Below are 132461 nucleotides of genomic sequence, written 5' to 3' on the forward strand. Positions count from 1 at the left end.
AGTACCCCTATTGGTCTCGTTCATGTTCTGGTGAATCCCTCAGAGAATACAAATTCATGAAGACTGCATCGAAGTGAAGGACAATATAGGCTACTTTGCTGTCCAAACAAGATGGCGGCTCAGCAGGAAGCTTGTAAACTCGACTAGAAGGTCGTGTGGCGCACAAAAAAAAGCTTAGTCAAGCATTTCTATCCACCTAATATAAGCTACAATGTGTTTTTCGTATGTTGGCACACGTTAAATTCTAAAATACAGCTATAAGTTTCTCCCTCCTTTTTTTTGTCGACGTCGTCTGGCGTCACCTCGTCGTGACGTCTTCTAGACACATACCATTATTGTGGCTCGAAGCTGACCTATTAACTGTCTACGTAGGCAGTCTCATATGCTGACAAGGAATTGAACAGACCCTGAGTTGACTACTAACAAACTGCTGTCACAACTCTCATGCGTCATCTCGCATGTTGTACCCCCCCCCCTTTTTTTTGTTTTTTGCTTTTCCTCACTACTGTAAACCAGAATCGTCAAGCTAAATGCAGGCCGTACAGTGGCTTTGCCTCAACAAGTCTATATTGACAGCGGTGCACCCTCTACAGGAGTTTAGGGCAATGTGGTTATTGCACCCTTACTGTTAGTTATTACCTACTGTGCCCATAATTCTCACTTCTTGTGACCGCCGGCGAAGCCTCCCTCCATACACAATGCCCTCGCACGAGACCAACCTTGCACAAGTGAACTTGCTCAATTTCCCTGAATGTAGACCGTACAGTGGCTTTGCCTCAACAAGTCTATATCGACGGCGGTGCACCCTCTACAGGAGTGTAGGGCAATGTGGTTATTGCACCCTTACTGTTAGTTTTTACCTACTGTGCCCATAATTCTCACTTCTTGTGACCGCCGGCGAAGCCTCCCTCCATACACAATGCCCTCGCACGAGACCAAATTTGCACAAGCGAACTTGCTCGATTTCCCTGAATGTAGACCGTACAGTGGCTTTGCCTCAACAAGTCCATATCATTGGCGGTGCAGCCTCTATAGAAGTATAGGGCAATGTGGTTAATCTATTGACTACACTGGCGCGACTCGCATCTGTATTTCAATCTTTATGGTTTCATTTCGTTGCGCAATAACCACCCGTTACGCTGTTCCAGTTTCAATTAACTTTGTCTATTTCTTGCTTCATAGCGCAATCTACACCAAAATATCCACGATATTGCCACATTAGCAAGGTTTTGGGGCCACCTACGCTTATATTTGCAAATATATTTGTAGGATTCAGTGGCAAGAGATCCTTCCTGCCACAGTGCTAAATGCAGGTGGTAAAGGTGCTGCATATAATAACACAGCTGTGCGTGCGTGCTTCGCCTAGATTATTCAGTATCATCAGCAGCAGCAGCACCAGCCTACTCATGTCCACTGCAGGACGAAGGCCTCTATCATCGACTTCCAGTTGCACTGTTTTACGCCAGCTGGCCCGATTGTATGCCCGGTCGTTGCTGCCCTCGACTGCTCTTCTCTTGCACCCGTTAGGGTAACTCTTAGACTCCACCAGTTAACTGCCGTACACATAGAATGGCCATCGCAGTTCCAGTTCATACTGTCAGCTAGAAGATCGCTAGCCCTCTAATACACACCACAGTTTTTCCCTCTAAGTTAATAGGCAGTTGTATTGGGCCGCAGTACAGTGCTGACACCCGATTTCAGATCACCGGAGCGCGGCACTGCGAGCTTTATGTGTGCACCGAACCCACCGCATACGGGATCCCGTATGGTCGTTAATAAATACCTGCCTCGATGCTTACGCAGCCAGATTGGCAGGTCGCCACATGGTCGCTGCTGTCGCTGTGCTGCCAAGACGCCAAGTAGGGGGCATCAGATCACGAGAGTGTTGTGAATATTGCACGCGTAAAGTCAATATGTGCCTTATACGACCAATATTTTCTTTATAGCCAACGCCGGAGACGAAGTGTCAGCGACTAGTAGCGAGACTGAGTGGCTTGCCGCGAAAGGTCTTCGACTTATTCGAAGGTGAGCTAAGCTTCCCTCGTGTTTTCCTAGATGTAACGTCTCGGAACCCGGGAGGTTCCATGGATGCTCTTCGTATGCCCAATGGTGCACTATAGCCAAATGCTAAGTCAAGCTAAAGTTATAAGTTTTTACTTTAATATAACCACAGTCAACTTTGCTCGAAATGTATTCATAGGCAACAAAAGAAGGCAAACGCGGTACCACCACTGTGAAAGTGTGGCAATGGCTACCTTCACGTAACATGTCTTGTCTCTATTTTAGTAACTGCACTCGGTGACCAATAATAGAACAGTTATTTGTTATGCATTTGGACGTGATACAAGCGCACATTTGCCAATAATTTTTTCTTGCAGAATAATGATCGCTTGTGGTCACTGTACCTCATACTATATCAATAATTACCACTGTATTACTTCTACTATCATCTCCGCAGTCTGCCGTGATGAACGAAAACCGAGCAATACACCGTCGTTTACAAACTTTCTACAAAACTGCTGCAATAAGTGCCACAATCTCAGGAACCCTGTAATCTCGTACGACATATTTGTCCGCTTCGTATTCTCTAATTTTGAAATTTACAAGACTGCAGTATTTGGTATTGGTGCAGCGTTATGGATATGTAAGATGTGTGCTCCATTTTTTCTTTTAACTTAATAATAAGCAATTTTTGTAAACGTTACAAACTCCTAACTCATAATTGTGCTTAATTTAAGTCGGTAAAATGTTGCTTTCTCTCTCAAATTTAACGTTAAGTATTATTAAAATCAGCTCAGTGGTTGCCTGATGGAAGCATTTCTATGCTTCACGTGTATAAAGGTGCAGAAATCTGGGTTGGTTTCAACGTAAAGCGTCCTCTTTATTCACAAAGCTTCTTCTCCATAATAGCTACTCGTGATTGACTGCGATAATAGTAAATTTGCTAATCGATTGTAGGGCTTTTTCTTACGAACGGTTATAGCGTTCGTAAAATCAGCAAAATGAGCGAGAACAAAAAGAGAAACGGAGGAGCTAGATTTTTCAGTTTCAATTTTGTGTTATTTACAATCCTCCCATCGTCCGCTTTCCTGTGTATTTGTGTGTCTGTGCTATATATCTCCACCTAGGAGTGGTTCCCAGTGCCACTCATTGTCGTACTGATAGCAGAGGAACATCCTTTCAGTCATACGTGTCACTTAGTACGTGAGCATAGGAACATAGTACAAGGCAATTGGCCATGGATGCTTGTACCCTCGCATGCTTGGCTTCATCTGGGGACAGCGTACGAAGTGCTTTCTAAATGCGAGTCCAGCTTCGAGCGTTCTTAAAGGTGTTCAACTGACGTAATTCGCACACAAATACCCTCTCCTTTGCGAAGATTGAAACTGGAACAGCAACGATTGCAACTCTTCGTGGACGCGTTCGCGAAGGGCAAAGCACTGCTTATATGCCAGCTGCAGCTCGACACTAGCCAAATCGGTAATAAATGAGCAGTATGTACCACTGAAGAAATCTCGGCAAAGCTACGTGGTTGCTAAACGAATGCAGTCGAATGCTTTTATAACGAACTGCTTGGGGCCTCCGAAGCCGTTCAATATACACATCCTTCCGTTGTAAAAGTTCCGCGCCGCACAGCTCACAATAGAACCGGGACAGGATTATTCCTTCATTATGCAGGTTATTTCATCGTAAAGGCGTTGTTTGTAGAGGCGCTCGTCTGTAATTACCTCATTAGCCGCCTTTAAATAGCACCTGGCAGGTATGACGTAACCCAGCACGTCACCTCCGAGTCCTTTTCCAGCGGGCCGCGTGCAGGCCACAAGTGGGTGCAAATCTCTGAGGTAACGCCGTAGAGCTGTGCGTTCTTAGTCACGCGCTACTTCCGGCCAGCGGTAATAGCACTGCTATTCTTTTTTATGTCACTATGTCAAAAACATTTGCGAGCCTTTCCGGACACACCCACTCATATTTCAAGCATAAGATTTCGCTCGGACGCTGCTGTGTATCTATGCCATCTCCAACAAGGCCCCTTTAAGCAGCCCAAAAGTTCATGTCAATTGATCATTAACGCCCGGTCTTAACTAAACTTCTGCTTCGTGCGCAGGCGAGGAGGCAGTGTCCGCAGCGACCATTTCGGACGTGACCAGCCTCATGGCAGAGCTCCAGGACGCCGTTGCGTCCATCTTCAAATACGGTGCGACGAACGGCAGCTCCGTCGCGGCCAAAGGGGACTCGGCGCCTTCCCCAACAGCCAGTTCTACGACGTCACAAGCGGTGGTGCTCCCGGGTTCCAGACGACTGGACGCTCACGCCAGACATCCCTTCGAGGCGCTGGGAGGCGCTGCAAAGGTTGTTCTCTCTGTAGGGTGGGCCTGTAGCGTCGGCCTGTAGGGTGGGCATCACAGCGACAAAAGAACGTCAAGCGGAAATTCAGAGATGCTGAAATAATCTCAAGGGTAACGGCAATGGAAAAGAGACCTGCCATGAGTAACAACGTAAGAGGAAAAAACTAAATCAGGAAAGAAACAATTTACAATAACTCAAAGGGAAGCAGATTAATTTTCGAAGCGTCGGGATGCCTTAGAACACGCACCCATAAAGCGAGATATAAGAAGGAAGCAGAAGCATGTGCTTTCTGCGGTAAAGCTAGGGAAACGACGGATCATGTTTTATTAGCATGTGAAGACGTCTGCCCAGCGGTTTATTTAGGCACCATTGGCTTCCTTGATGCCCTTGGGTTTAGTGAGAGCAGGTGAGAGGTAAACATGTCCGCAACAGAGATTAGTAAGAGGTGATTAGAAGATTAGTGGAAGAAAAGTAGAGAAACGAGAAAAAAACGGGAGACGTACAACAGCAAAGATCGCAATATGGGGTCAGAAAATTTGGTTGTGGGAGTTCATAGCATTTTTTTTCTTTTTTTAAGCATAGGTAAGACATTAGGCAGTATAATAGCAAGAGCTTGGTGGCGCAATCCACCACCCCGTTCCAAAGGGGACGCTCATAACATCCATCCATCCATCCATCCATCCATCTATCCATCTCTTCTGAGGAGAGTTGTCAGCGCAGGGAGGGAGCCGACCTTGCTGCCTGTCAATCCATCGCTGCGTCCCTTGGTAACCGGCAGTTGGTCAGGATGTGCCACAACCTAAACACCATAAGCTTAGCGAGTGTGACGCCACCTATTCGCGGCACAGTGAATCGTAAAAGGAAGTTTCGCCACGCCAGGTGAATATTTCTGACCATCCAATTTCAATGGGAAGGCCGATCATAATCATGAGGCACTGAAAAGATCCTGTGTAATCAGATACTAAATATTTTTTGTCAAGCGCACGAGCAGAAACTCACAGCCCATTCTAGCCACGCATGGCGCTATGTACTCTACTGGACGTCAATATATATTCCACCACTCTACAGTGGTGGAATATATATTCAGTGGCGACTCTACAGGTGGCACGCAGTGTATTTAATCAAGTAGGGCAGAATTTGGTTATAATCCACGATGCGATTGGCGTGAAAGAGCCGTGAAAGAAGCCCGCGAATGCACGGAAAATTGCCACGCGACTGGCGGCTCGAGACACTTCGCGTATATTCGCGGGCTTGTTTCACGCCCGGAAGAGCACTTTTATGTAGCACGTACTGAGCAACAGAAAGCTGTATCGGGAGTTTTTTATGTTGCTTTACAATTTTCTCATTGACCCTTTTCATACAATGATAATATTTGAGAAGCTCATTAATTAATTAGGATCGACTATGTAATTAGGCGGAATGCAAAATATAATCGGAGCATCTCCAAGCGACGGCAAACAACATTACCTTGCTTCTGTCCAGCTACCTGGCATTTGCATATTTTTAAATCTTGGTCCGTGATAGTTGGGACACCCTGTGTATACCTCTACCATATAACTGGCCTCCCACACTTCACACGCCTACACGTTCTTCCGCTTTGACACTGATAATATTATCTGTTCTGCCTGATTTGTCAAAAGTATATGAAAGTGCAATAAATGTCCGACTACAGAAAACGCCTTATTCGAGGTGTCTTGAGCGATGCCGCTTGTCGATACATGACTCTAGTGCTAATTGCATTAACATCGACAGTCATCGTGAGATGGGTTCCGCCGTAAGTTCCTTCTCTACCCTAGTTACCAGTACCTAGTTACTAGGCCCTTGTGCCCACGTGACCTACAAGTACGTTGATTCAGCTAGCTCGGTAGTGAAGGGTAAGATTCGTCGTTCTGGCTTCAAACCGCTTTGTAATTATGCTAATCCAAGAAAATGCCGCCCTAACAATGCAACAATTTGCATTGGCTAGGTGCCTTTGTCAAAGCTCTTTGCCTGTATGCGTGTAGAAAAATGTACGGCTCGAAAGGTTATGAAAATAAAACGTTATAAATAACGCCAAACAAACATCTGGAGGTGCAAATGCAAAGAAAAACCAGTGCATTACCCGCACACTAGGAAAACTTTGCACCGTTTGAGGCGAGGCGAATCTTGTCCACGAACAGTAATAGCCATCTGCCTCACTTGCCTTTCCTTTCTTGGAGGCTCTGAGTTCGCTACTTTCCTGTAAAGACTGATATGACACGCAGATAACGCCCGTGCCGTTTAACATGGAAGTACCGACAAGCGCAGCATTAGAAAAGGAAAAGACACGCACGATAGATGGCAAATATTGGTTGAGAATAAGACAAGCTGTAAAGGGTGTTTTCTAGTGCATTATTGCTATGGTAGCTGAACTATCGCTGTAGTAGAACACGTTGTAGGGCTAGTTGGGTGATAGCTTTCAAACGATGAAGCGCCAACAGGTACAGCACACTAAGAAAGAACAAAGACAGGATAAGGCGCTTTGTCCTGCCTTTGTTCTTTCTTAGTGTGCTGTCTCTGTTGGCGCTTCATCTTTCGAAATGTTGAGAACTATCGCTCCACTGTATTTCGCTCTAGTAATTTCTTTCGCAGGAACTCTGATAAGTGTAACTGTGTCCTCCAGAGCACGGCCGGAACTGTGCTTGAGGGGCCCGGAGGCAGCTTCCCCAAGCGCTGGCTGCGCCGCCTCCGCGCATGGCACGCCCTCCCTCCGCTGGCGCAGGCGCTGCTTCCGGCGATGACGTCGGCGGTCAGCGTCGACTCGCCCGCCACCTTCTTCCGGCCACCTTTCTACGTTCCGCGAGCACCGCCGTCATACAACCTCGCTGCGCTGGGTCAGGTGCGAGTGCTCCTAATATATATATAGCTCTGGCAGCAGCTGCATATGGCGCGACAGAGCGCTGCGGTGCACGCTTTGTCTTGAAAGCGATCTGCGATGAGTACAGAGTCTGGGTGCTCCGAGGGCTCATATAGCTTCGTGTACCCGCCGTGGTTGCTCAGTGGCTATGGTGTTGGGCTGCTGAGCACGAGGTCGCGGGATCGAATCCCGGCCACGGCGGCCGCATTTCGATGGGGGCGAAATGCGAAAACACCCGTGTACTTAGATTTAGGTGCACGTTAAAGAACCCCAGGTGGTCGAAATTTCCGGAGTCCTCCACTACGGTGTGCCTCATAATCAGAAAGTGGTTTTGGCACGCAAAATCCCATAAAAAAAAAATATAGCTTCGTGTGCGCTGTTTTCTCGCAGCTTAGTTCGCGCTGAAGCGAGAGGCAGCACGAAGGTCGATTCGCTCGCTGCAGCTACTGCTGCTCTTCCCGACGCCTGTGTTTTGACACCGAGTGTCTGCGCTCGTCGCGTGAAATGTGCTATGGCTTACTTGTGCGCATGGGACACCATGCATGTTAAATTATTTAGTAAGCGAACCTTTACGAGTTCATATGGCTACTACTATTAACGTACTAAGACTACTACTAAAACTACTATTCTTACTTCGTCAATATGTCTTTAATGTGATATCTCAATCGATGCTTCGCATTTCGGGCGAAAATGCGACTTTTTTTTTCAACAGCTGGCATTCCCGGGCCCAACGATTTTATTGCCGATAGCATTCTTCGCATCATGAAACCAGTTTTCATTGCAGCTGTCTAGCTACCCCACGTGCTATCCCACCCACATGTGTGTGTGCGAATCTGCGTGTGGTGTGCGTGCGTGCCTGCGTGATATTTTTTTTTTTGTCTATCGTTACGAAACTCTTCATGTGGCACAACCAGGTCATCGCCCGGGCCCTGGCGCACGAGGTGGTCGAGCGTCGCCGTGCCAATCCAGCCGTCAGAGAGCGCTGGCGTACTTTCTGGGAGAGCAGCGACGCCGCCGACGGCGACAGCACGTACTGCGTGCAAGCCGGCCTCAACACGGTAGGTCGTGAACGCACCCCGGCTCAGGCTGATGCATTCCAATTCCGAGTTATCAATTTAGGACACAGTATGCGATGGCTCGTAGACCACGTTGCGTAATCCACATGTTTAATTCCTGTCGTTCAATTTGCGAAGTTTGGCATTACCTGCATGTGCGTTTACAGGATGCATAGCGTCTCACTGCAAAGCATCGCCCTAACTCTGCATGTCGGTCAAGACACGTGACGGGAGGGGGAGGAGAGGGCGCATTCCCCTTGGACCGCTAGTGTGAGTCGCGCCTGTGGGAGCTAAAGGAGCCTTGACAGACTTAGCGAATAATGAGAAAGTGGATAAAAACATTGCGTTGAGAAAGAAGCGAATCCAAGATGAAAACATTTTACAGATCTGACACACTGGGGAAATAGATGGAACCCAAAGCAACTTGCAAGTAGCTGTCTATCTGGCATCGTTATAGGTTCTGTATGACGTTTCCAGGTGATGTTTGTGTAAGGTCAGCAACAGTTTGCGTTACGCGAGCGTGTGTGTGAAGCCAGCGGCAAGAAGATGGCGGCGACGAGGACGATAGCCCCTCGGTTATTTCGGGCGAATAAACGTTACAGCATGTTCCAATACGACTTGGGCCGGTCGTGAAAGTGTCACAATATGTCGCAGAGCCTCTTAGGTCGCAAACTGACACGATGGAAGGAGTGGAGACATTGGCACGGCTGTCGCTTCTATAACCAACTTATTGCTCTACGATGTGACGCACATTAACAATGGTAACCTTGGCGGCTATTCGGACAATGTATTCTCACGTATACGGTCTATTGGAAATTGCAGCTCTTGCTGTTCTAAAACGGCCCTAAAGATATTGAGTCAAGCTATGTCAATAAATTATTTGTCTAGACGTCTATAGTCATTCTTTGTGCGGCAATATATCGCTTTGTTGCTTAGAAAATTACTGTCGAAAGTCCCGCTGCTGCTCCTCAACTTGTAACGCGTCGCCAGAACGGACGCGTTGGCGTAACCTCCACATGACCACTCTGAGCAGCTCTGTGCGTATCAAGAGGTGTTGACGTCACATGAGAGGCACCACAGTCCGCAGCAGGTCGCGAAACTCCGATGTTCTATTTTCTTAATTTCCTTACTTGCAAAAGCTTTGCGCTCGCAACACAAACGACGAATTCTTTCTTGCAGAAGCCTAATCTTTCGATCTAGCTCGACCTAATATTTTCCTTTAGCGACCCTTCAGGTAAATTGTTGTTATTCGATGTGACGTAGGCGTCAATCGTTTCACGGCTTTAGTTATCGCTGGCATGAGATAGGTATGCGTGCGTTTCTGATGCGCTTCCCCCTTATTATGAAAGCATTATAATAATAGAAGCTCATTTGGAAGTGAAAGTTTGGCGAACTGAGCAACGTGCCGGGGTTTCTGCCCCGTAGACTTACCTACGACACCAGAAACTTTCGCCAACATATGTTCTGTCACAATTCCAAACACTTAAGAGCACTCCTGTAGTTTTATGCAGGCAGAAGACAGAGAAGTGGCAAAACATTGCAGTGAACAATATCTTCCAGAGCTACACAATTTCTTAGATGGGTACTGTCATGATATATTCAACTATCCATCTTCTTACGTTGAATGAAGCCCTAGACATCTAAACCCTAGAAAACGCCGAGACAAAACTAAGCCTCATAGCACCGTAAATTATTTTGTATAAAATCTTTCCTGCAGCCAGTTTTAGTTTAGTTCCCGAGGAAGATACTATGTCGTGATGGCAGGCCACTGCATGTGATCATGTGGGAGCAGGACATTGGGACATTTTGACACGCATTCGATCGACTCGTTGTCAGGGCTGATGTAGCAGGGTGACGAACAACCAAGGAAGTCGGAGCGAGTGTCAAAACTTCACTAAATCCTGCTTTCACGTGACCACATACTGCGTCGGGACACGGTAAAAACTAAACAAAAACATGTCTGTAGAAAAGATATTACATAAAATTATATAGGGTGTTCTGAGGCGGGTGACTATTTAGACTAGACTTAAGAGCTTCAGGGCCTTTATTTAAACAAAGAAAGGTTCACAAATTGCGTGTCAAAACTCCTTTAATGCTAGATTTCAAAATTTTATTTTTTAGCATCACACACTTTACATGCCCAACCGTGGCTGGCAGACAAAGGATTTTACTTGCCAAGGATGTAAAAGATGAAACGATGCAGATCATATTCCTCGAATTCTCGTATTTAAGCATTGTTGAAATGCGCTCCAGCGTACAAATAAAAAAAAATTCCCACTTCGTCGTCAGGGAATCTGCAGTTTTCTTCTGATAAAACAGGCAGTTGAGTTCCTTTCGATCTCATGCTGCTTGCTGTGTGAAAACCATATAAAGATGCTGAACAGTGATTATAGAATCATACAATGAAGTACGCCCAGTACAGGAGAACTTCAAAAAATGCGTCCGGAGCTATGTGCAAGACCGAAATACATAGATGTTCATAACGGAATGGTTGCCACATGCCACAAAATTAGCCATCTTGAAAGAGTTTAAAGTTGTGAAGTCAGCCGTATGAGGAATGAAGCTCTTAAAGGAGCAACCTTACCTATCTTATTTCTTGGGTCTTTTGTTCGTTCTTGAAAGATTAATTGTGCTCCATAAAACGGGGGACAAAAAAGAAGATAGCTTTTGAGTTGATGAAAGTGCTTTGGACTCGTGGGAGGATCGTTACAAATTCGCCGTCCGTCGCAACGTTCTTTTATTTCCCGCCAGCTTCTTCTCGAGGCGAGAAACTTGCGCAAACATTTCGCATCGAACGCACAACGCTTAAAACCCCTTTAACAACGGCCGAGTGAGCGCGTGTCTCCACCTCTACTGCGACCGTCGCTGCCCACGGCTATCCGCGTGGCTGAGCGCATACCCCAGTCCCGTGCCGTAGGTCGGAGGTAATCTGCGGCGGGTGCACTGTCCTAGCGAGCCGAGATGGCTGCGCGGTTTACGTGCGCCTACTGTCGGAGCTCCCGTAATCTCAAGAGTCGCACACGTGTCGAAGAGAGAGGAAGTCCGTAGCGATCGCTTCCCGAAAACGGCGTTCTTCATCCCACCAGCATTGTGACAGCAACTGTTCGCGCTGATCGAGTGAGATACACTCATGTTCGCTTGTGCCCGTGTGATTATCATATTAGCTAATAAGCGAATACTTACTACAATTTGCACAGCTGATAAAACTACGAACACAGTGCAGTTTTCTTAAGCATTGCTATCGCTATCAATGTTCCGCCTTTCTGGTTAAACTGCGGCTTTTTTTAGTGACTGTGGTGGCTTAAAGTGCAACTCCGGTTATTTTTCGACTATGTCAAGGTAATGGAATATTGATTCCCGAGACCCCCCTGTCATGCGTCATATAGTAGAATTGTTACGCAAATTCGCAAATGATTTTAAATAAGCAAAGAAGCGCAAAAACGAAACCAAAACCTGACCAAGCAGCCGAACGCACCTCTCCGTGGGACGCTACGACTGTGTCCACCGGGAAAGGCGCGCAAGGCATGCTGGTCTCGCCCGCTGGCAGCGAAGAACAGACGCTCGGCGGAATCGTGACCGCGCCGGACCTTCGGGTGACAATATGTCAGCTACGCCAGCTCTTCGGATCTGTCAAATATTGACAGTTATCATTCTGACGGATTCGATAGTCACGAATCGCCGTTCGTGTTCGACCTGACACCACGAAAGCCAGCGCCCACGCGCTACATATCGTGCTGCAACATCAAGACCAAGGGTATACCCCTAACCACTGATTTTACACGTGCTGCTTGCTGTTTCAGGTGTTTTACCCCTTCTCAGGAAAGAGTTTCGCATGCTCACTGTAAGATGCGGAGCACGACTTTCCGCATTTGTATCCCGCAAGAACGCCTTTGACAGTCGAAACCGCCGAACGGCGCACTTGTTTACATCGGCAGGCTCAACGATCACTACTCGTTCGCTTGAGACATAATGCTATAGCCGCTCATCGCTGACATCAAATAATGTCCGAATATATCAAAAAAGGCCGATTTTGTGCATGTAAGCACCGTTGCATCACTCCGAATCGCACTGATATAAGCGACCACACATCTTCGAAGACAGCGAGCGGGAGACCGTGGTACGGGAGCGTTGTTATGCTGCCTACTTATCATTCTTCGTATTCTCTTCATACACAGTGCGTTCCGTAAAGTAGACATAGATGAGGACATTGCAAGAACGCGCAGTTTTCTCGCGGAAACGATGATGCCAGTATAGACACCAGTGGCAGCTGAACTATGCGATTGTTTACGCGGCTGTACCGAGGGGCCTATGCTTGCTACCCATCTGGGATACTAGGCAAGCAGTGCGCCTCAGAAGCTAAATAATGAGTCTGCATAACAATACGTAAAACTACACCCACGTTCGTAGTCGCGTTTAATTTAGGGAAGTGCCGGTGAGTGCGGCGGGCAGCTTTCCCTCGAGAACGACAAATCGATAAACGTTGGTACCGATGTCTATACTGCTCCGTGTAGTCGCTTCTCACTTTTTGTTTGTGCTCTGTGCGAAATGAGGAATGGTTTTCAAATCCGTATAGTCAAAACTGAACTGCAGGAGGAGTTTTTCTTCATTCTTATGGCTTAATTAGCGTCATGTCAGTCGCTCAGGCCCGCCAGCAGTAGAGGCATGAACTGCGCGACTGTGACACATAGGCTCAACGTTGTCTGAAGGCGATTGGCAACGGCTCACACTGTATGTGTGGATGGCGAGGGTTGAAGTTCGTGCAGCCCTACGTCTACGGGGAACACAACTTCTCGCGACAGAAACTTCCCACGCCATGCACCAGCTCACGATCGTCGATTCCTCAACGCTCTCGTCACTGTCGTCTGCATAATCCCGGAATGCTCTGCATGCAGCACTCCTGACGTCATACACAATGTGGCTTGTAACTGAGCAGGAGGCAAAGTAGGGTGTTCGAGACAGTTAATTAAATTTATTTGTAAGAAGTCTGTGCAGCGCTCAAACTTGCTTTTTTGAGGACATGACGGCAGTGTTCAGAGGAACGTACGCAGCGAATTTTATCGACATCCGTTGACATAAAAAAAACCTCGGAGTGGCCCTTAATACAAATAGTTTGAATAATAATGATGATGATGATGATAATGAACCATTCAAACTTGGCGGTGGCCGTGCCAACAAACTCTTTCTTCGAAGCCTTGTGCCTTTTATCTTCAAAATAATTTGCTTAACCTCGTCTTATACTAGGAATTCTTTAGGAAGTTCATCTCTGGATGGATGGATGTTATGAGCGTCCCCTTTGGAACGGGGTGGTGGGTTGCACCACCAAGCTCTTGCTACTATACTGCCTAATATTCTACCTAGGTTAAACAATGAAAAAAGAAAAAAAAACACCATGAACTACCACGCCCAAATTTTCTGATCCCCTATTGCGAACTGTGCTTTTGTACGTCTCCGTCTTTTGTCGTTTCCCTACTTTTCTTGCACCAATCCTCCAGTTGCCTCTTACTAATGTCTATTGCGGACATGTTTGCTTTACCACTGCTCCCTCTGAACCCAAGGGCTTCAAGGAGGCCAGTGGTGCCTAAATCGACCGCTGGGTAGACGTCTTCACATTCTAATAAAACATGCTCCACTCTAATAAACAGCTCTCTATTCGGCACTGCAGAACGGCACCTGGCGGCAACACAGGCTTAACGAAAGCGAGCTCGCTGACAGGGCGCGCCTAGACGAAGTCCTGGGTTCCAGGATAGCCTACGTAGCTTTCCAGAGGACCCGCCTCGCCATTGCCGGGGCTGGTCGTCCGACGACGGAGCTGCCGGGAGTGAATCTGTCTAGCAAGCAGTTGTTCTTCGTTATGCATTGCGCACTGGGATGCGCCATGGGAGGGGACCGAGATCCCGCCCGAAGCCCGGCTGACCACCACCAGCGTTGCATGGTCGTTTACCAGACGCGAAAGCGTCTCGTGGATCGACCCTGCGGACAGTTCGCCAGTGGGAATATTCCGAACGATTGCCGCTACATATAAGCTGCTATTAAAGACAATCGATGGCTCTCCCTGTGCTTTCTTGGGGTGGTCAACTCAAAATAAAAGGCTGTTTCCAACAAAAATCAACCGAGACTACCCCAATTCAAGTTTACCTTCCCAAATTCGAAGACAGTACCAACTAGTGTAAATCTTACAAAAAATTAAAAAGAAAAGAAAGCAAAGCTGTTTGTGGCGCAAACAGCTTTGCTTTGCGATTCTAGCTAAATATAAATTCTAGCCGTGGAGTCCGCCTTGCGAACTCCGCGGCTTCACATTCACATTCACATTCGAATGCGTTGTTACTCCTTATTACTTGTCTTCTCCAACCAAATGTTGTGGGTTCGAGTGCCTTAATTTTCCTAATTAACACCAAAGACCACAGGTTCAGCTTCAATATAAGATCGAGGGTTGGAGTGCCTGAATTACCTGTATCTTAATTAACTTTGCCTTTTTTTGTATGATGAGCGGCATTGGAGGCAGCTGTTGAAGAAGATGACACCCGCCGTGGTTCCTCAGTGGCTATGGTGTTCGGCTGCTGAGCACGAGGTCGTGGGATTGAATCCCGGCCACGGCGGCCGCATTTCGATGGGGGCGAAAGGCGAAAACACCCGTGTACTTAGATTTACGTGCACGTTAAAGAACCCCAGGTGGTCGAAATTTCTGGAGTCCTCCAATACGGCGTGCCTCATAATCAGAAAGTGGTTTTGGCATGTAAAAGCCCATAATTTAAAAGAAAGAAGATGACGACAAACACGCAAGCTGTGGCACGAGCGCGTGTCTGCGCGATGCGAGCTCACATGGCTTTTTGTGCCCCCTTTCTAGACAAGAGAGAGAGAGAATAAACATTTTTATTAGGTGAAGCAGCTAGGGAGAGGCGTCCTCAGTCCAGAATGCCTTGAGCTCGGGCCGCGTCCTGGGCCCTCGCAATCAGCCGTTGCTGATCCTCGAGGTCGGAGCTGGCCAAGGCTCTCTCCCAAAGCTCGTTAGTGGGGTAAGGGTTCGGATGATTTAATGGTGCCGCTCTGCAACCTCCTACTATGTGCCTGAGGGACCCGGGCTCTGCGCAGAAGCGACATTGCGGAGAGAATTTTGTAGGGTCTATGAGGTGATTCCTGGTTGGGTGGGGGAATGTATTGACCTGTAGAGCCCGGAGGAATCGCTCCTGCTCTCTAGGTAGTGACTTGTGCGGGGGTGCATATGTTCTGCGGGTTAGCTTGTAGTGTTGTGTGATGTCTTGGTAAGAGACTAGAGGGTGCATGCGCTCGGGTTCAGATTCCTCGGCGTCGGCTCGGTGGGTCAGATCTCGAGCCACGTGGTTGGCGACCTCGTTGCCAGGAATGCCTTGATGAGCTGGCGCCCAGATGATCATGACTGATCTCGTTGGCGGCTTTTGATTGATGATCCGGAGTGTAGTGGCATGAATTCTGCCGCTAGCAAAGTTGCGGCACGCCTGTTGGGAGTCGGTCACTATGACTTCAACCTCTGTTTGGGAGAGAGCGAGGGCTATGGCCGCTTCCTCGGCCTGGAGGGGATTGTTTCGTGTGAGCGAAATGCTGCTCCGATGTTCTGTGTTGACGACTACGGTGGCTGTTGTGGCTGCGCGTCTGGAGTAAGAAGCCGCGTCAGTGTAGGCTGTAGAGGGTAAAGTTCCGTATCGCTTGTGTATGGCCAGGGCGCGGGCCTCCCTTCGCTCTGCGTGGTGCACTGGGTGCATGTTGCGAGGCAGAGGACGTACGGTGATTTTTCTCCGGATGGCATGGGGTAAGCTCACAGTCTGAGGCGTCGGATGGCTCATAGGGGCAGAGAGCCCCAGGCGTAAGAGAATGGACCTCCCTGCTTCCGTAATCGCCAGCCTTGTTCGCTGACTGGATAAATGTGCCTCGATCAGCTCCTCGGCCGTGTTGTGCACACCTAGTCGTAGTAGGCGTTCTGTGGACGTACTGATTGGCAGACCCATCGCCTGCTTATATGCCTTTCTGATCATTGTGTTGATTTTCTTGAGTTCCGTCTCGTTGAGTAGTGCGTACGGAATAGCGTAAGTTATTCGAGACACGACGAAGGCTTGGACAAGCCGAAGCGTGTCCGCCTCCCCCATGCCTCTTGTCTTGGTTGTTATTCGCCGGATCATGTGCGTAACTTGGGCTGTTGTAGTCTTAAGCTTTTGAATTAATATTGTATTGGTGCGATCCGACTGGAAAACCATTCCCAATATCTTTACGCTCCGAGACGGAACGATGGTGTGTCCCTCCAGCTGTATGTTGATAGTGGGCGAGTCGCATCTGTGCTTCTTTCGCGGTGAGACCAGGAGTAGCTCCGACTTTTGGGGGGCGCAGCTGAGCCCGCATGACTTAGCATAGTCGCTCACCACGTCTGCAGCTTCCTGCAAGCGGTTCTCCATTTCCCCGATGGACCCTGTGGACGACCAGATGGTAATGTCGTCAGCATATAGGCCATGCCGGATCCCTGGGATGTTATCGAGGAGCGGCGGTAGGCCTATTAGGGCGATATTGAAAAGGAGAGGGGATAACACTGCGCCCTGTGGTGTGCCGCGCCCGCCCAGTAGGAAGGGGTTTGTGGCTTTGTCCCCGACCTTTAGGATGGCTTTTCTATCTGAGAGGAAATCTCTGATATAGGAGTACGTCCTGGCCCCACAGCCCAGCGCGTTTAGCCTCTGTAAGATTGCTGTGTGCTTGACGTTATCGAACGCCCCTTTAAGATCTAAGGCGAGGATAGCCGTGGGGGAGTTGCGTGTCGCTGGTACAATCACCTCCTCTTTCAGCTGAAGTAGGGTGTCTTGAGTTGAGAGGTGTGGACGGAATCCTATCATCGTTGTTGGAAGTTTCCCCGAGTCCTCCAGGAATGGTTGTAACCGATTGAGAACGATGTGCTCTAGGAGCTTTCCTACACACGAAGTGAGGGAGATCGGTCGTAGGTTCTCAATGGCTGGTGGCTTGCCGGGCTTCGGTATCAGACGAACCTCGGCTATTTTCCAGTCCTCGGGAAGGTTTCCTTTCCTCCATACTTCATTAAGATGAGCGGTAAGCTCTAGTAGCGAGGGGCTGTCAAGATTTACGAGTGCCTTATTGGTAATTTGGTCCATTCCCGGGGCTGTGTGGCGTCTCAAGCCCATTATCGCCGCTGTTACCTCATGTAGATGAATGTCCTCATCTAGGAGCTCGTTAGGGGTGCCGGTGTAGGGTGGCAGAGGCTCCGATGGCTGTGTGGGGAAGTACTGGGCTTTGAGAGCCAAAAGGAGGTCCGCCTCATTTCCAGGAAATTGGTGAATTACTCGGGCCATATTGTGGTGGGATTCCGTTTTGCTGCTGGCCGGGTTGATTAAATACCTCAATAACTTCCACGTCTTGGAAGTACTCAGTCTTTCTCTCAAGCTGTCGCAGAGGGATAGCCAATTCTCTCGGCATAGTGTGGTAGCGTATTCCGCAGCCTCTTGTGTGAGTAGTGCTATTCGCCTCTTGAGCTTGCGATTTAATCTTTGCCTTTTCCAACGCTTCAGCAGGCTACGCCGGGCTTCCCACATGTGGAGCAAGCGAGCGTCGATGCTTGGAGTGGTGGTGGATGTTTCAAGCATTTTGGTGTGCGCCTTCACATCCTTCTGAAGCTGAGTGATCCAGTCCTTAATTGACTGAAGCTGTTGGCTCTGTTCGTTCGCAGCTCTTTCTTCTCTTATCTCCCGCAGCTTGGTCCAATCCGTGAGGCGAGCCGTGCCTATCCTGGCTTTGTATTCGAGCCCATGGAGAGTGGTGGCTAGCAGCGCGTGGTCGCTGCCTAGGTACTCCTCCAGATTGGTCCAGCAAGCTTGGGGGATATTTCTGGTGAGGGTTAAGTCGGGGTTCGTGTCTCTTTGAACACTTGTGCCGAGCCTCGTGCTATTCTTTGGATCGGTGACGAGTGTGAGATCCATGTCCTCAATAACTTTGTGAAGCATGTTTCCCCTGGGGTTGGTGTACGTATAACCCCAGAGGGGGTGGGCTGCATTGAAGTCGCCCACAATTAGAAGCGGATGGTTGCGTGCTGCGTGCGTGGCTTGCTCCAAAACCAGTTTGAGGACCGATGGTGCGATTTTCGGCCGACAGTAGACGTTTAGAACAAACATGGGACTCTTCTTCTTTGTTGCCTGTGGGATAATTTCGAGCAGAATGGCAAGCGGGTCGGATTGCTGGAGATGGTGTTGAACGGCCACTAGCTTCTTACTGACCAGGGTGTGAAGGCTGCTGCCTGTATCGGTGCCATAAGTGACGTATCCGGGTAGGCGGACGTGTGTGTTCGTTTCTTGCAGTGCGATGATTTCGGGTGGTCTTGTTGATGTAGCGATGTATTGTATCAGTGACCCATACTTGTTCTTGTAGCCCCGGCAATTCCACTGCCACACCGTGGTTTCGCCTGAGGAGCCCAACGCGCTTACTGCATATATGTTGAGGCGGAGCCATCTTGGTTATCAAGGGGTGGTGATGCGTGTACAAGATGGGGTTCTGGGGAGCCCAGAGAATCTGGCAATTCTGCTAGGGTCTGATGAGCTGTTTTCTTGGGGCGCCGGCTCTGACGAGCTTCCAGTGCTAGTATGCGTTCCTCTAGCCTCATGATGCGTTCCGCCAACTGAGTGTTAGAGTGTTGTTGTTGAGTTGCGTATTGTTGTTGTTGTGCCGCTGACTGTTGTATAGCTGTGAGTTGTTGCTGCATGGTAGCTTGTAGGGATGTCTGAAGGCTAGACAACACCACCTTAAAGAAGACGGTAAAGAACTTTATTGGGTCATGAAGGTCAACCCTAGGTTGACGCGGGCCGCTCCAATGTTTGGGACTGTCAGGCCAAGCCCTTCAGCCATATTGCAGGCCTTCTGGACTGTCCGTGTTGTTCAGAGAGTGATTCACTGTGTAGCATTTGCCGCCCCCATTCTTGTTCTTTGTCAGAGTCTGTGAAGACCACGGGGCGCTGCCAAAGCATGTGGTCAAGAGTAATGATGCCATTGCACTTATTACAATTGGTTTGAGTTTCCCTCTCCGGATAGATCCTGTTAATCAAATCTGGACTTCAGTATGTCCTTGTGTGTACAAACGTAATGTGACCGCTTGGGCTCTGCAAAGCTTACCGTGTGGCATTGGGTATTCCCTTCTGCTTAAATAATAGGCCTTCGTAATTTCGTTATATATTAATAATCGATCCCTGTGTTCCCCGGGTGAAGTGTAAGTTGCTTGGTCTTGAAGAGCACGGCTAGAAAGTCCTCGTGCTGCTTTATTTGCCACCTGGTTGAGGTTTCTCCGAGTTCCGACCACCACCCCCAGATGTGCAGGAAACCAGCGGATTTCGATCCTCTCACTGTTGACCTTCTCTGGTAACCTTGTTGCTATCCGTGTCACGTATCTGTCAGTAAAATTCTAGGCTGTTCTAGAATCGCTGTAAATATGTGTCCACCAATTAGCCCGGAACGCTAAGGCGATTGCTCCTTGTTATGCTACTGTTGAGTCCTTGGTATAGACGGTGATGTCATCCCGTATGTTACCTTGAGCCGGTGTCGTCTAGAAATTTAAGCACGTCAGGTAATGACAGTTGTGGATCATCTGCTAAAACTAAAGCAGGTGTAAAGGTATGTGCAATTTATATAAGTTGCGCCAAAGTTTTCGTCTGTTTGTTTCAATGCATTTACACGTCAGTAAAATGTGCATCACTGTTAACGGTCCTGGTCGCTTCTCGCCTGTTGGTGGGTCTTCTTTTCTGAGTATAAAACTGTGTGTTAGGTGTGTGAACCCAATTTGTAGTCTGCATAACACTAACTCAATAAATCGTTCCTGGTGACTAAGTAACTTCCGCTCGCCAAGCGTGGGTTTAGTAAAATATAGCTTGTCGTTTGCGCAAGAGTCCGATTCGAGTTGCCATTTTGACGTCAAGACCTTCCGAAGCTCTCGGATACTATCTTTGCATGGAGGCGTTGTGTTCGTTATGCCTGTGTACGCGGTCATAGATGCACATCTATCTGCTTTTTCATTACCGGTATAATGGCTTGGGACCCAGCAGAAGTGAATTGATCTCCCGTAATTGTTAAAAGCCGCCATGTTTAAGATATACGCTAGCAGGGTTTCACACTCGGATTTCAGATGTACAGCCTTTAGTCTACTTGACAGGTCAGTGTACATGACTATATTTTTGTACTTGTCAGGGATAATTTTTTTTACTACACTCCATACAGCACAAACATCAGCAGCGAAAACAGACAAATATTGTGGTAATCGAACATTTGTTTCCCGATTTTTCGTTACGGCCCCTATACCCATGTGTTGTTGCGCTTTAGAACCATATTTGTATGTGCAACGTTTACGTTAATGCGTAAGCATTCTCTGGTGAGCTTCCCAGCTCTGTCATGCTAAAAGTCTAATGTCTTGTTCCTGCACGAAAATACGTAATTTGCATAGTTAATAGATTTGATCGTTATGATATTGTCACGGGGATCTCGTATGCTACTTCACAAAACTGGCGGAGAAGCTTATAAGGGCTAGAGTAGCGAGACGGAAGCTTCAAATACAGGCCCATGTGGCTGCACGGCATCCAAACAAGGACCAAATAGCCTGGAGAGAAGTGAACGGCTCGGTGGGGGTGGTCATAGCGGGTCTTTTGGGATATCTGCGAGGCACACAGACAATCCCGTGCAATCCGGTGAGATGTTTGAGCCCGAGCATCAGCATCGTGGGTGTAAATGTAGCTGATTAGTAGCTTTTAGGTGATAAGGAACGATCTAAAGAAGAAAAAATAAAGCAAAACGAGAATACCTATAGAGATACATAGGGTTCCTTCGAATATGCATGGGGAAGCTGCATAGTAGGGTTGGGACAACTTAAAATTTGGGGATGGGCCAAATGGAATCTGAGGGTGGACCAACTCAATTTTGATGGCGGGCCTACTTGAAGTTTGGACTTGGCATGACTGAAATGTGGGGTTGGGTCAAGTTAAAATTTGGTGGTCGACCTACTTAAATTTGGGCATGGGCCCACTTGAAATTTTGGGGTGACCCAACGTCCAATTGAACACTGCTGAGCGTCCTTCGAGTTACAAACAACTCGCGGGCAAGGGAGCGCGTTCAGACGCTTGGACGTTTTGATTGGGCTTTACCGAGACCACGAAAGAGATGCAGTCAGAACGCTGGCGAGAGATTGCTTGCGTGGAAGGGGAGCATGCGCACAACACAGGTTTGCGAAACCGACAGTGAGGGTGACATGGAATCGCGGTGATGCACTGTCCCTTGATGCAACGCCTCACGCGCTACTGCGGCAGCTGCTGTTTCCTTTCCACCGCTCTGCTTCGTCGAGGCGCGCTGGTGGCCTGCGTTCCAGCTCAATTGGTACGATGCATTGAAGGGGCCTGATGCCGCGAGAAAATCTCACAACTGTCTGCTAAAGCCTACGCATTCTGTTCCACTGGAGAGGCACTGGGTATACACGCGCATGATCTAGGAAAAGCAAGTAAGCAAAACTAAGCAAAAGAGAAGTCACAGCAGAGCCAAACAATGCTTACGCATCAGTAGACAATTATCAGAATTTCTGTACATTGGTCCTGAAAAGCACGAAGATCTTGTATTATGTGTTCCTGTTGTGTGTGTCTTTCCTTTTCTGTGGAAACATCGCTATGATAGATATAAAAAACAGCTGAAATAGGTTGATTGATTGATTGATTGATTGATTGATTGATTGATTGATTGATTGATTGATTGATTGATTGATTGATTGATTGATTGATTGATTGATTGATTGATTGATTGATTGATTGATTGATTGATTGATTGATTGATTGATTGATTGATTGATTGATTGATTGATTGATTGATCGATCGATCGTAGTATCACATGGATGATTCTGGTTATTTCCAGATTGTGATAAGCTCCATGACTGAGGGCTCCAAATTTCGCCGGACATTTTGTCGTGATCCAACAGTATCGTACCACGAGCGCTTAACAAAACAGTGGTTCTTATCACCTGTTTTTAGCCCGACAAGTGGTTCACAAACATCTGGATGGTTGTTTCCAGCTTCCTTTAATGTACATTGAGTTCTCAGTATACTCCGGTTTATTCCCTGAACATGGTCGCCGCGGCTAACAGTCGTATCAACGGCCAGAACCATCCAGGATTGTCGGTGGGCACTTACTACTAAAACAACATAAGAATAGTCCGAAGCGTATGAATTCCCGTCAAGGTATTGCAAGTTTTGTGATTCTTCTTCTACAAGTTAACCAGAAGAATAACTCAACCTACTTAGCCTGGCTTTCGTCATCAGGTGTAAGTTTCATGGAAGAGATCGTGCAAGTTCAATTAATGGCTCCGATAAGCCCTTCTAGGACGAGGTCGTCATTGAAAATACGTGGTTTCCCAAGTTTCCTTTATAATAGCCGTCTCAGAGCGCGTTTTCTTGCATCCAGCCTGCTTTTGCTTCAACTACGTAGTCGACTATATACATAAATCTGAAACGCCTGTTTCAACCTGTATTTGGGCGCAACCATACTATCAATCTGTAAAAGAGCACGTAGTATGGGCTGGGCGTCTCTTACCCACAACAAAACTGTCTTAGCGTATACAGTGTCAAATACTGTTAGAAACTGATCACACCATGCGATCTCGCTTTATAAACACATATCCGAAGACCACGAGAACGAGTGGCACGCATTTTCACTTTCAGTAAAGCCACCATAGCGGCAGCCCAGGACATTCCGGGCGGACAAGTGCACGTCCTTAATTAAGTTACGCAGAAACCAGGAGCACCAAAAAAAAATGTAAGGTTTCGAGAAAGCCATTGCCTACAGTCGAAAGCTTCAGACTTAATCAAAGATAAAAGTGGCCATAAAGGATCACTGCTGCTTTCTCCAAGGCCGCGGTTTATTTCGACTTGTTTTATTTTCGGAAAATGTCCACGACGTGCCTGCCTTTACGCGTCCTTCACTGACCCGAGAGCGATGGTTCGGGCGCGTCTCGTAGCACTGAGAAAGCTTGCGAGCGAAGGAGTTTCCGGCGTACAAGTTGGTATCTCCCGAGAGAGGCAAGCCAAGTGGGAGCCCTTCAATGAAAAATTCGTCGCTCGACAACAAATCTCAGCCAGCGTCCCATCCCAAGATACAACATAACAGCATAAAACAATATCTTTAATAGCTATTCCCATAGCTTGCGCTAAATCTCAGAGAACAATCAAGTTTACGTCACCGATATCTGATTCAATTGCCGATAAATGCTTGGTGGTCTGCTTCGAGTTCTCGTTTGTATAGCAATAATTTGGGGGTCTGTCACTTCAACACAGCCGTTACGCTAGATTGCTAACGCGCGTAAGCGGAAACATAACCACTTGAACAAAATCAACAGCCAGTACAAATGTATTTTGTTAATGGGCGTGTTATCACTCTAAACTAGCGCTTCTAAGCCTCAAGGAGATTCAACTCGTTCAACGGAAGAGAAAAAAAACATCAGCAAGTGTGTCAAGCGTGTTCAGATCAGACAGTTTCTCTGCCGTCTGTTTTTGGCAGCATTTCGGTTTCTTTTTCTTTCTTCAGTGTGTTCTGTAACATTTCTAAAAGTGGTTAAGGTTTTTCCGCGCGCTTTTTGTTTTGCTCTTTACACTATACAGAAACAGATACCAGGGTCTTGAGTGCATGAAATGCTGTAAGTAAGCATTCTGTATGTGTACCCACCGTGGTAGCACAGGACCTATGACGTTGTGCTACTGAGCTAGAGGTTGCGGGTTCGATCCTGGCCACGACGGTAGCAATCCGATGGGAGCGCAATGCTAGAGCCTTCGTGTGCCGTACGCAATTGGGTGCACATAAACGAACTCCAGATGGTCAAAATTATTCCGTAGTCTCCCCACCATTGGGTGCCTCATAGTCAGATCATGGTTTGTCATGTAAAACCCAAGTATTTATTGTAATTCTGTAAATGACTTTTATTGGCACTTTGTTCGACGTGCTTGAAAAACTTTCGATCGTAAATGAGAGATGCAACACCGGCCACGGCGCTCGAATCAGTTTGATTATTATGGAAGCACCTAATATTCACTACGAACCAATGTGTGCGACCAAAATTACTGTGCTTCATGCTATATTAATATGCCAAATTTAAGGCCTCAAATGTTGAGTCTAAGTACAAACCTCAAATCAGCTAAACTCGGTAAAGTACAATTTCAAATCTCTATTTCTTTTCCTTTTTTTTTGTCAAACTTCTTGCTTCCAATTCCTCGCCAGAACCACGGTTCTGATAACGTCACTGTGATATCACATATTTTCGTGCCTTTTCTGGCATTGTGCGATTTTGTCCAAAAAGGCAGCTTAAAACCTAAAGTGTTTAATGAGAACAGCACAGGCGCCACAGGAGCACAGAAACAGACGATGTATCTGCTGCCTACAAGCTTTCCTGGCTGAGTCCTTGCTTTCTTACAATCTCACTATAACTAAGAGTTATAAACTTGGTGAATCACTTTCCATTTCTTATTTCTGCTCATTTTAGGATAATTTTCTCAACTTTGAGGACCTATATCGGACCTCTACTTTCGACAACCGCAAGAACTAAGCGTTTTCTCCTTAGCTTTGCTATATTTTACTTAAATCGGTTCAGATGCTGCTATAATGAATTTATGATCGTACACCGCGATTTCAGGAAATAAATGCGCCAGCAGGTGCAGTACCGCCAATCCTTTTGTTATCAAAACACGGTGCACTGAATCCGCATCATGCTATTTATGCAATACACATATATTCTTTCACAGACCAATCGGGGTGCCAGCGGGAGCATACAGAGTAAACAACTTGATATTCTCGATTCGTCCACGCCGGGCGCAGGTGTTGCTACTTCCGGCTTTCACAGAGATGGTCCCAGAACACCAACGGTGCCATCGATCCGGCACCTCGTTAAGCAACGCGCCTTTTTATTGCGTGCTCGCTGCGCCTGCATCGCCACGTATCTAGAGCAGCCATTGTACCTGCTTTCTCTATTCTTTTTTTTTTGTAGCTGTGAGCAGGTCCTTCGCCGCTGCACACCAGCATTGATAATTATGTGTGAATCAGACCTCCCGCCTAGCCTCTCTCGCCACGAGGTTTTTCTTTTCCGCCTTCCGTGCCCCAAGATTATTCCGAATACTGGGCCAAAAGGGCCAAGTGACATTGAGAGACTCCAGTTGCCAACATGTTCTTTTTTTCTTTTTGTTCCTCCACCTGAATGAACTCGTTCCTGTTTGCGCTGCCTCGTGGATACATCAGAAGTTTGATGTAAAAGTGCTGTAGAAATCCGCACGGTAGAGAGAAGTAATTAATAAAGGGGGAAATGAGACATCCACCCAATCGTAGCAATTGCTACAAAGGAAATACATACGGGTTCCTCGAAAGAAAAGCCTCATAGTTGAAGAGAAATCCGAGGCTTTTCTTTCGAGGAACCCATACGGGTCACTTTTGTAGCAATTCCTACGAGTGGGTGGATGTCTCATTTTCCCTTCATTAATTACTTCACGAACTCTTGCCTTTACTTTGAGTTGTTGATAAGTTCGACTTCACCCTGCCATCTGCTAGTCGCGTGGCTAGCTGTGGTGGTAGAGTGGCTGCCCAGAAAAGGTGGTGGTCCCGGGTTTGTATCCCGGACCAGGACGAATTTTTCTTCAGCTGCGAGGCTTTTCTTTCGAGGAAACCATATGGGTCTGCTTTGTAGCAATTGCTACGATTGGGTGGATGTCTCATTTTCCCGTTATTATTACATCAGAATCACGACAGACCACGAAGACGAAGCCAGCTCATCCATGGCATCGCAGGAAAATAAAAAGTACCGTGGAGGAGTGACGCTCATCCTTGGTTGTTTTTGCCACAAGGACTTGGACAGACCCTCCTAGTCCTTGGCACGGATGGTCAGAAGGATACATGTGGGCACTGCGTAGACGCCAGCTGCAGCCTGTCTATATGGTCCCTGGACCATTGGCCCAGCCTTTGTGTCACTTCTCTTGTGTCCTCGCTCAGCTGTCCTCGCATATCTACCGCCTCTCGTGGAATTTACCCACACAGCACTCAGCAACACGACATTTCCTGTCAAAAGTGGGGCGAAGCCCAAGCCACCCATTTGACCATCTTCTCTGAATCTATGATCCGCAGCATAGTTTCTTGTCGGATTTCATCCAACCCAACCAATTATACATGTGCATATAACTCTCCTGCATTACGCGTCTTATGCCGCAGGGTAAACTATGCAGAATAACAACAAAGCTGTGTCCAAGAAAACAAAACCCGTAACTATTAAAAAATAGTATTACGGGAGAAATGTTTGTACAAGCAAATACTCGCAGCAAAATACGGGCTTTTAGGGACGCTGTGTGTAGTTTAGAGCTCCGGATAAATTTAGACCTCACTGGTTGTTTTTTTTTTTAATATACATGAAAGACATGGTACACGACCACTCTCGCATTCAGACCCCGTTGTAATGCGAACGCCGTGACTGGGTATCGAACTTGCGACTTCGTGCTCGGCAGCGGGACGTGACCGCAAGTCAAATATCGCGGCAGGTGATTTGGAGCCAACTCGGATTTCCTCATTTCAAAGCGTGTGAAATGCAGGTATCACTGAGTGCTTGGTATCAAGCTTGGTATCAAGTAAAATGCTTGGTATCACTGATTTATTCGCACTGGGCCCTGTCCAGCTTCAGGTGAAGCTTCTTTTATAAGAAATATGGTGATGATGATTATCATGCCGATGATGGTGATCTCCTGCTCCGCTTTGTATTATGGGTGGCATGCAGGAAGGAAAGAACTAGCTGGGAGCACATCATGATTAAAGCCACCCAACGCGTGATCGTCATGTCAGAGCGCGCGGTAGGTTTTAATGCACTCACTCAGCAGACAGAGACACGGCAACGTCAGTGCAACCAATGCAATCCAGCCCCACAAGGTCGCATTCATTACAAACTACTAGAAGCCAAACAATACGCTCTGTCTCAGAGGTCACGTGTTGAGCCGACACTGAGAAAGGGAAAAAGGGGGGAATGACGTCACTAAGAGTTCACTCTCCAAGGCACGCTGCGTGAGGAGATGCTTCCACGTGATTTAGTTGCTTCTTTCATGACGGGCGGTGATGCGAACAACGCCCCTGAAGTTCAACACGCTGCGCACTCAAATGTGGATCACCAGTGAGCTCACAAGTAACTAGCGCCGCCTATCGCGTGGTCCCCAACATGTCCTTTTGAATGTATTGCCTCCGAAATATTGCGGAAGGAGTGGTGCTCAATCATGGAGGTATCCGAAAAGCCCGTTTTGCACTGTAGAAGGCGCCATGGGCAATCATTTGATCATTGTAGGCACGGGCTCGGCAGTGTGCTGTCTCTCAGGCGTCAATATAACTGTTCTCTGCCACGTCTGAAAACGTTTTGTATTTGACTCGGTACAGAAAATGCAACGTCAACGAGCTGCTTAGGCAGTTTTTCACATGAAAGCTTGCTGAAGTAGTCCTAGGAAGAAGAAAGAGTAATAATAAAAATAACGCCTGTACAAGCATTAGAACGACTTGCAAATGCAGCCACCAGCTAATTGCACACTGAAACGTGTCGTCATGCTGGGAAAACCATAAATTCTTGCAATCCTCTTGTCGAGTTAAATTGTCTGGCTACATCAGAAAACAGCCCTTCCACGTCGCGAGTAAAAATACGGGAGTTAACGGCTTGTGTAACATTTAACAAATGTTCCCAGACGCTGGCAACATCGAGTACTTTAATGGAAAGGCTTATGGCTCGTGACAAAAAAACATTTGCCCTGCAAATACTTACACAAACTCAAATTCCATGGTGACGAAACGCCATGAGGTTGCACAAACTACCCAACTGACAGCTTGTGCGGTAATTCAACGAACACGAAAGCTCGTATTAAACTAAGCTAAGCTGATAAATTGTTATTCAAGAACTCCGTAATGTGGATAGCATTCCTGGCATTGTCAGACCAGTTTTTGTTTCCGAATATCTGTCTAAGCAACAATATGGGCCGATCCCGAAGAGAATGCATGTCTCAAAACACCTTGGATAACTGAGCACTTGTGCCGCTGGGTATATACGGATCTTGATAATTATATCCATAGCATATAAAATATATCCTCAACAATTACTCACCCATGAAAGAATAGATTGCTAATGATCTATAGAAAGTGTGTAAAATGCACATAGAATAATAAACGTCCATTCCGCGCATACAATTAATCGTTTTCAAAGTAAAAGAATGCGAATATATGTTCAGATAGTCTTCTTAGACTAAGATATGGCCGAAACTATTTGATAAAATTGCGTTAAGAGGTTGGTTACTAGAAGAAAAAGTGAAAACCAAACTTTAATACATTTCGATCCGCCCCCAACCTTCAGCACCACTACGTAACAGTGACGTCATGGGCTTCAAAATAATGCTTTTGGCCAGCTGTCAGCGAAGGCCGGCTGTCGAGGTCAGTGAAGTCCTCGCACGCTTTACAGATTGGGGAGGACGCATCGGGGTAAATGCAATTGTATAGCACTGGGCTTAGGAAAGTTCGCGTGTGAAGTAGTCGCCAAGTGGTGGATTCAGATTTATTCAGTGTTTTATATGCTGGGGGTAGCGAGCTTATACCTTCATTGCGAATAGTAAATGTCATGCTCTCGTGCTGTTGGTGATGACTGCATATAGGTAGGTAACCTTTCACCGCGAATAAGCACTATGGTTGCTAGGCAACGCTCTTGCACGCGTTATCCTCTTGTCTGGAAAACAGTGTCGTTTCGTTGCATACGTACGTACCAACAAGCCCAGTCATTTTACTTTGCTTTGTGGAAAGTAACTGCAGTAGTGCCAATTTATTCTACTACAGTTGCTTGGAGCAGTTTCGCCCCTGCTTATAAAGGGGTACTTAACTGAAAGCCTGTTTCAGAAATCAAAAATGCATGGATGCCAAACTTTGAATTGCAGGTACTCCTACGCACGCAACAGTGTTCACTCCAGTCTGCCCGATGCATCCGACAAAGAGAGAGGTATGTAATAAAAACCGTTTCAGGGCATTGCGACCGAACAAGCAGTCGAAACATGTTACCAGAGATGCTACTGCGCTTCATGGATCCGGCAACGCGTTAATTCGTATATGAGAATACCTTTTGGAGACGCTTAAACGTTCTGTATAAATCATACCTTGCGAAAAAGGCAAGTAAAGAACGATGCAGGCACACAGACAGCGCAGCAAGTATTTGCCAATTTTTTTCTGATCGCTCCACAGAGAATTGACGAAGTTGGAGGGCGTCGGAAGTGCGCATCTCTCGGGCCTCCCACGCACCGGTCACGTGGCCAGGTTCACGCAGTCTGCCGTGTCCGCCGTGGTCCTGTACCTCGTCCTGAAGAAGTTCAGGATGTTGCGGACCAGGTGCAGTCTTGAGAACGGCCCGTCCTTCGATCCGCACGTGTTGGAGAAGTCGGCGTAGTCGAGGTCGTAAACCGCGATCCCGAATTTCATGGAGGTATCTTGCGCCTTCATTGTGCACAGCTGTCGAAGAGCGCGTAGAACAAGGGCAGTGTTAGTTTGACACTACGATAACACGGCCCAAAAATCGAGAAAAGAATTTGCGGTATATCTGACGTGTTGTCGCGTCGATAGCGAAACCCGTTATCGGGATGACAGCATTGGTTGACTGCATAAATATAGTCGCTCCTACAAAGAAGCTTCATAGTTGCATTAGTCAATTATCTTTCAGTGACTCGCTGCAGAAATTTACTACAGAAATGTTTAATGTACAGCAATTTTTGTAATTTATGACAGACACATGGCATGTAAACAACCATTTTGCACGTGACAGCAGTAATACTTAGTAAATAAATGAAAGCGACTCTCATTACTACGACTTAAAATATTGTGCTATCCTTGGGGTCAAAAGAGAATTTCTATTTCGCCAGTTTCAGTTTATTTGAGATTTTATTTACGCCGAACCTGCGTTCTAACTGCAACGGTAGTGAGATCGCGTGTATCGGAAAAATAATACGGCGTGTCTTTTTATCGTAAACAATTTTTTTATTCACCCATGGCACATTGCACAATTATATTTCTTGAAATAGATTACTGTCAGAGACGGACATTACTCCCATGATAAATAAAACTTAATATGTCACTAATTAAAAAGTTTTCCTGACTATCTTTAAACTAATTAGAGTGCATATTGTTGTCAATTAATTGTAGTGGTGACACCAAAAGACATATGCACTTAAAAAAAATTATGAGGATGATGCCGGTTTCCAGACATGTGGTCCCGAAATTTGCGATGAAATGCACCACTGGTGTTCCAATAACTTTGAGTATCAAGTTATTATACGGCGCTATGAAAAAACAGTTAGTGGAAGGGAACTTCATTTTTACTGCAGGATTGACAGCACTTATCTCAATACTCATTCAGTGTTTAGGAAAATATTGCTGGAGCGTAATTCGGGCGTTAGTCCAGACTACCCTGTAAGTACGGCCTCCGAGATAAGGTGCCAGATCCCACCAAGACCCACGCGCTTGTCGTTGGGAGCTGCATGTGCCAACCTCAAAGCTAGAGCGCAAGTTTGGAGCTTGTTAGTAAGTGGTGTTTATCAGGACGTGTTTCCTGGCTTTGCAATCGTTTTGGTGCGTGCAGCCTCCAAAACCATAGCCTGCGAGATTGGTTCTTCACTAAAAGAAAGCGGTCGTGGATGCCAGATTTGGACACCCAGATGGGTGTCCAAATCCAAATTTGGGCCATGTTTTGCGCCACACACAGACTATGCAGATAGTCTTAAGTGCATGTATTTCGGCAGGCCACAACAGGGAAATATACTGTACAACGAATGAGAAGGACGCTTCGAGAACTTGCGGTTACAGCAGCATACGAGTTCAGAGCTCCGTCTTCAAGTCTGTTTACTTCTTCCGTCCTCTGCCAGGAAATGGCAAAGACGACCCGTCCCAGTTGGGACAGCGGTATGATTTACTACTTTTGTGAAAGAAAAAAAATACCGCATAAATTGGTGATAATTATACATTGACGATGAATACTAATATTTGAGAAGGGGGCATGCTAGTTCATCTTGACACGATATGATATAAGCGCAAAGAAACACGTCGACAAACGAAGCTAGCTTCTACCGTGTGTCCGCCTGTTTCTTTGCGTTCCATTTGACTAGCATCTGGTCATAACAGAGTCAGTGCACCGGTTAAGGGCGACTTCTACTCAATCCACACGGCCTCCCGCACGCGTGCGGACGTGCGGGAATTGCACATGCAGCGCACAGATGTACAGCTTTCTTTGCACTGGCTCGGCATGAGCAGTGCAAACCTAAATTTATGCGCCTCGGGGCGAAATGTGCAGTTTTCCCCACGTTTGCACACGCGCAGAGGGAGTGCGGGAAGCCGTGCGGATGGAGCGTGAGCAGTTCCCAATCAGAACGGGTGCTATGGTAGTCGATAAAAACGATTCTGTCTAGTTTATACTATTTAGATAGGAGCTCCCGAGCCTTAGCTTTCAAGAAGAAGCCTTCTATGTCGGCTTTAACTAAGAGTTCCCTTATTGAGATGCGTGTGAAACGTGTAAATGCTCTTACTAAAATACCCTAGAAGCGATTTCAACAAAATTCATTGCATTTATTGGAACACTTTCACTTTATCAGCTCTAAGACGCAGGATTTTGATTTAACAGAACTAGCTTAGCGCAACCAGGATGAGGACCAGGGAAAAATGCATGAACGCATAGACACCGTTGTGTCGTGTTTTGTGTTCATCTGCGTTTCTTGCGCGGCGCTTGTATTCCAAGTTGGCCCAACAAGAGTGCATTGCAACACAAGCCGATGTGGCTTAGGAGGAAGCTTGAGACTGAAGACACAACAAACCTAACCAAGTTCACTACAGCGGCTGCCGAGAAAACCAATTTATCCGTTACCATATATATATATATATATATATATATATATATATATATATATATATATATATATATATATATATATATATATATATATATATATATATATATAGGTTTTCTTGGCAGCCGCTGTACTGAACTTGGTTAGGTTTGTTGTGGCTCAAAAAAAGATTTTGACTCTGGGAAGGTTTTTTATTTAGACTACAGACTTTACAACAAATATTCTTCGAAGTTGTAATTTTAAGAAACCCTAACACTCAAGTTCACAACCATAACTAAGCGATGAAGAAGGATATCACAATTATTAAGCCAGCACTTAACCATATATCTAAAGCGAGCAAACTGATGCAGTGGACACTGCTCTGAAATACATCAATCAATTGTGAGTGGGACTTCGGTAAAGCCTATAGTAACAATTTAATATAATATTTATATGCCCAATTTGTCTGTTTGGCATACTTCAACGATGCGGTTTCCTGAACCGAGCAGTTATTGCAGATATCGATATCGCACAAACAAATTGCACGATGCATGTTTTTCGTCTAGGGGCACTGATTCTTGAACCTCGCGCTTCAACTTTTCCTAAGTTTATCAACGTTCTGGAACTTTTTGTTAAATACTACAGACTATACCGTATTTCTGCTTCTTGCAATTACCATAATTTAGGTTTACCTGTGGAATGCAACAAATTTTTCATATCCCTCAAGGAGTTGTCTCATAACAGCCTTGTTGCGTTTACAGCATTTCAGACTTATGGTATTTCCCTCTAGGTCCGCCTTCTGTGTACTTGTTACCATACACAGTGCTATGTTTGAAATGAATAAACAAACGTGCATTTGAATAGGTAAATCAAAATTGGCGTTGACGTAAGCCTTCCTTCTAAGCCTACGAGGTTTCTAAAAACAACATAAAAATTGGCGTTGACGTAAACCTTCCTTCTAAGCCTACGAGGTTTCTAAAAACAACATCAAAAAAGAAAGAAAACTCGAAGCACATTGTTTACAAATGCATAACCCAGCACCAAAAACTTAAGTTCAATCTCAATGAAAACTTCACTGATAAATCGTCTACACTAGCATGGCGCTATTTGGCCATGTCTATCACTTGCGCCACTAAAATGCATGCCATTATCAAAAACTGATAAAACGTTAAGTTGCATCTGTTAGAGCATCTCAAGTGGACAAATTTTCTATATAATTTTATAAGGTTACTTGAGATAATTGATCTGTTTAGAGAGGTATTACAAAAGCGTAACATGCAAATTGGTGGCATATTTCAGAGGTTCGCACAATAAATCAATTTCTGTCGCTTCATGTATCTCAACAAGGGCAGTTTATAGAATTAAATATTGTTATTAACCGCCGAGTTATTTGAATGCTCAAGTATAGCTTTAATCATGCAATATTGAAACTCCTTTCCTTAAAAGTTGATGGTGAACATCAGAAAGCTACTTACAGTCCGTATATTTAGATTTTTTTTAAGTGCAGCAAGCAATCAAATTTGGTACAGTGGGAAATTATGAATTATTTCTCCATTGCCACGCATTAAAATAGGTACTGGCAGGGTAAAGCTATCGCTTAAGAGGAAGCTTTAGCTCGGGTGCTCCTATTTAAATACATGTAAAAGGACAATTCATTTTTCTCAGCAACCACTGCACCAAATTTGATGAGATTTATTGCAATTAAAAAAAACTTAAAATCTAGTGACTGTTGGTTTCGAATTTTTGATTAATGTCTAATTTTTCATAAAAAATGGCAAAAATTCAAAATTTTCAAAAAGCGACACAATAATGTTTATAACTCTGTAAATCAACAACAATAATGATAATACAATTCCGTGAGTTGCATCTGGTAGTACATCTAAAGCAGACAAAATTTATGTGTTACACATGAACCTCAAAAATTGGAGTAATATGGAAATACAGCTTCTGCATAACCCTTGTAAACAACGTAACAATTCACATAAGATATAAAATGACGTATCGAATTTGTCCGCTTCGAATGATCTAATGGATTCTGTTTACAGAACCGCAATATCTGCACCTGATGCAGAGCTATGAATTTGTAAACATCATGCTTCTATATTTTTAAACTTTCGAATATTTGAAAATCTTTTTAACAATATTCAGGACCAAAATGAAAATTCCCCTTCCAACAGTCACTAGAATTTAACTTTCTCTCTCAAATGCAACAAATTTCATTGAAATCAGTCCAGGGGTTATCTCAGAAACACGTTTTTTCGTTTTACATGCATTTGAATAGGCCGCGTCGGAGTTGGGCCCGAGCTAAAGCTTCCTCTTAATGCCACACGCTCACAGAGCGTTCAGCTCCTGTTGATATCTCTATATCTGTATGTTGCCAGTGAATTTAGCCGTTGTGTGGTGGATCGCACCTTCTTGCAGAGTCCCACTCGGTCGTCGTAAGAGAAGACTTCAGGCTTGACGGCGTGGAGAATTCGAGTCGCGTCCACCTGAGAATCGTAGATTGGCGCCGTTTTGAATCCTGGATTCTTGCACACCTGTCACGTGAGGAGCGCAAAAAAAAAATAACGCCGCTAAAACGCAATGGCTTAAGCCACGAACATTTGCATAGGAGCAACTTAGAGACCACAATATATGAAAATGATCTCACTAAGGTCTCCAATACCTAAGGATCTGTTCGGACAGCTATATAGCCAGCGGTTTAGTCAAAAGCCCAGTGTGAATCGTCAAAAGAGATCTCCGACGATGTTCTGAAATACGGCAGCCACATTTCTGTGGCAAGGCCTTTTTTTTTTTTTTTTTTTGCGACGACGGGTGGAGTTTTCGGCGCCCATGGCTGAAGCATGCAGGTTGTAGTGGCTGAGTCACCCGCAGCGGGCAGCCCAGTAGCTTTCGCGTTGCGCTGCAAAAGCTCCTGGTTGCCGGTTCGATCCAGACCAAGGCGGCGGCATTCACACGGGGCAATAGTGCAAAGAAAGTTAGCACACTTGTATTTAGATTCATGCTAGAGAATCTCGCGTGCTCGGAGTTGTTTCGGACTCCCCCGCTACGGATTCCCTCGTAATGAAATCGCGTTTTCGGCACCAAAAAATAAACGTAATTTTTTTTTTGTCGCCTGAGCTTGGGCAGTTTTGGTTATGCGTCACATGCTCGCCACACCTTTCCTTAATTTCTCTTATCTGTTTCGCTCACAAAGTATAATCGACTGTCACAAAATGCATTGCTTAGACGGTATTATTCCAAGGCAATGTGTACTAAAATGTAAAAACTTCAATCTGCTCATTTGATCCTCTGTGCATTTTCTACAGTGAGACCTCGTAATTACATTAATGAACTTTACACTTAGTTGCGTTTCTTCATAGGATCGAATCACCGTCCAAACTACGCGTGGTATCTTAAGGAGCGCTAAAGGGTAATACTGCATCAGTTTATATCAACAAATAATTATTGGAAACGCTGATTTCGTTGATTTTCAGGTAATAAGTTATTGTTAGAAGAGAAAATGACGGTCAGAATTTTATTGTTTTTTTTTATTATTTTAATTTCGCACCGAAACACCGCGGCTGGTAGTTTGGTGCGATGTCACGGATTGCTACGTGTTTTTTGCATTTCCTCTGTTACGGTTCAGTTAAATGCAGTTGAAGTTGGCTACGTTCAGTTTATGGCTGTTTTAGAATGCGCTATATTATATTTTTACCAATAAAAGTTTAACTAGGCCTGAGCATACGGCGTCCTAATATGACGTCACGGCGGTCTAGTGCTAAAACTTCCAAGACTGCATCGCCAACCGTCTTTGGTTTTTAATCGTTTTCGGGCTTACCGAGCGTCTTCTCGCAGCAAGAGGGGCTTTGTTGGTATTGGGGAAGGATCACTTACAAACACAGCTGAAACTGCTTCTCTCTTTAATGTCACTTTAATTATAGGCTGCAGGCCTGTTCGAGGAACGATGAACTATTTATTCGTCATTGCTGATAGAACGCAGCACATCGGACAGATCGTCAGAAAGGGTATGTAGTGCGCACGGTGAAGTGGTCTCGTGTGGTCGTGCTACACGCGACCGTGGGCATGGTGTGTTCGGCATTGGGTATTGTGTGTTCGCAGTACACATTGCTCTCTTCATTCCTTGCCACTACTGCACAGGATTAGCGTACTCCCAAAGTGTACACTAGAACAGGGTAGTGTATACACTAGTCAAATTGCACACATATAGGCCCTCTTTGAAGGGAAGGCGTACTTGAGGATGGCGTGGTATTGAGCTTGTTGGTAAAAGAAGCTTTAAAGTTTCAATAACAGCACGAGGACAGCAGAAGGGACAGAAGAGAGAACAGGGCACTCTGTTCTCTCCTCTGTCTCCTCTGCTGTCCTTGCGCTTTTATTGAAACATTCATGCAGGCGTACTTGTTCCTCATTTCGACAAACTTTAGTTGGGGATATACTTTGGCGATTTCACGTGCGCCATTTTGTCGTCTTATGCACAGCTTGCACCTTCCTGCTAGAGATAAGCGGATCGAGATAAAGCGCAGCGTTTCACCGTGCCGGCTGGGCAACGATGTGTGGCGTTCTCTGCGACGCCAGTGCATATCCCTTTCTCTTACGTGTCTGTGCTTGGTCTCGGTGCAGAGTACACACTTCCTTTAGCCTGCATGTGCCGTAATTGCTCGAACATAATAAGCGCATTTTTTTTCAGGATGCATTTGCTAAGGAGGGCATGCACGTTCGATTAGTGACCATTTGCGACGTTAAGTGTTAGTGAGAAGTTCTCGTCATCAGCATTAAAAAAAAATCTGTATTGAAGCGCAACCAACACGTTGCAGCACTCCTACAAGCCATGATCGCTTCGTGCCCATGCCGCGAATTCGCCATGCTAGGTGCATATAATGCCTATATCCTATAGGGGCCATATTTAGGCTATATCAGTCTGCAACACATTTAACAAGTGTGGTAGCTCAAATGTCGCAGGTGACACAAAATATGAGATTATATGTACGGTTGATACTGACAGGAATAAGAAGTGTTCCGGCAGGGACACGAGCGGTGCCCAATTTTCTGCAGCTCGCCTACAATTATTCTTTGTGTAAACCTAAAAGGCATTACTCTCGCTTACAGTTAAACGCAGCCGAGTGAATGATCGAGGACGTAGCATTCATAATTTTTTCACGTATGAACACCGTGTCATGTTTTGCGATCGAGGACAACGCACTTTTATTTTTCATTTCTGGACGTGAAAATAGGGCTCACGGTGTAATCCCGTAATTGCGGCAATTCTGTGGTGCAGCGAGTCTTAACGAGGCTAGTGGCGGTGACGATTATGCTCGATCTGGCTCACCTCGGCGTAGGTGGCGAACGAATCGGCGGTTTCGTTGGTCAGGCACGGCGTGAAGAAATCGTACATATTTGGCACCGTGGACACCGTCAAACGACCCTTCAAGGTCACTGATAATGCGAACTTCAGCGCCAAACCTGGCACCGACAGCTTCTTGAAGGTCTCAAACCCCGCTGTCTGCGCCAAACAACGCAAAGGCAGGCCGTGAACCCGAGGAACGGACAATCGTTAGAAATGCTCAGAAAGCTCTTTCACCAAAGTTTTAATAGAACTGTTGCAGCACAGCTGCGTTCTTCTCAAGCACCCCTACCGGCACTGGTCGCTCATGATATTTGCGTTCATAAGACCTCAAGGGTTCCCCCCCCCCTCTTTTTTTGTTAGAATGTTCTCGCAGTATTATTAGCATTTTTCTCTATATAAGCTTTTGCAATTGACACGCATCGCTCGTCCAGTGAACTCTCTGAGCGATTCTTGCGTGCTTGCCCGCAGCTTCAAATGAATAATTTCCAACTTGTAGATGCTTATCCACTTCAACGTCAGTGCCCGAACACACTTTTTGTTTAGCTCATCATAACACGTGATTCTACTGCGACTGCCTAAGTCATTAAAGGAGTAATGACGTCGTATTTTCATGACGTCAGGCTTCTGCTCACAAACCAGGGGACTCTTCATTACCGGGAGTGCGATTGTGAGCCTGTTTTATAGGACTGCAAGGTGGTCGCCAGGCTCCCCCAACGAGGTGACAAGATAAATTATTGAGGCGGTAGAAATTAAACACCTGGGAATGGAATGCGTGAGTTCTCATTCAATAGAGCTAACAAAACAAAAGGAGCTAGATTATGTATCGAAAGGCCCGCGGCAATAAATTACCATTTCTTCGCCTGTGCGTGTCACGTACCGTTCGTACAATCGACTTTTTTTTTTCAAAGTTCTTTCTTGTGTTCTGTCATTTTGGGACCAACCGAAGTACTTGTACGTCGTCTGTGAATAAATTTCACTGTGATCGCTAATGAAATTTCAGCAGAAAGCTTGCGCTTGTGTCGGTGGTGTCTCTTTTCGACATCCCCTAGTTTGTGCCCAAGAACCTGCCTTCGTGGAATGCTACAAACTCGTCCACGTACACCAGAACCTTTCTCACGTGGTATTTGGAACTCTTCTTACTTTCAGCCTTAAACGAAGTTTCGGCAACTTGAAACCTCAGAAAAAAAATACTTGCAAGCCTCAGGCTGACCTTCCTAGTTTAATACAATTGCTTTTCTACTCCAAGCTTTGGTTTTGTTTCCTAGGAGGTGACTGTCATAACGTCATGACACAGAGCGTGGTCAGGTGGCTGCAGGGCATCGCGATGTTTTGGGCTCTGGCTCACTCTGTCGTCTATTATGTCGCTACTTGTTGTGAAGCCGTATGTACCAACAAAAGAAAGTGATCATTTCCGCTGACCGAGGTTCCTAACAGCGGTGCACAAATCAGAGGCTTCGTCGTAATCGCCGTTGTTAACTAGCGAGACGTCGCTGATTATCTTTTGAATACCTTAAGAGGGCACGTTGCAATTGCAGAATTCATGTCAATCAGTAGTCAAAGCATGACGTTTCGCTGGAGGCCCTCTGCCATGCATAATTTGCGATGAAACAGTACTCAAAATCTGTACTGAATTTCATTGCTGTTTCAGTTTAGATGTTTCCTCACTGCGCAACAAAACCAGCAACGAAGAGTTGACTGAAACGGTCATCATTTTCACGGCACATTTGGAGTCCGTATTTCTCCACACTGCTGCTAAAAATAAACGTTAGAGCACAAGGGTATGCATTAACTACTGGTTTAGTGCGCGCCGCTAAACAAAAGATTAGGAGAAACGCCCCGTTTCAGACCCCACGCATGGAAGCCTTGTTGACAATGTAATCTCAGGTTTTTTTTTTCTCTCTCTCTCTTTATTTCCTTAGCTTTCGTACCCGTCTTCATCTTCTTATATTTCTTTCCGACCAGACAATATTCATGAGACTCAGTTTCAAGAATATTCTTTTACTTTGGGATTTTTGCGTAACGCATTTCGTTAAACTCCATTTTATGGCTTCAAGTTTCCAATTATTCACTGTTGTCCTGCAATCTACCAGTCTGCCAGCTTTCTGAAGTGACGCATTCTTTCTCCCATCCCCCTCTCTGCCGTACACGGCTGCTGTCTGGCCGAGTAAAATGAGCCTATATAGGAGACAGTGCAATCAAAGGAGGCAACTTGGTGGGCTGGTTATGATACCTGCACTGAAACCCTTTGCAAGTGTTTCAATGCTGTTAGTAACACCACCAGATCCGTGTTGCACTTTTTAAATATGATTGTGCTCGGCAACCGCCTTTAGTTACGTGGGGACCGCTGTTATGAGCGCGCGCGCATCACTTGCTATTCCTTTCTCTCTTGTTTCTATTCCCCCTAACCCCTCTGTACGATAGAAGAGCGGTTGCAACCTGGCTATTCACCCTTCCTTTACCTTTTCGCTCTCGTAACGCGGATCGATACTGGAGGCAGTTTGGGGTCACAGCACCCTGCACGCGCCATGTCATCTAGCCTTAGAGTTTAGGAACTTCGTGTTAATCTGATATACCCCACAAGTGGAACTTAGTGTTACACGTCGTCCAGCTTACGTTGGCCGATCAGTGCTGCGACTCCAACCGATTCAAAAGCTATTGTATCCATAGGAAAGTAGTTGAACTCTTGAAGGTTAGATGTACATGATAAGGTCTTGCAAATGTAAATGACTGAACAAAAGCTATGTGTTCACAGCAGCATGTCATATCGGGACTCTCTGGGAGCAATCACTTGACAGAATCGTCCTCCGGGGGCTTCTGACCATTTCTTTTGTCTATGTACAATGCTATCTTTGTTAGATGATCTTCAACGATTTCCTCTGGTGTAAGATGCTTGACACTCACCATGTCGTGCTGGTAGCTGTATTCGGCGCCCGGAGGTCTCTGGAATAGCGTCGGTGGAACGATGCGACAGCTTTTTAACGAGTTGTCTCCTCGCGTGTAGTGTCCAAAACCGATGAACAGGTCAGGCTTAAACAAGGTCCTGCGCACGGGGGGCAGAGACCAACTTTACTTAAGCATTTCCAGCCTATAGTGGCGATTTCATTACATCTTTACAACTTTACATCTTGAGTATTTGGTGAGTGCTTCGCATTTCTCGACGACATCGATAACGCGCGCGTCGAATAAAAGAAAATAGTTTGTTAGGTTCCGTTAGGTTGAGTTACAAAACTATGGGGGTGTTCAATGTAGCCCAACCAGTATATGGGCGACGGAGACGAAGAGTAACAACACGAACAAACAAATCAGGTGCAAATGAAAATGTATTCAAGTGCAAAAAAATGCGATCGTCACCTTTATGTGTACATGTAAACTGCAGACTGGGAAACATAGCACAAAAAATTACAAAGGGACAAGCAGGAACACAGGACGAGCGCTTTTCCTGATTGTCCCTGTGTCATTTTTTGCGCTATGTTTCCGAGCCTGTATCTATCTCACCAACACGCCCAAACTTCTTCCCTGCTAACATGTAAACTGCATCGTCGGTTCCACGAAATATTGAAGGGTGGAGTTAATATATTGCTTGGAAGGTGCCACAGATCTCAACGTATTCACCATCCAAGAAGCGGAGTTTCTGGGACCAACGACCACGGAACACCGCTTGCGCTAGCGACTAAGTGCTATCGCATTCGTGCGGCACAAGGATGCAAAAATGCGATTTAGCGAACCCCAACGGCCACAAGCTGTAGTTGGGACACATGAAGTAGTTTCAGTACAAAGCATCGCAAATCAAACACGAACTGCACCTTACAAACTCACACTACTTGAATAGCATTCGCAGACTTGCCTGCTAAGGAATGGAACGCCAAATAATATAGTAGCCTTCGTGCATTGAAATGGCTTATGAAACCTACCGTATACCTTGAAAACCGTAGACGAAAATGGAGGCGCGTGTATTCCCCTTGGGTAACATGTGGACGACGCATAGTGGCTATTTTAGCAGGCCATTTACGTCACTACAAAAAAAAGCTTGCTAAATAGTCGCTACGAGTCCAAAAAAGCAACGTTGATGGGACCCAAATACCTCCTAAATTTCCCCTACTTCTTTCGTTAAGTTACCAACACCCACCGTGCTTGTCAAGCAGCGGTGCCGCCAAATGATAGCGTGAGGCGACAGACAGGGAGAACGGTTGTGACGGCATGTAATACTAGGCGCACGTGTGCAATGCTAGGGTCTCGACGTACTGCGCAACCGAATTAAGAGGAAGCTTTAGCTCGGGCCCAACTCCGACGCGGCCTATTCAAATACATGTAAAACGCAAAAACACTTTCTTGAGGTAACCCCTGGACTGATTTTGATGAAATTTGTTGTATTTGAGAAAGAAAGGCAAATTCTAGTTATTCTTGGAAGCGGTATTTCGATGTAAAGCCTGAATATTGTGAAAAATATTTTCAAAATCCAATATTTCGAAAAATATAGAAGCGTGAAGTTTATAAATTAATGGCTCTTCATCAAGAAGAGATATCGCGGTTCTGTAAAAGGAATCCATTAGATATTTCAAAGCGAACAAATTTGACATGTCAATTTTTATATCACGTGAATTCGTTACGTTGTGTACAAGGGTGCTGCAAAAGAAGTATTTACATATTACTGCCTCTTTTTGGATTCATGTGCAACATATCAATTTTGTCCGCTTTAGATGTACTATTAGATGCCACATAATTGTGATATCATATATCACTGCTAAGTTACGAAGTTGTAAACTTGATAGTTTTGTTTTCTCAAGATGTCCGATGTTTGCCAATTTTTAACAAATATATACCACCTAAATCAGAAAATATAAATTAACAGTCACTAGATTTTAGGTGTTTCTTTTAAACGCAACAGACCCCATCCAATTTGGTGCAGTGGTTGCCGAGAAAACCGAACTAACCTTTTACATCTATTTATATAGGAGAAGCCTAGCTATAGCCTCCTCTTAGATGCTTGTGGATTGCACAACGTGAAAAGACGGAGAAGTTAAACGCCAAAACGCATGAACAATTTGCAATTTCTTTTGTTTTTTCTCGTTAGGCTGCTGTTAACACCGTGTCTTTTTTTTTTTTTTTTGCAGGCAAAGATTGAATTTTCAGTGAACTTACTAAGTCAAGATAGGGGCCGAGAGGTGAAAAGCGACTGTTATATTAGAGCTCCATAAACAGGGGTAACGTACCTCAGACAGGCTGGACGATGTATCGATAGTCAAGACGATAGGCCCACCTACCTAAACGTCAGCCAGCCTGTCCGAGGTGCATTGTCCCTGTTTATAGGATTTTTTATCCTACAGTTAACTTACGTGAAATTTCGGATGTAGAGGTTAGCCCAGGCGTCGTCCGGAATACTTGCTGCGAAAACTGTGAAGATCTTGCGGCCTTGATTCATCTGTTCCGTAGAAAAACGGTCACGCAGGAGCTGCAATGAAATCGAATTGTTCTCACGCCATTGCACTTAGCATCATAAGGTCAACAACCTCAAGGGCTCTTCACAGTGAGCAGCCCGTGTACCCACGCGCACACAGGCTACGTGTATTTACATACACGTGGTCCGCGGGTTCCACGTGCTATATTGCACTTCATGCTCTTCCTATATCGTATATGCATCAACTTGGCTTCGGTAATAATACTCTTTTTTCCTCTGAATGATTCGAATTTGAACGAACCCTTAACACTGAACAATGACTTAATGTGACGTCATTGGTGCTATTTAAATATTTCAAGCACAGAACCAAGTTTCTTCAGAGAAATATGCAAACTGGAGAGCTAGGTGCTCACGATGGTTTCCACAGGATTTAGTAAAGCAATTTAAGGCGCAGGCTCCTCTCCCAAGCGTATGACTCCTGAAGGAAGCCGAACGCCAGACCAGCGAACACTTGTGCCCATTTGAACCAATGCGTGCCCGTTGGCGGTGGGAGTCGAACCCACAACCTCCCGCAGCCTAAGCGGGCCCTCTACAACTACGCCATGTCTGAATCGCCCAGTTATTCAGCTGGTTGATCTTCGCTCAAATTTCGCATACGTGGGGTCTGCCTTTGGTCAACAACACTTCTGCGGGCATTTCATATCTGTTTTATTCAGAACAAAGCCGATGTGTGCGTGGTATACCGTGACGCCGGTGAAAACAGAGCCTTCACCAAAGGTATGGTGGTTCCATCTGTCATATCCATCTTTAGACTCACCTTTCACAGTATAGACTCCGAAATCAGATGGAGCGTGTTGTCTACCCCAATGTTGGAAGCCATATTCTCAATTATAACGGCGCAAAATCGCATTTTTAAAGCGAAGCTTCTTTTGCCTTTTCCTTCGACTTTTCCATTGGCACTGCTTCTGCTGCTGCTCCTGTTGCTGTCAGGCACACCGCATGTAGGGGTGGTTGTCAGCGTTTATTTGCACTGCAGGAGCACGTCAGAGACTCGTCTGAGATCTGTTATAGACCGTTTTATGGCGTCGCCCCAATGCCCTCTGGAGCTCCCGGTAATCGCCAAAATACCTTCCAGGCTGGTGTAATCATGCAATAGTACTCCGCAAAAGCACTGCAGAATCAGCAGCGCTTACCTTTGTACTCATTCGCAACAGTCCAGAAGCGATATAGACTGAATGATAAAGAGGTGTGGGGTGGACGTAGAGAATGGACAGAACTGACATAGCCACGAAGCGGGGTAAAGCTGCCATGCCATTCTTCGCTCGTGTCAGCTCGCATACATGAGGGGAGCCCGAAACAGGGGAAAGGTGGAGTCAGAGAACGTGCCTCATTTGAGGTACGTTCACAAAGGAAAACGCTACCTCTAGTTAAAACACGCTGGCGGGCTAGTTGGTTAGAATCCATGGTAGAGTGTACAAGCGCGACTTGGACGAGGACGAAGAAAGAAACAGATACACAGACACAGCGCTTCACTTTCAACTATATATTTTATTTTCGCACGCATCGATAAATATATACCGTGCGAGCGGAAACAAACGTGACAGCAAAAAAGAACATTGAGTGGTACATTTCGTTGAACCGGACACGTGTGCAAGGCAAGGGAAAAAAAAGGGGAAACAAACATCTACTACAATTGTCCCGAAGACAAGCCAAGGAATCGTATCTCCTTTTGCGAAAGTGATACCGAAGGTTTGCTTACGCACTTTTGCTGTAATTTTGCTATCTCGTGTGCCTCTACAATCTCCTTCGTCATCCTGCTATGAGCCTTATACAGAACGGAAGTGCTTTCAAACATGGGCTTGCAGGAACAATCTCGGCAGTGAACGCCCAAGTGACCCGAGATTACCTTATTGACATTGTATTGATGCTCCCTTAATCTATCGTTGATGCATCTGCCGGTTTGACCAATATACGTGTTTCCGCATGAAAGTGGGATGGCATAGACAACGTTATGAGTACAGGTTACAAATTGTTGGCGATGTTGGGTAGAACATGAGGGCCTTCTGTTATTTTCTGTGTTAACCTGTTTGCATAGCTTCTGTAGACGCTCAGGGGCAGAGAAAACTACGTCTACTCCCGATTTCGCCGCTATTCTTCTGAGATTATGAGAAATGCAATGAATGTATGGCACCACAGCAACTTTCTTTGCTCTAGTATTGGTACTACTTGCATTCGACGCGTTTTTGCATTTTTTGCTTAAGCCCTCCGCGACAGAAGTTAGCATGCGCATCGGGTAACCAGAATCTGCCAGGCGCTTGGCCTGCTCTTTGAGACTGGCTTCCATTTTGTGGTCACATGACTTCGTCAAAGAATTGTTGAAACACGATGTCACTACTGCGCGTTTTACAAGTTTTGAATGAGCAGAATGAAATGGTAGGACAGGCTTATTGCCTCTCGGCTGATAACTCCAGCATGTCATTTGTGGATAAAAGTATAAACCCAAGTCTAAAAACCTTATGAAATTGCCAATGGGGACTTCATGTGTCAAAGACAAAGGGGACAACACTTTAGTGAATGAGGTTACGGTTTTTGAAACCAGCGAGTCAAAATTGTGTGATTTGTTATTTAGAATGATTAGAAAATCGTCAACGAATCTGAACACTTTCGCGACATCGGTGTCATTTTTTAGACGTTCATCAAGAACCTGGTCACGGTTAGCTAGAAACAAGTCACTTAAGCAGGGAGCAATACATGACCCAATGCATATACCATCTTTTTGTTTGACAACATTTCCTTCCCAAGTCGCGTAAGTCGAGTTAACATAAAAACGAAGAAGTTCCAAAAATCTGTCGCTAGTTAAACCACATGAGTTCTGAAAACGAACCGCCCCAAACTTGTCAATGCTATCAGATACACATTGCATCACGTCATTCTGTGGGAGGGAATAGTACAGATCTTTTAAGTCAATAGAAAAAGCGACCTTATCTCTGTCAAAACAGATAGGTCAGAGATAAGGTCGCTTTTTCTATTGACTTAAAAGATCTGTACTATTCCCTCCCACAGAATGACGTGATGCAATGTGTATCTGATAGCATTGACAAGTTTGGGGCGGTTCGTTTTCAGAACTCATGTGGTTTAACTAGCGACAGATTTTTGGAACTTCTTCGTTTTTATGTTAACTCGACTTACGCGACTTGGGAAGGAAATGTTGTCAAACAAAAAGATGGTATATGCATTGGGTCATGTATTGCTCCCTGCTTAAGTGACTTGTTTCTAGCTAACCGTGACCAGGTTCTTGATGAACGTCTAAAAAATGACACCGATGTCGCGAAAGTGTTCAGATTCGTTGACGATTTTCTAATCATTCTAAATAACAAATCACACAATTTTGACTCGCTGGTTTCAAAAACCGTAACCTCATTCACTAAAGTGTTGTCCCCTTTGTCTTTGACACATGAAGTCCCCATTGGCAATTTCATAAGGTTTTTAGACTTGGGTTTATACTTTTATCCACAAATGACATGCTGGAGTTATCAGCCGAGAGGCAATAAGCCTGTCCTACCATTTCATTCTGCTCATTCAAAACTTGCAAAACGCGCAGTAGTGACATCGTGTTTCAACAATTCTTTGACGATATCATGTGACCACAAAATGGAAGCCAGTCTCAAAGAGCAGGCCAAGCGCCTGGCAGATTGTGGTTACCCGATGCGCATGCTAACTTCTGTCGCGGAGGGCTTAAGCAAAAAATGCAAAAACGCGTCGAATGCAAGTAGTACCAATACTAGAGCAAAGAAAGTTGCTGTGGTGCCATACATTCATTGCATTTCTCATAATCTCAGAAGAATAGCGGCGAAATCGGGAGTAGACGTAGTTTTCTCTGCCCCTGAGCGTCTACAGAAGCTATGCAAACAGGTTAACACAGAAAATAACAGAAGGCCCTCATGTTCTACCCAACATCGCCAACAATTTGTAACCTGTACTCATAACGTTGTCTATGCCATCCCACTTTCATGCGGAAACACGTATATTGGTCAAACCGGCAGATGCATCAACGATAGATTAAGGGAGCATCAATACAATGTCAATAAGGTAATCTCGGGTCACTTGGGCGTTCACTGCCGAGATTGTTCCTGCAAGCCCATGTTTGAAAGCACTTCCGTTCTGTATAAGGCTCATAGCAGGATGACGAGGGAGATTGTAGGCACACGAGATAGCAAAATTACAGCAAAAGTGCGTAAGCAAACCTTCGGTATCACTTTCGCAAAAGGAGATACGATTCCTTGGCTTGTCTTCGGGACAATTGTAGTAGATGTTTGTTTCCCCTTTTTTTTCCCTTGCCTTGCACACGTGTCCGGTTCAACGAAATGTACCACTCAATGTTCTTTTTTGCTGTCACGTTTGTTTCCGCTCGCACGGTATATATTTATCGATGCGTGCGAAAATAAAATATATAGTTGAAAGTGAAGCGCTGTGTCTGTGTATCTGTTTCTTTCTTCGTCCTCGTCCAAGTCGCGCTTGTACACTCTACCATGGCTACCTCTAGACACGGCAAAGTTGCGGATAAACTGGATAAATGTAAAACCAGGTTACGGTGCGATGAAATACTGCACCTTCCTGCTATTTCTGAAAAATAAATACAGCGCAGCTTTGTTTGGCGGGCAACTAAGGCTGGGCGTGGGGAGACAAAGGCGCATTAAACCACCGTCGCATCAAGACAACACTACGCGAGCGGCCGCTCCCCAAATGAACACTTCTGGGCATGCTGCAGTAGCTTGGTGGACATGGCATTGCTCGAGATGCCGCTCCTTACGGCTTGCTTCGTGATCCGATTGTAGTTTTGGCACGTGGCGTCCCACAACTCAAATAACATTTAACGTTTCTGCTGCAATGCGATATGCCGTGAGACGCAATGACAATACTAACTTTCTCGGAAGCTGTGAACTATGGCGCACAACAACGCCTCGAGCAAACACTTCCTGCTGCACGTTCTGTGTTCTACGCACACAAACAGCAGCAGTGCGCGAAACGTAACGTTCGACGTCAACTTGACCACCACTCTCGAATTGCAGTAAACGCTGAAGGACCTAAACATTGGCCGTCAACATCACCGCCAATTATCATCAGTCAATGCAAACTGTAAAGGAAACTTCCCTTACATCGATACCCGCAAGGCGTTGAATCCGCATCATTTTTTTTTTATTAAGTGGCCTCGCCGCATACGACGTTCGCACGGTCTCTGTTTTGAACAAAACATGCAAGTAATGCTAATAAAAGTGATAAACTGAACCCACCGCCAAATACGACCTCTGTATGAAACATAAGCCGAGACCAACCAGCGGTATACCTGGAGCTCCCATTTCTGCGTCACTCAGTATAATGAAGCCAAAAATATTGAAAAGTATAAGGAATCGCGAAGAAAAAGAAAGACGTCGAATACAAAGACTAATACTTTTTCCGTAGGAAATACGGAAATCCTGTGGGTGAACTCGTGTTAATGCCTACTCGTGTTAATGGGGTACCCATACGCACGAAAAAAAAAACTTCACAAACAGCTCTCCTGTTCTCTTACACAAACAACAGCAATAAGTTCTGCGCACTCCAGCTGCATTTGTTGGGCACTCGAGTCTTCACAACATTTCACGCCATCTTCACTTTCATATGCAAGAGAAATTCCGTAGTTTTCGTCTAGCTAGCAAAAGAAAAAGAAAGAAAAAGAAAACTACACAGGCGTTAGGGAAGAGGCGCATAGCCACTGCTATCCGCAAATAGGAGCAACAAGCTTTGACAATAGTGAATGCTTCTGAAAAGTCATAAATACAAGCTCAGAGGCAGGAAAAAACTGTCAAAGTGGTGCTTTATCAGTGCTAATTACCACGCATTAAAAATTTAAATGGTACGGGCATTATATTTCCGACTTTTTTTGTCTGTGTTTGTTGGTTTTTGCTAATTCTAGTTTAGACCCTTGTGTTACGAATATTAATTCGAAAGTGCCCGCGTGCGCCCCATAATTCATTGTGCGTTTACGCGAACGCGTTCCCGTTTTGGTGCCTAGGAGGGGGCCGGCTCATGACGTCACGATTTACCAACTCGCTTCGTTAACTGAGATTGTTGTAGGAAAGTCTACTTAGCGCAGCCTCCCCACTCCCCACCCCAAAGAAAAAAAAAACATGTGCGGCATTACTCTTTATTTCCTTTTTTATGAGCAACACTACCATACTTGGTTTATTGCCACATGGAGCCACCAAATTCTGCTGCGTGCCATGACGTCACTGGAGTGTTCGTGATACCAGGTTCGATATTTTGAGAGTACCAAAAGTAAATAAGTACGGTCCTTCCGAGTCGCGAGAAGCGTGGTATGTGGTTCCGACAACAGGAAAAATGCGTGAATGTCGACCTCGAAACTGCATACAAATGCCCGCGAGCCTCGGAACAACCTTAACAATTTACTATAACGGCCGTTCTAACGGTTCCGTTTTCCACGAGGTGCATCTGCCGCGATGTCGCGACGCAGGTAGTGGTCACGTGGGAGCCAGACATGGCGTCGTCTCGCTCCGGCTCGCTCAGACGTGCAATGGCGCCCCTCATTGCGCAGCCCAACGTAGCACCAAGCAAGCAGAAGCGAGTGCCAAGATCGTACACCGCTACATCCTGCTCCCATGCCGCGGCCTTCGGTATCATGACGTCACGACAAACACAGCTGCCGGGAAACGAATCCGGGTCTGGATTCCCGAAAGCTATTACCGTAAATTACTCGAGACTCTCCGAGACTTGCCGCTGTCCTCTTTTCTTGGATTTCGTGTTGTGAATCCTTCTATTGAAGCAAAAATAAAAATACCAACATATCAAGAGTTCACCTAACTTAAGTATTTCTCTCTCTTTCTTTACTTATTTCACAATTTCTGACTTTCTTTCTCTCTGTCCTATTTTTTCGTTGACTCTTGTTTCTGAAACAGTGAACGCACTGCAATGCGCACTTTGCTGCACACTGATGATCGACACAGGAAAAGGCCTGGTCCACATTCCTATGAGCACATACTAATAATAATAATATTTGGGGTTTTACATGCCAAATCCACTTTCTGATTATGAGGCACGCCGTAGTGGAGGACTCCGGAAATTTTGACCACCTGGGGTTCTTTAACGTGCACCGAAATCTAAGCACGCGGGTGTTTTCGCATTTCGTCCCCATCGAAATGCGGCCGCCGTGGCCGGGATTCGATCCCGCGACCTCGTGCTCAGCAGCCCAACACCATAGCCACTGAGCAACCACGGCGGGTTGAGCACATACTGTAGGCATACCTTGAGGCACCCCAGGGCAGATATTACTTCGTGTTCCACCGGGCTCACGGTGGCTGTGTCCAGGATAGCGAGGTGGTAGATTGCGTTATCCCAGAAGATCTCCATCGGCTTGAAACTCGGGGCGCTGCTGTTCAGCAACAACTCCAGGTGATGAACAGAACTACGTCATGAGAAACGGCACTCGTCACCCTGCGCTTCACAACCTGTTGCGTGCGCTATAGCGCAGGTCGCATTGTTAAAACAATATTTTGCGCATGTTCCTTTCCAGCGAGCTAATGGTGACGGCATACGTAGAACAATGGTTGTAAATTAGAAAGAACAGTCTAAAAGAAAATTAAGGCGGAATGCTAGAGGGAAAAACAACTCGAAAAACATAGAAAGTCTTTAAAAAATAGGAAACTCTGCCAAAAGCACTAGGGACCCTTGAGATTCTTGAAACTTTAATGAAGGTGATGAAGTTAAAGCGATGGGACTTACGATAGCGAAGACTATTAGCGCAAGTCTCACCGTTAGCGTAAGTCTCAAACTATTCAAGCAATATGATTATAAAAGCTGATATTGCGGTTAACGTGACGAAAAACATGCATTTCTGTGGGCAGTCGCTGTCCGCAATATCAGTGTTCGCGTTTGTTGCAACCGTTTGCGTTTTCTCGGTGCTTGTTTGCCTTTATAAGTGGCCTTACAATGCGCATAAGGGCACGTCCCTCTAAGGCAATTTATTTTTGTGTTCGCTTTCATAGACCGGCCCAATGAGGTTTATACAATCAAGTAAAAAAAAGAAAGAATTGTATATTCATCAGGAATACAAAGGAATCATCCGACGAGAGCGTCCCTTAGTGGAACGAGCTGGAGGAAGGCAGCAATAATCGGGAAACACCAAAACAGACCCTATACAGAAAAACAATATGAGCCATCTTTTGAAGTCACCCACCCAAAATACAAGAAATACACGTTTACCACGTGAAACACGGTAATCCAGAAAATACCCCAGAATAAGAGACAGGGGGCGATGACACTTGGAAGTTCCCGCACCAGCCGGTTTTGAGGTCATGGATCTTGACAGCGTGAGCTCCGGCCTAGGTAATTTTTTTTATTAATAAAAAGGGACTACAAGGTATTCTGTAAAGGAGTTAAAGAACGAGTTTATCACGTTTCAAAACGATGCGTTAAGCTAAAACGGCTCAATACAACAAAATATTTTTAAATTAGTGACGTCACACTAACGTTAGGATACAAATGTTCTGGCGCGAAATTTAAAAAAAAATTGCCTTCATTTCCGCTGCTAATAATCAACCTGTCAGTGCCACATTACGGAAAATGCCGCTTGGGAAGAGTGATTTATCAGTCTAAGTGCTTACAGTTCATTACATTACATTGCATTACAGTCCTTCCAGTTCATTTAATGGTACATTCGCCCACCGTGGTTGCTTAGTGGATATGTGGCGTCCGGCTGCTAAGCACGAGGTCGCGGCATCGAAGGCTGGCCACGGCGGCCGCATTTCGCTGGGGGCGACATGCGAAAAATACGCGTGTAGACTTAGGTGCACGTTAAAGAACCCCCAGTGGTCCGAATTTCCGAAGACCACCACTACGGCGTGCCTCATGATTTGATCGTGGTTTTGGCCCCTAAAACCTCATAATTACTATCAAAGGTATATTCAGCTGGCACGTCGTATTATAGCGTTCAGGGCGCTCAGTTGCCGCACCGGGAACACATTCGGCTGATTATTTAAATTCCGCTGATTAACTCAGAGCGTTCGCAGGTGCTCTCACCTTCGACCTAGGAGTGCGATCGAGATCTGGTGTGATTCCAGTCACGTGGTTTTGGCAGCTTCCATTGTTGGCGTAGCGTTTCCGGGGCCAGGGGGGGGTTCTGTTAGAGTACACCTAGTGGACCATCCATTACTGCCGCTGCTGATTGGATCCAGCTGTGCGAGTGAGGAGGAGACGAGAGGTCCTAGCCAATCCGTAATAGGCGAAATGGACAGTTCACTAGGTGGACTCTTACAGAATACCCCCCCCCCCCCTTCCCAGGTCTAGGCGTATGCGCGCCTCGCTTGTTTCCAACAGAAGAAATGCTGACGTGTTTCTGGTCTGCTCTATGATTGCTCTTGCGAGCATATAGTTCTTCACAATATACCAGAGAGAAGTCTGGTGCTACAATCGTTGAACCACCATGGTAATGATGGGAAGTACATGGGTTTGTCCTATCTTCGTGCTTTTAGATTCGTTCATTACGCTTTATATGCCTTCGTTGTCGTAAATTTCAGAGCATTCTATACTCTTGCTGCACCCCCATTGTTTTAATAAACGTTTATATATATATATATATATATATATATATATATATATATATATATATTGTCGCAACCTATTAGGAGACGGGGAAGCCGGCGTAGAGGACGTGTAAAAGCACTTTTATGAGAGCAGTCAACGCGACGTCGTCGTCGTCTCTGTTTTTCCACTCGCGCGCCACTTCAGCGTCGTTCTCATCGCCTGGCACATACCCGCGGCGACCATATAGGATGTGGCATTTGCCCCCCCTTTGAAAAAAAAGGCATCGTCCCGATGCACTAACCGCCGAAGGCTGTGCACAGACGGTGCAAAGTGGAGGTCACGAAGAAATGTAGGGCTTCATACGAAGCACGTGCACAACCTCGGGCAGATGCCGCCGGCGTTTGGAGCAGTTATGGCTGTCGGGGACAACTTCATAATTCACATCGCTGATGCGGCGCAGAACTGTGTACGGGCCGAAGTATCTTCGCAGGAGCTTCTCAGACAGCCCCCGCCGACGAATCGGAGTCCAGATCCACACCTGGTCACCGACGTTGTATGTGACGGGTCTGTGCCGAAGATTGTAGTGTCGGGCATCGTAGTCCTGTCGTTCTTGGATTCGCAAACGCGCAAGCTGCCTGGCTTCCTCTGCGCGTTGCGTAAACTCGTCGGCACCAGTCTCGTCGTCACCGCACTCGTGTGGCAGCATTGCGTCCAACATTGTTGTCACTTCGCGTCCGTAAACGAGGTTGAAAGGCGTCACGCGTGTGGTCTCTTGGCGAGCCGTGTTATACGCAAATGTAACGTATGGTAAAATCTCGTCCCAGTTCTTGTGGTCGACGTCGATGTACATACTCATCATGTCTGCCAGTGTCTTATTCAGACGTTCTGTCAGCCCATTGGTTTGGGGATGATAAGCCGTGGTCTTTCGGTGAGTGGTACCACTCAGTCGCAACACGGTATCCAGAAGCGCAGCCGTGAACGCAGATCCTCTATCTGTTATGACCACTGCGGGAGCGCCATGCCTTAGGACGACGGCCTCGACGAAAAATCGCGCTGCTTCGGCTGCTGTTCCACGTTGGATAGCACCTGTTTCGGCGTATCGAGTAAGATAATCAGTGACGACGATTATCCATCTATTGCCGGCAGTAGACAGTGGAAATGGACCTAAAAGGTCCATGCCAATTTGTTCGAATGGCGCTTGCGGTATCTGAACAGGATGCAGCAGTCCAGCTGGCTTGCCGGGTAGGGCTTTGCGGCGCTGGCAATCTAGGCATGTCTGTGTGTAACGTTTCACGATCGACGCAAGTCTTGGCCAATAGTACTTTAGCCTTATTCTTGCCAATGTGCGGGTGTATCCCAAGTGACCAGCGGTCGGCTCGTTGTGACAGGCATGTAGGACTTCGTCGCGAAGAGATGCGGGAATGACGAGTAGGTAGCTGCTGCCATTAGGTGAAAAGTTCTTTTTATAGAGAACGTCGTGGCGTAAGCAAAACGAAGGCAGCCCTCTCGCGAATAACCTCGGCACGCTGCTTGTTTTTCCCTCTAAGTAATTGAAAAGAGGAACCAGTTCTGCGTCCTCGCGTTGGTGGCGGGAAACGTCGACAGTATCTAGCACGCCTAGAAAACCCGCGTCATCATCGTCGTGGACTGCAGTCTCAACAGGGGACCGAGAGAGGCAGTCGGCGTCGGTGTGTCGTTTCCCCGATTTGTACACAACCGTGAAGTCGAACTCTTGGAGCCGAAGACTCCAGCGCGCAAGCCGACCAGTTGGATCTTTTAAATTAGTCAGCCAGCAAAGTGCATGATGATCACTGACAACGGTGAAACTCCGACCATACAAATATGGCCGAAATTTCAGGACGGCCCACACCAGAGCGAGACATTCTTTTTCTGTAGTGGAGTAGTTAGCCTCCGTCCTGGATAGCGTCCTGCTGGCGTAAGCAATCACTCTTTCGGTGCCGTCCTGCCGCTGTACAAGCACTGCGCCAAGGCCGACATTACTAGCGTCGGTATGAAGAATCGTAGGAACGTCTTCATCAAAGTGTGCGAGGACGGGAGGCGCCTGCAGCCGTTGCCGTAGGTCATCAAAAGCCCGTTGCTGGTCTTCACCCCAGACAAAGGGGACATCTTCTCTGGTAAGATGGGTCAATGGCCATGCGATGCGCGAAAATTCCGCAATAAACCGTCGGTAGTAGGCGCAAAGGCCGAGAAAACGTCGCACGGCCTTTTTATCTGATGGCGTTGGGAAATTAGCAACGGCAGATATTTTATCAGGGTCAGGTCGGACACCTTCACGACTAACAACGTGACCGAGAAATTGAAGTTCTTCAAAGCCAAAATGGCACTTTTCAGGTTTTAAAGTTAGACCAGCTGAGCGTATCGCTTCGAAGACCATCTTTAGTCTTCGTAAGTGTTCCTCGAACGTTACGGAGAAAACAATCACGTCGTCGAGGTAGACCAGACAGGTTTGCCATTTGAGGCCTGAGAGTACAGTGTCCATGAGTCGTTGAAACGTTGCCGGCGCAGAACACAAACCGAAGGGGAGCACCTGAAATTCATAAAGTCCGTCGGGCGTAACAAAAGCGGTCTTCTCACGGTCTCTCTCATCAACTTCTATTTGCCAGTAGCCGCTTTTCAAATCCATCGACGAAAAGTAACGTGCGTTTCGTAGCCTGTCCAGTGAATCGTCGATACGCGGTAGCGGATAAACGTCTTTCTTTGTGATCAGGTTGAGTTTTCGGTAGTCGACGCAGAAGCGCAGGCTACCATCCTTCTTTTTCACCAATACGACAGGCGATGCCCAAGGACTCTTAGATGGCCGAATAACGCCGTCGTCAAGCATCGTCTTCACTTGTGTCTGGATTGCCTCGCGCTCTTTTGGTGCTACACGATAAGGGTTCTGCCGAATTGGTCTGGCGTCGGCTTCGGTGATAATACGGTGCTTAGTGAGCGGCGTCTGGCTAACTCGTGACGTGGATGAGAAGCAACTCTTAAACTCATCGATGAGCTCAAGAAGGCTGCTGCGTTCGACGGGCGATAAGGTGGGACTGATATCGACCACAGGGGCAGGCATAGCCCCAGTGAACGTCGCGTGCTCCACTGAGAGGCAGTCCTGTATTGATGTAAATTCGTCGAAGTAAGCAACAGCCGTGCCTTTAACAATGTGTCGACGTTCCCCGGTAAAATTCGTCAGCAGGAGTTCAGCACGTCCGTCACGTACGTTAATTACGGCCCTGGCGATGGAAACGCCTTGACGCAGTACCAGTGCGTCGATGTGTTCAGCGACGCCGGTGCCAGTGTTGAAGTTGTCGCAGATGACAGGCACGAGGGAACAGCTTCGCGGCGGAAGCGTGACGTCGTCGTCGGCGGTACGTAAGCGGGGTCGCTGGTGCTCCGCGGGGTCGACGTCGTCTGAACTCGTAGAAAATGTGACAACGAGGTCACGGACATTGATCACTGCACCATACTCTCTCAAAAAATCCATCCCCAATATAAGTTCTTTACAACACTCAAAGAGAATGACGAGGGTGGCGACGAAGGTTGCACCGGCGATTACTATTCTGGCTGTGCATTTGCCAATCGGCGTCATCAACTGGCCACCGGCAGTTCTGATGTTGGGCCCGGTCCACGGCGTCTTCACTTTTCGCAGCCTGTCGGCCAGCTTTTGACTGATTATCGAAAAATGCGAACCAGTATCGACGAGAGCGGCCACTTGGTGGCCGTCAATGCAAACGACAAGATCGGCGCTGACGGCGTCGGTTACAGGAGGTGTGGTTGGAGTCGTCGGAGTTGTAGAGTCGTCGATCGTCGGAGATGGGGGCTCTTGGGTAGCTAGCCGGTTTGCAACCTCACCCCCGGAGGTCGCTGCGTCTAGTTTCCCCGGCGCGGGCTAGGGGACCTGCCCCTAGAGGCGTCAGAAAAATCGCGACGGGTCGGTGGGGTGTAACGAGCAGGAGAGGGGGAACGCGATCGAGGCGTCGTTGAACCTTCTGGCCGAAAGTTTGTAGAATTTCCGTCGCGGCTACGTGCAGCATCAGACACAGGGTAAGTGCAGCTGGTAAATTTTGGATACCCAGCCGCGCGGTAGTGGCACGCGCGGTAAACATGTCCTGCTTCGCCGCAATGAAAGCATAGCGGCCGGCGGTCAGGGGTGCGCCACAAATCAGTCTTTCGAAGCGGGTAGCCGGCAGAGGATTCACTGTAGAAACGAGGCGCAGCGATCGACTGGCGGCGATACGGCATAGTTGGCGGCGGCTGTGACTGTCGAAAATAGGGCGTCGGGGATGGCGGTGATGGCTGCGTCGTAGTGGGCGACGGTGTCAGCAACATCGAAGTGGCAGGAGGTGGACGGCAGACAGCTTCCGCGTAGGTCAATCGTCGCGGCACCGCCTGCCAGTCGGGCGACGAAAAGGCCTCTCGAACTTCCTCCCGAACGATATCAGCGACAGAAGGCACCGCTGGTGCCATGGGAGAGATCCCGAGCTGCCGGATCTCCTCTCGCACAATCTCTCTGATGACTTCACGTAGAGACGTGCTGCAGCTCTCAGGTAGAATGGAAGCATTCACCGGCGAGCTCTTGCGATCATATTGGTGGTACCGTTGCTGTAGTGCCCGTTCTATAGCGGTAGCCTCCTTGGTAAATTCGGCCACTGTCGTCGGTGGGTTCCTCACGAGCCCGGCAAACAGTTCCTCCTTCACTCCGCGCAAGAGATAGCGCAACTTCTTTTCTTTGGCCATCTCAGGGTCTGCTCTGCGGAAAAGGCGGGCCATATCTTCTGCAAACATGGCAACGCTCTCGTTTGGTTTTTGAATACGAGATTCAAGTAGGCGCTGTGCGTTGTCTCTTCTGTCGCTACTAGTGAACGTGTCTAGCAGCTGGGTGCGGAAGGCATCCCACGTGGTCAAATTTCTCTCCCGGTTCACAAACCACGTCCGCGCACTGTCTTGAAGCGCAAAATAGACATTAGACAGCTTTTGCTGGGAGCCCCAGTCATTATAAGTGGCGACACGCTCAAATTGGTCAAGCCAATCTTGGACATCCTCAAAAGCGTCGCCGTGGAAACTTTCTGGTATCTTAGGATTCTGCAGCGTCACCTGCGATGGAGTTGCAGTAGCCATGGCGGAAGTAGGTTGACGCGTTCCAGCAGGGTCCTGCAAAGGGTTGAACTCGGGCGTCAGGCCTAGCAGGCGGCGACTGTACCGGTGAACAGGAGTTTCGATGAACGAAGGTGATTCCGCTTTCGAGGTATGGCTCCGCGAAGGGGTGCCGAGCATGAGACAATCCTACCCCGCACCTCCACCAGTGTCGCAACCTATTAGGAGACGGGGAAGCCGGCGTAGAGGACGTGTAAAAGCACTTTTATGAGAGCAGTCAACGCGACGTCGTCGTCGTCTCTGTTTTTCCACTCGCGCGCCACTTCAGCGTCGTTCTCATCGCCTGGCACATACCCGCGGCGACCATATAGGATGTGGCAATATATATATATATGGGTGTATGTATATATGTATTTACTCTACGAAGTACAGAAGACGCTGCGAACACGCACGATTGTTACTAATTGCAGCCGTTGAGCGTGTCGAGGTGGCCACATCGAAACGCGCCAAGCGTCTGAGCCTTGCCTGCGATAAATTCATAAAGGCGTTCTATGTTGATTGTCGATGCATGCGTCCGTGGCCTGATGGCTTCAATATCGCGCATCTGCTCTAGATGTCCCATGTTCGAATCCTGTCGTTGGACAATTTTAATAATGTTTACTTAATTATTTATTACGCAGTATATTGTTGAAACTGACGAGTTTACTAAAGCCACAAAGCCGTTTGAAGTAAGGAGGACGAGGTTTAGGCAAATCCACGCCCATCCCATAATTCCCATGCCGGGTCAATCGCTCCCGATGAAACTCCCGTATAGGCACGTAGTTCCCGCCAGTTGTTATTGTATTAAACTCTATGCTCGCGAACGGCTGCACATTCGTCTCGGCCACGCCTTCTCTGGCTGCGGTCAAGAGTGGGTGCCGCGTCGCTGCAACCCTGAGTCAGAGCCAGGTCAGAGCTGAGTGCACCGCAAGTGCACGTGCGGCTCACTCACTCGAAGGTGATGCCGACGCCGAACGCCGTGATCTCGTGCAGGGGTGCGACGTCGATGAAGGTGCGCAAGTTGGTGTCGAAGCCTTCGGGCGCCACTATCGAGTTGCGGCCCTGCTTGTAGAGCGAGTCGAAGAAGATGTACTCGCACAGGCCGTCCGGGGGGAACATCCGCGTCGAGTTAAGCCTCCTGCCCACCGTGCACACCAGGGGCTGGTCGTCCATCACTGCTCGCAGTGCGGACAGCGCGACAAACGCTGTGGGGTAACACTCGGCGCGTGCTGACCTCAGTGATGCGCGTACACTGCATGGTGTTCTATTGTGTGCATTGGGCAGGGAAGTCTAGTAGTACCTCTGCTATCAAAGACAACTTAAGCCATCTGCAGCGGGACCATCAGATTATGGCACACCACTCACTATTCTGTGAATAGTACTGTACAATATTTCATTGTCTGCTATTCCTCTACTGTGATGACAGACACACAGCTGCAGACATATAGACAGGATTGCGAGCGATGGACCTACTTTGCGAGGGGGCGGCCGTTGACGCAACAGGGGTCTCAGTTTCCTCCGTGGTTGCCACGGGCGTCGCCTTGGTTACCACCACCACCTTGACGCCGCCGCCTCGATAAATGACATTGGGAAACGGGGTCTCCGTCGCCTCAGTCACATAAGAATAACCTGCGCGTGTGAATTGTGGGGGAATCGTGCGCAATCGCTATCGCACTGCACAAAGAAAGAAAGTCGACAGCACATGCCGCGTCACGTTCGTCCCCTTGTCGTACCAGTTCTCCCGCGTGCGAAAACTGTTCTCAGCACCATTGTTCTCATGCAAGAATTCTAGACAAAAACACCTGGTGCACAACTCAAACGATTTCCGACCCACTTCTGAGATGAGTCTGGAGACCGCAAGCCCTCTAAAGCTGCGATTAAGGCATATATTGGCGACAAATATGGCTCTAGCAGCCATCGTCGCGTTCCTCCGTCGCCCTTTGTGTATGGCGCGCTGCGGCGCTTGTCTCTCGTACCTCGTGGCGCGAGCTTCGAGTGTAGAGAAAAGTAGAGAATAAAAAAATATTCTGCTCCTGCCGCGGGCGCGAACGACTATCAGCCTTTTCGCTCGTTGACTCGCATATTGTTTTGGGGGACCTAACCTCGGTCCCTGTACCGCCGTTTAGGCCGATTACATAGCCTCGATTAAAAAAGAATCTTCCACTGCAGAATCTAGGTTTCAGCTAGTTTGTAGCCGGCTCATATTCAAAGATAATTTACGGCGCAGACTAGACGGGTATTTGAACTTCCAACTGTTTTCAATGAGAACGATAAATCTCTCTTTAAGCACAGTGAAGTTATTGCGCCGTTTTATGCATTGACCAACAAAAGTAACTGCAACGCCAATGCATTTTTCCGCAAAGATCGGGAATTAATACATCGAAACTGGCATCACCCTGATAATTCGTTCCATTTGGTTCCGCCTTGATAACTCCGCGGCTAGAATTTCCAAGTTGCAATACGGCCAAAAAATAGTTAGAAACCTAATTAGGGAATTATTGTTAATTAGTCGATTGTGCGTTTCACTTTTTTCTGCAAGTAGTGCCCGCCGCTTCAAGTTGACCAGCTCATGAACTATAATTACGATTTGCCACAGGCGACGTTTAAAAAATTTTGAAAGTGTTTGCTGAAACACCCGGTATATACAGGGTGTCCCAACTATAAGATAATTTGCAACTTCTCGCTGGGCGTGTTGGTGAATGGCTACGTTAGGAGTAGTTGCGTGTATGAAAGGACGAACGCAGGAAAAAAAAAGAACGAAGTAGACGCAAAAAGCGCTGCTCGCCACTACCTCGTTTATTTTTCTTCTGTGTTTGCCCTTTTATAGACGCAACCCTTCCAAACATAACCCAACTACCATGCACCAAGATTTAAAAATCTGCAGATGCCACGTAGCTGGACAGAACCAAGGTAATGTTGTTTGCCGTCGCTGGGAGATACTCAGATTATTCATTGCATTCGACCTAATTAGATAATTAGTGTTCAATAATTAGTCAACTTCCCAACTATTAGATGAAAAGTATCAATGAGAAAATTATATATCGACAAGAAAAATCCCGGTGCAGCTTTCTGTGGCTCAATGCGTACTACATATAGCTTGAAAGAAGCCCACGAATACACGCAAAATTGCCGCAAGACAGGCCGCTCCAGGCACTCGTGCGTGTATTCGCGGGCTTCTCTCACACTCGAAAAAAAAAGAAAACACTTTTACGTGCGCACAACGGTCCTATGTACAGGAGGAGGCAAAACGCTGTTCTCGCTCCGCTGCCGAGCTGATTGTGCGGAGGAGAGAGAAGTGGTTCGTGAAGGGGTAAGGAAAGGTTGACGCTATTTTCTGCAGCCCTTGCGGGAGCACGGCTCAGCGTCAACAGGGGTTAACGGGACATCCTATCCCAGGTTAGCGGGACGTCGATGCTTGTAGCACATGACGTTCATCGGTGGCAAGTGCGCGGAGCGCATTTGTTTGGTTCGGCAAAGTCCGCCATAGTACGTTATAATTCCTGTGCGCACGCACACGCAAAAAAAAAAGAAAGCACGCGCCAACAACACACGCGAATCACAGGGTTCACTCGCACCAGTGCGGCACGCGTAATATCGCAGTACACATAAATGTCACGTACACGGTGAGCGTCACTGTCGCACACGCAAATACTGCACACACGGAGGTTGTAATTCGAACACGCACACAAGCGCGACACCGGCGAATGTTGATACAATGCACCTTACACGGGAGGTAGCGTACACGTGGTAAGTCACTCGCGCAACTCCGGCGCACGTGGTGATCGTGAACGACCAGCCACAAACGCACAAAGCCGCGCACGTGGGAATAGGAGATTCCTCTCTCGCCCAATTCCGGCGTGTAGCGCAAGAAATAATCCAAGAGTACATACGCAAAAGCGTGAGAGAAGTGGCGAGGAATACGAGCCATGCGCAGCAGCCGAGGCGTTGTAAAGAACGGCGGGTTGCACAACAAGATTGTCACCTTGCCACCCGATTACGACAAGGGGTGCTAGACGCGCACCTCCCGCTCTCCGCCGCTGCAGCTGCGAGGCGTTCAAAGAAGCGACCTTTGCGCTGGAATCCGCCGCCTTCCTCCAGCCCGCTTCGACATTGTGACAAGACGAGTTTGGTGTGTGGACAATGATTCCAGAGTTCCTCAACGCGGCGCTGATCTGACACGCCTGAAGAAGCTACCGCGGGAACGTCTTATTTTTGCGCTCTCACGGTTCAGCATGTTGCAAAACAACGAGCGTCCCTCGAGCGGCGTCGATTTTCCGGAACGGCACCACCTTCAACGCCGTCGCTTGGGCTTCGGAATGTGTGTGCCTTTGTGTCTGAAAACTGGTCTTCAGAGCAGCTGCGAGTTGGTGGTGTGTAAACGAACAGCCGCCGCGTCGTAGGACCAGCGGATCGAGTGTATAAAAACTGTGGTTGTGCGATTGTTGGACACACTTCTCTTGAGCAGTCATGTTAGACTGGTTCACTTCTCTCATGCAGTCCTGTTGGACTAATACTATTTTTCTCAAACAGTCATGTTAGACTGAGTTAATTTTCTGTAAATAAACCCCTTTTTCCTCGTTCTCGATGAGAAGCAGTTCTTCACTTCATCAACGATCTCAGCGTAAATAAGTTGGACGACGGCATGGGCCAGCTACCTTCGAATTCATGCCGTACTCCAATCTTGGCAAAGGACCACGGACGAAGGGATTGAGCCCCCAATCCTGACAACTGGCTGACAGCGGTGGGATGGACTTTGCGACATGGTGCTGTATCTGTGGTGAGTGCTTGGTTTTTGCTTTGACTCTCTAGGCTTCATTTTGTGGTTGTTCTGTTTAGAACAGTAGGGAAGCTAGATTGTTGTGTGTTAGCTAGGTTGTGTTTTCCTAGCTAGATTTAGAGAGCAGAATCAAGGCAGTAAAGCAGCAGTCATGGAGTTAAGGACACTGCTGAGAGACGAGTTGTTGATTGTTGGTGAGGAACTGGGCCTAGATGTACGCAAGGAAATGCTCAAATCGGAATTATTGGAGCTAATTTCCAATCAGGCCAGTGAGCAAGATATTGAAATGGGATTGGAACTTCTCAAAAAGAGAGAGAAACGGGAAAAAGAAAGAGAAGAACGAGACAGAGAAAAACGAGAGAGAGAGGAACGCGATAAAGATCGCGAGATAACAAAAATGCAACTTGAACTTGAAAACAGACGTTTGGAGTTGTCTCAAGGAAGTGAAGGAGCTCTGGGTCGATCAAGTGAGGCAGAATCGTACCGCATGGACAGGCTATTAAAGCCATATGAGGTCGGGACCGACATAGGCTTGTTCCTAAGCAATTTTGAAAGGACTTGCGAGAAGATGAACTTCGGCCCGAGTACATGGCCACAGCGGTTGCTGTCTATGTTGCCGTGTGAGGCGGCGGAAGTAATCGCCAGATTGAGTGTGCAGGATGCATATGATTATGCGAAAGTTAAGGCTAGTCTCCTGAGGAAATACCGCCTTTCAGCCGAAGCTTTTCGGCAAAGGTTTAGGAGCACAGGCAAGAAAGATAGCGAGGGCTACCCGGAGTTTGCATATAGCTTAAAGGCCAACCTAGTCGAGTGGCTTAAAAGCGCGGAAGCGTACGACAGCAGAGACATGATCATTGAATGCATGTGTCTAGAGCAGTTTTACAAAACCATTCCCCAAGCTGTGAAACTGTGGGTGCAAGATAGAGGTAATGTAAACACTGTGGAAAGGGCGGCTGAATTAGCCGAAGAGTACGCAACCCGTAGAAAGTTGAACGCCGAGGAGGGAAACTGGGACGGTCGAAATGGACCGCGGAAGCCATTTCCGTTCAAAAAGGGTGCGCAAGCTAGACGATCCGAGCCTGTAGACATGGCGGAAAAGCCCGCAGAAAAGAGCGAGGAGAAAGTTAACGGAGAAACCGCACAAAAAGAACAGAAAAGAAAATTCGAATCTGTCAGACCAATTCGCTGTTACAAATGCCACAAACTGGGACATATAGCTGTAAACTGCGAGAAGCCAAGCGTAGTTTTTTCCTACGTGGAGGAAAAGGATGAGAATATGGAACTTTTAAGTCCATATCTCCACGACCTGCAAGTTAATGGAAAACCATGCCGAGTGCTAAGAGACAGTGCCGCCACGCTGGACATTGTCCATCCGTCTTACGTGATGGTAGAGGACTTCACCGGAGAAGTAGCATGGATAAAACAGGTTGTAGAAGAACACAGCGTGTGTCTGCCCATGGCCAAAGTCAAAATCAGTGGACCATTCGGGGAGCTAGAGACTGAGGCTGCAGTTTCCAAATTTTTGTCACTGCAGTATCCCTACATCTTTTCGAATCGTTCGAATCAGTTACTGCGTGACAGAGGGCTCAAACTGGGAGAGGGCATAGTACAGGCATTGACCAGAGGCCAAGCTCGTAAGATCGCGGCGCTTTCGGCTGAAAATGCTCAAGCTCCTCCAGCTGAAGCAGAAAAGGGGATGGCTTCAATACCCGAATCCGAGCTAGGCCCGACGGACAAAAGAACAGTTGAGGAGAGCCTGCCAGTTGACCAGCTCAATGAGAGCGTAGCACTAGAGTGTCAGAGTTCTAGCCTGCAGGAAGAGCATGCAGACGCGCTCCCAAGCGAGACAGGGTCGTTATTATCACCGGCCTCAAAGAACTTTGATCAACTCTTACGCGTGGATAGAGAGTCACTGGCAGCTGAGCAAAAGAATGATGAGAGCTTGGCTAAATTACGGGACACAGCTAAAGAAGGCATTGCTAGGCGCAACGTAACGATACATGAGAAAGGAGGATTGTTGTATCGGCATTACAGAGATCGAAAGGGTAGGATTTTAGATCAGTTAGTCATACCTACTAAGTATAGGGAGGACCTTTTGAGTCTTTGTCATGGAAATGGGTGGTCCGGCCACCTAGGCATAAACAAATCAAAGGAAAGATTGCTTATGGAATACTACTGGCCTGGCTGTTTCAAAGATGTAGAAAACTTTGTAAGATCATGCGACGCCTGCCAGCGTTCTGGTAAACCAGGAGAGACTTGGAAAGCTCCACTGAAGGTAGTGCCCTTAATAACAGAGCCTTTCAGACGGCTTGTAATAGACACGGTAGGGCCTCTTCCAAAAACAAAATCAGGCTACAGGTACTTGTTTACCATGCTGTGTCCGGCTACCAAGTTTCCAGAAGCAATCCCTTTGAAAGAGCTCAGCTCCACTGAAGTAGTAGACGCGCTTTTGACAGTGTTTGCACGAGTTGGGTTTCCAGCCGAAATTCAGGCAGATCAAGGGTCAGTATTCACGAGCGCACTGACTTCCACATTCTTGCAACAGTGCGGGGTAAAGTTAATACACAGTTCTGTCTATCACCCTCAGTCAAACAGTGTAGAGAGGTGGCATTCGGTGCTTAAGCGAGTTTTGCGTGCGCTCTGTTACGAGCACAAGGAGGACTGGGAGAACTGTCTGCCGGCAACTTTGTTTGCTTTGCGAACGGTTCCACATGAAGCGACAGGGTTCTCACCAGCAGAACTAGTGTATGGGAGGACACTCCGTTCTCCACTGAGAATGTTAAGAGAGATGTGGGAGGAAAGAGGGGAGAGTCCAACCGTGGTTGAATACGTGCTAAATTTACTGGAACGGCTAAGCGCAACCCAAGAACTAGTCGGAAAGAACATGGCACTAGCTCAAAAGAACGCCAAATTCTATTACGACAGGAATGCGAGGCTTCGTACGTTTAACGCCGGAGACCAGGTAATGATCCTCAAACCTTCAAGAAAGAACAAGCTTGAAGTTCACTGGGACGGGCCCGTTAAAGTGTTGCACAAACTTTCAGAAACTAACTATGCTTTGAGAATGCCCGGTCGCAGGAAGGAAGTGAGGATATATCACTGTAATTTGATGAAGCCGTATGTAGAGCGGAGCGGAGTCGTTAACTATACTGTCAAAGAGCCGGATGACATCGGTACCAAGTTTAAGGAGTATAGGGCAACCTCCAACTCTGAAATCGGCCTAGAAGAAGTAGTAGAACACTCGGTAAGCTCGCATGCTCTAAGACCCGAGCAGCTAGATGAGCTAAAAGGGGTGTTAGGGGAATATCTCGACAGATTCAGCGATCGGCCGGGTAGAACCGAACTGATAACGCATGAAATTGAGCTGACCTCTACCGAACCAGTAAGATCAAACCCTTACAGGGTGTCTCCAAGACAGAGAGAGATTATGGAGGCAGAGATACAGCGCATGCTAGAGTTGGGAGTTATTGAGCCCGCTGAGAGTGACTACACGTCACCGCTAATACTCGTAGAAACCCCTAACAAGGACCCTCGTCCGTGTGTTGACTACAGGAAGTTAAATGCGATCACTAGGGATCAGCTGTACCCGATACCCAACATTGAGGAACGAATTGAAAGAGTTAGCGCTGCTAAGTACATTTCAACTATAGATCTCGTGCGGGGGTACTGGCAAGTTCCCCTTTCCGAAAGTGCCAGCCGCTATGCCGCATTCATCTCGCCTGTAGGCACTTTTCGCCCTCTCGCACTCAGCTTCGGGCTGAAGAACGCGCCGTTTAGCTTCTCTAAGTTAATGGATATTGTCCTAAAGGACTTGCAGGAGTTCGCCTTACCTTATCTTGATGATGTGGCCATTTTTTCGGACAGCTGGGAACAACACGTATCGCACCTCAAACAGGTGTTCTCACGGTTGAGGGAAGCCGGCTTAACGATGAAAGCGGAAAAGTGTAGGTTTGGTTGTTCGCAGGTTACTTATCTGGGCCATGTTGTTGGTCAGGGCATGAGACGGCCGGCTGAGCTGAAAATAGCTATGATTGGAGATTTTTCTCAGCCGCGCACGAAAACGGACGTTCGTTCATTTTTGGGACTTGTGGGGTACTATCAACGGTACATTCCGAATTACTCACAATTGGCAAGTCCATTAACAGACGCCCTCCGAAAGGGAGCACCGAGTAACGTACACTGGGATAAGGACAAAGAGAACGCTTTTCAAAGTTTGAAAACGCTATTGGTTTCTCGCCCTGTGCTTCGCGCGCCAGACTACACAAAGGAATTCATAGTTCAATGCGACGCAAGCGACAGAGGTATGGGCGTGGTACTTAGTCAAGTCGGCGACGATAACGAGGAGCATCCTATCCTCTACGCCAGCCGTAAACTAAATGTAAGAGAGGAAGCCTACAGCGCTTCAGAGAAGGAATGCGCTTGTTTGGTTTGGGCCGCCCAGAAGTTGTCGTGTTATTTGTACGGAGCGAAGTTCATCTTCGAGACCGACCACTGTCCTCTGACGTGGCTCAATCAAATGTCACACAAAAACGGCCGCTTGCTCCGATGGAGCCTCACTCTCCAAGAGTACAACTTCTCCGTTAGATATAAGAAGGGAAAGTTGCATAGCAATGCGGATGGTTTGAGCAGGCTAATTTGAATTCTGCGTTTGAGGGTCCCGCCTAAATTTTAGGGTTACTAGTGTTAAATTTATTAAGCGAAGAAGATCCCCTCTCATTTAGCAGGATTCCCTCCATGATTGCTGAATTTGTCAGCAGGAGTTTGCTTCAGAAATTGGCATAGTGAAATGCAGCATTTTTTTTGTTTCTGCACTTATGTTGTTGTTGTTTTTTTTGAAGCCTAGCGAGTCTAAAGTGAGAGCCAATGCACGTCATCTCGGCGCAGAGCCGTGTTGTGGGGTTCATTTTGCAGTTGCCTGTCCTTGTTGGATGTTTTGGGGCGGTGACATCAATGCACAAGTGGTCGCTGCGAGCCAAGACATCGATCCCCCCCTGACCAGCAGCCGTTCTCTTCCTGCCTAGCGGTTGTCAGCGCTAGACAGTCGAGACTTTTGGGGCCATGGAGGCGCTGTAAAGAACGGCGGGTTGCACAACAAGATTGTCACCTTGCCACCCGATTACGACAAGGGGTGCTAGACGCGCACCTCCCGCTCTCCGCCGCTGCAGCTGCGAGGCGTTCAAAGAAGCGACCTTTGCGCTGGAATCCGCCGCCTTCCTCCAGCCCGCTTCGACATTGTGACAAGACGAGTTTGGTGTGTGGACAATGATTCCAGAGTTCCTCAACGCGGCGCTGATCTGACACGCCTGAAGAAGCTACCGCGGGAACGTCTTATTTTTGCGCTCTCACGGTTCAGCATGTTGCAAAACAACGAGCGTCCCTCGAGCGGCGTCGATTTTCCGGAACGGCACCACCTTCAACGCCGTCGCTTGGGCTTCGGAATGTGTGTGCCTTTGTGTCTGAAAACTGGTCTTCAGAGCAGCTGCGAGTTGGTGGTGTGTAAACGAACAGCCGCCGCGTCGTAGGACCAGCGGATCGAGTGTATAAAAACTGTGGTTGTGCGATTGTTGGACACACTTCTCTTGAGCAGTCATGTTAGACTGGTTCACTTCTCTCATGCAGTCCTGTTGGACTAATACTATTTTTCTCAAACAGTCATGTTAGACTGAGTTAATTTTCTGTAAATAAACCCCTTTTTCCTCGTTCTCGATGAGAAGCAGTTCTTCACTTCATCAACGATCTCAGCGTAAATAAGTTGGACGACGGCATGGGCCAGCTACCTTCGAATTCATGCCGTACTCCAATCTTGGCAAAGGACCACGGACGAAGGGATTGAGCCCCCAATCCTGACAGCGTCAACCCTTGGCAAGCGCTTCGTATGCCGCTGATTGTGAGGACGGTGTACCAAGCGCATCTCTCGGATGCGCTCGGTTAAAAAAGGGGGAATGGTCTGCATGCATCTCTCTGCATCTGAGAGCGCGAAGCCGTGTGTGAAGCGAAGCGGTGGCGACGCCGAACACAAAAACAGAGTTTGATCATGACTACGTACGAATCTGAAACGAATCCCGCAAAGTTGTATTTAACCGAGACACAAATGCTTACCGAAGCCTACAGTGAAGAACGCGATCAGTACACTGATTAGGATGCAGATGATGATCGTTGCGCACACCATGGTTGCCGATGCCGCAAAACTCCGTCTGCGTAGATAAATAACGCAGGCACCTCGATATTTAATGTACTAGCTTACCTGATGCATCCGCTGTGTGATAACTTCAGTTCGCAAGAAAAACGAAATCAATCTACTGCTTCTCCTAATCGCATGCATAATGACCTTCGTGGGCCTGAATAACGTAAAGCTATTCAAAGTCAAAATGGATCGGGCCATTCGACCTATAACGAATGGTTAATGGCGGAATTGTATTGAAAACACACTGCAATAGTTTAAGCTAATCCTGGTGCTGCCGGGTGTATAATCTTGTTAGTGAAGCGTAAGGCGTACGGAAAAGGAATACTGACGATATTTCTGACTATTCATTTCTTAGCGTTAAATGAACGTACTAGAGCTCTAAACCATACAAAAAGATGTGGTGACAAGTGTCTGAGCGCCGTAAATAATCTAATATAATAGCTTTTCTGCTGTCATTTTCGGTTTCATGTCTTATGAAGATACTGTGCCGCGACGCCATGATACGGTACGTGATCACGTAAGAGCAGGACATTGGGATGTTTTGCCACTCGCTACGGTTAGCCCGATCGCCTCGCATGCTGCTATTCGTCGTGAGGGGCCGATGTAGCACGTGACCACGGGGTCACATGCTGCGTCATGACCTCACGGCACTCTAGAAGCAAAACCTAAACTGGCTTAATAAAAACTATTATGCTAATTTTTTTATGGTGCTGCTAGCCTTGTCACTGTTCTTTCTTGGGTTTAGAAGGATCGTTTCAATTAAAGCAAAAAAAAGCATACTAGAAAATTATATGTCGCTATCCCTTGAACAGTCTGGACACACAAACAATCGCGGTTCTCGAATAAGCACTAACTGTGCGGATCTCGAACGCGGCCTTCTCGGCTTTATTTGAGTAAACCGCGCGTGGAACATTATACACGATAGAAGACGATTCTGCCCAGTTCAGGCAGCCAGAAGCCCATAACATCTATTACACATGAAAACTTTGGTCTGCAATTAACATTCGGCTTGTTCAGCCCCATTCCTTATTTCTATTATACCTAAGAAAGATGGTAAACACTGATAAGCATGCATTTGAATCGTGATAGTTAACCTTTTGCAAGGTGATCTGCGCAAGCTTTTGTTTCAGATACGTGGCACAGTGCTTCAATAACGCCCCTCGTTTATCCCAAAATCAAGTGCACGACTTAATCTTACTGTACGCCCATCTGATGCTTCCTTTAAGATTAACTTGACCTGTACAGATGAGCGGAAGTGTTGAGAATGGCTGCACGTGCAAGAATACCGCTACCTCGTTTACCGCGAGCTCCGTCCAGCGACAAATTACACTTACTTGTCCTCCTCCTCCTCTTCTGAAATAAAGAAGAACAAACAAAGAGAACTTTCAGTGAGTTGCACATGTGTTTCTAGAAGGATGCATAGTAACAGTAGCTGGTTGCTTACTTTGATTTAGAAGGATGGTTTACCTCATGCTTTGTTTTAGATATGCGAGCCCAGAAAAATCGTATTGATCAGCATAGAATGCACTGTATTTGATGGTGTTAGTTCAATAACAAAGTAATTCACCGACTGCAAAAAGTAATTTTTTTATTTAGAACATCAAATCCTTTTCGATAAATGTTGCCAATCGCAAAAATAAAATTTGAAGTATCATGCTTAGAATTTCGGAACTAAGAAATGAGAAGGATACAGGGGGTCACAATTCTGTAACTGCACCTAATATGATTTCCAAAGCTGTCAATATTGATCTACTGTTAGGATCGGCCTGCAGGGGTACTGCTCTGCAAAACTATCTCAGCCCGCTGCAGCGGCTTCGACCGACCCGTGGTGGTGGCGGCGCCCTTTAGAGAACCAGCGAGGACGACAGCGTTAACCGACCATGAACTTCCTTCGGGGAAGTGCAGACTACGGCTGAGTTTCTCCACCATGCGCCTCGTTCGGGGAATCGGCGACGGCAGCAGGGCGGGCCACGTTTGGCGCCCCGTGTATTGTTTTTTGATTTGCCGGGCCTTCATGGTCTCTCTGCAGCAAGAAGAGCTCTTCTAACAAAAGGGTGCTTTGCGGTACGTGGGCCCCAGGATTCGTCAGTCTGCTGACACTCGTGGCGACTACAGGAGAAAGCCAGCTCTAAAATTTAGAGGCGCCGGCTGGGGTAAGGCATGACCACCTGGCTACGAGGACGCGCTCAACTCGGGTTCTGGGAATCCAAAGTGCGTACGTGTGTGTGTGAGCCCTCCTTCTCGAAGTCGAGTCGACTACGCCCCAACGACTATGGACAGTCCGATGGGACAGCCGTTTCCCTCACCTAGGGATTTAGGGAGAACGGAGTGCTTATAAGCGGCTGTTGTCCGCTGCTAGGATGTGCTCGTGCTCGAGAGTGTGCTCATCATCGTGCTCGTGAGCTGCGTGCTCGTCAGTGTGCGCTGGGATCGTGCTCATGAGCTGTATGCTCGTATGTTGTATGCTTCGTGTTGCGTGCTCCATTTGGGAGTCACGCTAGACTGTTGAATGTATCTCTTTTTTAAAATGTAGATACTGTAAATAAACCCTGTACGCCTAGTTCCTCCCAAGTTCCTCTCTACGACCTTCAACCTTTGCAAATGGTGGCAGCGGCGAGAACGTCCGACAACTCTTACAGCTGGACGACAGCGATGGGATCGTCCTCAACCCCAACACTACTCTATTCTGGAGTGGGATCGCGCTAGCATCTTGCTTTTCAAATGTTCTCTTAGCCTCCTAGGTCACTGAGTAGGCGGTGTTAAATTTTCGATCTCACAGTGACGTCAGCTGGCGAAAGCCCGGCGCCGACAAATCACGAGACTGGAAGCGAACATTCGGAAATCGAGATGCTTGCGCGGTCTCCCCTCGGCTCTGGAGCATACCACGAATGTGAGCACGACTTTTGCAACACTTTCATAAGCGTTGAAACAATCGCATGTAAGCTGTGCAGTCCTCGCACTTGTTTTTTTCTTCAGAAGCTCTAGCAGATGCAGTTTACAGAACTGTGATATCTGTTTTTTGTTACGCTGTTCGGAATTTGTCCTTTTTTTAATGTTAACTGTACCTATCAAATTTTGGACATTAATGTTTTCGAAATTCTGCTTTCTTCAGTTGATAGACTGGTTGAGTTTTCCCTGCTCTCTTTTATACAACAAATTTTATTCAAATCGGTTGGGTTGTTGTCCGAGAATAGCATTCCTGCGCTTCGCATGTATTTGACTATATCAGTTTGTGTTCACTTGGAGTTAATGTTTCCTCTTACCTCTTTGTTGTTAAGCCCAGAAATGGTTGTCATGGGCAACGCCCTCAAGAGAAAATGTGCAAATTCAACTTCCTGCGCATGTAACCTTACTGTTGATAAAGGGTGATTCACGGCCGAAACATCGAAATAAATGGGGTTCTTTTGTTTGTTCTGTACGTGCGCCTGCAGTTCTACATATAATTTACTTTAGCTAACTATAGCTAGCATTGTATAACCAAGAATTTCTTTTTTGTGACACAGCAGTTAACATTGGTATAGAAAGAAACCTCTTGTATTCTAGCATTGTGTTTTGTTCCTATAATAATCGCTGCATTTTGTTTACTACCTGTGTACCACATCTTCTTTTGTACCACTCCCCTCTATAATGTCTCTGGCCCTAATGGCACGATAAATAAATAAATAAATAAATAAATAAATAAATAAATAAATAAATAAATAAATAAATAAATGCAGGTCACTGCACTGTACCCGCTGGCCCAACTGTTACAGCGGACGTACGGGTTCGCTCAAAGCCTGTGATGCTCGCGCCGAGCGGCGACAAGTAACATGAATGAACAAGCCTTACCATCAGAGTCAGCACAGGCAAAATAGCATTTCGACAAGCTTTAAAGATACTTTAAAAAGTTAGTCGGCGAAAATCAATGTTCAGAGCGCCCAATTGCAAAAAAACCAGCGATTAAGTATGGCGTTCTTGCATTCTTTTTGCCAACATTATACGTCTTTAGGTTTTCTTTTTTTTTTTGCAAACACACCACTTGTTCACAATAGGTCCGCGGTGATTGCCGTTTCATGTACCTTTGCGGGTAGATGTCGCTCCGTCCGTGATGGACGTCACCTCGTACACCGTCTGAACGTGCCCCGTCTGGTCGTATACGGTGTGGACGTGTGTCGTCTGCCCGTATACAGTGCGACCGTGCGCCGCGTGGCTGTGGGCTGTTGGGTTCGCCGCGTGGCTGTGGGCTGTTGAGTGCTCCGCGTGGCTGTGGGCTGTTGGGTCCGCCGCGTGGCTGCGGGCTGTTGGGTGCTCCGCGTGGCTGTGGGCTGTTGGGTGCGCCGCGTGGCTGTGGGCTGTTGGGTGCTCCGCGTGGCTGTGGGCTGTTGGGTGCGCCGCGTGGCTGTGGGCTGTTGGGTGCGCCGCTGGGTCGTAGGAAGCCATGCTCACTGATTGAACCTGAAAATCAAAACGTCTATTGTATTCACTTAAGACATAGCCGATGGTGCCGTTGATGAGGGAACAGCAGGTTAATAATTTGCGGACACTTAAGGAAGTCTATAGAAAAGCGGGAAAAACATTTCAAACTGTAATTTGACTCACACAGATAGGCAAGATGTACGGAACTCACTCAAACTCAATCACCAATATACTTTTGTGCCGAGAGTTCGCTCTCGACTCAGACTCGCCAATTTTACTCAGCCAGGCTCGCTCGGACTCAAGAGTCACCAAAATTCTACTGGGCTAGGCTCAGGCTAACGCCCCTAGGACTGACTCGAGCTCCGTTTGAGTCTGCATAGGTCTGAGCGAGTCTACTGATGAGGAAGTGTTCTGACCTATGAATATAAAAGCGCATATAGATATTAGCTGATACTTTTTGTTCCTTAATAAATAATAACGTCCGCCGGTATTGTGTAACGATTACAGTGGCTTGACTCCAGCCGCTCAGCCCACAGGTTGGTGGCAGCTTAAAATCGAAAAATAATTCAAATGACCCCCAAAAGCAACGAAAAACCAGCTAGCCTATTCCGCAGCTCAGCGAAATATAAAAAGTCAAAAAATGGCCAAACGACGAAACTGAAGTTTGCCAGAGGAAGACGTACCCACTCCATTCTCCTCAACCAGCCTACTTAGGTTTTTTACCAATGACGGAGCGTTGGGTGCATGTGAAAGAAGCACAGTTATTCAAAATTGTTCCGAAGAGCGCCAGCGACCATTGTTCCGATGTCACTCAACTCATGGCCGACTGACAACACCATAGTCAGTTATGGCACTACGCAGCTTTATGAAGTTTTCAACTCGCTTCTATAGCCTATGCTAAAGGAACGGTCCTATTCAGCCGGTATGACTCGTCCCTAATGTTCAATTTTTTCGAACAGGCTTTCGGTCACCTTTATCAATGCGTAAAGACTTATTGAATTATTCAATCAATTCCACACCCACCGTGGTGTCTCTAGCGTTGCTGCTGACCACGAAGGCGCGGATGCGATACCCGGCAACGAGAATCACATTTCGATGGACTTTGATTTAAAAAAACATCCATGTGCCATGCTCTGGGTGTACGTTATAGAACTATAGGTGGTCAACATTATTTCGGGGCCCTCATAGAGAGCCTTACAGCAGCCCACGTTGAATTGAACAAAGAAATTCCTAATTGCAAAAAGCCGTCTGTCCCGCCTCCTTCCAGTTACGGCGTCTCTCATGAGCAGATTGAAAAAAAAATACCGGTGACAAGCAAAGACATGACTTCAACAAAGGCGGTAGCGTAAATGTACATGCGCACTCACCTATGCAAATTGAGAGAAGGCGAACAGTCGGAACAGCCACACCTTGCACTTTCTCTGAGACGCTTCTCGACCGATGTCTGCCTCGTGCGTACGACAGCACGTTCTGGTAGGCTCGGGGAGCGTGCTGCATTTAATGATGATGATGGCACTGGAAATGCAGCATAGATAGACTGTGGCGGACAGGCCGGCAATCGGCTGTTAGCAGGCTGTAGATAGAATACATGTGTGTTACGAAAAAAAAAACGACTGAAGAAAAACAATGTGTCCACTTATAATTTGCCCTGAAACAAAAAAAAAGAAAGGTACTGAAAGCGGGGAGGGTGGACAGGGGGCGAGTCCGGGAAAGCGGATGTCCCAGGTTTCGTATCTGTATTTACATAGCAGAAATACATTTTTAAAAATGCGATATGAGAAAGAACTCATGAAGTAATATAGAATAGAGTAATATTGAATTAACGTAATTGTGATTAATACAGCGCTTCACGATGGGAGACCAGCCAAACACATGCACAGCGCTGCGCATGTGCCTTTATTCGTCTGGTCTACCCTCGCGTTGCGCTTTTTTAATCTCAGTTCTGACATGCCAACGTGCCCAACCTTTTACTTTAGCATCATTAATGTAGCATCATTCGCATGTTTTGTGTCTCAACGATCAGACGGATTCATTACAAGAGATGGGCCAAGAACGGTATAGTAAACATCAATGAGATAAGCAGAAACACTGGCCAATACTGTCACCACCATGACAATCTACATTTCTGGGAAAGCTCACGTTACTATGTGTTGTGGGCACAGCGACGAACAATTTACAATAAAGACAGCAAGAAAATATCCATCATGGAATTTCTTACTGTGAAACATTATTTGCTCCATCCTCGGAACTTTGCGGTATAGGTTCCTGTCTTGCCTCTTTTTTTATAAAAATAAAATGATGTGTGACCGTTGCTGAAATCGAACCTTAGGCGTCGAGTGCAGAGAATTCAAACGTTTAGAGTATTGGCGGGGAAAAAGCAGGGAAGAGATCAATAAGACCTGATCTCTCACAGGCGTAGGTAAATGCAAAAGACAAATATATAGACGTTTTAAACAAAAGGGAGCAAAGATTAAGGAGTCGTAGACGAAATGCTAGCTTGATAATCAGGTGTGAATTACCTGATTAGCACAAGCAGGCTAGATGACTACTTGTCACAGCCTCTTTTGAAGTGAATGCCAATAAATACTGATCATCATCATCATCATCATCATCATCATCATCATCATCATCACTTATCGTTGTGCTGAGCAGTTGTGCGTAACTTGTTAGGATGCATGGTTCTGGGCGGCGCGAATGGCAAACGTTGAACTAAAGCTGTCTCACGAGCTGTCTCACTGCAAATGTTATGAGCGAGAAAAAAATAAATTGGCTGCGCATAAATCATTTGTAGGTGATTGGCGACGTTAATGCGATTAGCGATCTTTTCTATGACGGGTGTGTAATTGGTTAGATGTTTTGTTATCATGCTTATTATTAATATTGCGACGATCATGATGATGGATGTAACGAGACGTAGTTGCAGTGCGTACAAAAGCAGAGTCTTTATGAAAGAGGCTTTACGTGCTACCTTTATTTGTATTGCACGCATACATGCCTAGTCGCACATACTCAGTGACCAAATTTGTCTACTAGGCCAGAAGGCAGCCAGCATCAAGTCGTCTGCTGGGGCGCACGCCCAGAGGGCCCTGTTGTCTGCTCAGCAAGGCAGCAACGTGCCTAGTGGTCCAAGCTAGCAGACGACTCGGGCTACTGTGTGTACCTGCAATGAGATTGCGGACGGACAAACAAACATGCCGCAGTGCGAATTTCCAATGAATGCTAATTCCATATACTTTCTTTCCATATTCAGCAGGCCAGTTTCGTTGTCAGCACGCAGTAGGAAGAAGGCGTTTACAACGAGCGAGGTAGTTACGGCAGATTACGGGCGGTCGCCGTTTGCACACGGTGACTTGCAGCTACTGTCGTCTGCCGAGTTTTTGCCAGTCGCGCACCCGGTATGTAGCGGTATGTAGTATGTCGCGCACCGTAAAGGTTTATTTAATTGCATTGGTTAATTGGACAAAGAAAGATGAAGAAGCACCAAATTCGTCAGGTTGGTGAGGCATCTTTGGAAAGCTCTATTTGGTTAATTTCTTGGTAGGAGTTCTTTACAATGAAAAATGAAAGAAATATTCAGTATTTCTTTTTTTTTTAATTTCGCACTGAAACCCTTGCGTAGGTACGGCATCTGAATATCGCGCATTTCAGAGTACTTATTATGTTGTACAGTCAAATCCTATTAATTTAAGTTCAGTTATTTCGACCTTTAACATAATTCGATTGCACAGGAAAGTGCCGACGAGGAGCCATACATTGGTACGGAAGGAAACAAAACAAGCAGGCTATTTAAATTTTTCTTTTTGCCCATTTTCCCCCAGAACCTAAGGAGCCAGGGTACTCGTTAGTATACCTTTACTTGGCAAAACTACGAAGACCACACTAAGGAAAACACGGGAAAGCGGGAAGTGGGAATTCAAAACGATGAGCAAAAAGAGAACGAGGTGAGAGCTCCTGCTCTCGTTGGCGTTGGCTCCGTCCCTCACCTTGTCCTCGTTTTGCTCAAAGCTTTGGAGTAGGTATCCGCCTCTTCGTTACCGGCTACCCCGACATGTCAGGGCAGCCCGTGGAAGGATATTGGGATTCCGACGGTGGCTAGAGCCGCTAACTTGGCAAGCAGCAGCACCCCTGTAAGTCTTGCCCGCTGTGGGTTGACGAGGGCCTCGAGCTAGGTGCGGCGTGTCACGTGATGCGTGCCAAGGCTACGGTGCAGCTACGGTCAAATGAACGCACAATTGCTGGCGATGGCGAAACTCCGCTCGACGCGGTTAGTAAAGCTTTCGCTTTTAAAAAAATTGCAACATGTTTCCGCACTCCAGGTCCGCTTGCAGTGGCTCACAATCTGGAAAGTACCAGTGCACTCGGACCAGTCCGAACGCAACTGTCCATCCAATGCGAAGACTCGATGCGAATAAAACACCTGCGGGCTTCGCTAAGTGCATCTTTCATTAGCCGAAAGTCATTTCCTAAATGCGTTACCGTTTTTGTAGCAAGCCGCTGTGAAGTGGCCCGCCTTACTGTGAAGAAAGCAGCTAGAGGTATATATATATATATATATATATATATATATATATATATATATATATATATATATATATATATATATATATATATAGGCTGAACGTAGTTTTACTTAAAGCGCTTGTGTCACGTATTTCTTATTGTGTGGATGCATGTGTTTGCGCTATTACAATTTTTAAGTCAAGTATGCACCAACTCGCCCAGAAAGAAGTGTTAATGAACGTTGTTCACGGTAAAAGGTTGCACTTCCATACGATAAGTACAGAAAGAAAAAAAAAAGAAAACTGTTCGCCTGTGGCTTTCCTCGGCCCTTGGTTCAAAGCGAAAACTAGGCGTGACGTCGAGCATAAAGAACATGCATAAAGCAGAGGCCTTGTTGAAATACATGTAAAACACAGAAATGCTATCATCGGAAAACCGTCAAATTGACTTCAACAAAATTTTCAGCAGCGAAGAGAGAAAGATAATGTTTGTCTAATGTAGAGATAGAGAAATAGAAGATAGCAAAGGCTTGTCTAATGTAGAAAGCACTCATTTGACAAAGGGCCTCAAATGTCTTGCAAGAAATAAAAATTTTCCGATCATAGGTACTCTGGGAATCGATGTTATGCGAAGCATTCCGCAGGTACCTGGTTATCTAATGTTCTTTGGAAATTCGCAAAGCAATACGAGGAGAACCAATGTGTTTGTGCAAATTGAGTAGTTGTATGCATAAAGTTTCCTACAATAATTACAAGAAGGAACGCTGGTGCTGCAAACGCTCAGCCACCATGGGAATGGTGGTTAGCACATGCATTTTTCCTATCTCCTTGCCCGTAGCTTCAGACGCTCACGTGGCTTTCTTTACTACACTCCATCTCACAAGTACTCCTGAAGGTACGAGGCGTGCACAGGCAATATCCTTGCGCAGCGAAATATAGTTCCGGGTGTAACTGGCTGATTATTGGCTGCACTAAAAAGGTTTATTTTGCCTCGCCACGTGATACGGTTCAGGGATGTGTGACATGTTAGGATCCTTGCGCATGCACGTCGTGTACCGCGAGTTACTGTGGATGTTACCGCCTCTAACCGTAATAGTCACCTTAACCGTGATCACCTAGCAAACTGCAATCCCCATACAGGGCGGATCACCCGCTTCGATACGAATTCGTGCTTGTTACTGGCTCTGCGCCCTGTCAGCAGGAAACAAGCTGCAAAATCCGTCACTGCTAATTCTCAGCTTAAGCTCATATGAAAGAATTAGATAAGCTTTGCCGTAAGTATTGATCTCAGCTGTTTGTTTTCACACTGCTGGACTACAGACATGGTGCCGAGCCTTAAACCTGGTTTGATTTCTAGTTAGCAGATGGCGCCACAGCATTAGCACTGGCGATGCACTGATGATGCGGAACTCTATAAAGCCTAGTTGTTCACTGCATCATTAATTTGCTACCTAGCATGATGCGCAATGAAAGTAGCAAGCAAACGCTAAGTAGACGCCTTGGAGACGCTGTGGTGCAGGTGAACATTTATAAGAGCATTCGCGCTTACTGCTTGCTAAGGAGGCTGCAAGGTAACTGCAGGAAAAGCATACAGGTGAAGAGAAGCGCCGCTGTCGCATTCATATTAAACGCAGTCAAGGTTACGGTGTCAAACATTTTCTGCGTTAATCCACCAACCATCGTGAAGCACGCAAAACCGCAGGATTTAATTTTTACTTTAGCTTTAACTCCAGCATCTTTTGGAGCGGAGCGCGTCTGTGACGGGTGCAGGACTATTCTTACAGTCCATTGTCTGATTAGCTACTGATCCAAAGAGTCGACAGCAAGCCACAATAACCATCTACGTCGCATTTTTGTGCTTTCTGGATCCCGAATTTCTCTTTTCCGATGACAGAAGCATCCCCCATGGCACAACCTTTACGATGCGTCGTTCTTTGACGAAATGAATGTCACAAAGTGTGTCACTAGCACCTTTTCTACTACCCTCCACGGCTCCAGTAGCCCTGTATTCCATGAAGGGCAACACGAACAAACCGAGAATCTGTAAGGCACAATCACTATAATTTAGAAGTGGGAGCTAGTTCAGAGCCACAGAAATGGGTGCATTCTTTAGTTTTTCACCTCAATTTGTAATACCGTTCTAATTCAGGTCCCAGAACGTAAATTACGAAAGTTACCAAGCTGAGAAACCGTATACAAAATGAATTCATGCGTCCTTCCAGTGTAATTACGTGCGACAGGTCTTCATATCAGTTCTGGCTTTGTTTGCATTTCAATTATTGCTAATTGTGCGTCTGGTTGATTAGGCGAATACACGCAGGTACACACAGAAGTCATTATTACCCATCATTAATTTATGTAGTCGGTGTTTTTCGCGCGCCTGAAGGTCTCGGCGCAGAATGCGATCCCCAATCACACGCCGTTCCATGCCTTTGAACCCGGAGTGCGGCGGTCCTTTCATCTTTCCGAAATCCCAAGTGTATTGGCATGTTTCACTCACCAATGGCTAGCAGCATATGTGTCAACACTGTCGCCTCGAAATGCGCGAGAAGCAGATGCTCGCAGAATATCCGTCCCAACGATCCATATGGCATCGCCGGTGCTCGATATACTGCTCAACAAGTGTGCGCTTAAAGGGAAGGTGAAGAGTCTCTCGAATTCAATAAGACGCTCATATACGGATGCGGGAACCTTATAAACCATGTAGGTAAAATTTGTGGGTTTTTTTTCAATTAGGAACGACGTAATCGTCGGTTGAAATTGCGCTGTAGCTCCGCCCACCTCTGAGTGAGCGAGCGGAGCGGAGACCGGAAACCGCGGTTTTGTGACGTCAACTCTGCTTCGTTCCTTCGCAGCGTCCGCGACCCTGCCTGACCGCGCTTGTTTCTGTGTGCGTGCCATCGTAATCTGCTTCGATCGACCCTGCATTCCTTTGTTGGTGCGTCTGCGTGTATGTAGAGTGGTAGTCAACGTGCGTGGTAGTCAACGTGAGTGGTAATCACCGTGAGTGGTAGTCAACGTGAGTGGTAGTCAACAGATGAAGGTCACTACACGTACTGCATGAACCGGGAAGCTTTTCACGCGTTTAAACAGTCTTTATAAATTGCCGACAGCTTTGAACAGCGCACAAATGCCGACGATCGCATCCCCGCTTATGTTCCACGAGGAGGCATGCAGGAACACAACACTACAGTTGTTTGACCGGACACGAGCTCACTAGATCGGCGAAAGATCGGCGAGATCACTAGATCGCGTTGCAAAAAACATACTCACCAAAGAGCACTTCCAACACGAGGAGATCCCAAGACTGCTTTCGTTCGCGTCGAAAGCACTGCTCGCACCAGCATCGTTTGCTTCTTCGAGAGGTCGGCTCTTCGCAATCGGCTCGTACATGTAGGGAGCAACGCCGAAGTCCTCAGAAAAACGCAGTCTCTCTAAATTTTCTATTACCGTCTCAGAAAAACAGCACCAAACTACCTGGCACCGCGCTTCATGTGTAGCGGCAGCGGTCGGCAGCGGCAGAGTTGACGTCACGAGGCGCACCGACCAATCACAGGCGGAAACGAGACGCGCGAGCTGGGCGTGTCCGCTGCTGAACTTTTCGTCGAAATAAAATATATTTGCGCTTTCTTTCGCTCAATTTCGATACGATATTCGAATTCGGAGGGTTGAAAACCATTATGTACAGATGTTCACTCATTTTTTCTGGAAAACCTTTCAGCTTCCCTTTAACGAGTGGGGTCCGGTGCACAAAGTGCTTTGCACGATTTCTCAGATCATCATCATCATCATCATCATCATCAGCCTGGTTCTCCAACCAGACTTCTCTACTTACTTCTCAACCGCTTACTTCTCCAACAACATACTTCTCCAACAACCGTGGTCATGTACTAATTGTGGCCATGCCGTCCCTATAAACTTCTTAATCTCATCCGCCCACCTAACTTTCTGCCGCCCCCTGCTACGCTTCCCTTCCCTTGGAATACAGTCCGTAACCCTTAATGACCATCGGTTATCTTCCCTCCTCATTACATGTCCTGCCCATGCCCATTTTTTTTCTTGATTTCAACTAAGATGTCATTACCTCGCGTTTGTTCCCTCACCCAATCTGCTCTTTTCTTATCCCTTAACGTTACACCCATCATTCTTCTTTCCATAGCTCGTTGCGTCGTCCTCAATTGCAGCAGAACCCTTTTCGTAAGCCTCCAGGTTTCTGCCCCATACGTTAGTACTGGTAACACACAGCTGATATACACTTTTCTCCTGAGGGATAGTGGCAGCCTGCTGTTCACGATTTGACAATGCTTGCCAAACACACCCATGCCCATTCTTATTCTTCTGGTTATTTTAGTCTCATGATTCGGATCCGTGGTCACTACCTGCCCTAAGTAGATGGATTCCCGTACCACTTCCAGTGCCTCGCTACCTATCGTAAACTGCTGTTCTCTTCCGAGACTGTTAAACATTACTTTAGTTTTCTGCAGATTAATTTTCAGACCCACCCTTCTGCTTTGCCTCTTCAGGTCAGTGAGCATGCATTGCAATTGGTCTCCTGAGTTACTAAGCAAGGCAATATCATCAGCGAATCGCAAGTTGCTAAGGTATTCTCCAACCACTTTTATCACCAATTCTTCCCACTCCAGGTCTCTGAATGCCTCTTGTAAACATGCTGTGAATAGCATTGGAGAGATCGTATCTCCTTGTCTGACGCCTTTCTTTATAGGGATTTTGTTGCTTTCTTTGTGGAGGACTACGGTGGCTGTGGAGCCGCTATAGATATCTTCCAGTATTTTTGTATATGGCTCATCTACACCCTGGTTCCGTAATGCCTCCATGACTGCTGAGGTTTCGACTGAACCAAACGCTTTTTCGTAATCAATGAAGGCTATATGCAAGGGTTCGTTATATTCCGCACATTTCTCTATCACATGATTGATAGTTTGAATATGGTCTATTGTTGAGTAGCCTTCACGGAATCCTGCCTGGTCCTTTACTTGACAGAAGTCTAAGGTATTCCTGATTATATTTGCGATTACCTTCATAAATACTTTGTGGGCAACGGACAGTAAGCTGATCGGTCTATAATTTCTCAAGTCGTTGGCGTCCCCTTTCTTATGGATTAGGATTTTGTTAGCGTTCGTCCAAGACCCCGGTACGTTCGAGGTGATGAGGCATTGTGTATATAGGGTGGCCAGTCTTTCTAGGACAGTGTTCCCACCATCCTTCCACAAATCTGCTGTTACCTGATCCTCCCCAGCTCCCTTCCCCCTTTGCATAGCTCCCAAGGCGTAAATATTGCGGCACGAGTGGTGCTGAATCATGGAGGTATCCGAAAAGCCCGTTTTGCATGGCAGAGGGCACCACTGGCGATCATTTGATCATTGTGCACGGGCTCGGCAGTGTGCTGTCTCTCAGGCGTCAATATAACTGTTCTCTGCCACGTCTAAAAATATTTTGTATTTGACTCGGTACAGCAAATGCAACGTCAACGAGCTGCTTAGGCAGTTTTTCACATGAAAGCTTGTTGAAGTAGTCCAAGGAAGGAGAAAGAGTAATAATAAAAATAACGCCTGTACAAACATTAAAACGACTTGCAAATGCAGCCACCAGCTAATTGTACACTGAAACGTGTCGTCATGCTGGGAGAACCATAAATCCTTGCAATCCTCTTGTCGAGTTGAATTGTCTGGCTACATCAGAAAACAGCCCTTCCACGTCGCGAGTAAAAATACGGGAGTTAACGGCTTGTGTAACATTTAACAAATGTTCGCAGACGCTGGCAACATCGAGTACTTTACCGGAAAGGCTTATGGCTCGTGACAAAAAAAAATTGCCCTGCAAATACTTACACAAACTCAAATTCCATGGTTACGAAATGCCATGAGTTAGCGCAAACTACCCAACTGACAGCTTGTGCGGTAATGCAAAGAACACGAAAGCTCGTATTAAACTAAGCTAAGCTGATAAATTGTTATTCAAGAACTCCGTAATGTGGATAGCATTCTTGGCATTGTCAGACCAGTTTTTGTTTCCGAATATCTGTCTAAGCAACAATATGGGCCGATCCCGAAGAGAATGCATGTCTTAAAACACCTTGGATAACTGAGCACTTGTGCCGCTGGGTATATACCGATCTTGATAATTATAGCCATAGCATATAAAATATATCCTCAACAATTACACACCCATGAAAGAATAGATTACTAATGATCTATACAAAGTGTGTAAAATGGACATACAATAATAAACGTCCATTCAGCGCATACAATTAATCGTTTTCAAAGTAAAAGAATGCTATTATATGATCAGATAGTCTTCTTAGACTAAGTTATGGCCAAACTTTTTCGATAAAATTCCGTTAAGAGGTTGGTTACTAGAAAAAAAGTGAAAACCAAACTTCAATATATTTCAATCCACGCCCAACCTTCAGCACCACTACGTAACAGTGACGTCATGGTCTTCAAAACAATGGTTTTGGCCGGCTGTCGTGACTTAGTATGAGTTCTCAAAACGCAAAATTGAGTTAAATTGGATTCTGGTGTTTCATGTGTCAGAACCATGGTCTGATTATGAAGTTCGTGAATGAAGTCTCAATAGATCTAATCAAAATTTCTGACGTCACGGCGAGATAGTGCGACAGCTTGAAGGCGGCGTCGCCAGTCATATTTTCTTTATCCGCCTTATCAATCTACCGCCAGTGTAGGGTAGCGAACCGGACGCTCGTCTGGTTCAGCTCACTGCCTTTTTTGTGCTTGCTTTTTCTCTGTCACGCGGAAAAGACGTTCTTTTTTTTTAACAGATTTCTGCAAGGGTAGTTAACTAATAACAATCAACTTCATTTTTTTTAACTTAGTATCATTTTAAGTACTACCTTATTCCCGACTGGTAGATCTTTCCTAGATTCGGCGCATAACTCGTTCCGGCAATCACTTCCGGCACGATTGTCCCCATGCAGGAAGCGTGAACGTCGCTTCTGTAGTTGATCAGTTCACAGGCGCCTTCTCTCCAACTAATAAGGGGCATAGAATTGCTCATACCCTACAGAAGGGATTTCTGCAGCTCGGGGCCAACGCTGATCGAATGCACATTCCGCCAGCTCAAGAAAGGCTTCTACAGTGCCTGTTGCAGCACATGCGAGACTAGGCTGGTAAACGGTGTATGCCTGTGCGTGCGAGGCCAGTGGTTCTCAGGTGAGCGCGGAAACCCTCTCTGCTATATTTCGTTACTTTTTTTTTCTCCTATTTCATTTTTTTCTTTTTTCTTGCTTTGGAAATTCTCAACTGCTTAATTAGTTTTCTAGCTATACGACCGTACCGAGCGCTGAGGGGTAATCTTTGTTTGGCATTAAGACTTTTCATCAAGAAATTTTTCTGTTTATGTTTGAGCTCTCTTCAGGGTGGTTTTTTGCTTCAAATACCAAGCCTGTTTGGTCAGCTAATCGCCTGGTCATGTGCGGTTCACAACCACGCTGTTAGAAATATTTGTAAATCTCCTTAGCATTTCTTTTTCCTCTGTGTTCCCGCGCCCCTCGACGCTGCCAGAGACAGGATAATGGCGCTCTCTCCCGAGCCAAATAAATAATTTCATCCTACCTCTCTATCGCAGGCACTTGTAGTTAGTTTTTGGGCATGTACGTTGCTCTCGGCTGGACTTCTACAACTTAAGTGGCCTCACCGCCTGTAGGGTCTTCCGGCTGAGCTATCTCGGATGCTCGGTTGCTATAGCCAGAAGTTCAATTCCACGGTTTTTTTGTTCCTCTTCTTTTAGAACATCGGCCTTCTAATCTGAAGGTCATAAGTTCGAACCCTCCTCTGGTACGCTACATGTCCAGGCTTGGAGTGCTACCTGATGCCGGCAAAATATGCCGAGATTGAGATTGAGGTTGTCCGAATGAGTCACCCGAGTGTAGTCACTACACGCGTCCTGAGCCTTTCACTTTATGCGGTCTCTGCTACAGGTAAACGCACCGACACAGCAGATGCGGAGCCGAGTTGTTGCTTTACTTTTGTTTTCCTGGCAAATGAAAGTCAGTTCTACTAAAGAGCTAATTCTCTCTGCTAGAGCTTTAGCCTTCTTAACTGCAGTGCTTTAGCTATGAACGAATTGCAGTTTAAAGCATAGTTGGTTACAGGATACGTTTCGGTGAAAAGCCACGTTGGTGGCGCAATCTTGTGGTGGAGAATGTAAGCATAAAGGGTAAGAGCTATTACAGCAGAACCTCGGTAAACAAAAATCGCTTAAAGTGAATAACTATCTCAAGTGCAAGATGCTTGAACCTCTAGTTATACACGACTGTGGTGATACATTCGCCAGTGAATCCTCCGTATCTTTGCTGGAGAGAGAGAAAGAGATGATGGGGTGCAGGGGTGGGGCATCCAGGGGTGGCGGGGGTTGGAAGACTGACCCCCCTGTTTCCGCGTTCTTCAGACAGCAGCCAGTCCTTGCTTTCTGGCGGCTTCTTCGGCCATCCGGACGACCAAGAGCCACTCTTCCGTAGGTCCAAGCCGAGCATCGAACTCTCTCACTGCCCAGCCGTAGTTATGAAGCGTTTAGTGTTAGTGCGGTGGGTGTTGGTGGGCGAGATATTGGGGCCTTCCCAGATAATGTTATAGAGGTCAGCGAAGTCCTCGCACGCTTTGCAGATTGGGGAGTACACATCGGGGTAAATGCAACTGTATAGCAGTGGGTTTAGGAAAGTTCGCGTGTGCAGGAGTCGCCAAGTGGTAGATTCAGATTTATTCAGTGTTTTATATGCTGGGGGGTAGCGAGTTTATATCTTCATTGTGAATTGTAAATGTCATGCTCTCGTGCTGTTGGTGATGACTGCGTATAAGTAGGTAACATTTCACCGCGAATAAGCACTATGGTTGCTAGGCAACGCTCATGCACGCCGTATCCTCTTGTCTGGCACAAAAGTGTCGTTTCATTGCATACGTACGTACCAACGAGCCCAGTCATTTTACTTTGCTCTGTGGAAAGTAACTGCAGCAGTGCCAATTTATTCTACTTCAGTTGCTTGGAGCAGTTTCGCCCCTGCTTATAAAGGGGTACTCAACTGAAAGCCTGTTTCAGAAATCAAAAATGCATGGATGCCAAACTTTGAATTGCAGGTACGCCTACGCACGCAACAGTGTTCACTCCAGTCTGCCCGATGCATCCGACAAGGAGAGAGGTATGTAATAAAAACCGTTTTAGGGCATTGCGACCGAACAAGCAGTCGAAACATGTTACCAGAGATGCTACTGCGCTTCATGGATCCGGCAACGCGTTAATTCGTATATGAGAATACCTTTTGGAGACGCTTAAACGCTCTGTATAAATCATAACTTGCGAAAAAGGCAAGTTAAGAACGATGCAGGCACACAGACAGCGCAGCAAGCGTTTGCCAATTTTTTTCCGATCGCTCCACAGAGAATCGACGAAGTTGGAGGGCGTCGGAAGTGCGCATCTCTCGGGCCTCCCACGCACCGGTCACGTGGCCAGGTTCACGCAGTCTGCCGTGTCCGCCGTGGTTCTGTACCTCGTCCTGAAGAAGTTCAGGATGTTGCGGACCAGGTGCAGTCTTGAGAACGGCCCGTCCTTTGAGCCGCACGTGTTGGAGAAGTCGGCGTAGTCGAGGTCGTAAACCGCGATCCCGAATTTCATGGATGTATCTTGCGCCTTCATTGTGCACAGCTGTCGAAGAGCGCGAAGACCAAGAGAAGTGTTAGTTTGAAGCTACGATAACACGGCCCAAAAATCAAGAAAAGAATTTGCGGTATATCTGACGCGCTGTCGCGTCGATAGCGAAACCCGTTATCGGGATGACAGCATTGGTTGACTACATAAATATAGTCGCTCCTACAAAGAAGCTTCATAGTTGCATTAGTCAATTATATTTTAGTGACTCGCTGCAAAAATTTACTACAGAAATGTTTAATTTACAGCAATTTTTGTAATTTATGACAGACACATGGCATGTAAACAACCGTTTTGCACGTGACAGCAGAAATACTTAGTAAATAAATGAAAGCGACTCTCCTTACTACGGCTTAAAAGATTGTGCTGTCCTCGGGGTCAAAAGAAAACGTCTATTTCACCAGTTTCAGTTTATTTGAGATTTCATTTACGCCGAACCTGCGTTCTAACTGCAACGGTAGTCAGATCGCGTGTATCGGAAAAAGAATACGGCGTGTCTTTTTATCGTAAACAATTTTTTTATTCACCCATGGCGTATTGCACAATTAAATTTCTTGAAATAGATTACTGTCAGAGACGGACATTACTCACATGATAAATAAAACTTAATATGTCACTAATTAAAAAGTTTTCCTGACTATCTTTAAACTAATTAGAGTGCATATTGTTGTCAATTAATTGTAGTGGTGACACCAAAAGACATATGCACTTAAAACAAATTATGAGGATGATGTCAGTTTCCAGACATGCGGTCCCAAAATTTGCGATGAAATGCACCACTGGTGTTCGACCAACTTTGAGTATCAAGTTATTATACGGCGCTATGAAAAAACAGTTAGTGGAAGGGAACTTCATTTTTACTGCAGGATTGACAGCACTTATCTCAATACTCATTCAGTGTTTAGGAAAATATTGCTGGAGCGTAATTCGGGCGTTAGTCCAGACTACCCTGTAAGTACGGCCTCCGAGATAAGGTGCCAGATCCCACCAAGACCCACGCGCTTGTCGTTGGGAGCTGCATGTGCCAACCTCAAAGCTAGAGCGCAAGTTTGGAGCTTGTTAGTAAGTGGTGTTTATCAGGACGTGTTTCCTGGCTCTGCAATCGCTTTTGATGCGTGCAGCCTCCAAAACCATAGCGTGCGAGATTGGTTCTTCACTAAAAGAAAGCGGTCGTGGATGCCAGATTTGGACACCCAGATGGGTATCCAAATCCAAATTTGGGCCATGTTTTGCGCCACACACAGACTATGCAGATAGTCTTAAGTGCATGTATTTCGGCAGGCCACAACAGGGAAATATACTGTACAACGAATGAGAAGGACGCTTCGAGAACTTGCTGTTACAGCAGCATAAGAGTTCAGAGCTCCGTCTTCAAGTCTGTTTACTTCCATCCTCTGCCAGGAAATGGCAAAGACGACCCGTCTCAGTTGGGACAGCGGTATGATTTACTACTTTTGTGAAAGAAAAAAATACCGCATAAATTGGTGATAATTATACATTTGCGATGAATACTAATATTTGAGAAGGAAGCATGCTCGTTCATCTTGACACGATATGATATAAGCGCAAAGAAACACGTCGACAAATGAAGCTAGCTTCTACCGTGTGTCCTCTCCTGTTTCTTTGCGTTCCATTTGACTAGCATGTGGTCGTAACGCACTCAGTGCAGCGGTTAAGTGGGCGACTTGTGCTCAATCCGCACGGCCTCCCGCACGCGTGCGGACGTGCGGGAATTGCACGTGCAGCGCACAGATGTACAACTTTCTTTGCACTGGCTCGGCATGAGCAGTGCAAACCTAAATTTGTGCGCCTCTGCGCGAAATGTGCAGTTTTCCCCACGTTTGCAAGCGCGCAGAGGGAGTGCAGGAAGCCGTGCGTATGGAGCGTGAGCAGTTCCCAATCAGAGCGGGTGCTATGGTAGTCGATAAAAACGATTCTGTCTAGTTCATTCTATTCAGATAGGAGCTCCCGAGCCTCAGCTTTCAAGAAGAAGCCTTCTATGTCGGCTTTAACTAAGAGTTCCCTTTATTGAGATGCTCGTGAAACGTGTAAATGCTCTCACTAAAATGCCCTAGAAGCGATTTCAACAAAATTCATTGCATTGAATGGAACACTTTCACTTTATCAGCTCTAGGACGCAGGATTTTTATTTAACAGAACTAGTTTAGCGCAACCAGGATGAGGACCAGGGAAAAATGCATGAACGCATAGACACCGTTGTGCCGTGCCATGTGTTCATCTGCGTTTCTTGCACTGCGCTTGTATTCGAAGTTGGCCCATCAAGAGTGCATTGCAACACAAGCCGATTTGGCTTCGGAAGAAGCTAGAGACGGCAGAGCTCATTATATATATATATATATATATATATATATATATATATATATGGTAACGGATAAATTGGTTTTCTCGGCAGCGGCTGTACTGAACTTGGTGAGGTTTGTTGTGTCTCAAAAAAAGATTGTGACTCTGGGAAGATTTTTTATTTAGACTGCTGAACTCACGAAAGATATTCTTCGAAGTTGTAAAATTAAGAAACGCTCAACACTCAAGTTCACAACCATAACTAAGCGATGAAGAAGGATATCATCATTATTAAGCCAGCACTTAACAATATATCTAAAGCGAGCAAACCGATGCATTGGACACTGCTCTGAAATACATCAATCAATTGTGACTGGGACTTCAGCACAGCCTATCATAACAAATTAAGATAATATGTAAATTCCCGTGTTCAATTTGTCTGTTTGGTAGGCTTCAACGATGCGGTTTCCTGAACCGAGCAGTTATTTCAGATATCGATATCGCACAAACAAATTGCACGATGTGTGTTTTTGGTGTAGAAGCACTTATTCTTGAAGCTCGCGCTTCAACTTTTCCTAAGTTTATCAACGTTCTGGAACTTTTTGTTAAAAATTACAGACTATACCGTAATTCTGCTTCTTGCAGTTACCATAATTTAGGTTTACCTGTGGAATGCAGCAAATTTTTCATATCCCTCAAGGAGTTGTCTCATAACAGCCTTGTTGCGTTTACAGCATTTCAGACTTATGGTATTTCCCTCTCGGTCCGACTTCTGTGTACTTGTTACCATACACAGTGCTATATTTGAAATGAATAAACAAACGTGCATTTGAATAGGTAAATCAAAATTGGCGTTGACGTAAACCTTCCTTCTAAGCCTACGAGGTTTCTAGAAACAACATCAAAGAAGTAAGAAAACTCGGAGTACAATCTTTACAAATCCATAACCCAGCACCAAAAACTTAGGTTCAATCTCAATGAAAAATTCACTGATAAATCGTCTCCACTAGCATGGCGCTATTTGACCATGTCTATCACTTGCGCCACTAAAATACATGCCATTATCAAAAACTGATAAAATGTTCAGTTGCATCTGTTAGATCATCTCAAGTGGACAAATTTTCTATATAATTTTATAAGGTTACTTGAGATAATTGCTCTGTTTAGAGAGGTATTACAAAAGCGTAACATGCAAATTGGTGGCATATTTCAGAGCTTCGCATAAAAAATCAATTTTTATCGCTTCACGTATCTCAACAAGGGCAGTTTATAGAATTCAATATTGTTATTAACCGCCGAGTTATTTGAATGCTTAAGTATAGCTTTAATCATGCAATATTGAAACTCCTTCCTTAAAAGTTGATGGCGAACATCAAAAAGGTACTTACAGTCTGTATATTTTGACTTTTTTTTAAGTGCAGCAAGCAATCAAATTTGGTGCAGTGGGAAATATGAATTATTTCTCCATTTCCACCCATTAAAATAGGTACTGGCAGGGTAAAGCTATCGCTTAAGAGGAAGCTTTAGCTCGAGTGCTCCTATTTAAATACATGTAAAAGGACAATTCATTTTTCTCAGCAACCACTGCACCAAATCTGATGATATTTATTGCATTTAAAAGAAAAACTTAAAATCTAGTGACTCTTGTTTCTAATTTTCGATTAATGTCTAATTTTTCATAAAAGAATGGCAAAAATTCTAAATTTTCAAACAGCGAAAAAATAATTTTTATAACTCTATAACTCAACAACAATAATGATAATAATATTCTGTGAGTTGCAACTGGTAGTACAACTAAAGTAGACAAAATTTATGTGTTACACATGAATCTCAAAAATTGTAGTAATATGGAAATACAGCTTCTGCATAACCCTTGTAAACAACGTAACAATTCACGTAAGATATAAAATGACGTACCAAATTTGTCCGCTTCGAATGGTCTAATGAATGCTGTTTACAGAACCGCGATATCTGCTCTTGATGCAGAGCTATGAATTTGTAAACATCATGCTTCTATTTTTTTTTAAACTTACGAATCTTTGAAAATCTTTTTAACAACATTCAGGACGTTAATCGAAATTCCGCTTCCAACAGTCACCAGAACTTAACTTTCTCTCTCAAATGCAACACATTTCATTGAAATCAGTCCAGGGGTTATTTCAGAAATATGTTTTGGCGTTTTACGTGCATTTGAATAGGCCGCGTCGGAGTTGGGCCCGAGCTAAAGCTTCCTATCAGTGCCACACGCTCACAGAGCGTTCAGCTCCTGTTGATATCTCTATATCTGTATTTCGCCAGTGAATTTAGCCGTTGTGCGGTGGATCGCACCTTCTTGCAGAGTCCCACTCGGTCGTCGTAAGAGAAGACTTCAGGCTTCACGGCGTGGAGAATTCGAGTCGCGTCCACCTGAGAATCGTAGATTGGCGCCGTTTTGAACCCTGGATTCTTGCACACCTGTCACGTGAGGAGCGCGAAAAAAAAAATAACGCCGCTAAAACGCAATGGCTTAAGCCACGAACATTTGCATAGGAGCAACTTAGAGACCACAATATATGAAAATGATCTCACTAAGGTCTCCAATACCTAAGGATCTGTTCGGACAATATAGCCAGCGGTTTAGTCAAAAGCCCAGTGTGAATCGTCAAAAGATATCTCCGACGATGTTCTGAAATACGGCAGCAGCATTTCTGTCACACGGCTGTTGTCTTTTCGCGACGACGGACGGAATTTTCGGCGCCCACGGCTGAAGCATGCAGGTTGTAGTGGCTGAGTCACCCACAGCGGGCAGCCCAGTAGCTTTCGCGTTGCGCTGCAAAAGCTCCTGGTTGCCGGTTCGATCCAGACCAGGGCAGCGGCATTCAGGCGAGGCAACAATGCAAAAAAGTTAGCATACTTGTATTTAGCTTCATGCTAAAGTATCTCGCGTGCTCAGAGTTGTTTCGGACTCCCCCGCTACGGCTTCCCTCGTAATGAAATCGCGTTTCTGGCACGAAAAAAAAAACAATTTTTTTGCATTGACTGAGCTTGGGCTGTTTTGGTTATGCGTCACATGCTCGCCACACCTTTCCTGAATTTCTCTTATCTGTTTCGCTCACAAAGTATAATCGACTGTCACAAAATGCATTGCTTAGATGGTATTATTCCAAGGCACTGTGTACTAAGATGTAAAAACTTCAATCTGCTCATTTGATCCTCTGTGCATTTTCTACAGTGAGACCTCGTAATTACATTAATGAACTTTACACTTAGTTGCGTTTCTTCATAGGATCGAATCACCGTCCAAACTACGCGTGGTATCTTAAGGAGCGCTAAAGGGTAATGCTGCATCAGTTTATATCAACAAATAATTATTGGAAACGCTGATTTCGTTGATTTTCAGGTAATAAGTTGTTGTTAGAAGAGAAAATGACGGTCAGAGTTTTATTGTTTTTTTTTATTATTTTAATTTCGCACCGAAACACCGGGGCTGGTAGTTTGGTGCGATGTCACGGATTGCTACGTATTTTTTGCATTTCCTCTGTTACGGTTCAGTTAAATGCAGTTGAAGTTGGCTACGTTCAGTTTATGGCTGTTTTAGAATGCGCTATATTATATTTTTACCAATAAAAGTTTAACTAGGCCTGAGCATACGGCGTCCTAATATGACGTCACGGCGGTCTAGTGCTAAAACTTCCAAGAGTGCGTCGCCAACCATCTTTGGTTTTTAATCGTTTTCGGGCTTAACGAGCGTCTTCTCGCAGCAAGAGGGGCTTTGTTGGTATTGCAGAAGGATCACTTACAAACACAGCTGAAACTGCTTCTCTTTAATGTCACTTTAATTATAGGCTGCAGGCCTGTTCGAGGAAGGATGAACTATTTATTCGTCACTGCTGATAGAACGCAGCACATCGGACAGATCATCAGACAGGGTATGTAGTGCGCACGGAGAAGTGGTCTCGTGTGGCCGTGCTACACGCGACCGTGGGCATGGTGTGTTCGGCATTGGGTATTGTGTGTTCGCAGTACACATTGCTCTCTTCGTTCCTTGCCACTACTGGACAGGGCTAGCGTACTCCCAAAGTGTACACAAGAACAGGGTAGTGTATACACTAGTCAAATTGCACACATATGGGCACTCTTTGAAGGGAAGGCGTACTTGAGGATGGCGTGGTATTGAGCTTGTTGGTAAAACAAGCTTTAAAGCTTGAATAACAGCGCGAGGACAGCAGAAGGGACAGAAGAGAGAACAGGGCGCTCTGTTCTCTCCTCTGTCTCCTCTGCTGTCCTTGCGCTTTTATTCAAACATTCAAGCAGGCGTACTTGTTCCTCATTTTGATAAACTTTAGTTGTTGAAATACTTTGGCGACTTCACGTGCGCCATTTTGTCGTCTTATGCACAGCTTGCACCTTCCTGTTAGAGATAAGCGGATCGAGATAAAGCGCAGCTTTTCACCGTGCCGGCTGGGCAACGATGTGTGGCGTTCTCTGCGACGCCAGTGCATATCCCTTTCTGTTACGTGTCTGTGCTTGGTCTCGGTGCAGAGTGCACGCTTCCTTTAGCCTGCATGTGCCGTAACTGCTCGAACATAATAAGCGCATTTTTTTTTTCAGGATGAATTTGCTAAGGAGGGCATGCACGTTAGATTAGTGACCATTAGCGACGTTAAGTGCTAGTGAGAAGTTCTCGTCACTGGCATTAAAAAAATTTTGTATTGAAGCACAACCAGCACGTTGCAGCACTCCTACAAGCCATGATCGCTTCGTGCCCATGCCGCGAATTCGCCATGCTAGGTGCATATAGTGCATATATTCTATAGGCGCCATATTTAGGCTATATCAGTCTGCAACACATTTAACAAGTGTGGTAGCTCAAATGTCGCAGGTGACACAAAATATGAGATCATGTGTACGGTTGATACTGACAGGAATAAGAAGTGTTCCGGCAGGGACACAGAGCGGTGCCCATTTTTTGTAGCTCGGCTACAATTATTCTTTGTGTAAACCTAAAAGGTATTACTCTCGCTTACAGTTAAACGCAGCCGAGTGAATGATCGAGGACGTAGCATTCATAATTTTTTCACGTATGAACACCGTGTCATGTTTTGCGATCGAGGACAACGCACTTTCTTTTTCATTTCTGGACGTGAAAATAGGGCTCACGGTGTAATCCCGTAATTGCGTCAATTCTGTGGTGCAGCGAGTCTTAACGAGGCTAGTGGCGGTGACGATTATGCTCGATCTGGCTCACCTCGGCGTAGGTGGCGAACGAATCGGCGGTTTCGTTGGTCAGGCACGGCGTGAAGAAGTCGTACATATTTGGCACCGTGGACACCGTCAAACGACCCTTCAAGGTCACTGATAACGCGAACTTCAGCGCCAAACCTGGCACCGACAACTTCTTGAAGCTCTCGAACCCCGCTGTCTGCGCCGAACAACGCAAAGGCAGGCGGTGAACCCGAGGAACGGACAATCGTTAGAAATGCTCAGAAAGCTCTTTCACCAAAGTTTTAATAGAACTGTTGCAGCATAGCTGCGTTCTTCTCAAGCACCCCAACCGGCACTGGTCGTTCATGATATTTGCGTTCATATGACCTCAAGGGTTCCCCCCCCCCCTCTTTTTTTGTTAGAATGTTCTCGCAGTATTATTAGCATTTTTCTCTATATAAGCTTTTGCAATTGACACGCATCGTTCGTCCAGTGAAATCCCTGAGCGATTCTTGCGTGCTTGCCCACAGCTTCAAATGAGTAATTTCCAACTTGTAGATGCTTATCCACTTCAAGGTCAGTGCCCGAACACACTTTTTGTTTAGCTCATCATAACACGTGATTTTACTGCGACTGCCTAAGTCATTAAAGGAGTAATGACGTGGTATTTCCATGACGTCAGGCTTCTGCTCACGAACCAGGGGACTCTTCATTACCGGGAGTGCGATTGTGAGCCTGTTTTATAGGACTGCAAGGTGGTCGCCAGGCTCCCCCAACGAGGTGACAAGATAAATTATTGAGGCGGTAGAAATTAAACACCTGGGAATGGAATGCGTAAGTTCTCATTCAATAGGGCTAACAAAACAAAAGGAGCTAGATTATGTATCGAAAGGTCCGCGGCAATAAATTACCATTTCTTCGCCTGTGCGTGTCACGTACCGTTCGTACAATCGACTTTTTTTTTTCAAAGTTCTTTCTTGTGTTCTGTCATTTTGGGACCAACCGAAGTTCTTGTACATCGTCTGTGAATAAATTTCACTGTGATCGCTAATGAAATTTCAGCAGAAAGCTTGCGCTTGTGTCGGTGGTGTCTCTTTTCGACATCCCCTAGTTTGTGCCCAAGAACCTGCCTTCCTGGAATGCTACAAACTCGTCCACGTACACCAGAACCTTTCTCACGTGGTATTTGGAACTCTTCTTACTTTCAGCCTTAAACGAAGTTTCGGCAACTTGAAACCTCAGAAAAAAAATACTTGCAAGCCTCAGGCTGACCTTCCTAGTTTAATACAATTGCTTTTCTACTCCAAGCTTTGGTTTTGTTTCCTAGGAGGTGACTGTCATAACGTCATGACACAGAGCGTGGTCAGGTGGGTGCAGGGCATCGCGATGTTTTGGGCTCTGGCTCACTCTGTCGTCTATTATGTCGCTACTTGTTGTGAAGCCATATGTACCAACAAAACAAAGTGATCGTTTCCGCTGACCGAGGTTCCTAACAGCGGTGCACAAATCAGAGGCTTCGTCGTAATCGCCGTTGTTAACTAGCGAGACGTCGCTGATTATCTTTTGAGTACCTTAAGAGGGCACGTTGCAATTGCAGAATTCATGTCAATCAGTAGTCAAAGCATGACGTCTTGCTGGAGGCCCTCTGCCATGCATAATTTGCGATGAAACAGTACTCAAAATCTGTACTGAATTTCATTGCTGTTTCAGTTTAGATGTTTCCGCACTGCGCAACAAAACGCAGCAAACAAGAGTTGACTGAAACGGTCATCATTTTCACGGCACATTTGGAGTCGGTATTTCTCCAAACTGCTGCTAAAAATAAACGTTAGAGCACAAGGGTATGCATTAACTACTGGTTTAGTGCGCGCCACTAAACAAAAGATTAGGAGAAACGCCCCGTTTCAGACCCCACACATGGAAGCCTTGTTGACAATGTAATCTCAGGTTTTTTTTCTCTCTCTCTCTCTTTATTTCCTTAGCTTTGGTACCCGTCTTCATCTTGTTATATTTCTTTCCGACCAGACAATATTCATGAGACTCAGTTTCAAGAATATTCTTTTACTTTGGGATTTTTGCGTAACGCATTTCGTTAAACTCCATTTTATGGCTTCAAGTTTCCAATTATTCACTGTTGTCCTGCAATCTACCAGTCTGCCAGCTTTCTGAAGTGACGCATTCTTTCTCCCATTCCACTCTCTGCCGTAAACGGCTGCTGTTTGGCCGAGTAAAATGAGCCAATATAGGAGACAGTGCAATCAAAGGAGGCAACTTGGTGGGCTGGTTATGATACCTGCACTGAAACCCTTTGCAAGGGTTTCAATGCTGTTAGTAACACCACCAGATCCGTGTTGCACTTTTTAAATATGATTAGGCTCGGCGACCGCCTTTAGTTACGTGGGGACCGCTGTTATGAGCGCGCGCGCATCACTTGCTATTCCTTCCTCTCTTGTTTCTATTCCCCCTAACCCCTCTGTACGGTAGAAGACCAGTTGCTTCCTGCCTATTCACCCTTCCTTTACCTTTTCGCTCTCGTAACGCGGATCGATACTGGAGGCAGTTTGGGAACACAGCACCCTGCGCGCGCCATGTCATCTAGCCTTAGAGTTTAGGAACTTCGTGTTAATCTGATATACCCCACAAGTGGAACTTAGTGTTACACGTCGTCCAGCTTACGTTGGCCGATCAGTGCTGCGACTCAAACCGATTCAAAAGCTATTGTATCCATAAGAAAGTAGTTGAACTCTTGAAGGTTAGATGTACGTGATAAGGTCTTGCAAATGTAAATGACTGAAAAAAAAGCTATGTGTTCGCAGCAGCATGTCATATTGGGACTATCTGGAAGCCATCGCTTGACAGAATAATCCTCCGGGGGCTTCTGACCATTTCTTTTGTCTATGTACAATGCTATCTTTGTTAGATGCTCTTCAACGATTTCCTCTGGTGTAAGATGCTTGACACTCACCATGTCGTGCTGGTAGCTGTCTTCGGCGCCCGGAGGTCTCTGGAATAGCGTCGGTGGCACGATGCGACAGCTTTTTAACGAGTTGTCTCCTCGCGTGTAGTGTCCAAAACCGATGAACAGGTCAGGCTTAAACAGGGTCCTGCGCACGGGGGGCAGAGACCAACTTTACTTAAGCCTTTCCAGCCTATAGTGGCGATTTCATTACATCATTACAACTTTACATCTCGAGTATTTGGTGAGTGCTTCGCATTTCTCGACGACATCGACAACGCGCGCATCGAATAAAAGAAAATAGTTTGTTAGGTTCCGTTAGGTTGAGTTACAAAACTATGGAGGTGTTCAATGTAGCCCAACCAGTATATGGGCGACGGAGACGAAGAGTAACAACACGAATAAATTGATCAGCTGCAAATAGAAATGTATTCAAGTGCAAAAAAACAATGCGATTGCCACCTTCATGTGTACATGTAAACTGCATCGCCGGTTCCACGAAATATTAAAGGGTGGAGTATATATTGACACGTATACTTATCTTTATCGGGCAACCACGTTTCGCAGCCTAACAAATGTAATCGCACAGCGTGGGACGCGCCTGTATGTATCCGAAGTTTCTGGAACGTTATCGATGCTTCTGTCCACTGTCTGTTGTCGCCGAACGTTATGTTATCTGATTTCATCACCTGACGCGACGCGGGTCCGAACGATTAGTCTGGAACATTCGACGACTGCTCTATAAAAGCCGACGCGCTTGACCCGCTGATCAGATTTCCGACGATCGCCGACTGTGTTCCCCGCTTTCGTTGTGCTTTAAGTGTAGCCTGTTTTGTGGGCACAGGTTCGCCCAATAAAAGCTAGTTTTGTATTTCACAGTACTGCTACTGTGTTCTTTAACGTCACTACCACGTGACAATATATTGCTCTGAAGGTGCCGCAGATCTCAACGTATTCACCATCCAAGAAGTGGAGTTTCTGTGACCAACGGCCACGGAACACCGCTTGCCCTAGCGACTGAGAGCTATCGCATTCGTGCGGCACAAAGATGCAAAAATGGGATTTAGCAAACCCCAACGGCCACAAGTAGTAGTTGGGACACATGAAGTAGTTTCAGTACAAAGCATCGCAAATCAAACATGAACTGCACCTTACAAACTCACACTACTTGAATAGCATTCGCAGACTTGCCTGCTAAGGAATGGAACGCCAAATAATATAGTAGCCTTCGTGCATTGAAATGGCTTATGAAACCTACTGTATACCTTGAAAACCGTAGACGAAAATGGAGGCGCGTGTATTCCCTTGGGTAACATGTGGACGACGCATATTGGCTATTTTACCAGCCCATCTACGTCACTACAAAAAAAAGCTTGCTAAATAGTCGCTACGAGTCCAAAAAAGCAACGTTGATGGGACCCAAATACCTCCTAAATTTCCCCTACTTCTTTCGTTAAGTTACCAACACCCACCGTGCTTGTCAAGCAGCGGTGCCGCCAAATGATAGCGTGAGGCGACAGACAGGAAGAACGGTTGTGACGGCATGTAATACTAGGCGCACGTGTGCAATGCATGGGTCTCGGCGTACTGCGCAACCGAATTAAGAGGAAGCTTTAGCTCGGGCCCAACTCCAACGCGGCCAATTCAAATACATGTAAAACGCAAAAAACACTTTCTTGAGATAACCCCTGGACTGCTTTTGATGAAATTTGTTCCATTTGACAGAGAAAGGCAAATTCTAGTGACTCTTGGAAGCGTTATGTCGATGTAAAGCCTAAATATTGTGAGAAATATTTTCAGAAATTCGATATTTCGAAAAATATAGAATCACGAAGTTTATAAATAAATAGCTCTTCATCAAGAAGAGATATCGCGATTCTGTAAGCGGAATCCAAATTCAAAGCGAACAAATTTGACATGTCAATCTTTATATCACGTGAATTTGTTACGTTGTGTACAAGGGTGCTGCAAAACAAGTATTTCCATATTACTGCTTCTTTTTGGATTCATGTGTAACATATCAATTTTGGCTGCTTTAGATGAACTATTAGATGCCACATAATTGTGATATCATATATCATTGCTAAGTTACGAAGTTGTAAACTTTATAGTTTTGTTTTCTCAAGATGTCCGATGTTTGCCAATCTTTAACAAATATTTACCACCTAAATCAGAAATTGGAAATTAACAGTCACCAGATTTTAGGTTTTTCTTTTAAATGCAACAGACCGCGTCCAATTTGGTGCAATGGTTGCCGAGAAAACCGAACTAACCATTTACATTTATTTAGATAGGATAAGCCTCGCTATAGCCTCGTCTTAGATGCTTGAGGATTACACAACGTGAAATGACGGAGAAGTTAAACGCCAGAATGCATGAAGAATTTGCAATTTCTTTCGTTTTTTTCTCGTTAGATTGCTGTTATCACCGTGTCTTTTTTTTTGCAGGCCAAGATTGAATTCTCAGTGAACTTACTAAGTCAAGATAGGGGCCGAGAGGTGAAAAGAGACCGTTAGATTAGAGCTCCACAAACAGGGGTAACGTACCTCAGACAGGCTGGCCGATGTATCGATAGTCAGGAAGATAGGCCCACCTACCTAAACATAAGCCAGCCTATCCGAGGTTTATTGTTACTGTTTATAGGATTTTTTATCCTACAGTTAACTTACGTGAAATTTCTGATGTAGAGGTTAGCCCAGGCGTCATCCGGAATACTTGCTGCGAAAACTGTGAAGACCTTGTTGCCTCCAAGAATTCTTTCCGCAGAAAAACGGTCACGCAGGAGCTGCAATGAAATCGAATTGTTCTCACGCAATTGCACTTAGCATCATAAGGTCAACAACCTCAAGGGCTCTTCACAGTGAGCAGCCCGTGTACCCACGCGCACACAGGCTACGTGTATTTATACACGTGTACGGGTTGCACGTGCTATATTGCACTTCATGCTCTTCCTATATCGTATATGCATCAACTTGGCTTCGGTAATAATACTTTTTTTTCCTCTGAATGTTTCGAGTTTGAAAGAACCCTTAACAATGAACAATGACTTAATGTGACGTCATTGGTGCTATTTAAATATTTCAAGCACAGAACCATGTTTCTTCAGAGAAATATGCGAACTGGAGAGCTAGGTGCTCAGGATGGTTTCCACAGGATTTAGTAAAGCAATTTAAGGCGCAGGCTCCTCTCCCAAGCGTATGACTCCTGAAGGAAGCCGAACGCCAGACCGGCGAACACTTGTTCCCATTTGAACCAATGCGTGCCCGTTGGCGGTGGGAGTCGAACCCACAACCTCCCGCAGCCTAAGCGGGCCCTCCACAACTACGCCATGTCGGAATAGCCCAGTTAATCAGCTGGTTGATCTTCGCTCAAATTTCGCACACGTGGGTTCTGCCTTTGGTCAACAACACTTCTGCGGGCATTTCATATCTGTTTTATTCAGAACGAAGCCGATGTGTGCGTGGTCTACTGTGACGCCGTTGAAAACAGAGCCTTCACCAAAGGTATGGTGGTTCCATCTGTCATATCAATGTTTAGACTCACCTTTCACAGTATGGACTCTGAAATCAGATGGAGCGTGTTGTCTACCCCAATTTTGGAAGCCATATTCTCAATTATAACGGCGCAAAATCGCATTTTTAAAGCGAAGCTTCTTTTGCCTTTTCCTTCGACTTTTCCACTGGCACTGCTTCTGCTGCTGCTCCTGTTGCTGTCAGGTACACCGTGTGTGAGGGTGGTTGTCAGCGTTTGTTTGCACTGCAGGAGCATGTCAGAGACTCCTCTGAGATCTGTTATAGACCGTTTCTTAGCGTCGCCACAATGCCCTCTGGAGCTCCCGGTAATCGCCAAAATACCTTCCAGGCTGGTGTAATCATGCAATAGCACTCCGCAAAAGCACTGCAGAATCAGCAGCGCTTACCTTTGTACTCATTCGCAACAGTCCAGAAGCGATGTAGACTGAATGATAAAGAGGTGTGGGGCGGACGTAGAGAATGGACAGAACTGACATAGCCACGAAACGGGCTAATAGCAGCAATGCCATTCTTCGCTCGTGTCAGCTCGCATACATGAGGGGAGCGCGAAACAGGGGAAAGGGGGAGTCAGAGAACGTGCCGCATTTGAGGTACGTTCACTAAGGAAAACGCTACCTCTAGACACGGCAAAGTTGCGGATAAACTGGATAAATGTAAAACCAGGTTACGGTGCGATGAAATACTGCACCTTCCTGCTATTTCTGAAAAATAAATACAGCGCAGCTTTGTTTGGCGGGCAACTAAGGCTGGGCGTGGGGAGCCAAAGGCGCATTAAACCACCGTCGCGTCAAGACAACACTACGCGAGCGGCCGCTCCCCAAATGAACACTTCTGGGCCTGCTGCAGTAGCTTGGTGGACATGGCATTGCTCGAGATGCCGCTCCTTACGGCTTGCTTCGTGATCCGATTGTAGTTTTGGCACGTGGCGTCCCACAACTCAAATAACATTTAACGTTTCTGCTGCAATGCGATATGCCGTGAGACGCAATCACAATACTAACTTTCTCGGAAGCTGTGAACTATGGCGCACAACAACGCCTCGAGCAAACACTTTCTGCTGCGCGTTCTGTGTTCTACGCACACAAATAGCAGCAGTGCGCGAAACGTAACGTTTGACGTCAACTTCATCACCACTCTCGAATGGCAGTAAACCATGAAGGACCTAAACATTGGCCGTCAACATCACCGCCAATTATCCTCAGTCAATGCAAACTGTAAAGGAAACTTCCCTTACATGGATACCCGCAAAGCATTGAATCCGCATCATTTTTTTTATTTAGTGGCCTCGCTGCATACGACGTTCGCATGGTCTCTGTTTTGAACAAAACATGCAAGTAATGCTAATAAAAGTGATAAACTGAACCCACGGCCAAATACGACCTCTGCATAAAACATAAGCCGAGACCAACCAGTGGTTTACCTGGAGCTCCTATTTCTGCGTCACTCAGTATAATGAAGCCAAAAATATTGAAAAGTATAAGGAATCGCGAAGAAAAAGAAAGACGTCGAATACAAAGAATAATACTATTTCCGTAGGAAATGCGGAAATCCTGTGGGTGAACTCGTGTTAATGCCTACTCGTGTTAATGGGGCACCCATACGCACGAAAACAAACTTCACAAACAGCTCTCCTGTTCTCTTACACAAACAACAGCAATAAGTTCTGCGCACTCCAGCTGCTTTTGTTGGGCACTCGCGTCTTCACAACATTCCACGCCATCTTCACTTTCAGATGCAAGAGAAATTCCGCAGTTTTCGTCTAGCTAGCAAAAGAAAAAGAAAGAAAAAGAAAACTACACAGGCGTTTGGGAAGAGGCACATAGCCACTGCTATCCGCAAATAGGAGCAACAAGCTTTGACAATTGTGAATGCTTCTGAAAAGTCATACATACAAGCTCAGAAGGCAGGAAAAAACTGTAGAAGTGGTGCTTTATAAGTGCTAATTACCACTCATTAAACATTTAAATGGTACGGGCATTATATTTCCGACTTTTTTTGTCTGTGTTTGTTGGTTTTTGCTAATTCTAGTTTAGACCCTTGTGTTACGAATAATAATTCGAAGGTGTCCGCATGCGCCCCATAATTCATTGTGCGTTTACGCGAACGCGTTCCCGTTTTGGTGCCTAGGAGGGGGCCGGCTCATGACGTCACGATTTACCAACTCGCTTCGTTAACTGAGATTGTTGTAGGAAAGTCTAGTCAGCGCAGCCTCCCCAGTCCCCACCCCAAAGAAAAAAAAACATGCGCGACATCACTCTTTATTTCCTTTTTTATGAGGAACACTACCATACTTGGTTTATTGCCACATGGAGCCAGCAAATTCTGCTGCGTGTCATGACGTCACTGGAGTGTTCGTGATACGACGTTCGATATTTCGAGAGTACCAAAAGTAAATAAGTACGGTCCTTCTGAGTCGCGAGAAGCGTGGTATGTGGTTCCGACAACACTGAAAATGCGTGAATGTCGACCTCGAAACTGTATACAAATGCCCGCGAGCCTCGGAACAACCTTAACAATTTACTATAACGGCTGTTCTAACGGTTCCGTTTTCCACGTAGTGCATCTGCCGCGATGTCACGACGCAGGTAGTGGTCACGTGGGAGCCAGACATGGCGCCGTCTCGACGCTCGCTCCGGCTCACTCAGACGTGCAATGGCGCCCGTCGTTGCGCGGCCCAACGTAGCACCAAGCAAGCAGAAGCGAGTGCCAAGATCGTACACCGCTACATCCTGCTCCCATGCCGCGGCCTTCGGTGTCATGACGTCAATACAAACACAGCTGCGGGGAAAGGAATCCGGGTCTGGATTCCCGAAAGCTATTGCCGTAAATTACTCGAGACTCTCCGAGACTTGCCGCTGCCATCTTTTCTTGGATTTCGAGTTGTGAATCCTTCCATTGAAGCAAAAATAAAAATACCAACATATCGAGAGTTCGCATAACTTAAGTTTCTTTCTCTCTTTCTTTACTTATTTCACTCGTTCTTACTTTCTTTTTCTTTGTCCTATTCTTTCGTTGACTCTTGTTTCTGAAACAGTGAACGCACTGCATTGCGCACTTTGCTGCCCACTGATAATCGACACAGGAAAAGGCCTGGTCCACATTCCTATGAGCACATACTGTAGGCTTACCTTGAGGCACCCCAGGGCAGATATTACTTCGTGTTCCACCGGGTTCACGGTGGCTGTGTCCAGGATAGCGAGGTGGTAGATTGAGTTAGCCCAGAAGATCTCCATCGGCTTGAAACTCGCGTCGCTGCGGTTCAGCAAGAACTCCAGGTGATGGACAGAACTACGTCATGAGAAACGGCAGTCGTCACTTCGCGCTTCACAACCTGTTGCCTGCGCTATAGCGCAGGTATTTTGTCGATGTTCCTTTCCAGCGAGCTAATGGTGACGGCATACGTAGAACAATGGTTGTAAATTAGAAAGAAAAGTCTAAAAGAAAATTAAGGCGTAATACTAGAGGGAAAAACAACTCGAAAAACATAGAAAGTCTTTAAAAAATAGGAAACTCTGCCAAAAGCAGTAGGGACCCTTGAGATTCTTGAAACTTTAATGAAGGTGATGAAGTTAAAGCGATGGGACTTACGATAGCGAAGTCTATTAGCGTAAGTCTCAAGCTATTCAAGCAATATGATTATATCAGCTGATATTGCGGTTAACGTAACGAAAAACGTGCGCTACTGTGGGAAGTCGCTGTCCGCGATATCAGTGTTCGCGTTTGTTGCAACCGTTTGCGTTTTCTCGGTGCTTGTTTGCCTTTATAAGTGGCCTTACAGTGCGCATAAGGGCACGTCCCTCTAAGGCAATTTATTTTTGTGTTCGCTTTTATAGACCGGGCCAATGAGGTTTATACAATGAAGTAAAAAAAGAAAGTATTGTATATTCATCAGGAATATAAAGGAGTCGCCCGACCAAAGCGTCCCTTAGTGGAACAAGCTGGAGGAAGGCAGCAATAATCGGGAAACACCAAAACAGACCCTATACAGAAAAACAATATGAGCCATCTTTTAAAGTCACCCATCCAAAATACAAGAAATACACGTTTACCACGTGAAATACGGTAATCCAGAAAATACCCCAGAATAAGAGACAGGGGGCGATGACACTTGGAAGTTCCCGCACCAGCCCGTTTTGAGGTCATCGATCTTGACGGCGTCAGCTCAGGCCTAGGTAATTTTTCTTATTAATAAAAGGGGACTACAAGGTATTCTGCAAAGGAGTTAAAGAACGAGTTTATCACGTTTCAAAATGATGCGTTAAGCTAAAACGGCTCAATACAAAAAAAATATTTTTAAATTAGTGACGTCACACTAACGTTAGGATACAAATGTTCTGGCGCGAAATAAAAAAAAATGGCCTTCATTTCCGCTGCTAATAATCAACCTGTCATTGCCATATTACGGAAAATGCAGCTTTGGAAGAGTGATTTATCAGTCTAAGTGCTTACAGTTCATTATATTACATTGCATTACAGTCCTTACAGTTCATTTAATGGTACATTCGCCCACCGTGGTTGCTTAGTGGATATGCGGCGTTGGGCTGCTAAGCACGAGGTCGCGGCATCGAAGGCTGGCCACGCCGGCCGCATTTCGCTGGGGGCGACATGCGAAAAATACCCGTGTAGACTTAGGTGCACGTTAAAGAACCCCCGGTGGTCCGAATTTCCGGAGACCACCCCTACGGCGTGCCTCATGATTGGATCGTGGTTTTGGCACCTAAAACCTCATAATTACTATCAAAGGTATATCCAGCTGGCACGTCGTATTATAGCGTTCAGGGCACTCAGTTGCCGCACCGGGAACACATTCGGCTGATTATTTAAATTCGGCTGATTAACTCGGAGCTTTCGCAGGTGCTCTCACCTTCGACCTAGGAGTGCGATCGAGATAGGGTGTGATTCCAGTCACGTGGTTTTGGCAGCTTCCGTTGTCGGCGTAGCGTATCCGGGGCGGGGGGGGGGGGGGGGGGAGGGGTTCTGTAAGAGTACACCTAGTGGACTATCCATTACTGCCGCTGCTGATTGGATGCAGCTGTGCGAGTGAGGAGGAGACGAGAGATCCTAGCCAATCCGCAGCGGGCGAAACGGACAGTCGACTAGGCGGACTCTTACAGAATACCCCTTCCCGCCCCCCCCCCCCCCCCACAAGTCTAGGCGTATGCGCGCCTTGCTTGTTTATAACAGAAGAAATGCTGACGTGTTTCTGGTCTGCTCTACGATTGCGCTTGCGAGCATATAGTGCCTCACAATATACCAGAGGGAACTCTGGTGCTGCAATCGTTGAGCCACCATGGTAATGATGGGAAGTACATGGGCTTGCCCTACCTTCGTGCTTTCAGATTCGTGCATTTACGCTTTATATACCTTCGTTGTCGTAAATTACATAGCATTCTATACTCGTGCTGCACCCCCATTTTTTTCAATACACGTTTATATATATATATATATATATATATATATATATATATATATATATATATATATATATATAATCTACGAAGTACAGAGGACGCTGCGAACACGCACAATTGTTACTAATTGCAGCCGTTGAGCGTGTCGAGGTGGCCACATCGAAACGCGCCAAGCGTCTGAGCCTTGCCTGCGATAAATTCATAAAGGCGTTCTATGTTGATTGTCGATACATGCGTCCGTGGCCTAATGGGTTCAATATCGCGCATCTGCTCTAGATGTCCCATGTTCGAATGCGGTCGTTGGACAATTTTAATAATGTTTACTTAATTATTTATTACGCAGTAAATTGTTGAAACTGACGAGTTTACTAAAGCCACAAAGCCGTTTGAAGTAAGGAGGACGAGGTTTAGGCAAATCCACGCCCATCCCATAATTCCCATGCCGGTTCAACCGCTCCCGATGCAACTCCCGTATAGGCACGTAGTTCCCGCCAGTTGTTATTGTATTAAACTCTGTGTTCGCGAACGGCTGCACATTCGTCTCGGCCACGCCTTCTCTGGCTGCGTTCAAGAGCGGGAGCCGCGTCGCTGCAACCCTGAGTCAGAGCCCGGTTAGGGCCGAGTGCGCCGCAAGTGCACGTGTAGCTCACTCACTCGAAGGTGATGCCGACGCCGAACGCCGTGATCTTGTGCAGGGGTGCGACGTCGATGAAGGTGCGCAAGTCGGGGTCGAAGCCTTCGGGCGCCACTATCGAGTTGCGGCCCCGCTTGTAGAGCGAGTCGAAGAAGATGTACTCGCACAGGCCGTCCGGGGGGAACATCCGCGTCGAGTTGAGCTTCCAGCCCACCGTGCACACCAGGGGCTGGTCGTCCATCACTGCTCGCGGTGCGGACAGCGCAACAAAGGCTGTGAGGGAACACTCGGCGCGTGCTGACCTCAGTAATGCGTGGTGTTCTAATTTGTGCATTGGCCAGTGAAGTCTAGTAGTACCTCTGCTATCAAAGACAACTTAGGCCGTCTGCAGCGGGACCATCAGATTATGGCACACGACTCACTATTCTGTGAATAGTACTGTACAATATTTAATTGTCAGCTATTCCTCCACTGTGATGACAGACAGACAGCTGTAGACATATCGACAGGATTGCGAGCGATGGACCTACTTTCCGAGGGAGCGGCCGTTGACGCAACAGGGGTCTCAGTTTGTTGCGTGGTGGTCGCGATGGTTGTTTCCTCCGTGGTTGCCACGGGCGTCGCCTGGGTTACCACCAGCACCTTGACGTCGCGACCGCCTCGCAAAATGACTTTGGGAGACGGTGTCTCCGTCGCCACAGTCGCATAAGAAGAATCTGCGAGTGTGAATTGTTAGGGAGTCGTGTGCAATCGCTATAGCACAGCACAAAGAAATTCGACAGCACTTGTCACGTCACTTTCGTCACTTTGTCGTACGAGTTCTCCCGCGTGCGAGAAGAGCATCCTCATACGTGTGGAACGCGTTCCACTGTTCTCAGCAACATTGTTCTCATGCAAGAATTCTAGACAAGAACACCTGGTGCAGAATTCAAACGACTTCCGACCCACATCTGAGATAAGTCTGGAGACCGCAAGCCCTCTAAAGCTGCGATTAAGGCATATATTGGCGACAAATATGGCTCTAGCAGCCATCGTCGCGTTCCTCCGTCGCCCTTTGTGTATGGCGCGCTGCGGCGCTTGTCTCTCGTACCTCGTGCCGCGAGCTTCGAGTGTAGAGAAAAGTAAAGAATAAAAAAATATTCTGCTCCTGCCACCGGCGCGAACGCCTATCAGCCTGTTCGCTCGTTGACTCGCATATTGTTTTGGGGGACCTAACCTCGGTCCCTGTACCGCCGTTTAGGCCGATTACATAGCCTCGATTAAAAAAGAACCTTCCCCTGCAGAATCCAGGTTTCAGCTAGTTTGTAGCCGGCTCATATTCAAACATATTTTACGGCGCAGACTAGACGTGTATTTGAACTTCCAACTGTTTTCAATGAGAACGATAAATCTCTCTTTAAGCACAGTGAAGTTATGGCGCCGTTTTATGCATTGACCAACAAAAGTAACTGCAACGCCAATGCATTTCTCCGCAAAGTTCGGGAATTAATACATCGAAACTGGTATCACCCTGATAATTCGTTCCATTTGGATCCGCCTTGATAACTACACGGCTAGAATTTCTAAATTGCAATATGGGCCAAAAATAGTTAGAAACCTAATTAGGGAATTATTGTTAATTAGTCGATTGTGCGTTTCACTTTTTTCTGCAAGTAGTGCCCGCCGCTTCAAGTTGACCAGCTCATGAACTATAATTACGATTTGCCACAGGCGACGTTTAAAACATTTTGAAAGTGTTTGCTGAAACACCCGGTATATACAGGGTGTCCCAACTATAAGGTAATTTGCAACTTCTCGCTGGGCGTGTTGGTGAATGGCTACGTTAGGAGTAGTTGCGTGTATGAAAGGACGAACGCAGGAAAAAAAAGAACGAAGTAGACGCAAAAAGCGCTGCTCGCTACTACCTAGTTTATTTTTTTTCTGTGTTTGTCCTTTTATAGGCGCAACCCTTCCTAACATATCCCAACTACCATGCACCAAGATTTAAAAATCTGCAGATGCCACGTAGCTGGACAGAACCAAGGTAATGTTGTTTGCCGTCGCTGGGAGATACTTAGATTATTCATTGCATTCCACCTAATTACATAATAAGTATTCATTAATTAGTCAACTTCTCAGCTATTAGATGAAAAGCATCAATGAGAAAATTATATATCGACAAGAAAAATCCCGGTGCACCGTTCTGTGGCTCAATGCGTACTACATATAGCTTGAAAGAAGCCCACGAATACACGCAAAATTGCCGCAAGACAGGCCACTCGAGGCACTCGTGCGTGTATTCGCGGGCTTCTCTCATACTAAAAAAAACACTTTTACGTGCGCACAACGGTCCTATGTACAGGAGGAGGCAAAACGCTGTTCTCGCTCCGCTGCCGAGCTGATTGTGTGGAAGTGAGTGAAGTGGTTCGTGAAGCGGTAAGGAAAGGTTGACGCTATTTTCAGCAGCCTTTGCGGGAGCACGGCTCAGCGTCAACAGGGATAGGGGGATAGTGGGAGCAAAGGAGATAGGAGAGTAGGGGGTTAAAATGTCGCCATGGCAGCGTGCGCGGCTGAGCATTCCGGCAGGGGTCCGGTAGGAATGGTAATCTGGTGAACGGCACGGAGGCGGTGATCCAGCAGGAGCCAGATGGTTAAGGCAGTTCGAGTAGCCTAGAGTGGTTTTATCCATATTTGCAGAAAATCCTAGAGTCTCGGCGAGAGCCCAGACGAGTCTAGCTACTCGACGACACTTAGGAGGCCTGGTAGCTCTTTGCGACCAGGGAAGAGGACGTCTTCCTGCCATGCACAAGGAAGCTCAGGCGTCGGAACTCCAGCAGGAGGCGGTCACACTGCTGCAGGTAAGCAGGGCAGGCCAGCAGGAGGTGCTCCAGGGTCTCGGGCTCCCAACAGGGAGTGCAGGCTGGAGAGGTGATGATGCCGTGCCCGTGGCGGCAAGCACCCGTCCTACAGCAGCCAATCCTCAGTCGCACGAGAAGGGAGGTCTCCCTGCGTGCGAGGCCGCGCTGTGGAAGCGGTCTCGGAGGGCGGGCCAAAGACATCCGCTTGTCCGGATGGCAGGCCAGCAAATGGCGTCGAAGACTGTGGCTTGTGAAATCTTTAGCTGTCACTGCCAGGCTGGGCGGGACGCAGGGTGGGCACGCTTTGCCAGTGCATCAGCTTCCGCGTTTCCCGGTATCCCTACGTGGGCTGGAGCCAGTGCAGGGATACTGAGCAGCCCGCCTCCTGGAGCGCCATCACCCTTGTCGAGAACAGGGCGACCCCAAGGCTGGCCCTTTCTGGCCACTGCAGGCTGAGAAGTGCCACCTTGGAGTCGCACTAGATGGTCACTGGGGTCGCTGGCAGCTCCTCTGCGAGTACGTCCTCAGCCAGGTTGAGGCCTGCTACTTCTGCCGCTGTTGACGTTGCGTGGTCGGGGAGGCGACACTGCCTGCTCTTCCGCAAGAGGGGAACGACGCAGGCCGCAGCCTGTGTCCGGCATCACAGAGCCGTCAACGTAGATCTGCAGGTTCCCTCCGTGGTCCTCATGCAGGAGAGCGGCAGCCGTCGACTGAAGGGCACAAGTCGGGGAGCGCCGTTTGGAAACGCCGGGCAGCTCTGTGGTGATGGGTATGGGTGGTCTCTGGAGAGGAGGCAGCTGTGCGTGGTTTGCTGGAGGCCTCCCAGTCATCTCTTCGTACAGCCCACAGAGTCTGCCCATCTATGAATGGGGCCGCGAGCGCAGTCGGTAGAGCAGGGCACTGTCGTCTGGTCCATGGTGGAGGTGCTCAACATGGCAGAGCCCCTGCTGCAGGAGGAGGAGTGACAGCGGCCATGCTCCCGCCTCGGCCAAGGTTGCAGTGAATTGGGAGATGCGGAGAGCTCCCAGACAGAGCCTAATCGCCACCCGATGCTGCAGCTCCAGCTTCTTGAGATGGGCAAGTGGTAGTGCCACTAGTGGGACGGCGTACCGCAGGCGTGAGGCGGATGCTGCATCGTACAGCCGCAGTTGCCACCCAGTGGTACAGCCCTGTCCTCGGGCAAGATGCTGGGAGACTGCCTTGCGGACCCAGGGAACATGGACATGCAGGGTCTTGACAGCAGGCAGCCAGGACAGCCGGTGATCAATGCGCTGCCCCAGGTACGTCACTGCCGTGCTCCACTGTAACTGGCCGCCTTCCAGGTGCAGCCGGGTAGCTGTGCGGGGGACGGCTGCTCTTGCGTGGAGCAGCATGGCCTCCGTCTTCCTTGCCGAGATGGCAAAGCCAATGCTGCTCAGGTAAGCACCGGTGGTGTCGACGGCTCTTTGCAGGGCCGAGCGCGTGCTATGGTGGCACAGGGCGATGTCGTCCGCGTAGATGGAGGTACTCCCCGGGTAGACGGGGTCGATCGGCAGGACAGCAGGAAGCCGGGCCAGGGCCAGGTTGAAAAGGAAAGGGCTCACCACTGACCCTTGTGGGACGCCCGCTACCACCGGCCGAGCGGAGCTCCTTGATCGGCCCACTCGTACCCTGAGGGTGCGTTCCTCCAGGAACGACGAGATCAACCACCGCAGGTTCCCGTTGATGCCAAGTAGGTCCAGGGCCTGCTGAACGACTGGATGGGGCAGGCCATTGAAGGTCCCCTTGATGTCGATAAGCACCAGGAGCACGGCGTCACCGCAGGCCTTGGCCTCTTCCAGAGTGGAGACCACGTCGGCGATAGAATGCGCGGTGCATCGGCGCCGCCGGAACCCCGTCTGCTCGTCGGCCAGGAAGCCATTGGCACGGGCCACCCAGTCCAGTCGGACCAAAGCAATGGCCTCCATCACCTTGCAAGCAGCGGAAGTGAGAGAGACCGGCCGGTAGGAGCTCACATGTCCAGCCGGCTTTCCTGCCTTCACGATGGGGGCCACGATGGCTGTGTGCCATGGCTCGGGCACCTGCCCTGACCGCCAGATGTTGTAGCAGTCGAGCAGGCGCTGCTGCTCGCTGGCGGCCAGGTTGCGGAGCATTTGGGTCGTCACTCCGTCGGCTCATGGTGCGCTGCAGCGCTTCCCTCTCTTCAGGGCAACTTGGAGCTCGTGCTGCGTCAGCGGGTCCTGGCAGATAGCAGTAACCTGGCTCAATGTCCACCCCGGGTGGTGGTTGTGCAGGCCGCTAGGCAGGCTGAAGGAAGGCTGTCCTACCGGCAGGATGGCTGCAGTGCGTGGTACAGGCGGCGCGAACTGGTCGGCAAAGAGCTCCGCAAGGGTCACTTCGCTCACGCCCAGCGTGATGGCATCGGCGAGGTCAGGTTGTAGGTTTGTTGTCCTGCCGGTGAGAGATTTGAGCAGTCTCCAAGCCAGGAGTCCCCTGGACTTGTCCTCAATGGAAGAGCAGAGGCTCCTCCAGCTCTGGCTCCTCCTGCACCGGGCCTGGCATCTGCAGCGGGCATCCGCGCGTCTGTACTTGGTCCAATGCTCTGCTTTGCCCGTCCGGATTGCTCTGCGCTCCATACGGCGCCTGAAGGCGCGGAGGTTGAGCAGGTGGAGGTCCGGAGCGGGGGTATCTGGTTGGGCAGAGCACTGAACGGTGGCAGCCTGAGCACAATCTGCGATGGCGCTGAGGAAGTCACGGCCATCGTCCAACTTGCTGCAGTGCTTCCGGAACAGGGACCCGTCTGTGACGGGGTAAGTTCTTGACCTAGGTCTTTTTCCAAACCCGAGGCTAATCTCGCTAGGGAAGTGGTCAGACCTCCATGTGTCAGGAGTTATGGCCCAGGAGTAGGAGCACTGTTCGGTGGTGAGGGAGAGGTCGATGGCCGTGCAAGCTCCACGGCGGACACAGGTAGGCTTCCCTGTGTTCTAAGACCAGCAGGCCAGCTCGGCTGATGGCGGCTGTGAGGTCCTTACCTCGGCGGGTGCAGCTCCGGCTTCCCCAATCCGTGTGGTGTGCGTTGAAGTCACCGCACAGGACTGCATGCCCACCGAGGCGAATGGCCAGCTGGACGAGGCTGGAGGGATCCAAGGCTTTCCTGAACGAATATAGATGCTCGCCACAGCTGTGTACTGGCTGTGACCACATTGCTGGCACTGCAGTGGACGCGGTCTTCCAGGCCTCACCCGGAACTGGAGCTTGTATATGGACACATGCTCGGGAGGGACCGGACTGCTAAAGCGGAGCATCGCCTTGCTGCCGGAGCGGGTCGCAGACAGGATAGAGACACTGTACTCGATCGCCCCAGCCAGCTCTGCATCGGTAAACTCGCCGTCAATGCCGTGTATAAAGCCCATGCTGTTTCCACGGACAGCTGGTGGACCAACAACAACGGGAATACCTCGGAGCTCGGTGGTGGCAAGCAGCTCCTCCAAGCAGGGCTGCGAGGTCGCGTCCATGGCCACGATGTTTCTTTTTGTGTTAACGCTGACTACGGACACACCTGGTAGCGCACAGAGCACAGCGGCAATAGCAAGGCGGGATCCTCACTCAAAGGCCCCTCCCGGGACAGAAGGGCAGAACAGGGCCGTCCCGACCACCGCTGGGTTAACTGGTATGGTGGCGGCTTGCTGTAGAGCCCTGGCGCGACGTTGGGCGTTCCTAGAGAGGACCGTGGTGAACGCGTCTTCTGTTGGTGCGCCGCTCTCGGGTGCCGGGGAGAGTGCGATTTGGGTACTGGTGGGAGTGTCCTTCAGTGGCGCCTGTTGCTGTGGAGAAGCCACTGGACCCGAGGCTGGAGGCTGCAGGCTACCTGGAGTTGTCCGTTGCTTCCCCTTTGGCAAGGCGCTTTGTCGGAAGAGCTGGCGGATCTTTCAGGAAGGCAGCTGCGTTCCGTGGCTTGCCGCTTCTCTCCTTCGCAGCTGGTGTCTTTCCGAGGGTAGCCAGTAGTGAAGGTTTCTGGGGAACCTCCGAGTTTGCCTTGGCCCCTGTGGTAGACTTGGCAGGAGTTTCTACAAGTGAATCCTTTGCCTGGACAATCACAGCATCTCCGGGGGTGCAGTCTCTGTCAGGAATGGCAGGATCGGGTACCGCGGTACTGGTTGCAGATGCGGTCGAAGCGGCAGCCCGGCCCTGAGCTGTGGGGCAAGGAGGCACAGGCGCTGACTTCTTGCGCTCTGGGAGGGCAGTGAAACCCATCAACTGCACTGGGGCGTCTCCCTCGTCATCGCTTTCGCGGCCACGTTTCCGAGAGACAGACAAATCCATATCTTTCTCATCGGAGCTTACGGGGAGTTCCACGGAAGTTGGTTCGGGAGAACCAGCAGGCCAAGCCGACTGGGGAAGTGAGGAGCGTGAACCTTGCAAGAGGGCCGGGGTGGGAGGCTCCGGCTGGCTAGTAGCACCACTCTGAGTGACAGGGGTGTTGCAGGGTGGCACGAAAGCGCTTGGCGAGCCATTTGTCCATGATTTCTGCGGACCTCGCCTCTGCGGCTTCGCGTTGCCGAAGACCAAGGCAGTACGTATCCCAGGTTAGCGGGACGTCGATGCTTGTAGCACTCGACGTTCGTCGGTGGCAAGCGCGAGGAGTGCGCTTGTTTGGTTCGGCAAAGTCCCCCATAGTACGTTATAATTCCTGTGCGCACGCACACGCACAAAAAAAAAAGCACGCGCCAACAACACACGCGAATCACAGGGCTCACTCGCACCGGTGCGGCGGGCGTGGTAGCGCAGTACACGCATATGTCACGCACGTGATGAGCGTCACTGTCACACACGCAAATACTACGCACACGGAGGTTGTAATTCGAACACGCGCACAAGCGCGACGCCGGCGAATGTCGATACAATGCACCGTACACGAGAGGTAGCGTACACGTGGTGAGTCACTCGCGCAACTCCGGCGCACGTGGTGATCGTGAACGACCAGCCACAAACGCACAAAGCCGCGCACGTGGGAATAGGAGATTCCTCTCTCGCCAAATTCCGGCGTGTAGCGCAAGAAATAATCCAAGAGTACATGCGCAAAAGCGTGAGAGAAGTGGCGAGGAATACGAGCCATGCGCAGCAGCCGAGGCGTCAACCCTTGGCAAGCGCTTCGTATGCTGCTGATTGTGAGGACGGTGTACCAAGCGCATCTCTTGGATGCGCTCGGTTAAAAAAGGGGGAATGGTCTGCATGCATCTCTCTGCATCTGAGAGCGCGAAGCCGTGTGTGAAGCGCAACGGTGGCGACGCCGAACACAAAAACACAGTTTATCATGACTACGTACGAATCTGAAACGAACCCCGCAAAGTTGTATTTAACCGAGACACAAATGCTTACCGAAGCCTATGACGAAGAACGCGATCAGTACGCTCAATAGGATCAAGAAGATGATGGAGGCGCACACCACGGTTGCCGACGCGGCGAAACTCCGTCTGCGTAGATAAATAACGCAGGCACCTCGATATTTAATGTACTAGCTTACCTGATGCATCCGCTGTGTGATAACTTGAGTTCGCAAGAAAAAAAAAGCAATCTACTGCTTCTCCTAATCGCATGCATAATGACCATCGTGGGCCGGAATAACGTAAAACTATTCCAAGTCAAGATGGATCGGGCCATTCGGCCTATCGCTATTGGTTAATGGCGGATATGTATTGAAAACAGATTGGAACAGTTTTAGGTTATCCTGGTGCTGCCAGGTGTGTAATCTTGTTAGTGAAGCGTAAGGCGTACGGAAAATGAATACTGACGATATTTCTGACTATTCATTTCTTAGCGTTAGATGAACGTCCTAGAGCTCTAAACCATACAAAAAGATATCGTGACAAGCGTCTGAGCGCCGTAAATAATCTAATATAATAGCTTTACTGCTGTCATTTTCGGTTTCGTGTCCCATGAAGATACTGTGTCGCGACGCCATGATACGGTACGTGATCACGTAAGTGCAGGACATTGGGACGATTTGCCACTCGCTACGGTTAGCTCGATCGCCTCGCATGCTGCTATTCGCCGTGAGGGGCCGATGTAGCACGTGACCACGGGGTCACATGCTGCGTCATGACCTCATGGCACAGTAGAAGCGAAACCTAAACTGGCTTAAAAAATATTATGCTAATTTTTTTTTATGGTGCTGCCAGCCTTGTCATTGTTTTTTCTTGGGTTTAGAGGGATCGTTTCAATTAAAGCAAAAAAAAGCATACCCGAAAATAATATGTCGCTATCCCTTGAACAGTCTGGACTCACTAACAATCGCGGTTCTCGATTTAAGCACTAACTGTGCGGATCTCGAACGCGGCCTTCTCGGCTTTGTTTGAGTAAACCGCGCGTGGCACATTATACGCGATAGAAGAAGATCCTGCCCAGTTCAGACAGCCAGAAGCCCATAACATCTATCACACATGAAAACTTTGGTCTGCGATTAACATTTGGCTTGTTCAGCACCATTATTTGTTTCTAGTATACCTACATAAACAGGGCAAACACTGATAAGCATGCATTTGAATCGTGATAGTTAACCTTTTGCAAGGTGATCTGCGCAAGCTTTTGTTTCAGATACGTGGCACAGTGCTTCAATAACGCCCCTCGTTTATCCCAAAATCAAGTGCACGACTTAATCTTACTGTACGCCCATCTGATGCTTCCTTCAAGGTTAACTTGACCTGTACAGATGAGCGGAAGTGTTGAGAATGGCTGCACGTGCAAGAATACCGCTACCTCGTTTACCGCGAGCTCCGTCCAGCGACAAATTACACTTACTTGTCCTCCTCCTCCTCTTCTGAAATAAAGAAGAACAAACAAAGAGAACCTTCAGTGAGTTGCACATGTGTTTCTAGAAGGATGCATAGTAACAGAAGTGGTTGCTTACTTTGATTTTGAAGGGTGGTTTACCTCATGCTTTGTTTTAAATATGCGAGCCCAGAAAAATCGTATTGATCAGCATAGAATGCACTGTATTTGATGATGTTAGTTCAATAAAAAAATAATTCACCTACTGCAAAAAGTAATTTTTTTCTACTTAGAACATCAAATCTTTTTCGATAAATGTTGCCAATCGCAAAAATAAAATTTGAAGTATCATGCTTAGAATTTCGGAACTAAGAAATGCGAAGGATAAAGGGTGTCGCAATTCTGTAACAGCACCTAATATGATTTCCAAAGCGGTCAATATTGATCTACTGTTAGGATCGGCCTGCAGGGGTACTGCTCTTCAAAACTATCTCAGCCCGCTGCAGCTGCTTCGATGGACCCGCGGTGGTGGCGCCCTTCAGAGAACCAGCGAGGACGACAGCGTTAACCGACCATGAACTTCCTTCGGAGAAGTGCAGACTACGGCTGAGTTTCTCCACCATGCGCCTCGTTCGGAGAATCGGCGACGGCAGCAGGGCGGGCCACGTTTGGCGCCCCGTGTATTGTTTTTTGATTTGCCGGGCCTTCATGGTCTCTCTGCAGCAAGAAGAGCTTCCCTAACAAAAGGGTGCTTTGCGGTACGTGGGCCCCAGGATTTGTCACAGTCTGCTGACACTCGTGGCGACTACTGGAGAAAGCCAGCTCTCTGGAATTTAGAGGCGCCGGTTGGGGTAAGGCGTGACCACCTGGCTACGAGGACACGCTCAACTCGGGTTCTGGGAATCCAAAGTGCGTACGCGTGTGTGTGAGCCCTCCTGCTCCAAGTCGGGTCGACTACGCCCCAACGACTATGGACAGTCCGATGGGACAGCCGTTTCCCTCACCTAGGGGTTTAGGGAGAACGGAGTGCTTATAAGCGGCTGTTGTCCGCTGCTAGGATGTGCTCGTGCTCGAGAGTGTGTACTCGTCATCGTGCTCGTGAGCTGCGTGCTCATCAGTGCGCTTTGTGATCGTGCTCATGAGCTGTGTGCTCGTATGTTGTATGCTTCGTCTTGCGTCCTCCATTCGGGAGTCACGCTAGACTGTTGAATGTATTTCTTGTTTAAAATGTAGATACTGTAAATAAACCCTACACGCCTAGTTCCTCCCAAGTTCCTCTCTACGACGTTCAACCTTTACAAATGGTGGCAGCGGCGAGAACGTCCGACAACTCTTACAGCTGGACGACAGCGATGGGATCGTCCTCAACCCCAACACTACTCTACTCTGGAGTGGGATCGCGCTAGCATCTTGCTTTTCAAATGTTCTCTTAGCCTCCTAGGTCACTGAGTAGGCGGTGTTAAATTTTCGATCTCACAGTGACGTCAGCTGGCGAAAGCACGGCGCCGACAGATCACGAGACCGGAAGCGAACATTCGGAAATCGAGATGTTCGCGTGGTCACCCCCCGTCTCTGAAGCATACCACGGATGTGAGCACGACTTTTGCAACACTTTCATAAGCGTTGAAACAATTGCATGTAAGCTTTAGAGTCCTCGCACTTTTTTTTTTTCAGAAACTCTAGGAGATGCAGTTTACAGAACCGTGATATCTGTTTTCTATTACGATGTGCGGAATTTGTCCTTTTTTTTCATGTTAACTGTACTTATCAAATTTTGGAAATTATTGTTTACGAAATTCTGCTTTCTTCAGTTGATAGAGTGGTTGAGTTTTGCATGCTCTCTTTTATACATCAAATTTTATTCAGAGCGGTTGGGTTGTCCGAGAAGAGCATTCCTGTGCTTCGCATGTATTTGATTATGTCAGTTTGTGTTCACTTGGAGTTAATGCTTCCCCTTAAATATAAAAAAAAAATTGCCGAGACATTTTCTTCTTAAGCTCAAAAATGGTTCTCCTAAGCATCGCCCTCAACACAAAATGTGCAAATTCAACTTCCTGCGGATGTAACCTTATCTGTTGATAAAACGTAGTTCACGGCCGAAACACGGACATTAGTGTGTTTTTTGTTCTGCATATGCGCCTCCAGTTTTATATAATTTACTTTAGCTAACTATAGCTAACACTGTATAACCAGGAATTCCTTTTTTTGTGTGTGTGACACCGCAGCTAACATTGTATAGAACGAAGCCTCCTGTATTCTAGCATTGTGTTTTGTTCATATTATACACTGCGTTTTGTTTACTTCCTATGCACTGCATTTTCTTTTGCACTACTCCCTTCTATAATGCCTCTGGCCCTGAAGGCAGGCTAAATTAATTAATTAATTAATTAATTAATTAATTAATTAATTAATTACATTGTACGTGTTCGCTCCGTGCCCGTGATGTTCTGGCCGAGCGGCGGCAAGTAGCATGAATGCACGAGCTTTACAATCAGAGTCAGCACGGTCGAAATAGCATTTCGACAAGCTTTAACGATACTTTAAAAAGTCAGTCGGCGAAAATCAATGTTCAGAGCGCCCAACTGCAAAACACAAGCGATTAAGTATGGCATTCGTGCATTCTTTTTGCCAACATTATACGTCTCTCAGTCGTCAATTTTTTTTTCGCCAACACACTACTTGTTCACAATAGGCCCACGGTGATTGCCGTTTCATGTACCTTTGCGGGTAGTTTCTTCTCCGTACGTGGTGGACGTGATCTCGTACACCATCTCATCGTTCCCCGTCAGATCGTATGCCATGGGACCTTGCGCCGCTGGATCGTAGTAAGCCATGCTCACTGACTGAACCTGAAAATCAAAACGCCTATTATATTCACTCAATACGTAGTCAATCGTGCCATTAATGAACGCACAGCAGGTTAATAATTTGCACACACTTAAAGAAGTTTATCGAAAAGCGGATTTTTTTTTTTTTTTTCAAAATGTAATTTGACTCACACAGATCGGCGAAATATAGGGAACTCACTCAGACTCACTCACCAATATATTTTTGTGCTGAGGGCTCGCTCTCTACTCAGACTCACCAATTTTACTCAGCCGGACTCGCTCGGACTCAGGATCACCAAAATTCTACTGGGCTAAGCTCAGGCCGTGGCTCAGGCTAATGTCCCTAGGACCGACTCGAGCTCCGTGTTGAGTCTGAGTGGGTCTGAGTGGGTCTACTGACGAGGGAGCTTTCTGGCCTATGAATTTAGGAGCGAATCTCTTATAGATATTAGCTGAAACTTTTTGTTCCTTAATAAATATTAACACCCGTCAGTATTGTTTAACGACTACAGTGACTTGACTCCAGCCACGCAACCCACAGGTTGGTAGCAGCTTAAACTTGAAAAATAAGTCAAATGATCCCAAAAGCAACAAAAAGCCAACCCGTCTACGCCGCATCTCAACGAAATATATAAAGTCAAGAAAATGGCCACACGACGAGAGTGAAGGTTGCCAGAGGAAGAAACTCCATTCGGCTCAACCGGCATACACAGGTTTTTTACCAATGACGGAGCGTTGGGTGCACGTGAAGGAAGCACAGTTATTCAAAATTGTTCCCAATAGCGACAGCGATCATTGTTTGCCGACTGACAACAACGTAGTCAGTTGGTTGTGGTAGTAGGCAGCTTTACGAAGTTTTCAACTCGCTTCTATAGCCTATGCTAAAGAAACGGCCCTATTCTGCCGGGTACGACTCATCCCTAATGTTCCATTTCTTCGACGAGGCTTTCGGTCGCCTTTATCAATGTGTAAAGACTTATTGCATTAATCAATCAATTCCACACCCGCCGTGGTGTCTCTAGCATTGCTGCTGATCACGAAGGCGTGGGCGCGACACCCGGCAACGGCAATTACATTTCGATGGAATTCGATTTTACAAGAACATCCATGTGCCGTGCTCTGGATGCACGTTAGAGAATTACAGGTGGTTAACATTATTTTGGGGTCCTCATTGAGAGCGCTGCTATACCTTACCGCATCCCACCTTGAACTGAACAAAGAAATTCCTAATTGCAAAGAGCCGTCTGTCCCGCCTCCTTCCAGTTATGGCGTCTCTCATGAGCAGATTGAAAAAGAAAATACCGGTGACAAGCAAAGACATGACTTCAGCAATGGGGGTAGCGTAGATGTGCATGCGCACTCACCTATGCAAATTGAGAGAAGGCGAACAGTCGGAACAGCCACACCTTGCACTTGCTCTGAGACGCTTCTCGACCGATGTCAGCCTCGTTCGAACGAGAGCACGTTCTGGTAGGCTCGAGGAGCGTGCTGCATTTAATGATGATGATGGCACTGGAAATGTAGCATAGATAGACGGTGGCGGACAGGCCAGCAATCGGTTGTTAGCACGCTGTAGATAGAATACATGTGTGTTACGAAAAAAAAAAACAGCTGAAGAAAAACAATGTGTCCACTTGTAGTTTGCCCTGAAACAGAAAAAAAGAAAGGTACTGAAAGCGGGGAGGGTGGATAGGGGGCCAGTCCGGGAAAGCGGATGTCCCAGTTTTTGTATCTGTATTTACATAGCAGAAGTACATTTTTAAAAAGGCGATATGAGAAAGAACTCATGAAGTAATATAGAATAGAGTAATATTGAATTAACGTAATTGTGATTAATACAGAGCTTCACGATGGGAGACCAGCCAAACACATGCACAGCGCTGCGTGTGTGCCTTTATTCGTCTGGTCTACCCTCGCGTTGCGCTTTTTTAATCTCAGTTCTGACATGCCAACGTGCCCAACCTTTTACTTTAGCATCATTAATGTAGCATCATTCGTATGTTTTGTGTCTCAACGATTAGACGGATTCGTTACAAGAGATGGGCCAAGAACGGTATAGTAAACATCAATGAGATAGGCAGAAACACTTTACAATACTGTCACCACCATGGCAATCTACATTTCTGGGATAGCTCACGTTACTATGTGTGATGGGCACAGCGAAGAACAATTTACAATAAAGACGACAAGATAAATATGCATCATGGAATTTCTTAATGCGAAATATTATTTGCTTCATCCTCGCAACCTTGCGGTATAGGTTCCTGTCTTGCCTCTTTTTTTAATAAAAATAAAATGATGTGTGACCGTTGCCGAAATCGAACCTTAGGCGTCGAGTGCAGAGAATTCAAACGTTCAGGGCATTGGTGGGGAAAAAGCAGGGAAGAGGTTTATAAGACCTGATGTCTCACATGCGTAGGTAAATTCAAAAGACAAATATATAGACGTTTTAAGAAAAAGGGAACAAAGATTGAGGAGTCATAGACCAAATGCTAGCTTGATAATCAGGTGTAAATTCCCGGATTAGCTCAAGCAGGCAATATGACTATTCGTCACAGCCCCTTTGAAAGTGGATGCTAATAAATAATTATCATCGTCATCACTTATCGTTTTGCTGAGCAGTTGCGCGTGCGACCTACTTGGATGCATTGTTCCGGGTGGTGCGAATCGCAAACGTTGAACTAAAACGGTCTCGCAAGCTGTCTCAAAGCAAACGTTGTGAGCGAAAAAAAAGAAATTGGCTGCGCATAAATCATTTGTAGATGATTGGCGACGTTAATGCGATTAGCGATCTTTCCTATGACGGGTGTGTAATTGGTTAGATGTTTTTATGTTATCATGCTTATTATTATTATTGTGATGATCATGATGAGTGATGTAACAAGACATAGTTATGATGCGTACAAAAGCAGAGTGTTTATGAAAGAGGCTTTACGTGCTATCTTTAACTGTATTGAACACATACATGCCTAGTCGCACATACCCAGTGACCCAAATTGTCTACTAGGCCAGAAGGCAGCCAGAAGCAAGTTGTCTGTTCGGGTGCACCCCCAGCGCCCCATGTTGTCTGCTCAGGAAGACGGCAACGTGCCTACTGGCCAAAGCTAGCAGACGTCTCGGACTAACGTGTATCTGAAAGGAGGTTATGAACGCACAAACAACAATACCGCAAAGTGAATGTCCAACAAGTGCTAATTGCATTTACTTTCTTTCCATATTCAGCAGTCCAGTTTCGTTGTCAGCGCGCAGTACGAAGCACCTTCCAGAGACCACGCGTGAGACACCGCTTCAGCAAATTCTAGGTGAGTGACCACGTGTCCTGTTTTGCGTTGTTCGCTAATAAATCCGGTGACGCATTAGCACGACTAATGTTATTCATAACCTTCTGACTCCAAAAGCGTGGTCGAAAGTGTCTTTATTGCGGACCGCGGTCCAGGTCACAGCAGACGCAAAGAGTGGTCGAAAAGTTACTTTATTGCGGACCGTGGTTCAGGTCACAGCAGACTTCGCTAGACTGTGACAATGGGGTCAGCATTAATTGTGTTCATTTTATTTGGTGTGTATTAGTCAACTGTCAGTTACTACTACCACCAATCACAACTTTCACGATGCCATTCCACGCCCAGGACATCGTACGATACGTGCCGGTCCGACATGCTGCATACAACAATTTGGGACGCATGGTACAAGCGAGCGAGTAGCGCGTAGACTCCGGCCAGATCCGGCGGCCCTGCGTGGACACTCAGAATACATTTTTAAGATGAAAGTAAATATCTTTCCACGGCGCTTTTTCCGTTATGCACGAACAATGTAAGTTAGGAACAACGTCAATATAAGCGTGTCTACCCGCGCAGACATTTCGGCGTCGCTCGCAGCCGCAAATCCAGAGCTCGCTTTCCGTCATAATTAGGTCGCCATTTTCACACGTCAAATCCGAGAATTTGGCTGCGCATGCGTCGCCACATTCCATTCCTGGCGCCGCACGTTGGTGCGGTGGCCCCATGCAGGTGATGTAATAATGATGTTTGAGCGCGCATTCAAGAACACCCACTTAGCCAAACTTACTTGAACGCTTCACAATGGCAGCTGTTACCGCATTGTTGGTTCAGGGAGAAACACTTATGAAAGGAATGACTCCAGTTACTGCTTATGAATACAGGCTGTCTGGGCATCATCTCAAGACATGTATCAAGCTCACGTATTGAGTTACAGTTGATGCGTGGTCACTTTGCATTTGTTAACGTGCACTAGATTGGTCATTTCTGCACTTCGACTTTATCGAAATGCAGCGACTGGTAATTACTCCCGCGACATCAGAGAGCTTTAGATTAGGGGATGGATGGATGTTATGAGCGTCCCCTTTGGAACGGGGCGGTAGGTTGCGTCACCAAGCTCTTGCTACTATACTGCCTATTTCTCCTACCAAGGTTAAACAACAAAAAAAGAAAAAAAAAACACTATGAACTCGCGCAACCAAATTTTATGATCTACTATTGCGCACTGTGCTTTTGCACATCTACGTTTTTGTCATTTCCCTACTTTTATTCCACCAATCCTCCAGTCGCCTCTTACTAATCCCTACTGCGGACACGTTTACTTTTCGGCTGCTCTCGCTGAACCCAAGGGCTTCAAGGAGGCCAGTGGGGCCTAAATCGGCCGCTGGGCAGACGTCTTCACATTCTAATAAAACATGCTCCATAGTTTCCCTAGCTTTACCGCAGCAAGCACATGCTTCTTCTTCCTTCTTATATCTCGTTTTATAGGTGCGTGTTCTAAGGCATCCCGATCTCGCTTCGAAAAGTAATGAGCTTCCCTTTGAGTTATCATAAATTGTTTCTTTCCTGATTTCGTTTTTTTCCTCTTTATTAGTTACTCATGGCAGGATCCTTTTCCATCGCCACCATCCATGAGATTATTTCGGCCTCTCTGACTTTCCGCTTGACGTTCTTTGTTGCTGTGTTGCCCACCCTACAGGCCGCATGCTTGCTGGTAAGCTTCCTAGTCCTTTTCCTCCACTGTGAATCAATGTTTTTCCTGTACAGATACCTGAACACTCACCCAGCCCATTTACTTTCTTCCATATTCCTCAGTCGTTCTTCATACTCAATTTTACTGCCAGCTTCCCTCGCTTCAACACTAGTCCAGCCCATATCACCCTGCACAGCTTCATTTGTAGTCTTCGCGTGGACGCCCAATGCGAGGCGACCCACTGACCTTTGGTTCACATCGAGTTCTGATTGTACCCCTGATTTGAAGCAAACAACCGCATTTCCAAAAGTAAGTCCTTGAACCATTACACCTTTCCACATACCTCGGAGCACCTCGTACCTATTGTATCCCCATACCGATCTGTGCTTCATTATGGCTGCATTTCTCTTCCCCTTCACTGTTATTGTTTTTTCCCTGTGTTTCCATATATCTATTGCCTTCGTTTATCCACATACCAAGGTATTTATATTCTGTTACCCGAGGTATTTCCTGGCCCTGTATCGCCACTGTCTGTTCACTGTTTTCATTGAATACCATAACACCTGATTTTCTAACACTATATTTCAGACCTAAACTGTTGCCTTCCTGTCCACAGATATTAGCCAGACGTTGTAAATCACTTTGCTTGTTAGCTAGCAACACAATATCGTCCACATAAAATAAACCTAGAAGCTGCTGCTCTACTACTGTACCCGCCTGTTTGTAAGAGAGATTAAAACCGATATTATTGCCTTCTAGCGCCCTCTCCATCCTCACCATGTACATCATAAACAGCAGTGGGGATAAAGGGCACCCCTGCCTCAGCCCCTTATTAATATGAACTTTTTCCTCGCTCCTCATCCCTTCCGATTCAACGCAAACGGTATTTTCTAGGTAAATCTCTCTCAAAATCTGTAGACAATCGCCACCTAAGCCTTCCCCTTCCAGAATATCCCACAAAATGTTGTGGTCGACGTTGTCATAGGCTCCTGTAATGTCTAAAAAGGCCACATATAACGGTCTGTTTTCTACTTTTGAAATTTCAATACACTGAGTAAGAACAAACAAGTTATCATCCAAACGCCTACCTATTCTGAAGCCATTCTGAAGCTGTCCCAAAATGCCACTATTCTCTGCCCATGCTTGAAGCTTTAATTTGATTGCTTGCATTGCTAGCCTGTATATTACCGATGTAATGATCAACGGTCCATATGAGTGAATTCTATCTTTCTCCCCCTTAACTTTATAAAAATTGCACGGAGAAGAATAAAGAGTTAGTGGAATGCATAAGCGCTGATATTAGGGGTTTCGGAATGGCGCTGAAATTATCCTATTAGGTGACATAAATTTTTAGATGGATACACCGACAATAACGGGAAGTCAATGCTACACCTTTGCGAGCAACATAACCTCGTGATCGTGAATACAGGGCCTAAGTGTGAAGGACAGATCACATGGGAAGTGGGAAACCGGCAATCGACCATTGATTACTGTCTGATGACAGAAGAAATTCATGATAAGTTGAGAGAAATGGTCATCGATGAGGAAGGGTTTAGCAGCATAGGGAGTGACCATAAACGCATCATTTTGAAAATGGGATGTGTAGTTGGGAAAGAGAGCAAGGAAAGCACAATGGCCAGTCCAAATTTGAACGCTGAACAAATAGCAAGTATAGTCACTAGAGTTGAGGAAGAACTTGGCAAGTGGCCAAGTAAGGAGTGGGAATATGGTGAGCTTCTAAGTGTAATAACGACAGAAATATGGAAAGAGAAACAACATGGACGCAAGGTGTTGGGGCCCCAGGCTAGCGCTTAGGGCTACGGTACCGCGCAATGCGGAGTACATGAAGTGTCCTGGCACCAGTGCCTTGCGTCCCCCTAGTCTAAAACTATATATCATCGTTTCGTCGGGCATGCGGCGTGACTAGAAATCTATATCGACTTTTCAGTGACTAGAGAGTTTTAGGTTAGGGGACGCAAGCGTTGAAGGACGCAGAGCGCCGGGCATACGAAATAGCGCAAATGACCCACAAAGAATTTGCATCCCTCAGCGCTTGGGTGCGGCTTGCATCCCCTAACCTAAAACTCTCCATTCTCTCCGCTTCACTGCGCTGCACCGCGATTTATAATGACGAAACTGTGGCGTGCTCATGCAGGGACGAAAAAAAGACTAGAAGAGAGCATCACGTGACAATCTTGCAGCCCAGTCATACAAAATATGAAGATAGTACTATAATGGAAAACAGGCCTTCACTTTCCGTTGTACAAGCGATAACTTACGCTGAGCGCGCAGACAGTGCGCGACAGAAAAAGAGCATGCGGGGACAGCTCAACTTCTCTGAAGCTGAAATTCGGGCTAGTCGGTTAATCATGATTGTCAAACAACAGCGCGTAAAAATGAAAGGAGGGACGAACATGCGCGCACAGCGCTGTGTATGTCTTTTCTACGTTCTTCCCCTCTTTCTCTCTCTCTTTATTTTACGCGTTGCAATTTGACGATCATGGGGACGGTTGATCGTGACGAAGGCTGAGAGTGACCGTAGACGAAACCATGTCCTAAAATATCGTGCAACCCTGGAGGGACCACTTTCCAGTAGTCAAGGTGCAGATAGGCCCAAAAGGTAGGGAGAGCGATGTCAGAGGTGGTTGGCTTGCCGATGCTAGCGGCCAGATCCTAATCAATATAGTTTGTTCCACGTTTGCATTGTTTTCGGGGCCCGCGTACCATTTCACGTGCTAACCCCGAACTTTGAGCGCAGGGAACCAAGAGGGAGATAGAAAAGACAATAACGCGCGTCGTGCCTCGACAGCAGGCTGGTTTGTTCTGCACCAGCCACCCGGACTGTGACCCCGGCACATGAGCCAACGAAATGGTGCGTGGCCATCTGTGTGACTCCTGGAACTCATGGAGGGCGGCGCAGCTGTTCATGACAACAAGGCTCAGGGCACGATTGGGCAATCCCTGAGATAATTCAGCACAATGCGTTGGCGGGCTAGTTGGTGCGAATCTATGAATACTTTGTTTAGCGCAAAAAGACAGACACAAGACGACAGGACAAGGCGCCTTGTCCTGTCGTCTTTCTTGTGTCTGTCTTTTTGCGCTAAACAAAGTATTTATGGAATCCCTGAGACAGTTGCAAAGTTTTGTCATCGGCGAATTCACGAGACTTGCTGGTATCGGTTGGTGCAACGTAGAACACCTCGAAGGCCTTTGGACCAGATGTCATCTCCACGAAATTTCAGAGCATTACTGTTGGCGTGTTCTCGAACTGCTCAGAGTCGAGGAAGATGGGGCTGCTCATTGGTCCGAGGACGAAGACGATTCTCTCTGGTTTGAGGACGGTGAGGCTGATCTCTGGACCGGTAATGATGAGGGTGATCACTATTTCAAATACGATCAGTATGCTTCAGTACATGTGTGCGAGTAAAAACGCTGTTGTGTGTGTTTTTTTCTGAAATCTTAGAAATTGAAATTTAGATTAAACATCTTGAAATTTCTGAAGATGAGGACTTTCTTCTCTCTGTCCTAGCACTTTTCCTTTAGCGTAGGAATATTGTGCAAGTTGCGAATAAATTATAATTTCAATACAACCTTTTAAGCATGTGGCCCCAATGCGAAGAATTCCGCTGTCAATTTTTTCACATTTTATTCACTTCAAGAATCGCGAAGGGGTATTACAAAGGCCTTGGTCGCACTGAAAATACGCAATTTGTGCAATTCAACGCGAGAGGTGAATGTTACAGCGTACGTATTTACAAACACCCGTTCAACTTTTCGGCTAGTTACTCTCCGATAATTTATTTGATGTGGAGAGGAAAAGGTAAGGGCTGAACACCTGATACTTTTTTGTAACCGGCCTCGCCCTACAGCTCGCCCTAAAGCAACGGGGCTGATTTTTTCAAAGCATTGGGGTTTGGGGACACCGGAGGTACTATAGACTTTAAGCGGGTAGAAATAAGCAAACGGAGGTTATCTGATTGGTGGCTAAAATCAAGGCAAGAGTAAAATTGCACCCTCCACTAAGAACAAAACATATTACTAGTCACGGCTAGGGGGCGTCTGCCGCCACCCAATTTAAAAGTTTCAACGTTATCTATCCATCATGTAAACCGCGTCTGGACGCGGAAAGAATCTCTAGACCCGGACAAGAAGGGCCAAAACTGAGTCCTTTCTTCTTCAACATGATTTCCGAGTCATTTGAAAATAAGTAGGGATATCTATAGCGTTTCGACAGCTTTGGCGGTGCTGCTGCTTCAGTGAGGAATAGTCCAAACGACCCTTCAATCTTCACGCTGGCTACGGACAAGCAAACATTATTCTTCTCGACTACCTGCCGGATCCACGCATACTCCCCGGTTAAATCCTCAGGTTTCACAAACGCAGGGTGGACAATGTCCATTGTCGCAGCTGAGTACCTAAGTACTTTACACGGCATTCCATTCGCAACTAGGTCGCGAAGGAAGGGTTCGAAGAGGGCCAGGGCATTTTCTCGTTGTAAGCTTGCAAGCGCTGGCGTGGCTCAGTGGTAGAGTAGCTGACTCGCGCGCAGCGAGCCCGGGTCCGATCCCGGCGGGAACTGGTTCTTTCTTTTTTTTTTCGCATTCCCAGCGATAGCTGCGACGGACACGGACGGGCCTCGGCGGACACCATCGTTAACCGAAACGGCTATTGCAATGAGCCCATGACAGCTTACGCTGTAAAAGCTAGCGGCCTGCAAAACCGGCCTTGTAATAATTCCTGGCGGCGTGACAACTCAAATCGAGCCTCTGGATACTTGCCCAAGTAATCCTGCTAAAGACCGCGTCCGTGCATCATACAGTGGCTGGCACTTTCACAACAGCGGGTTGTCTGAAGAAAGCGACGCTCGAAGACATCTATAGGTAGGTCTATATGCCATCGCGCAGGCGATGGTTCCGTGAGCCTTCAAGAAATGTGGCATTTCTGATTCATTAAATGGAGAGGTCGCTGGATCGAATCCCGGCCGCTGCGGCCGCATTTCGATGGAGGCGAAATGCGAAAACACCCGCGTACTTATATTCAGGTACACGTTAAAGAGCCCCAGGTGGTCGAAATTTCCGGAGTCCTCCCCTACGGCGTGCCTCATAATCAGAAAGTAGTTTTGGCACGTAAAAACCCATAATTTAATTTTCTTTAACTCCTTATATGGAGCTGAAGATGACTTTCTGTGGTCGGTAGACAGCGATAAGGAGGTTTCGTCGGACTCCAATAGCAGCTAGCCGGTCAGCGGTGTGCATGTCTTGTAGGATAGGAATAACTTCAATAAAGTGCCGGCAACCGACGGTTTAATGCGTCGCGATGCTGGCCAAGCGTCCCCCGACCCGGGGTTATACCCTACTCTGCACTACACCAGTTGGGCCCGTTTGCAGTGGGTCATGAGGCTTGTGCTTTTCGAGCGCATCCCGGGCCTGCAGGACGACCAATATTTGCGTGTCCTTGTCTGCAGACTGCAGTGCACCTTGATGTTCGGGCACATAAGTCCTGGAGGTAGCTGCCGTCGGGAACCTGGCACAGTCCCACATGATGTGCCATTGGTCCGCCGGACCCGCTGCACAAACACCGCACAGCCCACTCGGATAGAGCTCTGGGTGAAGCACGTGCAGCATTGCGGGAACGAGGAGTGACGCGGTCTGTATTTGCCTTAGGATTACGGCCTCCTCCCGACTGAGTTCCGGGTGGGGAGGCGGCATTTTCCGTCGAGCTAAGCGGTAACACTTGGTTACTTCGGCATAACTGGTCAATCTGTCCTTGGTTTCGAACCACCACACGGAACGGTCACTCTCGGGGGCGCGGGAGGTAACCGCTCGCGCCGCCGAAATGGCCGTCTCGTTGCGGTTCGGTGAGGATTCACACTTGCCGGCGTGCGCCGAGAACCACTTGACACGGATGGTGCTGCCGCGGTCTTGAAGTTGGAGCTTGCCGGTGATGGCGGCCGCCGGCGCGCATATTCGCCCCTTGGCAAAGTTGCGCACGGCGTTCCTCGAGTCGCTGAGCACGGTGCGACACTCGGCCTCGGTGATCGCGAGCGCGATGGCAACCTCCTCAGCGTCTGTGGCGTTCGTGCACCGCACGCTCGCTGCCGTTGTCTTGGTGCCGGTAGCCGCCGCAACGACCACTGCGCACGTGTTCCTGATTTTGCAGTTTTGTTTGGTCTTAAAGTATCTCTTCTATAACAATGTTGCAAGAAACAATGGCCAGGACTACGTACCTGAAGCGGTCATTGATGAAGAATGCGCATGCGAGCTTCCCTACAGCACGCGAAAACACACACAAAATGCTTGTATTCCGCTGCGTCCACGTACCGGGCGTGCGGGTCTTGTGCACGGTTGAATCAGCACGAAGATTTTTTTTATGTGTATTTCGGTGGTAATATTACTGCGCGTTACAGTCGGGCTCGCGGTATAATCTTGCAGATACGGTATGTAGGTACATATAGAGGTTTTAAGGAAAAGAAAAAAAGAAGGAAGATGAAAGAGACCGACAAGAAGCTAGACTGATATAAATCTACAGATTACTTGATTAGCTCAGGGACGTTGATTACTTGATTAGTATAGGGACGTCGACGTGTAGGGATACTACCCCTGACCTCTGCTTTGTAAAGAACGCGGCCAAGCCTAGTTGCTGCAATCTTGCCGAAGACCTAGGTAGTGATCAATATATTAACCAAGTCATTTTTGAGGTTGAGGGTAGGCGCCCTAGGGCGTTAACATTTATAGACTGGGATAAGTTTCGGATGATCCGGGAGGAGAGAGAAGAAAGGGGGAAGGAATTCGAAGGCCTGTACCTGCCGTCCCTGGAGGATTGGGTCACCCAGGTGAGGGAGGATGTAAAGGAGGCTACGAAGGAGATCACTACGGATTTGGAGGTGGATAGTGTTGATAGCAGGCTGGCCCATCTGATTGAAGCCAAGCGGTCTATGCTGGCTTGGTGGAAGTGGTAGCGGCTTAATCGCAGCCTGCGTAATAAGATTTCCGAGCTGAATAAGCTGATTGAGGAGCACTGTAAGCTTTTGTCTAGGCAACAGTGGGATGAGGTATGCAACTCGGTGGACGAGCAGGTGCGCAACGGGAGGTCGTGGGGCTTGCTTAAGCATTTGCTGAATTACTCCAATACGAGAGTTAGTCAGGGGCACGTCCTTGCTAGAGCTGTACACGAAGCAGTGAGGTCTGCCTCGGAGGAAGAGCTGGTTGAAAAGCTGGCCAACAAATACCTTCCTGTAGCGGACCCGGATGCTCTTCTGACGGAGCAGGCCTACACGGGAGAGGACAACTTTTCCCTAGATGAGGACTTTTCTGTGGAAGAGGTACGCACGGTTCTGCATAACCTTAACGGCAAGTCGGCTCCCGGGCCGGACGGGATTTCGAACAAGCTTTTGAAGAATCTGGACGATAGGTCAATCAAGTACCTTACCGGGCAGGTTAGCGCTATGTGGAGAGACGGGGTGGTTCCGGAGCAGTGAAAGACAGCTCTCACGATGCTGATTCCCAAGGCTGGTAAAGTCCCGAGCATTCATAACTTAAGGCCTATTTCGCTCACTTCGTGTGTGGGCAAGGTAGCCGAGCATGCGGTGCTTAATCGGCTTACAAGGTACCTTGAGCAGAACTAGGTCTACCCCCACACTACGATGGTATGATTGGGAGCCCCTCCGAATCTCAATGAGTCCGCTCTTGAGACAGCGCGAGATCTCACCCTCCGCTCTGCCCCGCGCCACGGCGTGGCGGTACTCCCCGAGAACAGACTCCCCTTCCACATACAATGAAATCACGAAGTATTACCTTCTTAATCGCAGGGTTTACGGTTTGCCGCATCCTAAACTAAACAGGGCTCAGGCACTTACATTACGGTTACTACAGACTGGTACTTATCTTTGCCCACGGAGACTGAACATGTTTTATCCGGAGACGTATACAGAGCC

General features: G+C 46.9%; 2 protein-coding genes across 8 annotated transcripts in view; one reads left to right on the plus strand and one right to left on the minus strand.

Moving 5' to 3' along the window:
- Positions 1–14299, plus strand: part of LOC135921886 (uncharacterized) — a 32297-nt gene extending 17998 nt beyond the window's left edge. The window contains exons 7-11 of the mRNA XM_065456288.2: positions 1947–2025; positions 4106–4350; positions 6989–7204; positions 8137–8280; positions 13940–14299. Coding sequence (XP_065312360.2) covers positions 1947–2025; positions 4106–4350; positions 6989–7204; positions 8137–8280; positions 13940–14299 — 1044 coding nt within the window. The remainder of the gene's footprint in view (positions 1–1946; positions 2026–4105; positions 4351–6988; positions 7205–8136; positions 8281–13939) is intronic.
- A 15190-nt stretch (positions 14300–29489) lies between these two features.
- Positions 29490–121069, minus strand: LOC135921888 (uncharacterized). 7 transcript variants are annotated; one of them, XM_070524428.1, is made up of 12 exons: positions 120925–121027; positions 72616–72991; positions 69892–69910; positions 68473–68567; positions 59070–59225; positions 58549–58771; positions 50187–50346; positions 42826–42941; positions 40394–40532; positions 37475–37648; positions 34560–34685; positions 29490–29788 (listed from the first exon to the last, which is right to left on the minus strand). In XM_070524428.1, the coding sequence occupies exons 2-12, from the start codon at positions 72974–72976 to the stop codon at positions 29585–29587; spliced, it is 1773 nt and encodes a 590-aa protein (XP_070380529.1). In that variant the 5' UTR covers positions 72977–72991; positions 120925–121027; the 3' UTR covers positions 29490–29584. The 7 variants fall into 7 exon arrangements, with proteins under 7 accessions (XP_070380529.1, XP_070380530.1, XP_070380528.1 ...); XM_070524429.1 differs by lacking the exon at positions 120925–121027 and adding an exon at positions 74320–74436 and having other exon boundaries at positions 42826–42911; XM_070524427.1 differs by lacking the exon at positions 120925–121027 and adding an exon at positions 74320–74436.
- Positions 121070–132461: the final 11392 nt, after the last annotated feature.

Source organism: Dermacentor albipictus, chromosome 8 (genome assembly GCF_038994185.2).
Source record: "Dermacentor albipictus isolate Rhodes 1998 colony chromosome 8, USDA_Dalb.pri_finalv2, whole genome shotgun sequence".
Classification (NCBI taxonomy): Eukaryota; Metazoa; Arthropoda; class Arachnida; order Ixodida; family Ixodidae; genus Dermacentor; species Dermacentor albipictus.

Excerpts from the sequence above, each read along its gene's own strand:
- LOC135921888 (XM_070524428.1), bottom strand. The coding sequence starts at position 72,976 with ATGGCTTCCTACGACCCAGCGGCGCACCCAACAGCCCACAGCCACGCG. Across the intron at positions 42,942-50,186 it reads CTGCCCTGGGGTGCCTCAAG|CTCCTGCGTGACCGTTTTTC; the intron begins GTATGCCTACAG and ends ATTTCATTGCAG. Across the intron at positions 40,533-42,825 it reads CTCTACATCCGAAATTTCAC|GACCTTGTTTAAGCCTGACC; the intron begins GTAAGTTAACTG and ends CCCCGTGCGCAG.